The sequence below is a fragment of the Meles meles genome, chromosome 15, assembly GCF_922984935.1.
Source record: "Meles meles chromosome 15, mMelMel3.1 paternal haplotype, whole genome shotgun sequence".
NCBI classification, from domain to species: domain Eukaryota; kingdom Metazoa; phylum Chordata; class Mammalia; order Carnivora; family Mustelidae; genus Meles; species Meles meles.
In genome coordinates this window covers 80,894,369-81,037,659 of record NC_060080.1, presented here as the reverse complement: position 1 = coordinate 81,037,659, position 143,291 = coordinate 80,894,369, and positions in this window count along the sequence as shown.

Sequence of the window (143,291 nt, the reverse complement as noted above, 5' to 3'; positions counted from 1 at the left end):
ACCCATCACAGGCCTGTGGTCCTTCAGGGTCTGTGGAAAGGAAATGGAAAGCTGGCAGCTTTCCTACCGGCAAATGACCTCTGAGATGCCATCTAGCTGGTCCTGACTGGGGTCCTTTATGTGCCGAGATCAAGGGGACACTGGGAGCAGACAGAGCAGCTCGAGGGCCACTCAGGATTTGCAAAGCCTTCTTGGGGGTGATTTCGTCCAATCCTGGATCTTAAGCACCTAGGAATGCAGGCACTCTCTAGTCACCGAGAGCAGTGAGTGGGTAAAGTGGAGACAAGGTCTGGGTCTCAATTCTCGTCCGGGGGTCAGATAGGCACTCTCCACATCCTAAGCACGCATGTCTAGCGTTCATCAGATGGGGCATCTCTGTGATCTACTCTAGGGATGAATGGATCCACCTCTCCTGGGACCATGAGGATGCACTCTACCATCAAGGAAGAACGGGATAGGTCTTTGGGTGCCAAAGGAGGGCCCGCTGCCTCCACACAGCAGGGTGGGAGACGACAGGGGTTTTTGCTGGCGACGGAAGTTCAGAACCATGGATCTCCCGGAACTCTTGATTTCCATGGGAGAGCTTAGTGGGGCGGCTTCCTCTGAAGAAGCCAGTGAGCCCAAGAGAGCTGTGGACGGGATGCCAAGCGCTGTGGGAAGCAGAGCCCACTGTGGGCTGAGTTGGTGCCTACAACAGCCATCCCTTGGATGGTCCGTTCTTGCTCCGTCTGCCCCTATCCATGTCCACCTCCGCTGGCCACCACAAACAAGTGGGGCCAAGGACAGAAAGTGTGGGGACCAGACCACTCACCCGTTGGCCTCCAACCCAAGCCCAGATACCGGTCTGCACGGACGATGCATGACTGAGGGGCCAAAGGACAGACCTATGGGAGGTCCCTCGACCCACCTGGTCAGCAGTCAGCAAGGACAGCTCCAGAGGGGTTGGAAGTGGGCTGGGGCCATTCTGTGGGGCCCACACCGAAAGAATGGTGCTGTGGGAGGAGCATGGGGAGGGAAAGGCCAGGTCTCTGACTCTGCTCCACATATGACTTCCCCCAGCACTCTGTGTCCCATCTTGGGAACCTGGCCTGAGCAGACACGGCAGGATATCGGGCAGTCCCTGCACGGTGCCCACGTGGAGGTCAAGAGGGCCTACGTGCACCTCACGTGGCATGACTGGGACCTGAACACCCATGCCCCCGTTCTGCTGAGGCAGCGGGAACTTCTGCAGCTCACAGAGGCTGAGGCGGAGGGTAAGGGGCATTGCAAGCTGGGAAGGCCATCTGGGATGGGGCTCATGGGCTGGGTATTCCTTGTAAAGGCCATGGGATCTGTCCCGTGGAGGGAAAGGCACATGGAATGTCAGTGACGTGGCCGAACCCTTCCCTTTCTCCCACCCCCGTGTCGGCCATGCGACCCGTTCCGGCAGCTGAGCCAGCCCAAGAGACACCCACGGAGCGAGAGGCAAGCCTGGCTCTGCACCAGCCATCACCTTCAGGGTCCGAGCCAGCCTCTCCTCCACCGGCTGCTCCAGAACTGGAACAGGGGCTCCTGTGTTATGAATGGTCGCCGGGTCCTGAGGCACAGACAGCTGGGCCTTCGGCTTGCCTGGGAGTTTTCGGTCCAGCTGTCCCACTTGCCACTGAGCCCACTCCAGCCGCAGAGGCGTCCTGCCAAGCCAAGAACCAGCTCAGGGAGAAGGAGCCTGACCTCCTGGACTTCCCTCCCAAGCTGGTGGCAGGGCAACTCACGTACATGGATGCGGTGAGCAGCTGGGCCCCCAGGGTAGGAGGGCAAGGCCGGCTTTGCTACTGCTCTCAGCTGCCCTATACCTGCTTTTCCCTGATGTGGACTCCTAGGATATAGGGCCATTTCTCAGCTGCAACCCTCACCAACCGTGGAAACCCATCAGGGTTTTGAGACCTGAGCTTTCACTGTCCAGCTGGGGACTGTGGAGACAGACACTGAGAAGGACTGAGGCAGAGGAACCACGTAGATGCAAGGAGTCAGAACCGAGAGACCAAACATGGGGAGGCTCTGGTCCTTCGGGGGGAGGAGGGCAGCTCCCTGGGGGCAGTCACGACCATGGGTCGCCCACCCATCTGCCAGGGAACCTGAGCACCCTCCACCTGGAGGAGGCATCTCATGGGCCCTGAAGGACAGGCTAGACACGGAAAGCCGTGCTTTCAGCCACCACGTGAGAACGGGCACCTGAAAGGAGACAGGGACTGCAGGGATGAGCATTTGGAGGAGAAGATGCCCCCTTGGGAGCACCACCTGGAGCGGTCCCCTGGACGTGGAAGGATCGGGGTGCACATGCCTTCCTCCCTTCCCGTGCCTCTCTTGGCTCCTGGGGCATCCTGCACTGGCTTCCCTCAGAGAAACAGAGTGGCCTGAAACCCAGGCTCTCTAAGCAGGCTCAGGCCACACGGGCAGCCTCCTGAGCTCCAGCTCTGACCTGGGACCCCTCGCCAGGACATGAGTCTTGCATGTGCGAACATGTGTGTGGCTCAACAAACCTCCCCCTGTCCCCTAGGAGCTGTTCAAGCAGGTGGTGCCCCATCAGTGCCTGGGCTCCGTCTGGTCCCGGAGGAACAGGCCTGGCAACGAGCACCTGGCACCCACAGTCCGGGCCACCATCGCCCAGTTCCATGCTGTGGCCAGCTGCGTCATCACCACGTGCCTCGGCAACCCAAGCATGACAGCCCGCGACAGGGCCGCGGTGGTGGGCCACTGGATCCGGGTGGCCAAGGTATGCTATGGGAGGCCCAGCTCCCTGAGGCTCTCCTGAGCCTCGGGAACTGCTCTTCTGTCTTTCTGCCTTCTCAGGGCTGAAGGCCCTGCTCCAAGACCTGTGGTCCCTAGGCTCTTCCTCCCGGGGCCATGCTGACCTTCACTCGCATGGCCCAACGTTGGGACCCTCGGTGCCTACGTGACTCCTTCTTGGCAGGGAGGGAAATATCCTCCCTCTCGCCAGCAGTGTTCCTCTTTAGGGCTGACCCGTGCCCTTCTGCAGCTCCCTGGACATCAGCTTCATCCCGCGGGGCGGGGGAGCCATAAACTGAGGGGGGCACTGAAGCTCTCGAGCATCTAGGGCTCCTGCTCTCCCACGGACAGCTCCTTCTCCTCCCACCCCAGGCCTGTCAGATGCTGGGGAACTACTCCTCCCTGCATGCCATCCTCGTGGCTCTGCAGAGTGTCTCCGTCCACCGCCTGAAGAGGACATGGGACAACGTTTCCAGGTGAGTAGGCTTCTCTCCAGGGAGGGTCCAGGATGGAGGCGGGGTCTCCCACAGGCCTGTCCTTTTCCCCCCCTCAGTCAGCTTGGACCTCCTGGGAGGCAGCAGACCCTGACCAAAGGACCTGGGCCTGGGGCTGCTTCTCTCAGCCTGCCTGGGGAACAGGCCACCATGCCTCCTGCTTGACAAATCCCATTTCCTCCATGCCCCACCCTGGGCTGAGCTGAATTCCCTATTTCCACGGGGTGACTGGGCAGCCACTGAACGCTCTGCCCATGGTTCCACCAAAACCCCACCCAAACCCAGCTGTTCCATTCAGCTGGGAAGGGACGCCCAGGAGGAAGCCCAGGAGAACTCCCTCCCACGTCCTCCAAAGACCTCAGTGCTCAGAGGAGCCCAGAGAAAACCCTCAGCCAGCCCGTTGGACATGTGGGGCTTCTCCAAGAAAAGGGCCTCGCACTCTACCCTGCCACCTTATGCCTGCCCTGAGCCTCCCTTCTTTCCCTCTCTTCAGGAAGAGCTGTCACACACTCTCGGAGCTCTGCAGAGAAGACAACCCCCAGGCCAGGAAACTACTCATCAAGGTAGCGCGGGAGGTGCAGGGCTACAAGGACAGGAGGGGTGTGAGGAGGCATGATCATGTGTGGATGAAGTAGGGAAGGGCCTGAGGCATTCCTCGGGGAGCGAGCGGAGGCCTTTGGCATGAATGTGCTCACAGCCTGGGCTGAAGACTCCCCCCTGGGGCTGGGACAAGCTGGTGCTGCCCATCCAGACTCCCTAGGCTAGATTTCAGGTCTCTCTGTGTCCATCGAGATGGTCCACATGGGGGCCCATAGGAACGCAGACAGCCCAGAGGACAGGCCTCTGCTCACAGATGGAGTGGGGATGGGTTGTGGGCCACAAAAATGATGATCCTAATAGGATCCTGAAGCCTCAGGAGACCCTAGGAGCTAGGTGGAGTTCTCCCTTCTGCCCATGAGAAAAGAGGCTCAGGGAGGTCAGGCTCCAAGCACCAGGTCCCACATGGACTGGACGGGGGAGCTGAGATTGTTCTCGAAGGGCTCGTGGCACGCTTCAGGAGAATGGAGCGTCGGGATCAGCAGACGTAGGTCGGATGTCTAGGGTCTGAAGTCAAAGACGGTGGGTGCAAGGGGACTGAGGCTATTCGGCTCTCAAGGATCATGTCCTTGGCCCTCCAGGAGCGGCCCTCCAATAAACTTGCCACCCTGGTGAGGCGGCTGCAGAGAGCGCGGAAGGGGCTGCCAAGGAAGGTGAGTGTGCCTGGGGGACAGGGCCTCCAAGGTCAGGGGAGAGGGGATCTGGAGGGGAGAGGACGCTGGATGCCTCCAAATCAGGACAGGTGGGACAGGAGACTCCAGCTCCACCTCCTGTTGCCACAGTCCCTCCCTGTCTCCTTTCCAGGTGACCAGGAGGAAGTAGTCTAGCAGGCTGGGTAGAGAATGGATTTGTGGCTGGGGAGGGGCCCAGGGCTCCACACCCTGAGATTCTTGAATTTCAAAAAGCAGGCCCTGGAGGGGATTAGGAGGAGTCTGCTGTTCTGGGAGGGGGTGGGGAAAGGGACTCCAGGGGAAGCAACTAAGGGTCCTAGGCCCTTCCAGTTGGGAAAGTGGGCTGGGCCAGGACACTGAAGCCTTTTCAGGGGAGGGCCCCTGTGGGCACCACAGAGCAGGGACTCACCCCAAACCTACCCCTCATGACACAGGGTGTGGTCCCGTACCTCGGCACTTTCCTCACTGACCTGGGGATGTTGGATACTGCAATGGAGGACTACCTGGAGGTGGGTGAGCCTGAGGCTTGGGGAGGAGGGACCAGAGTCCTGAGGATTGGGAGCAGAGAGTCCCTGGACTGGGCCCTGAGCTCTGTGTCCTTAGGAATCCTCCCCTCCCGACAGCCTCACAGCTGCCCCTGGGAGCTGGGGTCTCTTGCCCATCTGCGTGCTGAGGGAAGGGCTTCTGCACCTAGACACGGGTGCCCACGACTGGTGAAGCCCCAGCGCATCCTGAAGGTGAAGCTGCGTGCGCTCTGTGTGAAGGGGCCGCAGCTTGTTCCCTCAGAGCTTGCCTGTCCGGGAGAGTGAAGTCAGGACCCTGCACCTCAGCCACACTTCAGCAGCCCAGCAGGCCCTGCCTGCCTGAGGCTTCGGCCGCTCCCTTCTATGCCCACAGAGTGCTGTGTGGCACCCTGGAGCCCTTTGACCAGCCCCACGTCTTCCTTTCTCTGCACCCCAGGGCTTGCCCTAGACCCCAGTCTCATTGTGTGTGTCTCAGCGGCCCCCTCCTGTGTCCTGGCCTAGGCGCAGCCTCTGAAGGGGTGGGTGTAAGGTGCTAGGACTGACCCGGGGGGGGCTCCTTCTGAAGGACAATGCTTGTCTGCTTTCCAGGGCAATGAGATCAACCACTGCAAAAAGAATAAGGTGAGCAGACGCGGCACTTGCCCTACGGAAGGGGAGGCAGCCCCTATCAGAGACGCCCCTGACAGGAAGGAAGAACTTTCCTTGCTCCATCCCCTGCCCTCCCCTCCATCTCCCATTTCCTGGCACAGGTTGCTAGGAAAGAAGTGGAAGACCCATCTAGTTAGTCAGCAGGGATCCAGAAAGGCCTCAAGGAGAACTTCGCCGAGGAGGGGCTAATTCTACTTGCCTCTGAGAATAGTTTGGGACCAGATGAAGCTGCATGCAGGAGGGTGGCCATGTGTGCCAAGACCCAGGACCGGTCCCCTGTCCCGCTGCTCAGCCCTCACCTGGCCCTGTAGCTTCCCCACCCAGGCTCGGTGTGCATCCTGTGCCTCTCTCCCCGCCCAGGAATACCGAGTCCTCACGGACATCATGCTGCTCCAGGCGGCGGCAGAGAATTACTGCCTAGAGCCCCAGCATCCATTCATGGCCTGGTTCTGGTCTGTGGAGCGGCTCAGCGAGGATGAGAGGTGAGGCCCATTCAGGAGCTGGCTGAGGGTCGGGGTGGACTCTTTGTGCTGGCCTCGCCTGGGATCCTCCTCCTAGGGCCCCCTTCCTTGCTGGGAAGCCAGACACCAGCTGTGGGAAAACCCTGGGAGGGACTCCTGAATGCAGGCTGCTGCTCAACCCACACGTGTCTCTCTGTCCTTAGCTACATCCTGTCCTGCCGGCTGGAGCCCCGGTCCTAGTTACCCAGCAGAACACAAGCACCAGGACAACTGGCTTCATGACACCATCAGAGCTGAACCCGTGGCCACTGGCCGAACAAGGATTGCACCTCGGCCCCTGGGCTACTTGTGGTGCGTGAGCCCCATCTGCTGCACAACACCCCTTCCTCTCACCTATAGACTTAGATTTTGGGGGGGGGGGGGGTTTGCAATATTTAATATAATTAAAAGGTTTTGATTTTACCAAAAAAAAAACAAAAACAAAAACAAAAGTGATATGTTTGTGAGAACCCTAGGGATTAAAGTTTGTGTTACCAATAAAAAAAGAACAAGGGTTTTATTTTCTCCTCGTCCAGCCTACATGGGTGTTTGGTGCTTTTACAACATGTACAACATGTACAGACTCTCTTTTTCATTCCTGAACTCGGAAATCTTACAGAGTCATCAGCTATTCAAAGTGGCAGGAAGGAGAAGAGCCAGCCCTCCTCACTACCTACTGGTGGCACCTCCAAATCCCGTTTCCCCAGAGGACAGGTTCATTTCAGTGTCAGGCATCTGGGCAAACAGCAGAGACAGCCCTCAGGACCCCCGAGATGGAGAGGTTGCAGGTCCTTCCCCAGGAAGGCAACAGACTCTGAACAGGAGAGTCCTTGAGAGTTCTTTCCCCTCCCCAGAACTAGGTGCTGCCCAGGAGAGGGGCTGCTTCTCTCCATTCTAAAGCAAGGAGGAGGATGTCTTGCTTCCTTTGGGATATGGTGTTTGTGTTGGTGCTTGTGTTGGTGTTGGTTTGGACCTAGTATTTGGGACTGACAGTTGTCGAGTTCAGTCTCTGGAATTGCATCAGCACTCAGTAGAGAACAACAACAACAACAAAATAAACAAACATGTAAAGAGATCCAATCCTGCCTGTGGAAGCTACAAAACCCGAGGAAGATATTCTGTAAATGGAAGAAGGGCAGGCAGGACATTCCGTCCTCAGCTTCCCTGTAGGCTCTCCGGGTTCACCCTTTCCCGAGAACGGAATCCTCCCAGCATCCTCATCCATGATGTCTGGATTCCTTTTCCCTGCTTCTTTTGGGTGTGGCTGGGGAATAAAACAAAAAGAAACTGGGGGGTGTCCTTTTAAGGCCATAGCTGAGCCTGGCTCTATTCACATCTATGCTGACCTAGGAGCTAGGATGTGCAGCCATCCTGCATTTCCAGATGCAGGTCTTGGAAAGGCAGTGGTGCCCTTCAGGCCCCACCCTCCTGGTCAGGTCCATGGTAGCCACTGCTCCCTGGCTGGGGTCTGATGGAGCAGAGATTGGTTCTCCCTTGCCAGGATAAAGGTTCATACCCTTGACCAGACGATCCCCACACTCTCCTTGCTGGCCTAGGGCACTGTCAGGTCCAGGTGGTTTTGAAGTCCCTGGTCTCCAACATCCACCAGGTGACACACCCAGGTTCCACTCACTTGTCTGGAATGGGGAACTCACCTGACCCGGTAGACCCAGACACAGATGGAATGTGAGCAGGGGAGAAGCATCTATCATGCAAATGGACGCGAAATGAAGCAAGGGTAGGAAGGCTTCTCTCCAGACACAACAGACTCTTCCAAAAGGGGGGGGAGGTAGGAAGACACAAAGAAGGACACGACTTCATCATAATGGAGACCGTGGAATAAGAGAGAACATCTGGAAATATTTAGGCACCCAACACAGGAGCACCCAAAGGCATCCAACACCTCACAACAGGCCTAAAGGAACCTTTGACAGCAATACCATACAGTGGGGGACTCTAACACCCCACATCTATTAATGGAGACATGATCCACACTGACAATCAACAAGGAATCAATGGCTTTGAGGGATGCAGTCGTTTGAACACATCGATGCAGAACCTTCCACCCTGAAACAGCAGAATCCGCAGTGCTTTCAAGTGCACCTGGAACATGCTCCAGAACAGACCACACGTTAGGGCACAACCCAAGTCTCAACAAACTCCAAAAGATGGATGTCATCCCACGCATCTTCTCTGAGCACGATGCTATGGAACTCCAAATGAACCCCAAGAGCACACCCGGAGAGACCATGAATCCATGGAGGTTAGATTACAGGCTACCCGACAAGGACTGGGTCAACCCAGAATCCAAAGAGGAAATCCACAATTACATGGAAGCAAAAGGACAAGCCAAGGGTCCCCAAACATGCGGATACAGCGCAAGGGAATCTCAGAAGACAGGATCCAGCACCACAAGGAAAATCCCCAATACCATAAGCTGACACAAAAGGACCTAGCTAAAGCACCACACAGAGGTCCTGAGCAGTCAGTCGCTCAGCCTGGGCGAGTTGGAGCTCCTGCTGTTGGGTGCATGCTTAGCTTCCAGCTCCCCTCTAAGTCCCAGCCTGGGGGGGGGGGTGTTCTTCCCTTTCTTCCAGAACCATCCCCACCAGGGCCACTGGGGAATCAACCCTTCAGGGGACTCTCGGCAGAGAGATATGGCCAAAAAGGCCCAGGAAACAACCACCCCTTCCCCGCCGGTGGATCAAGGTGGCCAATTAGCTTTCCCTCTGTAGAACATTCCACAGTGCTTGTGGGGGGACGATCCTCTCAGGCTCTGACGCCCAGGGTTTCTCGGCAAAGGGCAGAGTCCGACTGAGTAACCCTGGGAGGGACCTGACACGCGCGCACTTCCAGCATGCTCGCAGCTAATGCCAGGGCCACCTGTGCCCGGAGCACACGGAGAAACAACCTGTGCCCGGAGCAACGGAGAAACAACTTGCCGGCGGGCCAGCGGACAAAATGTCCTCTCTTTCACCGCCGAGAAGAGATTGATCAGCAACAGTCTGGCAGCCACAGAGTGGTGCTTGATTGTCAGGAAGATCAACAGCCAGGCAGGGCTTTGTCCACCCCCACAGGCCTCTCGTCCTCTTCTGCTCCAGAGTATAGGGAGGCAGGATGGGAGGAAAGACAGTTTGTTCAGCTTTGGAAGCTATACGCTGAGCTTGAGTTCCTTTCTACCTAGTAGCCTGGGCACTCCTAGGCTGCTTCCTCTGTGGCCGCTATGGAAGGCCATTCTCAACAACAGTGCTTGCTTCCCATGTTCCGGGATACTGGGCAGAAAGCGATGGAACACAAGCGAGTTACAGGGAAGTGACCACGTTTGGCCATGGAAGCTTGAAGGTGTGAAAGACCATCTCTTGCCCTAGGTTCCCTTGGTCAGAAACCTTTCAGCAACCACTCAGAGGACAGACAGGCAGGTCCATAGCAGGGATGGGGATCCCTGAGAGCCACTGTGGACCGAAGCTGGTGGGCTCTTCACCACAATTCGCACAGACCAAGATACTGAGGTAAGACTTAGCATCCGTGGGTGTTTTGTGAACATAGGTTTGGATTCAGGTGTGACTTTTCAGACAAAGAAAAGAAGAAGAAAGGGAATAAGGCAAGAGAGGCTCAATCAAAAAAAAAGAGGCTCAAATCTAGAGAACATCCTGGAGGGAACCGGGTTGGGGGGATGGGTGGAAGAGGGGGTGGGGATTAAGAGGACACTTGCTGTGCTGAGCACTGAGTCATATACAGAACTCCAGAGTCCCTACTGTTCACCTGAAACGACGATAACACTGTACGTCAATTAGACTGTATTTTCAACAATTTCTTTGAAAGGTGGGCATTAGGAGATCAAAGATGAGATTTTGCTCTGAGAGTTTCACACTCAGGTCTCCTCAGGCTGAACGTAAATGTACATTAAAGATCAATGAGAAAGTCCAAAGACAGAAAGTGAAGTCTCTTGATATGGAAAGGCAAGTGCCGACCTCTGGGTTCGCAGGAAAGATACCTTCCTATGCTGTTGGCTGTTGTCAAAGCATTTCACTCACGTCCCCTTGGAGCTACGCTCCTCTGGTGTTTCCGTTCTCCTTGGTTGTGTGTCTTCGTGAAGTAGTTGGAGGAATTATTCCTATCCCGTGTTTCGTGGACTAAACCCCAGTTGGCTCTTTCTAGCCCCTGGAAGATGGGAGCTGGAGGGCCTTCTGGAAAACACTGCCCAACTGGATCTCTCATCGTTTTCCAGAGAAGGAAAGGGAGGCCCCACAAGGGCACCAAGGGCACAGTAACACAGAGGAGGTTCTCCTGACACCCGCTTCAGGATCCCAACTCACTGAGCAAGAGCGAAGAACCCCCCCCCCCCCGTTCCCTGCAGACACAATGGACGCAACACTGGAATGGGTCATTTCTCAGGAAAGGTGAAATGCGGTCAAACACGGAAAGATGCAAAATAACATCACTGAAAGAAAGCCCACTGTGATCCCCTGCCCTGCGTCTTAAGTCCCACCCATGCGTGAAGCCATCTGAGAATCACAGGGGAAGGGAGGGAAAACTGAATGGGAAGCCACCAGAGGGGGAGAAAACGGATGAGAGGCTCTTACCTAAGAAACAAGCAGAGGGTGGCAGGAGGGGAGGTGGGTGCGGGTATGGGGCCATTTGGGCAGGAGCATAAAGGAGGGCATGCGATGGGATGAGCACTGGGGGTGATACGCAACTCATGAATAATCGGGCACTACCTCAGAAGCTAATGAGGTACTGTAGGGTGGCTAACCGACTCTCAACCACCACCACCACAACAAAAACAACACAATGCAATCCAAGGTTCTGTGTTTTCTTGATGTGCAATGTGGAAAATACTGGATGATTTCTTTTCTTCCCTCAGGCAAGGAAAAGAGAGAGCCTACTACTCCTGAGGAGGCAACACTCTACCTGTTTCAGCCCTAAAGAGGTTTTCAAACATGCTTTCGCCAGTTGCAGTCCTCATGCCCTTCTAGTCAATTCGGAGCACTCTGGACAGGGGGTCAAACACTTTTGTTCTTCAAGGTGACTCACCCCAAGCAGGGAATATCCCTACTTGCCACAGGAGTTACCACAGGTGTGCCCCCTCCATCCCTGACAAGGGCCTCCCTACAACTTTTTCCAGAGAGGTGGCATGAACACTAGTGGCTGGAAGCTGGATCCTGGATGACGTCCATCCCTTTGTTCACTTGTGGGATGACTAGGGGCAGGGTCTCCATCTCAGTCGTGGAGCTGCCAGAGCTCTCCAGCTCACCTTCAGACACGGCCCTCCCCTCTCTCCCATGGAAGAACCTGCAGAACTACGTGACCATGAATTGGGAACACACAACAAGGGTACAAAGGTCTTACCTGAATTCAGCTCAGCATGGCAATGACAGGCTGGTCCCTCTTGGAGGTTGCTCTCATTCGAGCCTTCTTGGCGACGGACTCCAGACAGTGGCTCACCACGAGACAGGGAGGAGAAGTTCCTCGGAGACAAGTGTCACCACACCACTGTCCTCACCCTCGGTCGTGGAAGAAGTCTGTGTCCCTCGTCGGGTTAAGAGACTCTTCCAACAGGACTGGAGCAGAGTGCAACAAAAGGCTCCCTTGAAGAAGGGCTGAGCATGGGGACACGTCCAGTCATATGTCTCACCGCTCCCATCACCACACAGGTGGTGCCCAATGTGGGCAGGGTACCATTTCCAGTGCACGGCTCCTGCTCGCCCACCGTACCTATTCCTATCATCACGCCATCGCGTCTGGTCAGGACCCCAGCATCAGGCCTGTGCTTCTCCAGTTCATGCTGCTGCCTGCCTCCACCCGTGAATGATCCTGTTTCACCTCTGAATTTGGAGCTCCACAGCATTCATCTTCATCTGCTTCACAAAACACGATTGGGCAAGGATTTCATGGAGACGACCTGCAAGGCACAGGATGGAAAAGAAAAACAAACTCACACACTGGACATTCAGAATACTTCAAGCCTTTGTGACTTGAACGACACGATCAACCAAGGGAAAGCACAGTCCAGAAGTCGGGAGAGCATGTTTGCAAACCATGTATCTGACAGGTTCTCAATATCCACTATACGGAGAGATCCCAGAAACTCAACAACAACAGAGAAACAAATCCAATGTGACGTGTGAATGTACAAATGGGGAAGAGACCTAACCTCAAAGCTATACGCATGGAAGGAAACTGGAAAAGATAGTTCCCATCACTCCGTTTTCGGGAAATCCTAATTAGAACAAGCAATGAGATACCATTACGCATCCATGAGGTTGACTCCGCACAGAAGAAGAAAAAGAGAACAAGACGAAACAAAAACAAAGTCTCAGGAGAAGGGGAAAGATCAAGTGTTGGCAAAGACAGAGAGAAGTGGGAACCTTGCTGATTGTGCGTGGCAGGAACGCTTAAGGGCATGGTTGTGAAATCAGTATGGCGGTTCTTCGCAGAAATCAACTTTAGTGGGACGCCTGGGTGTCTCAGTCTGTTGAGTGTCTGCCTTCGCCTCCAGTCCTGGTCCCAGGATCCTGGGATGGAGTCCCGCATCCAGCTCCTTGCTCAGCCGGGAGCCTGCTTCTCCCCTGCCTGCTCTGCCTGCCACTTCTCCTGCTTCTGCATGCCGCTTTCTCACGCTGACAAATGAATCAATAAAATGGTTTTTTAAAAAATCGACTTCAGAATTGCCATGTGTTTTAGCACTTGCCCTTCTGCACTAGATACCCAAACCGATGAACAGTATGGTCTTGAAGACTTATCTGAGCACACCTTTTCATGGCAGCATTGTTCCTAAAAGCTAGCCCAGGAACGCAATCCAAGCATCTGTCCAGGGAGGGACAGATGTTGTATAAACAGATGTTGGGATAGCATTCATTCTGTAAAGAGGACGGAAACATTGACGTGCACCACCCCATGGGCGCACGAACCTTGAGGATAGTAAGCTCAGTGAGAGGAGTATGCATGAAGATACCAACTTTGACTCCACTCTTGGGACCTACCTACAGTAGATTCCAAAGGAGGGAAAGGAGAATGGTGTTTGCCAAGGGCTGGAAGGAGGCGCTCATGGGCAAGGGTCTGGCTCCTGCTAAAGCGCTTTAGGTTGACAAGATGCAATGAGATGGGAAGGTGGGTTCCAGGGAGGTTGGACAAAGACATTCATGCTTTTAAGACATTTCGAATGTACTCCGTGAACTACGTGGACTTCGTGACCTAACAGTAAATGACACTGAGAAGCTGCACAGATGGAGAAATGAACACAGGACCGGTTCATCTGGCCCTTTACACCCTTTCCAGGTAGGTCCTATCTCAGCCATTCGACTTCAGCCATTTTCCTTGAGACAACATGGAACAAACAGAGTGTTGTCCTTCTGTGCCTACCTGCAGGTTTAAAAACAGAATTGCCCCGCCCGGGACCACTTTATGCGAGAAGAAGGTATTTTTCCGAGTTAATTTCTTGAGACCCTTCACTCCTTGATCATGTTTTGAAACAGAACCCAAATTGAACATTCTACTTCATCTGCTTGATTTTTCCTTCACTGATTTTCCACTCAGAATCCATTGTTGAGGCAAGGGGCTTGGATGTTCCTACGCCTATCAAAGTCTACCGACTGTAGCTTCTGCTGTTTCCAGTTTTGCTTACGTGTCATTCCTTGACCAAGTCAACTTTCCTGAGGCTCATTATGAATAGTAAAATATTTTGGGCCCCAGTTGTGTTGAAAGGATTGACACTGAGCACTGTGCACGTTTCAGCTACACAACAGAAGGATTTCATTTTCCCAGGCCCTAAAAGTCTGGATGACCAGACTAAGTTGAGTTCACTGCCATCCTCTCTTAGAGATAGAAAGAGAAAGGCAAGAGCAAAGAAAGGAAAGGTTCTTCTTTTGTGAGATGAGATCTCTCCAAATGGGCTCTCTTAACAACACCTCTCTAACACGCCACAGAGCAGTATGCACTGTAGTCATAAGGTTGGTACCTTACATCCCCCTTACAGCTTTCTCTGAAAAGGGGAAGTGGGTACCTTTGCACGATTCACTCCATCCCGGCCCCACCCTCTGCCCTCTGCTTCTGGTTCCTTCCATCTGAAGGCTTTTGCTGAGTTCGCGTCTCTCCTTTTCTCTTCTTGGTTTCAGAGGCCACCTAGAAGGGGAAAATATCCATCTGTCATCTATCGATAATACCCATCTATCCATCTATCTTTCTACGTATCTACCAATCTCTCCACCTATCTAAACTAGTATCTCTCTATCTATAGCTCCCTACCTACCTCCAGATAGTACTTGCCTTCCACGGTCTCACTTGTCTCCCTTGGCATAATGCTCGACAAGTCCATTCCTGGACACCTGAGGGACTCAGTGGGTTAAGCCTCTGCCTTCAGCTCAGGTCAGGATGTCAGGGTCCTGGGATGGAGACCTACTTGAGAATGCGCTCAGCAGGGAGAAGGTTCCCACCCTCTCTCTACCTGTCTCTCTGCCCACTTGTGATCTCTCTCTCGGACAGATAAATAAATAAAAACCTTTAAAAACAGAAAAAGCCCGTTAGTATTTTCACACTTAGCAGCATTTCCTCTCCTCATGGCTGATTTCCTCTCTTGATGGCTCCCGTTATTCAGGCGAACACTTCTTTATCCAGTCAGCACTAAAGGGCCCTGATGTTTTCGTTGTCTTGACTGTTGAAAACAATGTTTCTTGAACATGGGGGTGGGTGAAGGGCGTTCTTGGACATATTCCTTGGCTGTCTGTGGGCATGTTCCCAGACGGGGAACTCTGGGATCCTACGGTAGACTGTCTGTTTCTTTCTTTGCTTGTTTGTGTTTGCCAGGACCCTCCATACTGTTTTGCATAGTGACTCGTCCCAATGTGCATTCCCACTTTGGGTGTCCAAGGGTTCCCTGTTCTCCATATCCTCACCGGCATTTGTTGCCCTGATGTTCCCTGGGATCGCTAATCCAACTGATGCAAAGGGCTATCCCGGTATGCACCTGGTTGCATTTTTCTGATGCTTAGTCATGTTGAGCACCTTTTTTCCCTGCCCGTTCCTCATGTGTTTATGTCCTCTGGGAAAATGCGAGAGCACTGGACACTGTGTCCGGGGCCCAGCGACAAGACTCGTCTCCATGAGACCTTCAGGGTTGTCCCAGGCACATCCAGGGGTGGGTGCAGAAGCACTCTTCTGGCTGAGGTGAGGGTGCTGGACTAGGAAAGAGGACACTGCGGGAGTGGACAGAAAAGGAGGAAAGAGGGGTTTCTGTCATCCATTCTTTTGCCCTTAGAGCCTGGAGATTGTGCTCCTTTGCTCCTGTGACTCTGGAAGGCCCACGCTTGTGGGACCCCTTAACCACCCCCCCCAACTCAAGAAAAACAAGCAAACAAAGAAACAAAGGCAAAAACACACCAAAAAATCAGCATCTCTTTCCTAGACTTTCTGGGGGCCTCAGGCTGTCCCAAGACAGCTGGAGAACAGGATGCAGAGCATACCCCATCCTCGGTACCTAGGCAGTACTGCTGGAGGACATGGAGCAGGAAGAGTCAGGTTGAGGCCCTTGTGGTGGTTCTCCTGTGCAGAAACAGCTTGGAACGTGGAGTGGCACGTCTCAATGCAATTGAGGCGCTTTCACGGGGAGGTGGGCTCCAAGACCATCTCAATGATTCATTCGCAAACTCTGCACTACAGCACTCCCCTATGCCAGGGACCTTGGTAGACTCAGGCACGGCACTGGAGATACCTAGGGCTCCTTCCCTTAGGGAGCCCACAGTGTAGAGATGGGCCAACGCATGAAACAGTGCCATGCGAAAGCAAAGAGCAAGCGTTCCATGTGACAAACGAAGTGTGCTCTGAAAGAAGGCTGCAGAGTCACTGGATAGAAAGGCCTGAGAGGCCTCGCTGGAGGTGTCAGTGCGGAGGACAGAATGAAAACAAGGGAGCTAGTCCCGCACAAGTCTGGCTGCCCTGTGTCATGCAGAAGGAAGGCACCTCTGCCTTAGAGCCTCACTACCAGAAGCTGGATTGGCCAGAAGAGAGGAAAGGGGCACCCAGTGTGGCTGGAGGGCAACTGGGAGCAGAGCAGAGGGGCGTGAGGAAGGCAGGGAGAGGGCCTGAGGCCTGGGAGACAGGTAGCAATCTCTTGTCCCTCGGGAACGGCACTGCCCCAATACCCTGCATCTTCAAACGCAAGGACCGAATGCCCCGCAGTTGTCGCAGAAGAGGAATGGAGGCACAATTTCGCATGCTTCCTCAACGTCACCATACTTCTGAGCCCGTGTTTGTGGCTGAGGCTGGACTAGCAGAGGCTTTTCCCCCAAGTTAGCACCCATCATTCGGGGAGCCATTCGACTCAGAGTCTGAGTTTCTGGGCGCATGTTGGCCTTGCCACTGCCACCGTTCCTGGCACTGTGAGCCTCGATGGATGGCAGCCCCAACCACCCCTGGGCTTCATTTTTGCTTCAGGGTGAGAGAAGAAAAAGGGAACCAGGGAGAAGGGGAACATGAGAAAAGTAACTAGGAAGTGCGAAACTCTTTGCATGACATCGAGAGAAGCACGAGGCATGCTATGTCATCACGTTGAGGACATCCCGTGGCTCAGAAGCCACTCGCTAGCCACCTAGAGCTTGCAGAGTGATGCCTCCACCACAGGTCAGGATCCTGGGAGCCACGGTGAAGGCTGCTCCCCTCATAGACCAGAACGAGGGAAAGAGATCTCATTCGAAATCTATGTGGGAAACAACTGAACCCTTTCACTACCGAGGATGACAAATTCTGCATCTTCGTGCATTTCCACCCCATCATGGTGCCCCAGCGTCATGACGCCAGGAGGGAAAGGGACCGTTCCAAAACGACACAAAGCCGGGACCCAGGCCTCCTGGGAGCGTTCCTCCAGGCCACGTCCCACCCCTTCCTGCAATTCTTCTGGCCTTCCGTGTGTGCCTCTGATTCCCGTGGTACCATCACACACATACCACAAATACGATCTCCATACACCCCCAAGATGTCCCAAGGAAGTGGATTCTCCCTGGTCCCCACTATGCACGTTGGGAATGTGGGCACTAGGTGAGACACAGAATGACTGAGGACACACAAGTGGGAAAGGAAAGGAAAGAGCACAAAGGTCTGACTTCAGCTCTGTCTCCTGAAAGGGAAGACCCAAGTGCCATTTCCAGAGAATGGTGCCCCTGGCATTTTGGGCTCATTGTGTACAGTCCCGGGGAAGAGAGGTCAAGAGTCAACTGAAGGGGTTATGGGGAGGTGTGACTGAACCAAAGGCCCCAGGTCTTAGAATCTTGAAAGGGTGACCTCACATCCTTCATGATAGGCCCCAACTGAAATTAGAACTCTGGTAACCAGGCACCCACTTTCAAAGGGCAACCTGCTCTCCAGCGCACTTGAGTGGAGACCTTCGACAGATCTCGATGTTCAGTTGTTGTCTTCCTACTTCCCGGGGCGCTGGGCCCAGGGGAGCCCAGAGCCAGAGACACGACTGCAGTTGCAGACAGCGCTTCAGACCTCTTCTCCGAAGCTTCTGGTCATGGGGCAGGAGACACCAACAGGTAACACAAGGCAGCTCTGGGCAGCCCACTGGAGAGCCGGCAACAACTGTGGTCTCATCTCAGCAGGCCCACACCACTTGCCCCCTACCGAGTGGGCGTGTGTGTGTACGCGTGCGCGTGCGTGCGTGCGTGTGTGTGTGTGTTGTGTGTGTGTGTTTGTAGAAGTGGGGGCAGGGGATGAGGGACATGCCCTTCCTGGGCAGAGGCAAGCTGCCTGGTGTTGGAGGTTGGACCCATCTGTCATGTTCATACCCCAGGTCATAGCAGGCAGGATGAGAAGGTGAGGGCTGACACAATGATAAGGCTCACGGTAGTCATGAGCCTTAGAGTGTCCTCTGGCTACCTCCTTGCTCGATGTCTTTTCAGCCATCCCTCTTAGCCTGAACTGGAGAACACGGTGTCTAATGGGGGTGTCCCCTTGAGGCCATGTCCCGGGAGGCTGCTAATGGCTCTTGGCCCTGTGTCGATGGGGCCCTGCCTTTTCAGAGCTGCACCCCAGAGATTGCCAATGAGCTGACTGGGGACTTCAACGACTCCAACTCGCTGGACAAGGGTCAGGTGTCCCAGGCCACCCGGGATCAGTGCTGCTCTGCGGTGAGAATGGGAAGAGGGATCTCCACACCCAGGGCCCCCACGCAACTATGGGGACAAACCTGGGGCCTTCCCATAGTGTTTCCACGTGAGGATCCCACAGGCCCCGCCCCGAAGGAACCCAAACCTCCGCACATCTGCCACCAGCTATGGGTCAGGGAGGAAGACACTCTTCACCTACGCGGGACTGGGAGAGAATGGAGTGAATGTTTTCCGTGGTTTGGAGGGCGCTTGTTTGCTTTCCTTTGGCCTCGGGTTGCTTTTCACGAAGCCATGAGTATCTTTGCCTTTTCCCACTGGTTTTACGATTTTCCGGACTCAGGCCGGCTAACCTGTGGAGAACTGGCCACGCCCTTCTAAATCTTCATACCACACAGGGTGACTGAACCTACAAAAGGGACGGTGGGATCAAGCCATTCTATAGGTCTTTCTGGAATGTATCATCTCTCACAACACGTCGAATCCTAGGAGGTCCACCAGCTCACAAGCTGTTTCCCTCTAGGTCTTCACAGTCCCCCAGAAATCAGGTGGTCTGCCACAGGGACTCAGTCTTTCAAGGAACTTGAAAGTGGAACTTTCAAGGAACTGGGACTTGATTTGGTTGCCATTCCAGCCATGCTGCTAGGAACGGGCACCGTAAGTGTCCTTCAGATGATCTGGGTCGCTCCATCTGCCAGAACGTGGACCCAAAGATTGGGTGGAAGGCCTCTGGTGCCTCCTGGCCCAGGTAGCTGGCTCTGTCTTTTCAGAGCTCCACCCAGGACACCTGGCATGAGCTGCTGCAAGGCTTCAGCTACTGCATCTCCCTTGACAGGCAGCAGGGACCTCAGGCCGTCAACAACATCCAGGGCTGGTCTGGGGTGAGAACGGGTCCAGGTTCACGGCCAGTCTCAGGACCCAGAGATGATCAGGGCAAGGCCAGAACCCAGACGAGACACAACTGGCTGCCCTGCGGCCTGCCAAGGAAGGTGGTTTTCCCCTGAACCTCTCTGCCCCTGACAGCAACAGGCCAAGCCTCATCAGCACAGGCGAAATGCCATGCAGACCATGCTTTGGACAGTTCTCAGGCCCAACCCTGATGATCTTGAGCAGCCTTGGAGGTTCTCAGCCTCTCTTTTCTCCTCTCGACAGTAGGGCTCCTTCCTCATGACTCCAAGGCATTACATACAGCTCTTCATACAGGCTAGGAAGAGACACACATGCTATTGTTGTCCAGCTAACAGCACGTGTTGAAGCCACCAGTCCATTTAAGCCTACATGGTCCTTTGGAAGCCTACACTCGCTTGGTTTAAGGTTTTCAGCCTAGAACCTTTTTTCTGGGTGGGCACTCAAGTCCCTCGTCTTGCACAAGTTCCCAAAGGGATGGGAGGATGCAGTCTGAACTCCAGAGCCTGCTCTTCCTGGTGTTTCACGGCACTGAAGGTGACTACGGTGCCCCCCCCCCCCCACAACCCCCCCACCCATTTGTCTGCCTGCTGGAGAAGGAATCATCCCTGTCCCTGGATGAGGTCTGCACGATGCTGGCGCTCAGAGAAGGCACGGTACGGAATTACGGACACTCCCTGCTCCCGTCCTTCCTGGATAGAAGCCTCTCCAACCGCACCACAATGTGCTCCATCTATCAGATGTTCATGTCAGCCCAGGAGGTCCTGCATCAGCAGTCCAACAGGTGAGTGCCCACCCCATAGTGAGCACAAGGGGGAGCCTTCCGTCTACGAGTTGTGTCTTGGGAATGTCACTGCACGTCTCTGACCATCCCTTTCCTCTCCTAAAAAGTGGGGGTATCGAGAGGATGAACCTCGTAGGGCGACTGGAGAAGTCATGGGATGAAACATGGCATGCGCTTCTCTGGGGCCCGGCTCTGTAGAAAGGGCTGCTGGATGTGCTGGGCATCTTCCCGCTTTACACTTCTCTGTCCGGGGAAGACGCCTTCAGGCTCAACCCATCACAGGCCTGTGGTCCTTCAGGGTCTGTGGAAAGGAAATGGAAAGCTGGCAGCTTTCCTACCGGCAAACGACCTCTGAGATGCCATCTAGCTGGTCCTGACTGGGGTCCTTTATGTGCCGAGATCAAGGGGACACTGGGAGCAGACAGAGCAGCTCGAGGGCCACTCAGGATTTGCAAAGCCTTCTTGGGGGTGATTTCGTCCAATCCTGGATCTTAAGCACCTAGGAATGCAGGCACTCTCTAGTCACCGAGAGCAGTGAGTGGGTAAAGTGGAGACAAGGTCTGGGTCTCAATTCTCGTCCGGGGGTCAGATAGGCACTCTCCACATCCTAAGCACGCATGTCTAGCGTTCATCAGATGGGGCATCTCTGTGATCTACTCTAGGGATGAATGGATCCACCTCTCCTGGGACCATGAGGATGCACTCTACCATCAAGGAAGAACAGGATAGGTCTTTGGGTGCCAAAGGAGGGCCCGCTGCCTCCACACAGCAGGGTGGGAGACGACAGGGGTTTTTGCTGGCGACGGAAGTTCAGAACCATGGATCTCCCGGAACTCTTGATTTCCACGGGAGAGCTTAGTGGGGCGGCTTCCTCTGAAGAAGCCAGTGAGCCCAAGAGAGCTGTGGACGGGATGCCAAGCGCTGTGGGAAGCAGAGCCCACTGTGGGCTGAGTTGGTGCCTACAACAGCCATCCCTTGGATGGTCCGTTCTTGCTCCGTCTGCCCCTATCCATGTCCACCTCCGCTGGCCACCACAAACAAGTGGGGCCAAGGACAGAAAGTGTGGGGACCAGACCACTCACCCGTTGGCCTCCAACCCAAGCCCAGATACCGGTCTGCACGGACGATGCATGACTGAGGGGCCAAAGGACAGACCTATGGGAGGTCCCTCGACCCACCTGGTCAGCAGTCAGCAAGGACAGCTCCAGAGGGGTTGGAAGTGGGCTGGGGCCATTCTGTGGGGCCCACACCGAAAGAATGGTGCTGTGGGAGGAGCATGGGGAGGGAAAGGCCAGGTCTCTGACTCTGCTCCACATATGACTTCCCCCAGCACTCTGTGTCCCATCTTGGGAACCTGGCCTGAGCAGACACGGCAGGATATCGGGCAGTCCCTGCACGGTGCCCACGTGGAGGTCAAGAGGGCCTACGTGCACCTCACGTGGCATGACTGGGACCTGAACACCCATGCCCCCGTTCTGCTGAGGCAGCGGGAACTTCTGCAGCTCACAGAGGCTGAGGCGGAGGGTAAGGGGCATTGCAAGCTGGGAAGGCCATCTGGGATGGGGCTCATGGGCTGGGTATTCCTTGTAAAGGCCATGGGATCTGTCCCGTGGAGGGAAAGGCACATGGAATGTCAGTGACGTGGCCGAACCCTTCCCTTTCTCCCACCCCCGTGTCGGCCATGCGACCCGTTCCGGCAGCTGAGCCAGCCCAAGAGACACCCACGGAGCGAGAGGCAAGCCTGGCTCTGCACCAGCCATCACCTTCAGGGTCCGAGCCAGCCTCCCCTCCACCGGCTGCTCCAGAACTGGAACAGGGGCTCCTGTGTTATGAATGGTCGCCGGGTCCTGAGGCACAGACAGCTGGGCCTTCGGCTTGCCTGGGAGTTTTCGGTCCAGCTGTCCCACTTGCCACTGAGCCCACTCCAGCCGCAGAGGCGTCCTGCCAAGCCAAGAACCAGCTCAGGGAGAAGGAGCCTGACCTCCTGGACTTCCCTCCCAAGCTGGTGGCAGGGCAACTCACGTACATGGATGCGGTGAGCAGCTGGGCCCCCAGGGTAGGAGGGCAAGGCCGGCTTTGCTACTGCTCTCAGCTGCCCTATACCTGCTTTTCCCTGATGTGGACTCCTAGGATATAGGGCCATTTCTCAGCTGCAACCCTCACCAACCGTGGAAACCCATCAGGGTTTTGAGACCTGAGCTTTCACTGTCCAGCTGCGGACTGTGGAGACAGACACTGAGAAGGACTGAGGCAGAGGAACCACGTAGATGCAAGGAGTCAGAACCGAGAGACCAAACATGGGGAGGCTCTGGTCCTTCGGGGGGAGGAGGGCAGCTCCCTGGGGGCAGTCACGACCATGGGTCGCCCACCCATCTGCCAGGGAACCTGAGCACCCTCCACCTGGAGGAGGCATCTCATGGGCCCTGAAGGACAGGCTAGACACGGAAAGCCGTGCTTTCAGCCACCACGTGAGAACGGGCACCTGAAAGGAGACAGGGACTGCAGGGATGAGCATTTGGAGGAGAAGATGCCCCCTTGGGAGCACCACCTGGAGCGGTCCCCTGGACGTGGAAGGATCGGGGTGCACATGCCTTCCTCCCTTCCCGTGCCTCTCTTGGCTCCTGGGGCATCCTGCACTGGCTTCCCTCAGAGAAACAGAGTGGCCTGAAACCCAGGCTCTCTAAGCAGGCTCAGGCCACACGGGCAGCCTCCTGAGCTCCAGCTCTGACCTGGGACCCCTCGCCAGGACATGAGTCTTGCATGTGCGAACATGTGTGTGGCTCAACAAACCTCCCCCTGTCCCCTAGGAGCTGTTCAAGCAGGTGGTGCCCCATCAGTGCCTGGGCTCCGTCTGGTCCCGGAGGAACAGGCCTGGCAACGAGCACCTGGCACCCACAGTCCGGGCCACCATCGCCCAGTTCCATGCTGTGGCCAGCTGCGTCATCACCACGTGCCTCGGCAACCCAAGCATGACAGCCCGGGACAGGGCCGCGGTGGTGGGCCACTGGATCCGGGTGGCCAAGGTATGCTATGGGAGGCCCAGCTCCCTGAGGCTCTCCTGAGCCTCGGGAACTGCTCTTCTGTCTTTCTGCCTTCTCAGGGCTGAAGGCCCTGCTCCAAGACCTGTGGTCCCTAGGCTCTTCCTCCCGGGGCCATGCTGACCTTCACTCGCATGGCCCAACGTTGGGACCCTCGGTGCCTACGTGACTCCTTCTTGGCAGGGAGGGAAATATCCTCCCTCTCGCCAGCAGTGTTCCTCTTTAGGGCTGACCCGTGCCCTTCTGCAGCTCCCTGGACATCAGCTTCATCCCGCGGGGCGGGGGAGCCATAAACTGAGGGGGGCACTGAAGCTCTCGAGCATCTAGGGCTCCTGCTCTCCCACGGACAGCTCCTTCTCCTCCCACCCCAGGCCTGTCAGATGCTGGGGAACTACTCCTCCCTGCATGCCATCCTCGTGGCTCTGCAGAGTGTCTCCGTCCACCGCCTGAAGAGGACATGGGACAACGTTTCCAGGTGAGTAGGCTTCTCTCCAGGGAGGGTCCAGGATGGAGGCGGGGTCTCCCACAGGCCTGTCCTTTTCCCCCCCTCAGTCAGCTTGGACCTCCTGGGAGGCAGCAGACCCTGACCAAAGGACCTGGGCCTGGGGCTGCTTCTCTCAGCCTGCCTGGGGAACAGGCCACCATGCCTCCTGCTTGACAAATCCCATTTCCTCCATGCCCCACCCTGGGCTGAGCTGAATTCCCTATTTCCACGGGGTGACTGGGCAGCCACTGAACGCTCTGCCCATGGTTCCACCAAAACCCCACCCAAACCCAGCTGTTCCATTCAGCTGGGAAGGGACGCCCAGGAGGAAGCCCAGGAGAACTCCCTCCCACGTCCTCCAAAGACCTCAGTGCTCAGAGGAGCCCAGAGAAAACCCTCAGCCAGCCCGTTGGACATGTGGGGCTTCTCCAAGAAAAGGGCCTCGCACTCTACCCTGCCACCTTATGCCTGCCCTGAGCCTCCCTTCTTTCCCTCTCTTCAGGAAGAGCTGTCACACACTCTCGGAGCTCTGCAGAGAAGACAACCCCCAGGCCAGGAAACTACTCATCAAGGTAGCGCGGGAGGTGCAGGGCTACAAGGACAGGAGGGGTGTGAGGAGGCATGATCATGTGTGGATGAAGTAGGGAAGGGCCTGAGGCATTCCTCGGGGAGCGAGCGGAGGCCTTTGGCATGAATGTGCTCACAGCCTGGGCTGAAGACTCCCCCCTGGGGCTGGGACAAGCTGGTGCTGCCCATCCAGACTCCCTAGGCTAGATTTCAGGTCTCTCTGTGTCCATCGAGATGGTCCACATGGGGGCCCATAGGAACGCAGACAGCCCAGAGGACAGGCCTCTGCTCACAGATGGAGTGGGGATGGGTTGTGGGCCACAAAAATGATGATCCTAATAGGATCCTGAAGCCTCAGGAGACCCTAGGAGCTAGGTGGAGTTCTCCCTTCTGCCCATGAGAAAAGAGGCTCAGGGAGGTCAGGCTCCAAGCACCAGGTCCCACATGGACTGGACGGGGGAGCTGAGATTGTTCTCGAAGGGCTCGTGGCACGCTTCAGGAGAATGGAGCGTCGGGATCAGCAGACGTAGGTCGGATGTCTAGGGTCTGAAGTCAAAGACGGTGGGTGCAAGGGGACTGAGGCTATTCGGCTCTCAAGGATCATGTCCTTGGCCCTCCAGGAGCGGCCCTCCAATAAACTTGCCACCCTGGTGAGGCGGCTGCAGAGAGCGCGGAAGGGGCTGCCAAGGAAGGTGAGTGTGCCTGGGGGACAGGGCCTCCAAGGTCAGGGGAGAGGGGATCTGGAGGGGAGAGGACGCTGGATGCCTCCAAATCAGGACAGGTGGGACAGGAGACTCCAGCTCCACCTCCTGTTGCCACAGTCCCTCCCTGTCTCCTTTCCAGGTGACCAGGAGGAAGTAGTCTAGCAGGCTGGGTAGAGAATGGATTTGTGGCTGGGGAGGGGCCCAGGGCTCCACACCCTGAGATTCTTGAATTTCAAAAAGCAGGCCCTGGAGGGGATTAGGAGGAGTCTGCTGTTCTGGGAGGGGGTGGGGAAAGGGACTCCAGGGGAAGCAACTAAGGGTCCTAGGCCCTTCCAGGTGGGAAAGTGGGCTGGGCCAGGACACTGAAGCCTTTTCAGGGGAGGGCCCCTGTGGGCACCACAGAGCAGGGACTCACCCCAAACCTACCCCTCATGACACAGGGTGTGGTCCCGTACCTCGGCACTTTCCTCACTGACCTGGGGATGTTGGATACTGCAATGGAGGACTACCTGGAGGTGGGTGAGCCTGAGGCTTGGGGAGGAGGGACCAGAGTCCTGAGGATTGGGAGCAGAGAGTCCCTGGACTGGGCCCTGAGCTCTGTGTCCTTAGGAATCCTCCCCTCCCGACAGCCTCACAGCTGCCCCTGGGAGCTGGGGTCTCTTGCCCATCTGCGTGCTGAGGGAAGGGCTTCTGCACCTAGACACGGGTGCCCACGACTGGTGAAGCCCCAGCGCATCCTGAAGGTGAAGCTGCGTGCGCTCTGTGTGAAGGGGCCGCAGCTTGTTCCCTCAGAGCTTGCCTGTCCGGGAGAGTGAAGTCAGGACCCTGCACCTCAGCCACACTTCAGCAGCCCAGCAGGCCCTGCCTGCCTGAGGCTTCGGCCGCTCCCTTCTATGCCCACAGAGTGCTGTGTGGCACCCTGGAGCCCTTTGACCAGCCCCACGTCTTCCTTTCTCTGCACCCCAGGGCTTGCCCTAGACCCCAGTCTCATTGTGTGTGTCTCAGCGGCCCCCTCCTGTGTCCTGGCCTAGGCGCAGCCTCTGAAGGGGTGGGTGTAAGGTGCTAGGACTGACCCGGGGGGGGGCTCCTTCTGAAGGACAATGCTTGTCTGCTTTCCAGGGCAATGAGATCAACCACTGCAAAAAGAATAAGGTGAGCAGACGCGGCACTTGCCCTACGGAAGGGGAGGCAGCCCCTATCAGAGACGCCCCTGACAGGAAGGAAGAACTTTCCTTGCTCCATCCCCTGCCCTCCCCTCCATCTCCCATTTCCTGGCACAGGTTGCTAGGAAAGAAGTGGAAGACCCATCTAGTTAGTCAGCAGGGATCCAGAAAGGCCTCAAGGAGAACTTCGCCGAGGAGGGGCTAATTCTACTTGCCTCTGAGAATAGTTTGGGACCAGATGAAGCTGCATGCAGGAGGGTCGCCATGTGTGCCAAGACCCAGGACCGGTCCCCTGTCCCGCTGCTCAGCCCTCACCTGGCCCTGTAGCTTCCCCACCCAGGCTCGGTGTGCATCCTGTGCCTCTCTCCCCGCCCAGGAATACCGAGTCCTCACGGACATCATGCTGCTCCAGGCGGCGGCAGAGAATTACTGCCTAGAGCCCCAGCATCCATTCATGGCCTGGTTCTGGTCTGTGGAGCGGCTCAGCGAGGATGAGAGGTGAGGCCCATTCAGGAGCTGGCTGAGGGTCGGGGTGGACTCTTTGTGCTGGCCTCGCCTGGGATCCTCCTCCTAGGGCCCCCTTCCTTGCTGGGAAGCCAGACACCAGCTGTGGGAAAACCCTGGGAGGGACTCCTGAATGCAGGCTGCTGCTCAACCCACACGTGTCTCTCTGTCCTTAGCTACATCCTGTCCTGCCGGCTGGAGCCCCGGTCCTAGTTACCCAGCAGAACACAAGCACCAGGACAACTGGCTTCATGACACCATCAGAGCTGAACCCGTGGCCACTGGCCGAACAAGGATTGCACCTCGGCCCCTGGGCTACTTGTGGTGCGTGAGCCCCATCTGCTGCACAACACCCCTTCCTCTCACCTATAGACTTAGATTTTGGGGCGGGGGGGTTTGCAATATTTAATATAATTAAAAGGTTTTGATTTTACCAAAAAAAAAACAAAAACAAAAACAAAAGTGATATGTTTGTGAGAACCCTAGGGATTAAAGTTTGTGTTACCAATAAAAAACGAACAAGGGTTTTATTTTCTCCTCGTCCAGCCTACATGGGTGTTTGGTGCTTTTACAACATGTACAACATGTACAGACTCTCTTATTCATTCCTGAACTCGGAAATCTTACAGAGTCATCAGCTATTCAAAGTGGCAGGAAGGAGAAGAGCCAGCCCTCCTCACTACCTACTGGTGGCACCTCCAAATCCCGTTTCCCCAGAGGACAGGTTCATTTCAGTGTCAGGCATCTGGGCAAACAGCAGAGACAGCCCTCAGGACCCCCGAGATGGAGAGGTTGCAGGTCCTTCCCCAGGAAGGCAACAGACTCTGAACAGGAGAGTCCTTGAGAGTTCTTTCCCCTCCCCAGAACTAGGTGCTGCCCAGGAGAGGGGCTGCTTCTCTCCATTCTAAAGCAAGGAGGAGGATGTCTTGCTTCCTTTGGGATATGGTGTTTGTGTTGGTGCTTGTGTTGGTGTTGGTTTGGACCCAGTATTTGGGACTGACAGTTGTCGAGTTCAGTCTCTGGAATTGCATCAGCACTCAGTAGAGAACAACAACAACAACAAAATAAACAAACATGTAAAGAGATCCAATCCTGCCTGTGGAAGCTACAAAACCCGAGGAAGATATTCTGTAAATGGAAGAAGGGCAGGCAGGACATTCCGTCCTCAGCTTCCCTGTAGGCTCTCCAGGTTCACCCTTTCCCGAGAACGGAATCCTCCCAGCATCCTCATCCATGATGTCTGGATTCCTTTTCCCTGCTTCTTTTGGGTGTGGCTGGGGAATAAAACAAAAAGAAACTGGGGGGTGTCCTTTTAAGGCCATAGCTGAGCCTGGCTCTATTCACATCTATGCTGACCTAGGAGCTAGGATGTGCAGCCATCCTGCATTTCCGGATGCAGGTCTTGGAAAGGCAGTGGCGCCCTTCAGGCCCCACCCTCCTGGTCAGGTCCATGGTAGCCACTGCTCCCTGGCTGGGGTCTGATGGAGCAGAGATTGGTTCTCCCTTGCCAGGATAAAGGTTCATACCCTTGACCAGACGATCCCCACACTCTCCTTGCTGGCCTAGGGCACTGTCAGGTCCAGGTGGTTTTGAAGTCCCTGGTCTCCAACATCCACCAGGTGACACACCCAGGTTCCACTCACTTGTCTGGAATGGGGAACTCACCTGACCCGGTAGACCCAGACACAGATGGAATGTGAGCAGGGGAGAAGCATCTATCATGCAAATGGACGCGAAATGAAGCAAGGGTAGGAAGGCTTCTCTCCAGACACAACAGACTCTTCCAAAAGGGGGGGGAGGTAGGAAGACACAAAGAAGGACACGACTTCATCATAATGGAGACCGTGGAATAAGAGAGAACATCTGGAAATATTTAGGCACCCAACACAGGAGCACCCAAAGGCATCCAACACCTCACAACAGGCCTAAAGGAACCTTTGACAGCAATACCATACAGTGGGGGACTCTAACACCCCACATCTATTAATGGAGACATGATCCACACTGACAATCAACAAGGAATCAATGGCTTTGAGGGATGCAGTCGTTTGAACACATCGATGCAGAACCTTCCACCCTGAAACAGCAGAATCCGCAGTGCTTTCAAGTGCACCTGGAACATGCTCCAGAACAGACCACACGTTAGGGCACAACCCAAGTCTCAACAAACTCCAAAAGATGGATGTCATCCCACGCATCTTCTCTGAGCACGATGCTATGGAACTCCAAATGAACCCCAAGAGCACACCCGGAGAGACCATGAATCCATGGAGGTTAGATTACAGGCTACCCGACAAGGACTGGGTCAACCCAGAATCCAAAGAGGAAATCCACAATTACATGGAAGCAAAAGGACAAGCCAAGGGTCCCCAAACATGCGGATACAGCGCAAGGGAATCTCAGAAGACAGGATCCAGCACCACAAGGAAAATCCCCAATACCATAAGCTGACACAAAAGGACCTAGCTAAAGCACCACACAGAGGTCCTGAGCAGTCAGTCGCTCAGCCTGGGCGAGTTGGAGCTCCTGCTGTTGGGTGCATGCTTAGCTTCCAGCTCCCCTCTAAGTCCCAGCCTGGGGGCGGGGGTGTTCTTCCCTTTCTTCCAGAACCATCCCCACCAGGGCCACTGGGGAATCAACCCTTCAGGGGACTCTCGGCAGAGAGATATGGCCAAAAAGGCCCAGGAAACAACCACCCCTTCCCCGCCGGTGGATCAAGGTGGCCAATTAGCTTTCCCTCTGTAGAACATTCCACAGTGCTTGTGGGGGGACGATCCTCTCAGGCTCTGACGCCCAGGGTTTCTCGGCAAAGGGCAGAGTCCGACTGAGTAACCCTGGGAGGGACCTGACACGCGCGCACTTCCAGCATGCTTGCAGCTAATGCCAGGGCCACCTGTGCCCGGAGCACACGGAGAAACAACCTGTGCCCGGAGCAACGGAGAAACAACTTGCCGGCGGGCCAGCGGACAAAATGTCCTCTCTTTCACCGCCGAGAAGAGATTGATCAGCAACAGTCTGGCAGCCACGGAGTGGTGCTTGACTGTCAGGAAGATCAACAGCCAGGCAGGGCTTTGTCCACCCCCACAGGCCTCTCGTCCTCTTCTGCTCCAGAGTATAGGGAGGCAGGATGGGAGGAAAGACAGTTTGTTCAGCTTTGGAAGCTATACGCTGAGCTTGAGTTCCTTTCTACCTAGTAGCCTGGGCACTCCTAGGCTGCTTCCTCTGTGGCCGCTATGGAAGGCCATTCTCAACAACAGTGCTTGCTTCCCATGTTCCGGGATACTGGGCAGAAAGCGATGGAACACAAGCGAGTCACAGGGAAGTGACCACGTTTGGCCATGGAAGCTTGAAGGTGTGAAAGACCATCTCTTGCCCTAGGTTCCCTTGGTCAGAAACCTTTCAGCAACCACTCAGAGGACAGACAGGCAGGTCCATAGCAGGGATGGGGATCCCTGAGAGCCACTGTGGACCGAACCTGGTGGGCTCTTCACCACAATTCGCACAGACCAAGATACTGAGGTAAGACTTAGCATCCGTGGGTGTTTTGTGAACATAGGTTTGGATTCAGGTGTGACTTTTCAGACAAAGAAAAGAAGAAGAAAGGGAATAAGGCAAGAGAGGCTCAATCAAAAAAAAAGAGGCTCAAATCTAGAGAACATCCTGGAGGGAACCGGGTTGGGGGGATGGGTGGAAGAGGGGGTGGGGATTAAGAGGACACTTGCTGTGCTGAGCACTGAGTCATATACAGAACTCCAGAGTCCCTACTGTTCACCTGAAACGACGATAACACTGTACGTCAATTAGACTGTATTTTCAACAATTTCTTTGAAAGGTGGGCATTAGGAGATCAAAGATGAGATTTTGCTCTGAGAGTTTCACACTCAGGTCTCCTCAGGCTGAACGTAAATGTACATTAAAGATCAATGAGAAAGTCCAAAGACAGAAAGTGAAGTCTCTTGATATGGAAAGGCAAGTGCCGACCTCTGGGTTCGCAGGAAAGATACCTTCCTACGCTGTTGGCTGTTGTCAAAGCATTTCACTCACGTCCCCTTGGAGCTACGCTCCTCTGGTGTTTCCGTTCTCCTTGGTTGTGTGTCTTCGTGAAGTAGTTGGAGGAATTATTCCTATCCCGTGTTTCGTGGACTAAACCCCAGTTGGCTCTTTCTAGCCCCTGGAAGATGGGAGCTGGAGGGCCTTCTGGAAAACACTGCCCAACTGGATCTCTCATCGTTTTCCAGAGAAGGAAAGGGAGGCCCCACAAGGGCACCAAGGGCACAGTAACACAGAGGAGGTTCTCCTGACACCCGCTTCAGGATCCCAACTCACTGAGCAAGAGCGAAGAACCCCCCCCCCCACCCCCGTTCCCTCCAGACACAATGGACGCAACACTGGAATGGGTCATTTCTCAGGAAAGGTGAAATGCGGTCAAACACGGAAAGATGCAAAATAACATCACTGAAAGAAAGCCCACTGTGATCCCCTGCCCTGCGTCTTAAGTCCCACCCATGCGTGAAGCCATCTGAGAATCACAGGGGAAGGGAGGGAAAACTGAATGGGAAGCCACCAGAGGGGGAGAAAACGGATGAGAGGCTCTTACCTAAGAAACAAGCAGAGGGTGGCAGGAGGGGAGGTGGGTGCGGGTATGGGGCCATTTGGGCAGGAGCATAAAGGAGGGCATGCGATGGGATGAGCACTGGGGGTGATACGCAACTCATGAATAATCGGGCACTACCTCAGAAGCTAATGAGGTACTGTAGGGTGGCTAACCGACTCTCAACCACCACCACCACAACAAAAACAACACAATGCAATCCAAGGTTCTGTGTTTTCTTGATGTGCAATGTGGAAAATACTGGATGATTTCTTTTCTTCCCTCAGGCAAGGAAAAGAGAGAGCCTACTACTCCTGAGGAGGCAACACTCTACCTGTTTCAGCCCTAAAGAGGTTTTCAAACATGCTTTCGCCAGTTGCAGTCCTCATGCCCTTCTAGTCAATTCGGAGCACTCTGGACAGGGGGTCAAACACTTTTGTTCTTCAAGGTGACTCACCCCAAGCAGGGAATATCCCTACTTGCCACAGGAGTTACCACAGGTGTGCCCCCTCCATCCCTGACAAGGGCCTCCCTACAACTTTTTCCAGAGAGGTGGCATGAACACTAGTGGCTGGAAGCTGGATCCTGGATGACGTCCATCCCTTTGTTCACTTGTGGGATGACTAGGGGCAGGGTCTCCATCTCAGTCGTGGAGCTGCCAGAGCTCTCCAGCTCACCTTCAGACACGGCCCTCCCCTCTCTCCCATGGAAGAACCTGCAGAACTATGTGACCATGAACTGGGAACACACAACAAGGGTACAAAGGTCTTACCTGAATTCAGCTCAGCATGGCAATGACAGGCTGGTCCCTCTTGGAGGTTGCTCTCATTCGAGCCTTCTTGGCGACAGACTCCAGACAGTGGCTCACCACGAGACAGGGAGGAGAAGTTCCTCGGAGACAAGTGTCACCACACCACTGTCCTCACCCTCGGTCGTGGAAGAAGTCTGTGTCCCTCGTCGGGTTAAGAGACTCTTCCAACAGGACTGGAGCAGAGTGCAACAAAAGGCTCCCTTGAAGAAGGGCTGAGCATGGGGACACGTCCAGTCATATGTCTCACCGCTCCCATCACCACACAGGTGGTGCCCAATGTGGGCAGGGTACCATTTCCAGTGCACGGCTCCTGCTCGCCCACCGTACCTATTCCTATCATCACGCCATCGCGTCTGGTCAGGACCCCAGCATCAGGCCTGTGCTTCTCCAGTTCATGCTGCTGCCTGCCTCCACCCGTGAATGATCCTGTTTCACCTCTGAATTTGGAGCTCCACAGCATTCATCTTCATCTGCTTCACAAAACACGATTGGGCAAGGATTTCATGGAGACGACCTGCAAGGCACAGGATGGAAAAGAAAAACAAACTCACACACTGGACATTCAGAATACTTCAAGCCTTTGTGACTTGAACGACACGATCAACCAAGGGAAAGCACAGTCCAGAAGTCGGGAGAGCATGTTTGCAAACCATGTATCTGACAGGTTCTCAATATCCACTATACGGAGAGATCCCAGAAACTCAACAACAACAGAGAAACAAATCCAATGTGACGTGTGAATGTACAAATGGGGAAGAGACCTAACCTCAAAGCTATACGCATGGAAGGAAACTGGAAAAGATAGTTCCCATCACTCCGTTTTCGGGAAATCCTAATTAGAACAAGCAATGAGATACCATTACGCATCCATGAGGTTGACTCCGCACAGAAGAAGAAAAAGAGAACAAGACGAAACAAAAACAAAGTCTCAGGAGAAGGGGAAAGATCAAGTGTTGGCAAAGACAGAGAGAAGTGGGAACCTTGCTGATTGTGCGTGGCAGGAACGCTTAAGGGCATGGTTGTGAAATCAGTATGGCGGTTCTTCGCAGAAATCAACTTTAGTGGGACGCCTGGGTGTCTCAGTCTGTTGAGTGTCTGCCTTCGCCTCCAGTCCTGGTCCCAGGATCCTGGGATGGAGTCCCGCATCCAGCTCCTTGCTCAGCCGGGAGCCTGCTTCTCCCCTGCCTGCTCTGCCTGCCACTTCTCCTGCTTCTGCATGCCGCTTTCTCACGCTGACAAATGAATCAATAAAATGGTTTTTTAAAAAATCGACTTCAGAATTGCCATGTGTTTTAGCACTTGCCCTTCTGCACTAGATACCCAAACCGATGAACAGTATGGTCTTGAAGACTTATCTGAGCACACCTTTTCATGGCAGCATTGTTCCTAAAAGCTAGCCCAGGAACGCAATCCAAGCATCTGTCCAGGGAGGGACAGATGTTGTATAAACAGATGTTGGGATAGCATTCATTCTGTAAAGAGGACGGAAACATTGACGTGCACCACCCCATGGGCGCACGAACCTTGAGGATAGTAAGCTCAGTGAGAGGAGTATGCATGAAGATACCAACTTTGACTCCACTCTTGGGACCTACCTACAGTAGATTCCAAAGGAGGGAAAGGAGAATGGTGTTTGCCAAGGGCTGGAAGGAGGCGCTCATGGGCAAGGGTCTGGCTCCTGCTAAAGCGCTTTAGGTTGACAAGATGCAATGAGATGGGAAGGTGGGTTCCAGGGAGGTTGGACAAAGACATTCATGCTTTTAAGACATTTCGAATGTACTCCGTGAACTACGTGGACTTCGTGACCTAACAGTAAATGACACTGAGAAGCTGCACAGATGGAGAAATGAACACAGGACCGGTTCATCTGGCCCTTTACACCCTTTCCAGGTAGGTCCTATCTCAGCCATTCGACTTCAGCCATTTTCCTTGAGACAACATGGAACAAACAGAGTGTTGTCCTTCTGTGCCTACCTGCAGGTTTAAAAACAGAATTGCCCCGCCCGGGACCACTTTATGCGAGAAGAAGGTATTTTTCCGAGTTAATTTCTTGAGACCCTTCACTCCTTGATCATGTTTTGAAACAGAACCCAAATTGAACATTCTACTTCATCTGCTTGATTTTTCCTTCACTGATTTTCCACTCAGAATCCATTGTTGAGGCAAGGGGCTTGGATGTTCCTACGCCTATCAAAGTCTACCGACTGTAGCTTCTGCTGTTTCCAGTTTTGCTTACGTGTCATTCCTTGACCAAGTCAACTTTCCTGAGGCTCATTATGAATAGTAAAATATTTTGGGCCCCAGTTGTGTTGAAAGGATTGACACTGAGCACTGTGCACGTTTCAGCTACACAACAGAAGGATTTCATTTTCCCAGGCCCTAAAAGTCTGGATGACCAGACTAAGTTGAGTTCACTGCCATCCTCTCTTAGAGATAGAAAGAGAAAGGCAAGAGCAAAGAAAGGAAAGGTTCTTCTTTTGTGAGATGAGATCTCTCCAAATGGGCTCTCTTAACAACACCTCTCTAACACGCCACAGAGCAGTATGCACTGTAGTCATAAGGTTGGTACCTTACATCCCCCTTACAGCTTTCTCTGAAAAGGGGAAGTGGGTACCTTTGCACGATTCACTCCATCCCGGCCCCACCCTCTGCCCTCTGCTTCTGGTTCCTTCCATCTGAAGGCTTTTGCTGAGTTCGCGTCTCTCCTTTTCTCTTCTTGGTTTCAGAGGCCACCTAGAAGGGGAAAATATCCATCTGTCATCTATCGATAATACCCATCTATCCATCTATCTTTCTACGTATCTACCAATCTCTCCACCTATCTAAACTAGTATCTCTCTATCTATAGCTCCCTACCTACCTCCAGATAGTACTTGCCTTCCACGGTCTCACTTGTCTCCCTTGGCATAATGCTCGACAAGTCCATTCCTGGACACCTGAGGGACTCAGTGGGTTAAGCCTCTGCCTTCAGCTCAGGTCAGGATGTCAGGGTCCTGGGATGGAGACCTACTTGAGAATGCGCTCAGCAGGGAGAAGGTTCCCACCCTCTCTCTACCTGTCTCTCTGCCCACTTGTGATCTCTCTCTCGGACAGATAAATAAATAAAAACCTTTAAAAACAGAAAAAGCCCGTTAGTATTTTCACACTTAGCAGCATTTCCTCTCCTCATGGCTGATTTCCTCTCTTGATGGCTCCCGTTATTCAGGCGAACACTTCTTTATCCAGTCAGCACTAAAGGGCCCTGATGTTTTCGTTGTCTTGACTGTTGAAAACAATGTTTCTTGAACATGGGGGTGGGTGAAGGGCGTTCTTGGACATATTCCTTGGCTGTCTGTGGGTATGTTCCCAGACGGGGAACTCTGGGATCCTACGGTAGACTGTCTGTTTCTTTCTTTGCTTGTTTGTGTTTGCCAGGACCCTCCATACTGTTTTGCATAGTGACTCGTCCCAATGTGCATTCCCACTTTGGGTGTCCAAGGGTTCCCTGTTCTCCATATCCTCACCGGCATTTGTTGCCCTGATGTTCCCTGGGATCGCTAATCCAACTGATGCAAAGGGCTATCCCGGTATGCACCTGGTTGCATTTTTCTGATGCTTAGTCATGTTGAGCACCTTTTTCCCCTGCCCGTTCCTCATGTGTTTATGTCCTCTGGGAAAATGCGAGAGCACTGGACACTGTGTCCGGGGCCCAGCGACAAGACTCGTCTCCATGAGACCTTCAGGGTTGTCCCAGGCACATCCAGGGGTGGGTGCAGAAGCACTCTTCTGGCTGAGGTGAGGGTGCTGGACTAGGAAAGAGGACACTGCGGGAGTGGACAGAAAAGGAGGAAAGAGGGGTTTCTGTCATCCATTCTTTTGCCCTTAGAGCCTGGAGATTGTGCTCCTTTGCTCCTGTGACTCTGGAAGGCCCACGCTTGTGGGACCCCTTAACCACCCCCCCCAACTCAAGAAAAACAAGCAAACAAAGAAACAAAGGCAAAAACACACCAAAAAATCAGCATCTCTTTCCTAGACTTTCTGGGGGCCTCAGGCTGTCCCAAGACAGCTGGAGAACAGGATGCAGAGCATACCCCATCCTCGGTACCTAGGCAGTACTGCTGGAGGACATGGAGCAGGAAGAGTCAGGTTGAGGCCCTTGTGGTGGTTCTCCTGTGCAGAAACAGCTTGGAACGTGGAGTGGCACGTCTCAATGCAATTGAGGCGCTTTCACGGGGAGGTGGGCTCCAAGACCATCTCAATGATTCATTCGCAAACTCTGCACTACAGCACTCCCCTATGCCAGGGACCTTGGTAGACTCAGGCACGGCACTGGAGATACCTAGGGCTCCTTCCCTTAGGGAGCCCACAGTGTAGAGATGGGCCAACGCATGAAACAGTGCCATGCGAAAGCAAAGAGCAAGCGTTCCATGTGACAAACGAAGTGTGCTCTGAAAGAAGGCTGCAGAGTCACTGGATAGAAAGGCCTGAGAGGCCTCGCTGGAGGTGTCAGTGCGGAGGACAGAATGAAAACAAGGGAGCTAGTCCCGCACAAGTCTGGCTGCCCTGTGTCATGCAGAAGGAAGGCACCTCTGCCTTAGAGCCTCACTACCAGAAGCTGGATTGGCCAGAAGAGAGGAAAGGGGCACCCAGTGTGGCTGGAGGGCAACTGGGAGCAGAGCAGAGGGGCGTGAGGAAGGCAGGGAGAGGGCCTGAGGCCTGGGAGACAGGTAGCGATCTCTTGTCCCTCGGGAACGGCACTGCCCCAATACCCTGCATCTTCAAACGCAAGGACCGAATGCCCCGCAGTTGTCGCAGAAGAGGAATGGAGGCACAATTTCGCATGCTTCCTCAACGTCACCATACTTCTGAGCCCGTGTTTGTGGCTGAGGCTGGACTAGCAGAGGCTTTTCCCCCAAGTTAGCACCCATCATTCGGGGAGCCATTCGACTCAGAGTCTGAGTTTCTGGGCGCATGTTGGCCTTGCCACTGCCACCGTTCCTGGCACTGTGAGCCTCGATGGATGGCAGCCCCAACCACCCCTGGGCTTCATTTTTGCTTCAGGGTGAGAGAAGAAAAAGGGAACCAGGGAGAAGGGGAACATGAGAAAAGTAACTAGGAAGTGCGAAACTCTTTGCATGACATCGAGAGAAGCACGAGGCATGCTATGTCATCACGTTGAGGACATCCCGTGGCTCAGAAGCCACTCGCTAGCCACCTAGAGCTTGCCGAGTGATGCCTCCACCACAGGTCAGGATCCTGGGAGCCACGGTGAAGGCTGCTCCCCTCATAGACCAGAACGAGGGAAAGAGATCTCATTCGAAATCTATGTGGGAAACAACTGAACCCTTTCACTACCGAGGATGACAAATTCTGCATCTTCGTGCATTTCCACCCCATCATGGTGCCCCAGCGTCATGACGCCAGGAGGGAAAGGGACCGTTCCAAAACGACACAAAGCCGGGACCCAGGCCTCCTGGGAGCGTTCCTCCAGGCCACGTCCCACCCCTTCCTGCAATTCTTCTGGCCTTCCGTGTGTGCCTCTGATTCCCGTGGTACCATCACACACATACCACAAATACGATCTCCATACACCCCCAAGATGTCCCAAGGAAGTGGATTCTCCCTGGTCCCCACTATGCACGTTGGGAATGTGGGCACTAGGTGAGACACAGAATGACTGAGGACACACAAGTGGGAAAGGAAAGGAAAGAGCACAAAGGTCTGACTTCAGCTCTGTCTCCTGAAAGGGAAGACCCAAGTGCCATTTCCAGAGAATGGTGCCCCTGGCATTTTGGGCTCATTGTGTACAGTCCCGGGGAAGAGAGGTCAAGAGTCAACTGAAGGGGTTATGGGGAGGTGTGACTGAACCAAAGGCCCCAGGTCTTAGAATCTTGAAAGGGTGACCTCACATCCTTCATGATAGGCCCCAACTGAAATTAGAACTCTGGTAACCAGGCACCCACTTTCAAAGGGCAACCTGCTCTCCAGCGCACTTGAGTGGAGACCTTCGACAGAACTCGATGTTCAGTTGTTGTCTTCCTACTTCCCGGGGCGCTGGGCCCAGGGGAGCCCAGAGCCAGAGACACGACTGCAGTTGCAGACAGCGCTTCAGACCTCTTCTCCGAAGCTTCTGGTCATGGGGCAGGAGACACCAACAGGTAACACAAGGCAGCTCTGGGCAGCCCACTGGAGAGCCGGCAACAACTGTGGTCTCATCTCAGCAGGCCCACACCACTTGCCCCCTACCGAGTGGGCGTGTGTGTGTACGCGTGCGCGTGCGTGAGTGCGTGCGTGTGTGTGTTGTGTGTGTGTGTTTGTAGAAGTGGGGGCAGGGGATGAGGGACATGCCCTTCCTGGGCAGAGGCAAGCTGCCTGGTGTTGGAGGTTGGACCCATCTGTCATGTTCATACCCCAGGTCATAGCAGGCAGGATGAGAAGGTGAGGGCTGACACAATGATAAGGCTCACGGTAGTCATGAGCCTTAGAGTGTCCTCTGGCTACCTCCTTGCTCGATGTCTTTTCAGCCATCCCTCTTAGCCTGAACTGGAGAACACGGTGTCTAATGGGGGTGTCCCCTTGAGGCCATGTCCCGGGAGGCTGCTAATGGCTCTTGGCCCTGTGTCGATGGGGCCCTGCCTTTTCAGAGCTGCACCCCAGAGATTGCCAATGAGCTGACTGGGGACTTCAACGACTCCAACTCGCTGGACAAGGGTCAGGTGTCCCAGGCCACCCGGGATCAGTGCTGCTCTGAGGTGAGAATGGGAAGAGGGATCTCCACACCCAGGGCCCCCACGCAACTATGGGGACAAACCTGGGGCCTTCCCATAGTGTTTCCACGTGAGGATCCCACAGGCCCCGCCCCGAAGGAACCCAAACCTCCGCACATCTGCCACCAGCTATGGGTCAGGGAGGAAGACACTCTTCACCTACGCGGGACTGGGAGAGAATGGAGTGAATGTTTTCCGTGGTTTGGAGGGCGCTTGTTTGCTTTCCTTTGGCCTCGGGTTGCTTTTCACGAAGCCATGAGTATCTTTGCCTTTTCCCACTGGTTTTACGATTTTCCGGACTCAGGCCGGCTAACCTGTGGAGAACTGGACACGCCCTTCTAAATCTTCATACCACACAGGGTGACTGAACCTACAAAAGGGATGGTGGGATCAAGCCATTCTATAGGTCTTTCTGGAATGTATCATCTCTCACAACACGTCGAATCCTAGGAGGTCCACCAGCTCACAAGCTGTTTCCCTCTAGGTCTTCACAGTCCCCCAGAAATCAGGTGGTCTGCCACAGGGACTCAGTCTTTCAAGGAACTTGAAAGTGGAACTTTCAAGGAACTGGGACTTGATTTGGTTGCCATTCCAGCCATGCTGCTAGGAACGGGCACCGTAAGTGTCCTTCAGATGATCTGGGTCGCTCCATCTGCCAGAACTTGGACCCAAAGATTGGGTGGAAGGCCTCTGGTGCCTCCTGGCCCAGGTAGCTGGCTCTGTCTTTTCAGAGCTCCACCCAGGACACCTGGCATGAGCTGCTGCAAGGCTTCAGCTACTGCATCTCCCTTGACAGGCAGCAGGGACCTCAGGCCGCCAACAACATCCAGGGCTGGTCTGGGGTGAGAATGGGTCCAGGTTCACGGCCAGTCTCAGGACCCAGAGATGATCAGGGCAAGGCCAGAACCCAGACGAGACACAACTGGCTGCCCTGCGGCCTGCCAAGGAAGGTGGTTTTCCCCTGAACCTCTCTGCCCCTGACAGCAACAGGCCAAGCCTCATCAGCACAGGCGAAATGCCATGCAGACCATGCTTTGGACAGTTCTCAGGCCCAACCCTGATGATCTTGAGCAGCCTTGGAGGTTCTCAGCCTCTCTTTTCTCCTCTCGACAGTAGGGCTCCTTCCTCATGACTCCAAGGCATTACATACAGCTCTTCATACAGGCTAGGAAGAGACAGACATGCTATTGTTGTCCAGCTAACAGCACGTGTTGAAGCCACCAGTCCATTTAAGCCTACATGGTCCTTTGGAAGCCTACACTCGCTTGGTTTAAGGTTTTCAGCCTAGAACCTTTTTTCTGGGTGGGCACTCAAGTCCCTCGTCTTGCACAAGTTCCCAAAGGGATGGGAGGATGCAGTCTGAACTCCAGAGCCTGCTCTTCCTGGTGTTTCACGGCACTGAAGGTGACTACGGTGCCCCCCCCCCACAACCCCCCCACCCATTTGTCTGCCTGCTGGAGAAGGAATCATCCCTGTCCCTGGATGAGGTCTGCACGATGCTGGCGCTCAGAGAAGGCACGGTACGGAATTACGGACACTCCCTGCTCCCGTCCTTCCTGGATAGAAGCCTCTCCAACCGCACCACAATGTGCTCCATCTATCAGATGTTCATGTCAGCCCAGGAGGTCCTGCATCAGCAGTCCAACAGGTGAGTGCCCACCCCATAGTGAGCACAAGGGGGAGCCTTCCGTCTACGAGTTGTGTCTTGGGAATGTCACTGCACGTCTCTGACCATCCCTTTCCTCTCCTAAAAAGTGGGGGTATCGAGAGGATGAACCTCGTAGGGCGACTGGAGAAGTCATGGGATGAAACATGGCATGCGCTTCTCTGGGGCCCGGCTCTGTAGAAAGGGCTGCTGGATGTGCTGGGCATCTTCCCGCTTTACACTTCTCTGTCCGGGGAAGACGCCTTCAGGCTCAACCCATCACAGGCCTGTGGTCCTTCAGGGTCTGTGGAAAGGAAATGGAAAGCTGGCAGCTTTCCTACCGGCAAACGACCTCTGAGATGCCATCTAGCTGGTCCTGACTGGGGTCCTTTATGTGCCGAGATCAAGGGGACACTGGGAGCAGACAGAGCAGCTCGAGGGCCACTCAGGATTTGCAAAGCCTTCTTGGGGGTGATTTCGTCCAATCCTGGATCTTAAGCACCTAGGAATGCAGGCACTCTCTAGTCACCGAGAGCAGTGAGTGGGTAAAGTGGAGACAAGGTCTGGGTCTCAATTCTCGTCCGGGGGTCAGATAGGCACTCTCCACATCCTAAGCACGCATGTCTAGCGTTCATCAGATGGGGCATCTCTGTGATCTACTCTAGGGATGAATGGATCCACCTCTCCTGGGACCATGAGGATGCACTCTACCATCAAGGAAGAACGGGATAGGTCTTTGGGTGCCAAAGGAGGGCCCGCTGCCTCCACACAGCAGGGTGGGAGACGACAGGGGTTTTTGCTGGCGACGGAAGTTCAGAACCATGGATCTCCCGGAACTCTTGATTTCCACGGGAGAGCTTAGTGGGGCGGCTTCCTCTGAAGAAGCCAGTGAGCCCAAGAGAGCTGTGGACGGGATGCCAAGCGCTGTGGGAAGCAGAGCCCACTGTGGGCTGAGTTGGTGCCTACAACAGCCATCCCTTGGATGGTCCGTTCTTGCTCCGTCTGCCCCTATCCATGTCCACCTCCGCTGGCCACCACAAACAAGTGGGGCCAAGGACAGAAAGTGTGGGGACCAGACCACTCACCCGTTGGCCTCCAACCCAAGCCCAGATACCGGTCTGCACGGACGATGCATGACTGAGGGGCCAAAGGACAGACCTATGGGAGGTCCCTCGACCCACCTGGTCAGCAGTCAGCAAGGACAGCTCCAGAGGGGTTGGAAGTGGGCTGGGGCCATTCTGTGGGGCCCACACCGAAAGAATGGTGCTGTGGGAGGAGCATGGGGAGGGAAAGGCCAGGTCTCTGACTCTGCTCCACATATGACTTCCCCCAGCACTCTGTGTCCCATCTTGGGAACCTGGCCTGAGCAGACACGGCAGGATATCGGGCAGTCCCTGCACGGTGCCCACGTGGAGGTCAAGAGGGCCTACGTGCACCTCACGTGGCATGACTGGGACCTGAACACCCATGCCCCCGTTCTGCTGAGGCAGCGGGAACTTCTGCAGCTCACAGAGGCTGAGGCGGAGGGTAAGGGGCATTGCAAGCTGGGAAGGCCATCTGGGATGGGGCTCATGGGCTGGGTATTCCTTGTAAAGGCCATGGGATCTGTCCCGTGGAGGGAAAGGCACATGGAATGTCAGTGACGTGGCCGAACCCTTCCCTTTCTCCCACCCCCGTGTCGGCCATGCGACCCGTTCCGGCAGCTGAGCCAGCCCAAGAGACACCCACGGAGCGAGAGGCAAGCCTGGCTCTGCACCAGCCATCACCTTCAGGGTCCGAGCCAGCCTCCCCTCCACCGGCTGCTCCAGAACTGGAACAGGGGCTCCTGTGTTATGAATGGTCGCCGGGTCCTGAGGCACAGACAGCTGGGCCTTCGGCTTGCCTGGGAGTTTTCGGTCCAGCTGTCCCACTTGCCACTGAGCCCACTCCAGCCGCAGAGGCGTCCTGCCAAGCCAAGAACCAGCTCAGGGAGAAGGAGCCTGACCTCCTGGACTTCCCTCCCAAGCTGGTGGCAGGGCAACTCACGTACATGGATGCGGTGAGCAGCTGGGCCCCCAGGGTAGGAGGGCAAGGCCGGCTTTGCTACTGCTCTCAGCTGCCCTATACCTGCTTTTCCCTGATGTGGACTCCTAGGATATAGGGCCATTTCTCAGCTGCAACCCTCACCAACCGTGGAAACCCATCAGGGTTTTGAGACCTGAGCTTTCACTGTCCAGCTGCGGACTGTGGAGACAGACACTGAGAAGGACTGAGGCAGAGGAACCACGTAGATGCAAGGAGTCAGAACCGAGAGACCAAACATGGGGAGGCTCTGGTCCTTCGGGGGGAGGAGGGCAGCTCCCTGGGGGCAGTCACGACCATGGGTCGCCCACCCATCTGCCAGGGAACCTGAGCACCCTCCACCTGGAGGAGGCATCTCATGGGCCCTGAAGGACAGGCTAGACACGGAAAGCCGTGCTTTCAGCCACCACGTGAGAACGGGCACCTGAAAGGAGACAGGGACTGCAGGGATGAGCATTTGGAGGAGAAGATGCCCCCTTGGGAGCACCACCTGGAGCGGTCCCCTGGACGTGGAAGGATCGGGGTGCACATGCCTTCCTCCCTTCCCGTGCCTCTCTTGGCTCCTGGGGCATCCTGCACTGGCTTCCCTCAGAGAAACAGAGTGGCCTGAAACCCAGGCTCTCTAAGCAGGCTCAGGCCACACGGGCAGCCTCCTGAGCTCCAGCTCTGACCTGGGACCCCTCGCCAGGACATGAGTCTTGCATGTGCGAACATGTGTGTGGCTCAACAAACCTCCCCCTGTCCCCTAGGAGCTGTTCAAGCAGGTGGTGCCCCATCAGTGCCTGGGCTCCGTCTGGTCCCGGAGGAACAGGCCTGGCAACGAGCACCTGGCACCCACAGTCCGGGCCACCATCGCCCAGTTCCATGCTGTGGCCAGCTGCGTCATCACCACGTGCCTCGGCAACCCAAGCATGACAGCCCGGGACAGGGCCGCGGTGGTGGGCCACTGGATCCGGGTGGCCAAGGTATGCTATGGGAGGCCCAGCTCCCTGAGGCTCTCCTGAGCCTCGGGAACTGCTCTTCTGTCTTTCTGCCTTCTCAGGGCTGAAGGCCCTGCTCCAAGACCTGTGGTCCCTAGGCTCTTCCTCCCGGGGCCATGCTGACCTTCACTCGCATGGCCCAACGTTGGGACCCTCGGTGCCTACGTGACTCCTTCTTGGCAGGGAGGGAAATATCCTCCCTCTCGCCAGCAGTGTTCCTCTTTAGGGCTGACCCGTGCCCTTCTGCAGCTCCCTGGACATCAGCTTCATCCCGCGGGGCGGGGGAGCCATAAACTGAGGGGGGCACTGAAGCTCTCGAGCATCTAGGGCTCCTGCTCTCCCACGGACAGCTCCTTCTCCTCCCACCCCAGGCCTGTCAGATGCTGGGGAACTACTCCTCCCTGCATGCCATCCTCGTGGCTCTGCAGAGTGTCTCCGTCCACCGCCTGAAGAGGACATGGGACAACGTTTCCAGGTGAGTAGGCTTCTCTCCAGGGAGGGTCCAGGATGGAGGCGGGGTCTCCCACAGGCCTGTCCTTTTCCCCCCCTCAGTCAGCTTGGACCTCCTGGGAGGCAGCAGACCCTGACCAAAGGACCTGGGCCTGGGGCTGCTTCTCTCAGCCTGCCTGGGGAACAGGCCACCATGCCTCCTGCTTGACAAATCCCATTTCCTCCATGCCCCACCCTGGGCTGAGCTGAATTCCCTATTTCCACGGGGTGACTGGGCAGCCACTGAACGCTCTGCCCATGGTTCCACCAAAACCCCACCCAAACCCAGCTGTTCCATTCAGCTGGGAAGGGACGCCCAGGAGGAAGCCCAGGAGAACTCCCTCCCACGTCCTCCAAAGACCTCAGTGCTCAGAGGAGCCCAGAGAAAACCCTCAGCCAGCCCGTTGGACATGTGGGGCTTCTCCAAGAAAAGGGCCTCGCACTCTACCCTGCCACCTTATGCCTGCCCTGAGCCTCCCTTCTTTCCCTCTCTTCAGGAAGAGCTGTCACACACTCTCGGAGCTCTGCAGAGAAGACAACCCCCAGGCCAGGAAACTACTCATCAAGGTAGCGCGGGAGGTGCAGGGCTACAAGGACAGGAGGGGTGTGAGGAGGCATGATCATGTGTGGATGAAGTAGGGAAGGGCCTGAGGCATTCCTCGGGGAGCGAGCGGAGGCCTTTGGCATGAATGTGCTCACAGCCTGGGCTGAAGACTCCCCCCTGGGGCTGGGACAAGCTGGTGCTGCCCATCCAGACTCCCTAGGCTAGATTTCAGGTCTCTCTGTGTCCATCGAGATGGTCCACATGGGGGCCCATAGGAACGCAGACAGCCCAGAGGACAGGCCTCTGCTCACAGATGGAGTGGGGATGGGTTGTGGGCCACAAAAATGATGATCCTAATAGGATCCTGAAGCCTCAGGAGACCCTAGGAGCTAGGTGGAGTTCTCCCTTCTGCCCATGAGAAAAGAGGCTCAGGGAGGTCAGGCTCCAAGCACCAGGTCCCACATGGACTGGACGGGGGAGCTGAGATTGTTCTCGAAGGACTCGTGGCACGCTTCAGGAGAATGGAGCGTCGGGATCAGCAGACGTAGGTCGGATGTCTAGGGTCTGAAGTCAAAGACGGTGGGTGCAAGGGGACTGAGGCTATTCGGCTCTCAAGGATCATGTCCTTGGCCCTCCAGGAGCGGCCCTCCAATAAACTTGCCACCCTGGTGAGGCGGCTGCAGAGAGCGCGGAAGGGGCTGCCAAGGAAGGTGAGTGTGCCTGGGGGACAGGGCCTCCAAGGTCAGGGGAGAGGGGATCTGGAGGGGAGAGGACGCTGGATGCCTCCAAATCAGGACAGGTGGGACAGGAGACTCCAGCTCCACCTCCTGTTGCCACTGTCCCTCCCTGTCTCCTTTCCAGGTGACCAGGAGGAAGTAGTCTAGCAGGCTGGGTAGAGAATGGATTTGTGGCTGGGGAGGGGCCCAGGGCTCCACACCCTGAGATTCTTGAATTTCAAAAAGCAGGCCCTGGAGGGGATTAGGAGGAGTCTGCTGTTCTGGGAGGGGGTGGGGAAAGGGACTCCAGGGGAAGCAACTAAGGGTCCTAGGCCCTTCCAGGTGGGAAAGTGGGCTGGGCCAGGACACTGAAGCCTTTTCAGGGGAGGGCCCCTGTGGGCACCACAGAGCAGGGACTCACCCCAAACCTACCCCTCATGACACAGGGTGTGGTCCCGTACCTCGGCACTTTCCTCACTGACCTGGGGATGTTGGATACTGCAATGGAGGACTACCTGGAGGTGGGTGAGCCTGAGGCTTGGGGAGGAGGGACCAGAGTCCTGAGGATTGGGAGCAGAGAGTCCCTGGACTGGGCCCTGAGCTCTGTGTCCTTAGGAATCCTCCCCTCCCGACAGCCTCACAGCTGCCCCTGGGAGCTGGGGTCTCTTGCCCATCTGCGTGCTGAGGGAAGGGCTTCTGCACCTAGACACGGGTGCCCACGACTGGTGAAGCCCCAGCGCATCCTGAAGGTGAAGCTGCGTGCGCTCTGTGTGAAGGGGCCGCAGCCTCTCCCTCAGAGCTTGTTCCCTCAGAGCTTGCCTGTCCGGGAGAGTGAAGTCAGGACCCTGCACCTCAGCCACACTTCAGCAGCCCAGCAGGCCCTGCCTGCCTGAGGCTTCGGCCGCTCCCTTCTATGCCCACAGAGTGCTGTGTGGCACCCTGGAGCCCTTTGACCAGCCCCACGTCTTCCTTTCTCTGCACCCCAGGGCTTGCCCTAGACCCCAGTCTCATTGTGTGTGTCTCAGCGGCCCCCTCCTGTGTCCTGGCCTAGGCGCAGCCTCTGAAGGGGTGGGTGTAAGGTGCTAGGACTGACCGGGGGGCTCCTTCTGAAGGACAATGCTTGTCTGCTTTCCAGGGCAATGAGATCAACCACTGCAAAAAGAATAAGGTGAGCAGACGCGGCACTTGCCCTACGGAAGGGGAGGCAGCCCCTATCAGAGACGCCCCTGACAGGAAGGAAGAACTTTCCTTGCTCCATCCCCTGCCCTCCCCTCCATCTCCCATTTCCTGGCACAGGTTGCTAGGAAAGAAGTGGAAGACCCATCTAGTTAGTCAGCAGGGATCCAGAAAGGCCTCAAGGAGAACTTCGCCGAGGAGGGGCTAATTCTACTTGCCTCTGAGAATAGTTTGGGACCAGATGAAGCTGCATGCAGGAGGGTGGCCATGTGTGCCAAGACCCAGGACCGGTCCCCTGTCCCGCTGCTCAGCCCTCACCTGGCCCTGTAGCTTCCCCACCCAGGCTCGGTGTGCATCCTGTGCCTCTCTCCCCGCCCAGGAATACCGAGTCCTCACGGACATCATGCTGCTCCAGGCGGCGGCAGAGAATTACTGCCTAGAGCCCCAGCATCCATTCATGGCCTGGTTCTGGTCTGTGGAGCGGCTCAGCGAGGATGAGAGGTGAGGCCCATTCAGGAGCTGGCTGAGGGTCGGGGTGGACTCTTTGTGCTGGCCTCGCCTGGGATCCTCCTCCTAGGGCCCCCTTCCTTGCTGGGAAGCCAGACACCAGCTGTGGGAAAACCCTGGGAGGGACTCCTGAATGCAGGCTGCTGCTCAACCCACACGTGTCTCTCTGTCCTTAGCTACATCCTGTCCTGCCGGCTGGAGCCCCGGTCCTAGTTACCCAGCAGAACACAAGCACCAGGACAACTGGCTTCATGACACCATCAGAGCTGAACCCGTGGCCACTGGCCGAACAAGGATTGCACCTCGGCCCCTGGGCTACTTGTGGTGCGTGAGCCCCATCTGCTGCACAACACCCCTTCCTCTCACCTATAGACTTAGATTTTGGGGGGGGGGTTTGCAATATTTAATATAATTAAAAGGTTTTGATTTTACCAAAAAAAAAAACAAAAACAAAAACAAAAGTGATATGTTTGTGAGAACCCTAGGGATTAAAGTTTGTGTTACCAATAAAAAAAGAACAAGGGTTTTATTTTCTCCTCGTCCAGCCTACATGGGTGTTTGGTGCTTTTACAACATGTACAACATGTACAGACTCTCTTATTCATTCCTGAACTCGGAAATCTTACAGAGTCATCAGCTATTCAAAGTGGCAGGAAGGAGAAGAGCCAGCCCTCCTCACTACCTACTGGTGGCACCTCCAAATCCCGTTTCCCCAGAGGACAGGTTCATTTCAGTGTCAGGCATCTGGGCAAACAGCAGAGACAGCCCTCAGGACCCCCGAGATGGAGAGGTTGCAGGTCCTTCCCCAGGAAGGCAACAGACTCTGAACAGGAGAGTCCTTGAGAGTTCTTTCCCCTCCCCAGAACTAGGTGCTGCCCAGGAGAGGGGCTGCTTCTCTCCATTCTAAAGCAAGGAGGAGGATGTCTTGCTTCCTTTGGGATATGGTGTTTGTGTTGGTGCTTGTGTTGGTGTTGGTTTGGACCCAGTATTTGGGACTGACAGTTGTCGAGTTCAGTCTCTGGAATTGCATCAGCACTCAGTAGAGAACAACAACAACAACAAAATAAACAAACATGTAAAGAGATCCAATCCTGCCTGTGGAAGCTACAAAACCCGAGGAAGATATTCTGTAAATGGAAGAAGGGCAGGCAGGACATTCCGTCCTCAGCTTCCCTGTAGGCTCTCCAGGTTCACCCTTTCCCGAGAACGGAATCCTCCCAGCATCCTCATCCATGATGTCTGGATTCCTTTTCCCTGCTTCTTTTGGGTGTGGCTGGGGAATAAAACAAAAAGAAACTGGGGGGTGTCCTTTTAAGGCCATAGCTGAGCCTGGCTCTATTCACATCTATGCTGACCTAGGAGCTAGGATGTGCAGCCATCCTGCATTTCCGGATGCAGGTCTTGGAAAGGCAGTGGTGCCCTTCAGGCCCCACCCTCCTGGTCAGGTCCATGGTAGCCACTGCTCCCTGGCTGGGGTCTGATGGAGCAGAGATTGGTTCTCCCTTGCCAGGATAAAGGTTCATACCCTTGACCAGACGATCCCCACACTCTCCTTGCTGGCCTAGGGCACTGTCAGGTCCAGGTGGTTTTGAAGTCCCTGGTCTCCAACATCCACCAGGTGACACACCCAGGTTCCACTCACTTGTCTGGAATGGGGAACTCACCTGACCCGGTAGACCCAGACACAGATGGAATGTGAGCAGGGGAGAAGCATCTATCATGCAAATGGACGCGAAATGAAGCAAGGGTAGGAAGGCTTCTCTCCAGACACAACAGACTCTTCCAAAAGGCGGGGGAGGTAGGAAGACACAAAGAAGGACACGACTTCATCATAATGGAGACCGTGGAATAAGAGAGAACATCTGGAAATATTTAGGCACCCAACACAGGAGCACCCAAAGGCATCCAACACCTCACAACAGGCCTAAAGGAACCTTTGACAGCAATACCATACAGTGGGGGACTCTAACACCCCACATCTATTAATGGAGACATGATCCACACTGACAATCAACAAGGAATCAATGGCTTTGAGGGATGCAGTCGTTTGAACACATCGATGCAGAACCTTCCACCCTGAAACAGCAGAATCCGCAGTGCTTTCAAGTGCACCTGGAACATGCTCCAGAACAGACCACACGTTAGGGCACAACCCAAGTCTCAACAAACTCCAAAAGATGGATGTCATCCCACGCATCTTCTCTGAGCACGATGCTATGGAACTCCAAATGAACCCCAAGAGCACACCCGGAGAGACCATGAATCCATGGAGGTTAGATTACAGGCTACCCGACAAGGACTGGGTCAACCCAGAATCCAAAGAGGAAATCCACAATTACATGGAAGCAAAAGGACAAGCCAAGGGTCCCCAAACATGCGGATACAGCGCAAGGGAATCTCAGAAGACAGGATCCAGCACCACAAGGAAAATCCCCAATACCATAAGCTGACACAAAAGGACCTAGCTAAAGCACCACACAGAGGTCCTGAGCAGTCAGTCGCTCAGCCTGGGCGAGTTGGAGCTCCTGCTGTTGGGTGCATGCTTAGCTTCCAGCTCCCCTCTAAGTCCCAGCCTGGGGGGGGGGGTGTTCTTCCCTTTCTTCCAGAACCATCCCCACCAGGGCCACTGGGGAATCAACCCTTCAGGGGACTCTCGGCAGAGAGATATGGCCAAAAAGGCCCAGGAAACAACCACCCCTTCCCCGCCGGTGGATCAAGGTGGCCAATTAGCTTTCCCTCTGTAGAACATTCCACAGTGCTTGTGGGGGGACGATCCTCTCAGGCTCTGACGCCCAGGGTTTCTCGGCAAAGGGCAGAGTCCGACTGAGTAACCCTGGGAGGGACCTGACACGCGCGCACTTCCAGCATGCTCGCAGCTAATGCCAGGGCCACCTGTGCCCGGAGCACACGGAGAAACAACCTGTGCCCGGAGCAACGGAGAAACAACTTGCCGGCGGGCCAGCGGACAAAATGTCCTCTCTTTCACCGCCGAGAAGAGATTGATCAGCAACAGTCTGGCAGCCACGGAGTGGTGCTTGACTGTCAGGAAGATCAACAGCCAGGCAGGGCTTTGTCCACCCCCACAGGCCTCTCGTCCTCTTCTGCTCCAGAGTATAGGGAGGCAGGATGGGAGGAAAGACAGTTTGTTCAGCTTTGGAAGCTATACGCTGAGCTTGAGTTCCTTTCTACCTAGTAGCCTGGGCACTCCTAGGCTGCTTCCTCTGTGGCCGCTATGGAAGGCCATTCTCAACAACAGTGCTTGCTTCCCATGTTCCGGGATACTGGGCAGAAAGCGATGGAACACAAGCGAGTCACAGGGAAGTGACCACGTTTGGCCATGGAAGCTTGAAGGTGTGAAAGACCATCTCTTGCCCTAGGTTCCCTTGGTCAGAAACCTTTCAGCAACCACTCAGAGGACAGACAGGCAGGTCCATAGCAGGGATGGGGATCCCTGAGAGCCACTGTGGACCGAACCTGGTGGGCTCTTCACCACAATTCGCACAGACCAAGATACTGAGGTAAGACTTAGCATCCGTGGGTGTTTTGTGAACATAGGTTTGGATTCAGGTGTGACTTTTCAGACAAAGAAAAGAAGAAGAAAGGGAATAAGGCAAGAGAGGCTCAATCAAAAAAAAAGAGGCTCAAATCTAGAGAACATCCTGGAGGGAACCGGGTTGGGGGGATGGGTGGAAGAGGGGGTGGGGATTAAGAGGACACTTGCTGTGCTGAGCACTGAGTCATATACAGAACTCCAGAGTCCCTACTGTTCACCTGAAACGACGATAACACTGTACGTCAATTAGACTGTATTTTCAACAATTTCTTTGAAAGGTGGGCATTAGGAGATCAAAGATGAGATTTTGCTCTGAGAGTTTCACACTCAGGTCTCCTCAGGCTGAACGTAAATGTACATTAAAGATCAATGAGAAAGTCCAAAGACAGAAAGTGAAGTCTCTTGATATGGAAAGGCAAGTGCCGACCTCTGGGTTCGCAGGAAAGATACCTTCCTACGCTGTTGGCTGTTGTCAAAGCATTTCACTCACGTCCCCTTGGAGCTACGCTCCTCTGGTGTTTCCGTTCTCCTTGGTTGTGTGTCTTCGTGAAGTAGTTGGAGGAATTATTCCTATCCCGTGTTTCGTGGACTAAACCCCAGTTGGCTCTTTCTAGCCCCTGGAAGATGGGAGCTGGAGGGCCTTCTGGAAAACACTGCCCAACTGGATCTCTCATCGTTTTCCAGAGAAGGAAAGGGAGGCCCCACAAGGGCACCAAGGGCACAGTAACACAGAGGAGGTTCTCCTGACACCCGCTTCAGGATCCCAACTCCCTGAGCAAGAGCGAAGAACCCCCACCCCCCCCCCCGTTCCCTCCAGACACAATGGACGCAACACTGGAATGGGTCATTTCTCAGGAAAGGTGAAATGCGGTCAAACACGGAAAGATGCAAAATAACATCACTGAAAGAAAGCCCACTGTGATCCCCTGCCCTGCGTCTTAAGTCCCACCCATGCGTGAAGCCATCTGAGAATCACAGGGGAAGGGAGGGAAAACTGAATGGGAAGCCACCAGAGGGGGAGAAAACGGATGAGAGGCTCTTACCTAAGAAACAAGCAGAGGGTGGCAGGAGGGGAGGTGGGTGCGGGTATGGGGCCATTTGGGCAGGAGCATAAAGGAGGGCATGCGATGGGATGAGCACTGGGGGTGATACGCAACTCATGAATAATCGGGCACTACCTCAGAAGCTAATGAGGTACTGTAGGGTGGCTAACCGACTCTCAACCACCACCACCACAACAAAAACAACACAATGCAATCCAAGGTTCTGTGTTTTCTTGATGTGCAATGTGGAAAATACTGGATGATTTCTTTTCTTCCCTCAGGCAAGGAAAAGAGAGAGCCTACTACTCCTGAGGAGGCAACACTCTACCTGTTTCAGCCCTAAAGAGGTTTTCAAACATGCTTTCGCCAGTTGCAGTCCTCATGCCCTTCTAGTCAATTCGGAGCACTCTGGACAGGGGGTCAAACACTTTTGTTCTTCAAGGTGACTCACCCCAAGCAGGGAATATCCCTACTTGCCACAGGAGTTACCACAGGTGTGCCCCCTCCATCCCTGACAAGGGCCTCCCTACAACTTTTTCCAGAGAGGTGGCATGAACACTAGTGGCTGGAAGCTGGATCCTGGATGACGTCCATCCCTTTGTTCACTTGTGGGATGACTAGGGGCAGGGTCTCCATCTCAGTCGTGGAGCTGCCAGAGCTCTCCAGCTCACCTTCAGACACGGCCCTCCCCTCTCTCCCATGGAAGAACCTGCAGAACTATGTGACCATGAACTGGGAACACACAACAAGGGTACAAAGGTCTTACCTGAATTCAGCTCAGCATGGCAATGACAGGCTGGTCCCTCTTGGAGGTTGCTCTCATTCGAGCCTTCTTGGCGACGGACTCCAGACAGTGGCTCACCACGAGACAGGGAGGAGAAGTTCCTCGGAGACAAGTGTCACCACACCACTGTCCTCACCCTCGGTCGTGGAAGAAGTCTGTGTCCCTCGTCGGGTTAAGAGACTCTTCCAACAGGACTGGAGCAGAGTGCAACAAAAGGCTCCCTTGAAGAAGGGCTGAGCATGGGGACACGTCCAGTCATATGTCTCACCGCTCCCATCACCACACAGGTGGTGCCCAATGTGGGCAGGGTACCATTTCCAGTGCACGGCTCCTGCTCGCCCACCGTACCTATTCCTATCATCACGCCATCGCGTCTGGTCAGGACCCCAGCATCAGGCCTGTGCTTCTCCAGTTCATGCTGCTGCCTGCCTCCACCCGTGAATGATCCTGTTTCACCTCTGAATTTGGAGCTCCACAGCATTCATCTTCATCTGCTTCACAAAACACGATTGGGCAAGGATTTCATGGAGACGACCTGCAAGGCACAGGATGGAAAAGAAAAACAAACTCACACACTGGACATTCAGAATACTTCAAGCCTTTGTGACTTGAACGACACGATCAACCAAGGGAAAGCACAGTCCAGAAGTCGGGAGAGCATGTTTGCAAACCATGTATCTGACAGGTTCTCAATATCCACTATACGGAGAGATCCCAGAAACTCAACAACAACAGAGAAACAAATCCAATGTGACGTGTGAATGTACAAATGGGGAAGAGACCTAACCTCAAAGCTATACGCATGGAAGGAAACTGGAAAAGATAGTTCCCATCACTCCGTTTTCGGGAAATCCTAATTAGAACAAGCAATGAGATACCATCACGCATCCATGAGGTTGACTCCGCACAGAAGAAGAAAAAGAGAACAAGACGAAACAAAAACAAAGTCTCAGGAGAAAGGGAAAGATCAAGTGTTGGCAAAGACAGAGAGAAGTGGGAACCTTGCTGATTGTGCGTGGCAGGAACGCTTAAGGGCATGGTTGTGAAATCAGTATGGCGGTTCTTCGCAGAAATCAACTTTAGTGGGACGCCTGGGTGTCTCAGTCTGTTGAGTGTCTGCCTTCGCCTCCAGTCCTGGTCCCAGGATCCTGGGATGGAGTCCCGCATCCAGCTCCTTGCTCAGCCGGGAGCCTGCTTCTCCCCTGCCTGCTCTGCCTGCCACTTCTCCTGCTTCTGCATGCCGCTTTCTCACGCTGACAAATGAATCAATAAAATGGTTTTTTAAAAAATCGACTTCAGAATTGCCATGTGTTTTAGCACTTGCCCTTCTGCACTAGATACCCAAACCGATGAACAGTATGGTCTTGAAGACTTATCTGAGCACACCTTTTCATGGCAGCATTGTTCCTAAAAGCTAGCCCAGGAACGCAATCCAAGCATCTGTCCAGGGAGGGACAGATGTTGTATAAACAGATGTTGGGATAGCATTCATTCTGTAAAGAGGACGGAAACATTGACGTGCACCACCCCATGGGCGCACGAACCTTGAGGATAGTAAGCTCAGTGAGAGGAGTATGCATGAAGATACCAACTTTGACTCCACTCTTGGGACCTACCTACAGTAGATTCCAAAGGAGGGAAAGGAGAATGGTGTTTGCCAAGGGCTGGAAGGAGGCGCTCATGGGCAAGGGTCTGGCTCCTGCTAAAGCGCTTTAGGTTGACAAGATGCAATGAGATGGGAAGGTGGGTTCCAGGGAGGTTGGACAAAGACATTCATGCTTTTAAGACATTTCGAATGTACTCCGTGAACTACGTGGACTTCGTGACCTAACAGTAAATGACACTGAGAAGCTGCACAGATGGAGAAATGAACACAGGACCGGTTCATCTGGCCCTTTACACCCTTTCCAGGTAGGTCCTATCTCAGCCATTCGACTTCAGCCATTTTCCTTGAGACAACATGGAACAAACAGAGTGTTGTCCTTCTGTGCCTACCTGCAGGTTTAAAAACAGAATTGCCCCGCCCGGGACCACTTTATGCGAGAAGAAGGTATTTTTCCGAGTTAATTTCTTGAGACCCTTCACTCCTTGATCATGTTTTGAAACAGAACCCAAATTGAACATTCTACTTCATCTGCTTGATTTTTCCTTCACTGATTTTCCACTCAGAATCCATTGTTGAGGCAAGGGGCTTGGATGTTCCTACGCCTATCAAAGTCTACCGACTGTAGCTTCTGCTGTTTCCAGTTTTGCTTACGTGTCATTCCTTGACCAAGTCAACTTTCCTGAGGCTCATTATGAATAGTAAAATATTTTGGGCCCCAGTTGTGTTGAAAGGATTGACACTGAGCACTGTGCACGTTTCAGCTACACAACAGAAGGATTTCATTTTCCCAGGCCCTAAAAGTCTGGATGACCAGACTAAGTTGAGTTCACTGCCATCCTCTCTTAGAGATAGAAAGAGAAAGGCAAGAGCAAAGAAAGGAAAGGTTCTTCTTTTGTGAGATGAGATCTCTCCAAATGGGCTCTCTTAACAACACCTCTCTAACACGCCACAGAGCAGTATGCACTGTAGTCATAAGGTTGGTACCTTACATCCCCCTTACAGCTTTCTCTGAAAAGGGGAAGTGGGTACCTTTGCACGATTCACTCCATCCCGGCCCCACCCTCTGCCCTCTGCTTCTGGTTCCTTCCATCTGAAGGCTTTTGCTGAGTTCGCGTCTCTCCTTTTCTCTTCTTGGTTTCAGAGGCCACCTAGAAGGGGAAAATATCCATCTGTCATCTATCGATAATACCCATCTATCCATCTATCTTTCTACGTATCTACCAATCTCTCCACCTATCTAAACTAGTATCTCTCTATCTATAGCTCCCTACCTACCTCCAGATAGTACTTGCCTTCCACGGTCTCACTTGTCTCCCTTGGCATAATGCTCGACAAGTCCATTCCTGGACACCTGAGGGACTCAGTGGGTTAAGCCTCTGCCTTCAGCTCAGGTCAGGATGTCAGGGTCCTGGGATGGAGACCTACTTGAGAATGCGCTCAGCAGGGAGAAGGTTCCCACCCTCTCTCTACCTGTCTCTCTGCCCACTTGTGATCTCTCTCTCGGACAGATAAATAAATAAAAACCTTTAAAAACAGAAAAAGCCCGTTAGTATTTTCACACTTAGCAGCATTTCCTCTCCTCATGGCTGATTTCCTCTCTTGATGGCTCCCGTTATTCAGGCGAACACTTCTTTATCCAGTCAGCACTAAAGGGCCCTGATGTTTTCGTTGTCTTGACTGTTGAAAACAATGTTTCTTGAACATGGGGGTGGGTGAAGGGCGTTCTTGGACATATTCCTTGGCTGTCTGTGGGTATGTTCCCAGACGGGGAACTCTGGGATCCTACGGTAGACTGTCTGTTTCTTTCTTTGCTTGTTTGTGTTTGCCAGGACCCTCCATACTGTTTTGCATAGTGACTCGTCCCAATGTGCATTCCCACTTTGGGTGTCCAAGGGTTCCCTGTTCTCCATATCCTCACCGGCATTTGTTGCCCTGATGTTCCCTGGGATCGCTAATCCAACTGATGCAAAGGGCTATCCCGGTATGCACCTGGTTGCATTTTTCTGATGCTTAGTCATGTTGAGCACCTTTTTCCCCTGCCCGTTCCTCATGTGTTTATGTCCTCTGGGAAAATGCGAGAGCACTGGACACTGTGTCCGGGGCCCAGCGACAAGACTCGTCTCCATGAGACCTTCAGGGTTGTCCCAGGCACATCCAGGGGTGGGTGCAGAAGCACTCTTCTGGCTGAGGTGAGGGTGCTGGACTAGGAAAGAGGACACTGCGGGAGTGGACAGAAAAGGAGGAAAGAGGGGTTTCTGTCATCCATTCTTTTGCCCTTAGAGCCTGGAGATTGTGCTCCTTTGCTCCTGTGACTCTGGAAGGCCCACGCTTGTGGGACTCCTTAACCACCCCCCCAACTCAAGAAAAACAAGCAAACAAAGAAACAAAGGCAAAAACACACCAAAAAATCAGCATCTCTTTCCTAGACTTTCTGGGGGCCTCAGGCTGTCCCAAGACAGCTGGAGAACAGGATGCAGAGCATACCCCATCCTCGGTACCTTGGCAGTACTGCTGGAGGACATGGAGCAGGAAGAGTCAGGTTGAGGCCCTTGTGGTGGTTCTCCTGTGCAGAAACAGCTTGGAACGTGGAGTGGCACATCTCAATGCAATTGAGGCGCTTTCACGGGGAGGTGGGCTCCAAGACCACATCTCAATGATTCATTCGCAAACTCTGCACTACAGCACTCCCCTATGCCAGGGACCTTGGTAGACTCAGGCACGGCACTGGAGATACCTAGGGCTCCTTCCCTTAGGGAGCCCACAGTGTAGAGATGGGCCAACGCATGAAACAGTGCCATGCGAAAGCAAAGAGCAAGCGTTCCATGTGACAAACGAAGTGTGCTCTGAAAGAAGGCTGCAGAGTCACTGGATAGAAAGGCCTGAGAGGCCTCGCTGGAGGTGTCAGTGCGGAGGACAGAATGAAAACAAGGGAGCTAGTCCCGCACAAGTCTGGCTGCCCTGTGTCATGCAGAAGGAAGGCACCTCTGCCTTAGAGCCTCACTACCAGAAGCTGGATTGGCCAGAAGAGAGGAAAGGGGCACCCAGTGTGGCTGGAGGGCAACTGGGAGCAGAGCAGAGGGGCGTGAGGAAGGCAGGGAGAGGGCCTGAGGCCTGGGAGACAGGTAGCGATCTCTTGTCCCTCGGGAACGGCACTGCCCCAATACCCTGCATCTTCAAACGCAAGGACCGAATGCCCCGCAGTTGTCGCAGAAGAGGAATGGAGGCACAATTTCGCATGCTTCCTCAACGTCACCATACTTCTGAGCCCGTGTTTGTGGCTGAGGCTGGACTAGCAGAGGCTTTTCCCCCAAGTTAGCACCCATCATTCGGGGAGCCATTCGACTCAGAGTCTGAGTTTCTGGGCGCATGTTGGCCTTGCCACTGCCACCGTTCCTGGCACTGTGAGCCTCGATGGATGGCAGCCCCAACCACCCCTGGGCTTCATTTTTGCTTCAGGGTGAGAGAAGAAAAAGGGAACCAGGGAGAAGGGGAACATGAGAAAAGTAACTAGGAAGTGCGAAACTCTTTGCATGACATCGAGAGAAGCACGAGGCATGCTATGTCATCACGTTGAGGACATCCCGTGGCTCAGAAGCCACTCGCTAGCCACCTAGAGCTTGCCGAGTGATGCCTCCACCACAGGTCAGGATCCTGGGAGCCACGGTGAAGGCTGCTCCCCTCATAGACCAGAACGAGGGAAAGAGATCTCATTCGAAATCTATGTGGGAAACAACTGAACCCTTTCACTACCGAGGATGACAAATTCTGCATCTTCGTGCATTTCCACCCCATCATGGTGCCCCAGCGTCATGACGCCAGGAGGGAAAGGGACCGTTCCAAAACGACACAAAGCCGGGACCCAGGCCTCCTGGGAGCGTTCCTCCAGGCCACGTCCCACCCCTTCCTGCAATTCTTCTGGCCTTCCGTGTGTGCCTCTGATTCCCGTGGTACCATCACACACATACCACAAATACGATCTCCATACACCCCCAAGATGTCCCAAGGAAGTGGATTCTCCCTGGTCCCCACTATGCACGTTGGGAATGTGGGCACTAGGTGAGACACAGAATGACTGAGGACACACAAGTGGGAAAGGAAAGGAAAGAGCACAAAGGTCTGACTTCAGCTCTGTCTCCTGAAAGGGAAGACCCAAGTGCCATTTCCAGAGAATGGTGCCCCTGGCATTTTGGGCTCATTGTGTACAGTCCCGGGGAAGAGAGGTCAAGAGTCAACTGAAGGGGTTATGGGGAGGTGTGACTGAACCAAAGGCCCCAGGTCTTAGAATCTTGAAAGGGTGACCTCACATCCTTCATGATAGGCCCCAACTGAAATTAGAACTCTGGTAACCAGGCACCCACTTTCAAAGGGCAACCTGCTCTCCAGCGCACTTGAGTGGAGACCTTCGACAGAACTCGATGTTCAGTTGTTGTCTTCCTACTTCCCGGGGCGCTGGGCCCAGGGGAGCCCAGAGCCAGAGACACGACTGCAGTTGCAGACAGCGCTTCAGACCTCTTCTCCGAAGCTTCTGGTCATGGGGCAGGAGACACCAACAGGTAACACAAAGCAGCTCTGGGCAGCCCACTGGAGAGCCGGCAACAACTGTGCTCTCATCTCAGCAGGCCCACACCACTTGCCCCCTACTGAGTGGGCGTGTGTGTGTACGCGTGCGCGTGCGTGCGTGCGTGCGTGTGTGTGTTGTGTGTGTGTGTTTGTAGAAGTGGGGGCAGGGGATGAGGGACATGCCCTTCCTGGGCAGAGGCAAGCTGCCTGGTGTTGGAGGTTGGACCCATCTGTCATGTTCATACCCCAGGTCATAGCAGGCAGGATGAGAAGGTGAGGGCTGACACAATGATAAGGCTCACGGTAGTCATGAGCCTTAGAGTGTCCTCTGGCTACCTCCTTGCTCGATGTCTTTTCAGCCATCCCTCTTAGCCTGAACTGGAGAACACGGTGTCTAATGGGGGTGTCCCCTTGAGGCCATGTCCCGGGAGGCTGCTAATGGCTCTTGGCCCTGTGTCGATGGGGCCCTGCCTTTTCAGAGCTGCACCCCAGAGATTGCCAATGAGCTGACTGGGGACTTCAACGACTCCAACTCGCTGGACAAGGGTCAGGTGTCCCAGGCCACCCGGGATCAGTGCTGCTCTGAGGTGAGAATGGGAAGAGGGATCTCCACACCCAGGGCCCCCACGCAACTATGGGGACAAACCTGGGGCCTTCCCATAGTGTTTCCACGTGAGGATCCCACAGGCCCCGCCCCGAAGGAACCCAAACCTCCGCACATCTGCCACCAGCTATGGGTCAGGGAGGAAGACACTCTTCACCTACGCGGGACTGGGAGAGAATGGAGTGAATGTTTTCCGTGGTTTGGAGGGCGCTTGTTTGCTTTCCTTTGGCCTCGGGTTGCTTTTCACGAAGCCATGAGTATCTTTGCCTTTTCCCACTGGTTTTACGATTTTCCGGACTCAGGCCGGCTAACCTGTGGAGAACTGGCCACGCCCTTCTAAATCTTCATACCACACAGGGTGACTGAACCTACAAAAGGGACGGTGGGATCAAGCCATTCTATAGGTCTTTCTGGAATGTATCATCTCTCACAACACGTCGAATCCTAGGAGGTCCACCAGCTCACAAGCTGTTTCCCTCTAGGTCTTCACAGTCCCCCAGAAATCAGGTGGTCTGCCACAGGGACTCAGTCTTTCAAGGAACTTGAAAGTGGAACTTTCAAGGAACTGGGACTTGATTTGGTTGCCATTCCAGCCATGCTGCTAGGAACGGGCACCGTAAGTGTCCTTCAGATGATCTGGGTCGCTCCATCTGCCAGAACGTGGACCCAAAGATTGGGTGGAAGGCCTCTGGTGCCTCCTGGCCCAGGTAGCTGGCTCTGTCTTTTCAGAGCTCCACCCAGGACACCTGGCATGAGCTGCTGCAAGGCTTCAGCTACTGCATCTCCCTTGACAGGCAGCAGGGACCTCAGGCCGCCAACAACATCCAGGGCTGGTCTGGGGTGAGAACGGGTCCAGGTTCACGGCCAGTCTCAGGACCCGGAGATGATCAGGGCAAGGCCAGAACCCAGACGAGACACAACTGGCTGCCCTGCGGCCTGCCAAGGAAGGTGGTTTTCCCCTGAACCTCTCTGCCCCTGACAGCAACAGGCCAAGCCTCATCAGCACAGGCGAAATGCCATGCAGACCATGCTTTGGACAGTTCTCAGGCCCAACCCTGATGATCTTGAGCAGCCTTGGAGTTTCTCAGCCTCTCTTTTCTCCTCTCGACAGTAGGGCTCCTTCCTCATGACTCCAAGGCATTACATACAGCTCTTCATACAGGCAAGGAAGAGACAGACATGCTATTGTTGTCCAGCTAACAGCACGTGTTGAAGCCACCAGTCCATTTAAGCCTACATGGTCCTTTGGAAGCCTACACTCGCTTGGTTTAAGGTTTTCAGCCTAGAACCTTTTTTCTGGGTGGGCACTCAAGTCCCTCGTCTTGCACAAGTTCCCAAAGGGATGGGAGGATGCAGTCTGAACTCCAGAGCCTGCTCTTCCTGGTGTTTCACGGCACTGAAGGTGACTACGGTGCCCCCCCCCCCACAACCCCCCTACCCATTTGTCTGCCTGCTGGAGAAGGAATCATCCCTGTCCCTGGATGAGGTCTGCACGATGCTGGCGCTCAGAGAAGGCACGGTACGGAATTACGGACACTCCCTGCTCCCGTCCTTCCTGGATAGAAGCCTCTCCAACCGCACCACAATGTGCTCCATCTATCAGATGTTCATGTCAGCCCAGGAGGTCCTGCATCAGCAGTCCAACAGGTGAGTGCCCACCCCATAGTGAGCACAAGGGGGAGCCTTCCGTCTACGAGTTGTGTCTTGGGAATGTCACTGCACGTCTCTGACCATCCCTTTCCTCTCCTAAAAAGTGGGGGTATCGAGAGGATGAACCTCGTAGGGCGACTGGAGAAGTCATGGGATGAAACATGGCACGCGCTTCTCTGGGGCCCGGCTCTGTAGAAAGGGCTGCTGGATGTGCTGGGCATCTTCCCGCTTTACACTTCTCTGTCCGGGGAAGACGCCTTCAGGCTCAACCCATCACAGGCCTGTGGTCCTTCAGGGTCTGTGGAAAGGAAATGGAAAGCTGGCAGCTTTCCTACCGGCAAACGACCTCTGAGATGCCATCTAGCTGGTCCTGACTGGGGTCCTTTATGTGCCGAGATCAAGGGGACACTGGGAGCAGACAGAGCAGCTCGAGGGCCACTCAGGATTTGCAAAGCCTTCTTGGGGGTGATTTCGTCCAATCCTGGATCTTAAGCACCTAGGAATGCAGGCACTCTCTAGTCACCGAGAGCAGTGAGTGGGTAAAGTGGAGACAAGGTCTGGGTCTCAATTCTCGTCCGGGGGTCAGATAGGCACTCTCCACATCCTAAGCACGCATGTCTAGCGTTCATCAGATGGGGCATCTCTGTGATCTACTCTAGGGATGAATGGATCCACCTCTCCTGGGACCATGAGGATGCACTCTACCATCAAGGAAGAACGGGATAGGTCTTTGGGTGCCAAAGGAGGGCCCGCTGCCTCCACACAGCAGGGTGGGAGACGACAGGGGTTTTTGCTGGCGACGGAAGTTCAGAACCATGGATCTCCCGGAACTCTTGATTTCCACGGGAGAGCTTAGTGGGGCGGCTTCCTCTGAAGAAGCCAGTGAGCCCAAGAGAGCTGTGGACGGGATGCCAAGCGCTGTGGGAAGCAGAGCCCACTGTGGGCTGAGTTGGTGCCTACAACAGCCATCCCTTGGATGGTCCGTTCTTGCTCCGTCTGCCCCTATCCATGTCCACCTCCGCTGGCCACCACAAACAAGTGGGGCCAAGGACAGAAAGTGTGGGGACCAGACCACTCACCCGTTGGCCTCCAACCCAAGCCCAGATACCGGTCTGCACGGACGATGCATGACTGAGGGGCCAAAGGACAGACCTATGGGAGGTCCCTCGACCCACCTGGTCAGCAGTCAGCAAGGACAGCTCCAGAGGGGTTGGAAGTGGGCTGGGGCCATTCTGTGGGGCCCACACCGAAAGAATGGTGCTGTGGGAGGAGCATGGGGAGGGAAAGGCCAGGTCTCTGACTCTGCTCCACATATGACTTCCCCCAGCACTCTGTGTCCCATCTTGGGAACCTGGCCTGAGCAGACACGGCAGGATATCGGGCAGTCCCTGCACGGTGCCCACGTGGAGGTCAAGAGGGCCTACGTGCACCTCACGTGGCATGACTGGGACCTGAACACCCATGCCCCCGTTCTGCTGAGGCAGCGGGAACTTCTGCAGCTCACAGAGGCTGAGGCGGAGGGTAAGGGGCATTGCAAGCTGGGAAGGCCATCTGGGATGGGGCTCATGGGCTGGGTATTCCTTGTAAAGGCCATGGGATCTGTCCCGTGGAGGGAAAGGCACATGGAATGTCAGTGACGTGGCCGAACCCTTCCCTTTCTCCCACCCCCGTGTCGGCCATGCGACCCGTTCCGGCAGCTGAGCCAGCCCAAGAGACACCCACGGAGCGAGAGGCAAGCCTGGCTCTGCACCAGCCATCACCTTCAGGGTCCGAGCCAGCCTCCCCTCCACCGGCTGCTCCAGAACTGGAACAGGGGCTCCTGTGTTATGAATGGTCGCCGGGTCCTGAGGCACAGACAGCTGGGCCTTCGGCTTGCCTGGGAGTTTTCGGTCCAGCTGTCCCACTTGCCACTGAGCCCACTCCAGCCGCAGAGGCGTCCTGCCAAGCCAAGAACCAGCTCAGGGAGAAGGAGCCTGACCTCCTGGACTTCCCTCCCAAGCTGGTGGCAGGGCAACTCACGTACATGGATGCGGTGAGCAGCTGGGCCCCCAGGGTAGGAGGGCAAGGCCGGCTTTGCTACTGCTCTCAGCTGCCCTATACCTGCTTTTCCCTGATGTGGACTCCTAGGATATAGGGCCATTTCTCAGCTGCAACCCTCACCAACCGTGGAAACCCATCAGGGTTTTGAGACCTGAGCTTTCACTGTCCAGCTGCGGACTGTGGAGACAGACACTGAGAAGGACTGAGGCAGAGGAACCACGTAGATGCAAGGAGTCAGAACCGAGAGACCAAACATGGGGAGGCTCTGGTCCTTCGGGGGGAGGAGGGCAGCTCCCTGGGGGCAGTCACGACCATGGGTCGCCCACCCATCTGCCAGGGAACCTGAGCACCCTCCACCTGGAGGAGGCATCTCATGGGCCCTGAAGGACAGGCTAGACACGGAAAGCCGTGCTTTCAGCCACCACGTGAGAACGGGCACCTGAAAGGAGACAGGGACTGCAGGGATGAGCATTTGGAGGAGAAGATGCCCCCTTGGGAGCACCACCTGGAGCGGTCCCCTGGACGTGGAAGGATCGGGGTGCACATGCCTTCCTCCCTTCCCGTGCCTCTCTTGGCTCCTGGGGCATCCTGCACTGGCTTCCCTCAGAGAAACAGAGTGGCCTGAAACCCAGGCTCTCTAAGCAGGCTCAGGCCACACGGGCAGCCTCCTGAGCTCCAGCTCTGACCTGGGACCCCTCGCCAGGACATGAGTCTTGCATGTGGGAACATGTGTGTGGCTCAACAAACCTCCCCCTGTCCCCTAGGAGCTGTTCAAGCAGGTGGTGCCCCATCAGTGCCTGGGCTCCGTCTGGTCCCGGAGGAACAGGCCTGGCAACGAGCACCTGGCACCCACAGTCCGGGCCACCATCGCCCAGTTCCATGCTGTGGCCAGCTGCGTCATCACCACGTGCCTCGGCAACCCAAGCATGACAGCCCGGGACAGGGCCGCGGTGGTGGGCCACTGGATCCGGGTGGCCAAGGTATGCTATGGGAGGCCCAGCTCCCTGAGGCTCTCCTGAGCCTCGGGAACTGCTCTTCTGTCTTTCTGCCTTCTCAGGGCTGAAGGCCCTGCTCCAAGACCTGTGGTCCCTAGGCTCTTCCTCCCGGGGCCATGCTGACCTTCACTCGCATGGCCCAACGTTGGGACCCTCGGTGCCTACGTGACTCCTTCTTGGCAGGGAGGGAAATATCCTCCCTCTCGCCAGCAGTGTTCCTCTTTAGGGCTGACCCGTGCCCTTCTGCAGCTCCCTGGACATCAGCTTCATCCCGCGGGGCGGGGGAGCCATAAACTGAGGGGGGCACTGAAGCTCTCGAGCATCTAGGGCTCCTGCTCTCCCACGGACAGCTCCTTCTCCTCCCACCCCAGGCCTGTCAGATGCTGGGGAACTACTCCTCCCTGCATGCCATCCTCGTGGCTCTGCAGAGTGTCTCCGTCCACCGCCTGAAGAGGACATGGGACAACGTTTCCAGGTGAGTAGGCTTCTCTCCAGGGAGGGTCCAGGATGGAGGCGGGGTCTCCCACAGGCCTGTCCTTTTCCCCCCCTCAGTCAGCTTGGACCTCCTGGGAGGCAGCAGACCCTGACCAAAGGACCTGGGCCTGGGGCTGCTTCTCTCAGCCTGCCTGGGGAACAGGCCACCATGCCTCCTGCTTGACAAATCCCATTTCCTCCATGCCCCACCCTGGGCTGAGCTGAATTCCCTATTTCCACGGGGTGACTGGGCAGCCACTGAACGCTCTGCCCATGGTTCCACCAAAACCCCACCCAAACCCAGCTGTTCCATTCAGCTGGGAAGGGACGCCCAGGAGGAAGCCCAGGAGAACTCCCTCCCACGTCCTCCAAAGACCTCAGTGCTCAGAGGAGCCCAGAGAAAACCCTCAGCCAGCCCGTTGGACATGTGGGGCTTCTCCAAGAAAAGGGCCTCGCACTCTACCCTGCCACCTTATGCCTGCCCTGAGCCTCCCTTCTTTCCCTCTCTTCAGGAAGAGCTGTCACACACTCTCGGAGCTCTGCAGAGAAGACAACCCCCAGGCCAGGAAACTACTCATCAAGGTAGCGCGGGAGGTGCAGGGCTACAAGGACAGGAGGGGTGTGAGGAGGCATGATCATGTGTGGATGAAGTAGGGAAGGGCCTGAGGCATTCCTCGGGGAGCGAGCGGAGGCCTTTGGCATGAATGTGCTCACAGCCTGGGCTGAAGACTCCCCCCTGGGGCTGGGACAAGCTGGTGCTGCCCATCCAGACTCCCTAGGCTAGATTTCAGGTCTCTCTGTGTCCATCGAGATGGTCCACATGGGGGCCCATAGGAACGCAGACAGCCCAGAGGACAGGCCTCTGCTCACAGATGGAGTGGGGATGGGTTGTGGGCCACAAAAATGATGATCCTAATAGGATCCTGAAGCCTCAGGAGACCCTAGGAGCTAGGTGGAGTTCTCCCTTCTGCCCATGAGAAAAGAGGCTCAGGGAGGTCAGGCTCCAAGCACCAGGTCCCACATGGACTGGACGGGGGAGCTGAGATTGTTCTCGAAGGGCTCGTGGTACGCTTCAGGAGAATGGAGCGTCGGGATCAGCAGACGTAGGTCGGATGTCTAGGGTCTGAAGTCAAAGACGGTGGGTGCAAGGGGACTGAGGCTATTCGGCTCTCAAGGATCATGTCCTTGGCCCTCCAGGAGCGGCCCTCCAATAAACTTGCCACCCTGGTGAGGCGGCTGCAGAGAGCGCGGAAGGGGCTGCCAAGGAAGGTGAGTGTGCCTGGGGGACAGGGCCTCCAAGGTCAGGGGAGAGGGGATCTGGAGGGGAGAGGACGCTGGATGCCTCCAAATCAGGACAGGTGGGACAGGAGACTCCAGCTCCACCTCCTGTTGCCACAGTCCCTCCCTGTCTCCTTTCCAGGTGACCAGGAGGAAGTAGTCTAGCAGGCTGGGTAGAGAATGGATTTGTGGCTGGGGAGGGGCCCAGGGCTCCACACCCTGAGATTCTTGAATTTCAAAAAGCAGGCCCTGGAGGGGATTAGGAGGAGTCTGCTGTTCTGGGAGGGGGTGGGGAAAGGGACTCCAGGGGAAGCAACTAAGGGTCCTAGGCCCTTCCAGGTGGGAAAGTGGGCTGGGCCAGGACACTGAAGCCTTTTCAGGGGAGGGCCCCTGTGGGCACCACAGAGCAGGGACTCACCCCAAACCTACCCCTCATGACACAGGGTGTGGTCCCGTACCTCGGCACTTTCCTCACTGACCTGGGGATGTTGGATACTGCAATGGAGGACTACCTGGAGGTGGGTGAGCCTGAGGCTTGGGGAGGAGGGACCGGAGTCCTGAGGATTGGGAGCAGAGAGTCCCTGGACTGGGCCCTGAGCTCTGTGTCCTTAGGAATCCTCCCCTCCCGACAGCCTCACAGCTGCCCCTGGGAGCTGGGGTCTCTTGCCCATCTGCGTGCTGAGGGAAGGGCTTCTGCACCTAGACACGGGTGCCCACGACTGGTGAAGCCCCAGCGCATCCTGAAGGTGAAGCTGCGTGCGCTCTGTGTGAAGGGGCCGCAGCTTGTTCCCTCAGAGCTTGCCTGTCCGGGAGAGTGAAGTCAGGACCCTGCACCTCAGCCACACTTCAGCAGCCCAGCAGGCCCTGCCTGCCTGAGGCTTCGGCCGCTCCCTTCTATGCCCACAGAGTGCTGTGTGGCACCCTGGAGCCCTTTGACCAGCCCCACGTCTTCCTTTCTCTGCACCCCAGGGCTTGCCCTAGACCCCAGTCTCATTGTGTGTGTCTCAGCGGCCCCCTCCTGTGTCCTGGCCTAGGCGCAGCCTCTGAAGGGGTGGGTGTAAGGTGCTAGGACTGACCCGGGGGGGGCTCCTTCTGAAGGACAATGCTTGTCTGCTTTCCAGGGCAATGAGATCAACCACTGCAAAAAGAATAAGGTGAGCAGACGCGGCACTTGCCCTACGGAAGGGGAGGCAGCCCCTATCAGAGACGCCCCTGACAGGAAGGAAGAACTTTCCTTGCTCCATCCCCTGCCCTCCCCTCCATCTCCCATTTCCTGGCACAGGTTGCTAGGAAAGAAGTGGAAGACCCATCTAGTTAGTCAGCAGGGATCCAGAAAGGCCTCAAGGAGAACTTCGCCGAGGAGGGGCTAATTCTACTTGCCTCTGAGAATAGTTTGGGACCAGATGAAGCTGCATGCAGGAGGGTGGCCATGTGTGCCAAGACCCAGGACCGGTCCCCTGTCCCGCTGCTCAGCCCTCACCTGGCCCTGTAGCTTCCCCACCCAGGCTCGGTGTGCATCCTGTGCCTCTCTCCCCGCCCAGGAATACCGAGTCCTCACGGACATCATGCTGCTCCAGGCGGCGGCAGAGAATTACTGCCTAGAGCCCCAGCATCCATTCATGGCCTGGTTCTGGTCTGTGGAGCGGCTCAGCGAGGATGAGAGGTGAGGCCCATTCAGGAGCTGGCTGAGGGTCGGGGTGGACTCTTTGTGCTGGCCTCGCCTGGGATCCTCCTCCTAGGGCCCCCTTCCTTGCTGGGAAGCCAGACACCAGCTGTGGGAAAACCCTGGGAGGGACTCCTGAATGCAGGCTGCTGCTCAACCCACACGTGTCTCTCTGTCCTTAGCTACATCCTGTCCTGCCGGCTGGAGCCCCGGTCCTAGTTACCCAGCAGAACACAAGCACCAGGACAACTGGCTTCATGACACCATCAGAGCTGAACCCGTGGCCACTGGCCGAACAAGGATTGCACCTCGGCCCCTGGGCTACTTGTGGTGCGTGAACCCCATCTGCTGCACAACACCCCTTCCTCTCACCTATAGACTTAGATTTTTGGGGGGGGGGTTTGCAATATTTAATATAATTAAAAGGTTTTGATTTTACCAAAAAAAAAACAAAAACAAAAACAAAAGTGATATGTTTGTGAGAACCCTAGGGATTAAAGTTTGTGTTACCAATAAAAAAAGAACAAGGGTTTTATTTTCTCCTCGTCCAGCCTACATGGGTGTTTGGTGCTTTTACAACATGTACAACATGTACAGACTCTCTTATTCATTCCTGAACTCGGAAATCTTACAGAGTCATCAGCTATTCAAAGTGGCAGGAAGGAGAAGAGCCAGCCCTCCTCACTACCTACTGGTGGCACCTCCAAATCCCGTTTCCCCAGAGGACAGGTTCATTTCAGTGTCAGGCATCTGGGCAAACAGCAGAGACAGCCCTCAGGACCCCCGAGATGGAGAGGTTGCAGGTCCTTCCCCAGGAAGGCAACAGACTCTGAACAGGAGAGTCCTTGAGAGTTCTTTCCCCTCCCCAGAACTAGGTGCTGCCCAGGAGAGGGGCTGCTTCTCTCCATTCTAAAGCAAGGAGGAGGATGTCTTGCTTCCTTTGGGATATGGTGTTTGTGTTGGTGCTTGTGTTGGTGTTGGTTTGGACCCAGTATTTGGGACTGACAGTTGTCGAGTTCAGTCTCTGGAATTGCATCAGCACTCAGTAGAGAACAACAACAACAACAAAATAAACAAACATGTAAAGAGATCCAATCCTGCCTGTGGAAGCTACAAAACCCGAGGAAGATATTCTGTAAATGGAAGAAGGGCAGGCAGGACATTCCGTCCTCAGCTTCCCTGTAGGCTCTCCAGGTTCACCCTTTCCCGAGAACGGAATCCTCCCAGCATCCTCATCCATGATGTCTGGATTCCTTTTCCCTGCTTCTTTTGGGTGTGGCTGGGGAATAAAACAAAAAGAAACTGGGGGGTGTCCTTTTAAGGCCATAGCTGAGCCTGGCTCTATTCACATCTATGCTGACCTAGGAGCTAGGATGTGCAGCCATCCTGCATTTCCGGATGCAGGTCTTGGAAAGGCAGTGGCGCCCTTCAGGCCCCACCCTCCTGGTCAGGTCCATGGTAGCCACTGCTCCCTGGCTGGGGTCTGATGGAGCAGAGATTGGTTCTCCCTTGCCAGGATAAAGGTTCATACCCTTGACCAGACGATCCCCACACTCTCCTTGCTGGCCTAGGGCACTGTCAGGTCCAGGTGGTTTTGAAGTCCCTGGTCTCCAACATCCACCAGGTGACACACCCAGGTTCCACTCACTTGTCTGGAATGGGGAACTCACCTGACCCGGTAGACCCAGACACAGATGGAATGTGAGCAGGGGAGAAGCATCTATCATGCAAATGGACGCGAAATGAAGCAAGGGTAGGAAGGCTTCTCTCCAGACACAACAGACTCTTCCAAAAGGGGGGGGAGGTAGGAAGACACAAAGAAGGACACGACTTCATCATAATGGAGACCGTGGAATAAGAGAGAACATCTGGAAATATTTAGGCACCCAACACAGGAGCACCCAAAGGCATCCAACACCTCACAACAGGCCTAAAGGAACCTTTGACAGCAATACCATACAGTGGGGGACTCTAACACCCCACATCTATTAATGGAGACATGATCCACACTGACAATCAACAAGGAATCAATGGCTTTGAGGGATGCAGTCGTTTGAACACATCGATGCAGAACCTTCCACCCTGAAACAGCAGAATCCACAGTGCTTTCAAGTGCACCTGGAACATGCTCCAGAACAGACCACACGTTAGGGCACAACCCAAGTCTCAACAAACTCCAAAAGATGGATGTCATCCCATGCATCTTCTCTGAGCACGATGCTATGGAACTCCAAATGAACCCCAAGAGCACACCCAGAGAGACCATGAATCCATGGAGGTTAGATTACAGGCTACCCGACAAGGACTGGGTCAACCCAGAATCCAAAGAGGAAATCCACAATTACATGGAAGCAAAAGGACAAGCCAAGGGTCCCCAAACATGCGGATACAGCGCAAGGGAATCTCAGAAGACAGGATCCAGCACCACAAGGAAAATCCCCAATACCATAAGCTGACACAAAAGGACCTAGCTAAAGCACCACACAGAGGTCCTGAGCAGTCAGTCGCTCAGCCTGGGTGAGTTGGAGCTCCTGCTGTTGGGTGCATGCTTAGCTTCCAGCTCCCCTCTAAGTCCCAGCCTGGGGGGGGGTGTTCTTCCCTTTCTTCCAGAACCATCCCCACCAGGGCCACTGGGGAATCAACCCTTCAGGGGACTCTCGGCAGAGAGATATGGCCAAAAAGGCCCAGGAAACAACCACCCCTTCCCCGCCGGTGGATCAAGGTGGCCAATTAGCTTTCCCTCTGTAGAACATTCCACAGTGCTTGTGGGGGGACGATCCTCTCAGGCTCTGACGCCCAGGGTTTCTCGGCAAAGGGCAGAGTCCGACTGAGTAACCCTGGGAGGGACCTGACACGCGCGCACTTCCAGCATGCTCGCAGCTAATGCCAGGGCCACCTGTGCCCGGAGCACACGGAGAAACAACCTGTGCCCGGAGCAACGGAGAAACAACTTGCCGGCGGGCCAGCGGACAAAATGTCCTCTCTTTCACCGCCGAGAAGAGATTGATCAGCAACAGTCTGGCAGCCACGGAGTGGTGCTTGACTGTCAGGAAGATCAACAGCCAGGCAGGGCTTTGTCCACCCCCACAGGCCTCTCGTCCTCTTCTGCTCCAGAGTATAGGGAGGCAGGATGGGAGGAAAGACAGTTTGTTCAGCTTTGGAAGCTATACGCTGAGCTTGAGTTCCTTTCTACCTAGTAGCCTGGGCACTCCTAGGCTGCTTCCTCTGTGGCCGCTATGGAAGGCCATTCTCAACAACAGTGCTTGCTTCCCATGTTCCGGGATACTGGGCAGAAAGCGATGGAACACAAGCGAGTCACAGGGAAGTGACCACGTTTGGCCATGGAAGCTTGAAGGTGTGAAAGACCATCTCTTGCCCTAGGTTCCCTTGGTCAGAAACCTTTCAGCAACCACTCAGAGGACAGACAGGCAGGTCCATAGCAGGGATGGGGATCCCTGAGAGCCACTGTGGACCGAACCTGGTGGGCTCTTCACCACAATTCGCACAGACCAAGATACTGAGGTAAGACTTAGCATCCGTGGGTGTTTTGTGAACATAGGTTTGGATTCAGGTGTGACTTTTCAGACAAAGAAAAGAAGAAGAAAGGGAATAAGGCAAGAGAGGCTCAATCAAAAAAAAAGAGGCTCAAATCTAGAGAACATCCTGGAGGGAACCGGGTTGGGGGGATGGGTGGAAGAGGGGGTGGGGATTAAGAGGACACTTGCTGTGCTGAGCACTGAGTCATATACAGAACTCCAGAGTCCCTACTGTTCACCTGAAACGACGATAACACTGTACGTCAATTAGACTGTATTTTCAACAATTTCTTTGAAAGGTGGGCATTAGGAGATCAAAGATGAGATTTTGCTCTGAGAGTTTCACACTCAGGTCTCCTCAGGCTGAACGTAAATGTACATTAAAGATCAATGAGAAAGTCCAAAGACAGAAAGTGAAGTCTCTTGATATGGAAAGGCAAGTGCCGACCTCTGGGTTCGCAGGAAAGATACCTTCCTACGCTGTTGGCTGTTGTCAAAGCATTTCACTCACGTCCCCTTGGAGCTACGCTCCTCTGGTGTTTCCGTTCTCCTTGGTTGTGTGTCTTCGTGAAGTAGTTGGAGGAATTATTCCTATCCCGTGTTTCGTGGACTAAACCCCAGTTGGCTCTTTCTAGCCCCTGGAAGATGGGAGCTGGAGGGCCTTCTGGAAAACACTGCCCAACTGGATCTCTCATCGTTTTCCAGAGAAGGAAAGGGAGGCCCCACAAGGGCACCAAGGGCACAGTAACACAGAGGAGGTTCTCCTGACACCCGCTTCAGGATCCCAACTCACTGAGCAAGAGCGAAGAACCCCCCCCCCCCACCCCCGTTCCCTCCAGACACAATGGACGCAACACTGGAATGGGTCATTTCTCAGGAAAGGTGAAATGCGGTCAAACACGGAAAGATGCAAAATAACATCACTGAAAGAAAGCCCACTGTGATCCCCTGCCCTGCGTCTTAAGTCCCACCCATGCGTGAAGCCATCTGAGAATCACAGGGGAAGGGAGGGAAAACTGAATGGGAAGCCACCAGAGGGGGAGAAAACGGATGAGAGGCTCTTACCTAAGAAACAAGCAGAGGGTGGCAGGAGGGGAGGTGGGTGCGGGTATGGGGCCATTTGGGCAGGAGCATAAAGGAGGGCATGCGATGGGATGAGCACTGGGGGTGATACGCAACTCATGAATAATCGGGCACTACCTCAGAAGCTAATGAGGTACTGTAGGGTGGCTAACCGACTCTCAACCACCACCACCACAACAAAAACAACACAATGCAATCCAAGGTTCTGTGTTTTCTTGATGTGCAATGTGGAAAATACTGGATGATTTCTTTTCTTCCCTCAGGCAAGGAAAAGAGAGAGCCTACTACTCCTGAGGAGGCAACACTCTACCTGTTTCAGCCCTAAAGAGGTTTTCAAACATGCTTTCGCCAGTTGCAGTCCTCATGCCCTTCTAGTCAATTCGGAGCACTCTGGACAGGGGGTCAAACACTTTTGTTCTTCAAGGTGACTCACCCCAAGCAGGGAATATCCCTACTTGCCACAGGAGTTACCACAGGTGTGCCCCCTCCATCCCTGACAAGGGCCTCCCTACAACTTTTTCCAGAGAGGTGGCATGAACACTAGTGGCTGGAAGCTGGATCCTGGATGACGTCCATCCCTTTGTTCACTTGTGGGATGACTAGGGGCAGGGTCTCCATCTCAGTCGTGGAGCTGCCAGAGCTCTCCAGCTCACCTTCAGACACGGCCCTCCCCTCTCTCCCATGGAAGAACCTGCAGAACTACGTGACCATGAACTGGGAACACACAACAAGGGTACAAAGGTCTTACCTGAATTCAGCTCAGCATGGCAATGACAGGCTGGTCCCTCTTGGAGGTTGCTCTCATTCGAGCCTTCTTGGCGACGGACTCCAGACAGTGGCTCACCACGAGACAGGGAGGAGAAGTTCCTCGGAGACAAGTGTCACCACACCACTGTCCTCACCCTCGGTCGTGGAAGAAGTCTGTGTCCCTCGTCGGGTTAAGAGACTCTTCCAACAGGACTGGAGCAGAGTGCAACAAAAGGCTCCCTTGAAGAAGGGCTGAGCATGGGGACACGTCCAGTCATATGTCTCACCGCTCCCATCACCACACAGGTGGTGCCCAATGTGGGCAGGGTACCATTTCCAGTGCACGGCTCCTGCTCGCCCACCGTACCTATTCCTATCATCACGCCATCGCGTCTGGTCAGGACCCCAGCATCAGGCCTGTGCTTCTCCAGTTCATGCTGCTGCCTGCCTCCACCCGTGAATGATCCTGTTTCACCTCTGAATTTGGAGCTCCACAGTATTCATCTTCATCTGCTTCACAAAACACGATTGGGCAAGGATTTCATGGAGACGACCTGCAAGGCACAGGATGGAAAAGAAAAACAAACTCACACACTGGACATTCAGAATACTTCAAGCCTTTGTGACTTGAACGACACGATCAACCAAGGGAAAGCACAGTCCAGAAGTCGGGAGAGCATGTTTGCAAACCATGTATCTGACAGGTTCTCAATATCCACTATACGGAGAGATCCCAGAAACTCAACAACAACAGAGAAACAAATCCAATGTGACGTGTGAATGTACAAATGGGGAAGAGACCTAACCTCAAAGCTATACGCATGGAAGGAAACTGGAAAAGATAGTTCCCATCACTCCGTTTTCGGGAAATCCTAATTAGAACAAGCAATGAGATACCATTACGCATCCATGAGGTTGACTCCGCACAGAAGAAGAAAAAGAGAACAAGACGAAACAAAAACAAAGTCTCAGGAGAAAGGGAAAGATCAAGTGTTGGCAAAGACAGAGAGAAGTGGGAACCTTGCTGATTGTGCGTGGCAGGAACGCTTAAGGGCATGGTTGTGAAATCAGTATGGCGGTTCTTCGCAGAAATCAACTTTAGTGGGACGCCTGGGTGTCTCAGTCTGTTGAGTGTCTGCCTTCGCCTCCAGTCCTGGTCCCAGGATCCTGGGATGGAGTCCCGCATCCAGCTCCTTGCTCAGCCGGGAGCCTGCTTCTCCCCTGCCTGCTCTGCCTGCCACTTCTCCTGCTTCTGCATGCCGCTTTCTCACGCTGACAAATGAATCAATAAAATGGTTTTTTAAAAAATCGACTTCAGAATTGCCATGTGTTTTAGCACTTGCCCTTCTGCACTAGATACCCAAACCGATGAACAGTATGGTCTTGAAGACTTATCTGAGCACACCTTTTCATGGCAGCATTGTTCCTAAAAGCTAGCCCAGGAACGCAATCCAAGCATCTGTCCAGGGAGGGACAGATGTTGTATAAACAGATGTTGGGATAGCATTCATTCTGTAAAGAGGACGGAAACATTGACGTGCACCACCCCATGGGCGCACGAACCTTGAGGATAGTAAGCTCAGTGAGAGGAGTATGCATGAAGATACCAACTTTGACTCCACTCTTGGGACCTACCTACAGTAGATTCCAAAGGAGGGAAAGGAGAATGGTGTTTGCCAAGGGCTGGAAGGAGGCGCTCATGGGCAAGGGTCTGGCTCCTGCTAAAGTGCTTTAGGTTGACAAGATGCAATGAGATGGGAAGGTGGGTTCCAGGGAGGTTGGACAAAGACATTCATGCTTTTAAGACATTTCGAATGTACTCCGTGAACTACGTGGACTTCGTGACCTAACAGTAAATGACACTGAGAAGCTGCACAGATGGAGAAATGAACACAGGACCGGTTCATCTGGCCCTTTACACCCTTTCCAGGTAGGTCCTATCTCAGCCATTCGACTTCAGCCATTTTCCTTGAGACAACATGGAACAAACAGAGTGTTGTCCTTCTGTGCCTACCTGCAGGTTTAAAAACAGAATTGCCCCGCCCGGGACCACTTTATGCGAGAAGAAGGTATTTTTCCGAGTTAATTTCTTGAGACCCTTCACTCCTTGATCATGTTTTGAAACAGAACCCAAATTGAACATTCTACTTCATCTGCTTGATTTTTCCTTCACTGATTTTCCACTCAGAATCCATTGTTGAGGCAAGGGGCTTGGATGTTCCTACGCCTATCAAAGTCTACCGACTGTAGCTTCTGCTGTTTCCAGTTTTGCTTACGTGTCATTCCTTGACCAAGTCAACTTTCCTGAGGCTCATTATGAATAGTAAAATATTTTGGGCCCCAGTTGTGTTGAAAGGATTGACACTGAGCACTGTGCACGTTTCAGCTACACAACAGAAGGATTTCATTTTCCCAGGCCCTAAAAGTCTGGATGACCAGACTAAGTTGAGTTCACTGCCATCCTCTCTTAGAGATAGAAAGAGAAAGGCAAGAGCAAAGAAAGGAAAGGTTCTTCTTTTGTGAGATGAGATCTCTCCAAATGGGCTCTCTTAACAACACCTCTCTAACACGCCACAGAGCAGTATGCACTGTAGTCATAAGGTTGGTACCTTACATCCCCCTTACAGCTTTCTCTGAAAAGGGGAAGTGGGTACCTTTGCACGATTCACTCCATCCCGGCCCCACCCTCTGCCCTCTGCTTCTGGTTCCTTCCATCTGAAGGCTTTTGCTGAGTTCGCGTCTCTCCTTTTCTCTTCTTGGTTTCAGAGGCCACCTAGAAGGGGAAAATATCCATCTGTCATCTATCGATAATACCCATCTATCCATCTATCTTTCTACGTATCTACCAATCTCTCCACCTATCTAAACTAGTATCTCTCTATCTATAGCTCCCTACCTACCTCCAGATAGTACTTGCCTTCCACGGTCTCACTTGTCTCCCTTGGCATAATGCTCGACAAGTCCATTCCTGGACACCTGAGGGACTCAGTGGGTTAAGCCTCTGCCTTCAGCTCAGGTCAGGATGTCAGGGTCCTGGGATGGAGACCTACTTGAGAATGCGCTCAGCAGGGAGAAGGTTCCCACCCTCTCTCTACCTGTCTCTCTGCCCACTTGTGATCTCTCTCTCGGACAGATAAATAAATAAAAACCTTTAAAAACAGAAAAAGCCCGTTAGTATTTTCACACTTAGCAGCATTTCCTCTCCTCATGGCTGATTTCCTCTCTTGATGGCTCCCGTTATTCAGGCGAACACTTCTTTATCCAGTCAGCACTAAAGGGCCCTGATGTTTTCGTTGTCTTGACTGTTGAAAACAATGTTTCTTGAACATGGGGGTGGGTGAAGGGCGTTCTTGGACATATTCCTTGGCTGTCTGTGGGTATGTTCCCAGACGGGGAACTCTGGGATCCTACGGTAGACTGTCTGTTTCTTTCTTTGCTTGTTTGTGTTTGCCAGGACCCTCCATACTGTTTTGCATAGTGACTCGTCCCAATGTGCATTCCCACTTTGGGTGTCCAAGGGTTCCCTGTTCTCCATATCCTCACCGGCATTTGTTGCCCTGATGTTCCCTGGGATCGCTAATCCAACTGATGCAAAGGGCTATCCCGGTATGCACCTGGTTGCATTTTTCTGATGCTTAGTCATGTTGAGCACCTTTTTCCCCTGCCCGTTCCTCATGTGTTTATGTCCTCTGGGAAAATGCGAGAGCACTGGACACTGTGTCCGGGGCCCAGCGACAAGACTCGTCTCCATGAGACCTTCAGGGTTGTCCCAGGCACATCCAGGGGTGGGTGCAGAAGCACTCTTCTGGCTGAGGTGAGGGTGCTGGACTAGGAAAGAGGACACTGCGGGAGTGGACAGAAAAGGAGGAAAGAGGGGTTTCTGTCATCCATTCTTTTGCCCTTAGAGCCTGGAGATTGTGCTCCTTTGCTCCTGTGACTCTGGAAGGCCCACGCTTGTGGGACCCCTTAACCACCCCCCCCAACTCAAGAAAAACAAGCAAACAAAGAAACAAAGGCAAAAACACACCAAAAAATCAGCATCTCTTTCCTAGACTTTCTGGGGGCCTCAGGCTGTCCCAAGACAGCTGGAGAACAGGATGCAGAGCATACCCCATCCTCGGTACCTAGGCAGTACTGCTGGAGGACATGGAGCAGGAAGAGTCAGGTTGAGGCCCTTGTGGTGGTTCTCCTGTGCAGAAACAGCTTGGAACGTGGAGTGGCACGTCTCAATGCAATTGAGGCGCTTTCACGGGGAGGTGGGCTCCAAGACCATCTCAATGATTCATTCGCAAACTCTGCACTACAGCACTCCCCTATGCCAGGGACCTTGGTAGACTCAGGCACGGCACTGGAGATACCTAGGGCTCCTTCCCTTAGGGAGCCCACAGTGTAGAGATGGGCCAACGCATGAAACAGTGCCATGCGAAAGCAAAGAGCAAGCGTTCCATGTGACAAACGAAGTGTGCTCTGAAAGAAGGCTGCAGAGTCACTGGATAGAAAGGCCTGAGAGGCCTCGCTGGAGGTGTCAGTGCGGAGGACAGAATGAAAACAAGGGAGCTAGTCCCGCACAAGTCTGGCTGCCCTGTGTCATGCAGAAGGAAGGCACCTCTGCCTTAGAGCCTCACTACCAGAAGCTGGATTGGCCAGAAGAGAGGAAAGGGGCACCCAGTGTGGCTGGAGGGCAACTGGGAGCAGAGCAGAGGGGCGTGAGGAAGGCAGGGAGAGGGCCTGAGGCCTGGGAGACAGGTAGCGATCTCTTGTCCCTCGGGAACGGCACTGCCCCAATACCCTGCATCTTCAAACGCAAGGACCGAATGCCCCGCAGTTGTCGCAGAAGAGGAATGGAGGCACAATTTCGCATGCTTCCTCAACGTCACCATACTTCTGAGCCCGTGTTTGTGGCTGAGGCTGGACTAGCAGAGGCTTTTCCCCCAAGTTAGCACCCATCATTCGGGGAGCCATTCGACTCAGAGTCTGAGTTTCTGGGCGCATGTTGGCCTTGCCACTGCCACCGTTCCTGGCACTGTGAGCCTCGATGGATGGCAGCCCCAACCACCCCTGGGCTTCATTTTTGCTTCAGGGTGAGAGAAGAAAAAGGGAACCAGGGAGAAGGGGAACATGAGAAAAGTAACTAGGAAGTGCGAAACTCTTTGCATGACATCGAGAGAAGCACGAGGCATGCTATGTCATCACGTTGAGGACATCCCGTGGCTCAGAAGCCACTCGCTAGCCACCTAGAGCTTGCAGAGTGATGCCTCCACCACAGGTCAGGATCCTGGGAGCCACGGTGAAGGCTGCTCCCCTCATAGACCAGAACGAGGGAAAGAGATCTCATTCGAAATCTATGTGGGAAACAACTGAACCCTTTCACTACCGAGGATGACAAATTCTGCATCTTCGTGCATTTCCACCCCATCATGGTGCCCCAGCGTCATGACGCCAGGAGGGAAAGGGACCGTTCCAAAACGACACAAAGCCGGGACCCAGGCCTCCTGGGAGCGTTCCTCCAGGCCACGTCCCACCCCTTCCTGCAATTCTTCTGGCCTTCCGTGTGTGCCTCTGATTCCCGTGGTACCATCACACACATACCACAAATACGATCTCCATACACCCCCAAGATGTCCCAAGGAAGTGGATTCTCCCTGGTCCCCACTATGCACGTTGGGAATGTGGGCACTAGGTGAGACACAGAATGACTGAGGACACACAAGTGGGAAAGGAAAGGAAAGAGCACAAAGGTCTGACTTCAGCTCTGTCTCCTGAAAGGGAAGACCCAAGTGCCATTTCCAGAGAATGGTGCCCCTGGCATTTTGGGCTCATTGTGTACAGTCCCGGGGAAGAGAGGTCAAGAGTCAACTGAAGGGGTTATGGGGAGGTGTGACTGAACCAAAGGCCCCAGGTCTTAGAATCTTGAAAGGGTGACCTCACATCCTTCATGATAGGCCCCAACTGAAATTAGAACTCTGGTAACCAGGCACCCACTTTCAAAGGGCAACCTGCTCTCCAGCGCACTTGAGTGGAGACCTTCGACAGAACTCGATGTTCAGTTGTTGTCTTCCTACTTCCCGGGGCGCTGGGCCCAGGGGAGCCCAGAGCCAGAGACACGACTGCAGTTGCAGACAGCGCTTCAGACCTCTTCTCCGAAGCTTCTGGTCATGGGGCAGGAGACACCAACAGGTAACACAAGGCAGCTCTGGGCAGCCCACTGGAGAGCCGGCAACAACTGTGCTCTCATCTCAGCAGGCCCACACCACTTGCCCCCTACTGAGTGGGCGTGTGTGTGTACGCGTGCGCGTGCGTGCGTGCGTGCGTGTGTTGTGTGTGTGTGTTTGTAGAAGTGGGGGCAGGGGATGAGGGACATGCCCTTCCTGGGCAGAGGCAAGCTGCCTGGTGTTGGAGGTTGGACCCATCTGTCATGTTCATACCCCAGGTCATAGCAGGCAGGATGAGAAGGTGAGGGCTGACACAATGATAAGGCTCACGGTAGTCATGAGCCTTAGAGTGTCCTCTGGCTACCTCCTTGCTCGATGTCTTTTCAGCCATCCCTCTTAGCCTGAACTGGAGAACACGGTGTCTAATGGGGGTGTCCCCTTGAGGCCATGTCCCGGGAGGCTGCTAATGGCTCTTGGCCCTGTGTCGATGGGGCCCTGCCTTTTCAGAGCTGCACCCCAGAGATTGCCAATGAGCTGACTGGGGACTTCAACGACTCCAACTCGCTGGACAAGGGTCAGGTGTCCCAGGCCACCCGGGATCAGTGCTGCTCTGAGGTGAGAATGGGAAGAGGGATCTCCACACCCAGGGCCCCCACGCAACTATGGGGACAAACCTGGGGCCTTCCCATAGTGTTTCCACGTGAGGATCCCACAGGCCCCGCCCCGAAGGAACCCAAACCTCCGCACATCTGCCACCAGCTATGGGTCAGGGAGGAAGACACTCTTCACCTACGCGGGACTGGGAGAGAATGGAGTGAATGTTTTCCGTGGTTTGGAGGGCGCTTGTTTGCTTTCCTTTGGCCTCGGGTTGCTTTTCACGAAGCCATGAGTATCTTTGCCTTTTCCCTCTGGTTTTACGATTTTCCGGACTCAGGCCGGCTAACCTGTGGAGAACTGGCCACGCCCTTCTAAATCTTCATACCACACAGGGTGACTGAACCTACAAAAGGGACGGTGGGATCAAGCCATTCTATAGGTCTTTCTGGAATGTATCATCTCTCACAACACGTCGAATCCTAGGAGGTCCACCAGCTCACAAGCTGTTTCCCTCTAGGTCTTCACAGTCCCCCAGAAATCAGGTGGTCTGCCACAGGGACTCAGTCTTTCAAGGAACTTGAAAGTGGAACTTTCAAGGAACTGGGACTTGATTTGGTTGCCATTCCAGCCATGCTGCTAGGAACGGGCACCGTAAGTGTCCTTCAGATGATCTGGGTCGCTCCATCTGCCAGAACGTGGACCCAAAGATTGGGTGGAAGGCCTCTGGTGCCTCCTGGCCCAGGTAGCTGGCTCTGTCTTTTCAGAGCTCCACCCAGGACACCTGGCATGAGCTGCTGCAAGGCTTCAGCTACTGCATCTCCCTTGACAGGCAGCAGGGACCTCAGGCCGCCAACAACATCCAGGGCTGGTCTGGGGTGAGAACGGGTCCAGGTTCACGGCCAGTCTCAGGACCCGGAGATGATCAGGGCAAGGCCAGAACCCAGACGAGACACAACTGGCTGCCCTGCGGCCTGCCAAGGAAGGTGGTTTTCCCCTGAACCTCTCTGCCCCTGACAGCAACAGGCCAAGCCTCATCAGCACAGGCGAAATGCCATGCAGACCATGCTTTGGACAGTTCTCAGGCCCAACCCTGATGATCTTGAGCAGCCTTGGAGTTTCTCAGCCTCTCTTTTCTCCTCTCGACAGTAGGGCTCCTTCCTCATGACTCCAAGGCATTACATACAGCTCTTCATACAGGCAAGGAAGAGACAGACATGCTATTGTTGTCCAGCTAACAGCACGTGTTGAAGCCACCAGTCCATTTAAGCCTACATGGTCCTTTGGAAGCCTACACTTGCTTGGTTTAAGGTTTTCAGCCTAGAACCTTTTTTCTGGGTGGGCACTCAAGTCCCTCGTCTTGCACAAGTTCCCAAAGGGATGGGAGGATGCAGTCTGAACTCCAGAGCCTGCTCTTCCTGGTGTTTCACGGCACTGAAGGTGACTACGGTGCCCCCCCCCCACAACCCCCCCACCCATTTGTCTGCCTGCTGGAGAAGGAATCATCCCTGTCCCTGGATGAGGTCTGCACGATGCTGGCGCTCAGAGAAGGCACGGTACGGAATTACGGACACTCCCTGCTCCCGTCCTTCCTGGATAGAAGCCTCTCCAACCGCACCACAATGTGCTCCATCTATCAGATGTTCATGTCAGCCCAGGAGGTCCTGCATCAGCAGTCCAACAGGTGAGTGCCCACCCCATAGTGAGCACAAGGGGGAGCCTTCCGTCTACGAGTTGTGTCTTGGGAATATCACTGCACGTCTCTGACCATCCCTTTCCTCTCCTAAAAAGTGGGGGTATCGAGAGGATGAACCTCGTAGGGCGACTGGAGAAGTCATGGGATGAAACATGGCACGCGCTTCTCTGGGGCCCGGCTCTGTAGAAAGGGCTGCTGGATGTGCTGGGCATCTTCCCGCTTTACACTTCTCTGTCCGGGGAAGACGCCTTCAGGCTCAACCCATCACAGGCCTGTGGTCCTTCAGGGTCTGTGGAAAGGAAATGGAAAGCTGGCAGCTTTCCTACCGGCAAACGACCTCTGAGATGCCATCTAGCTGGTCCTGACTGGGGTCCTTTATGTGCCGAGATCAAGGGGACACTGGGAGCAGACAGAGCAGCTCGAGGGCCACTCAGGATTTGCAAAGCCTTCTTGGGGGTGATTTCGTCCAATCCTGGATCTTAAGCACCTAGGAATGCAGGCACTCTCTAGTCACCGAGAGCAGTGAGTGGGTAAAGTGGAGACAAGGTCTGGGTCTCAATTCTCGTCCGGGGGTCAGATAGGCACTCTCCACATCCTAAGCACGCATGTCTAGCGTTCATCAGATGGGGCATCTCTGTGATCTACTCTAGGGATGAATGGATCCACCTCTCCTGGGACCATGAGGATGCACTCTACCATCAAGGAAGAACGGGATAGGTCTTTGGGTGCCAAAGGAGGGCCCGCTGCCTCCACACAGCAGGGTGGGAGACGACAGGGGTTTTTGCTGGCGACGGAAGTTCAGAACCATGGATCTCCCGGAACTCTTGATTTCCACGGGAGAGCTTAGTGGGGCGGCTTCCTCTGAAGAAGCCAGTGAGCCCAAGAGAGCTGTGGACGGGATGCCAAGCGCTGTGGGAAGCAGAGCCCACTGTGGGCTGAGTTGGTGCCTACAACAGCCATCCCTTGGATGGTCCGTTCTTGCTCCGTCTGCCCCTATCCATGTCCACCTCCGCTGGCCACCACAAACAAGTGGGGCCAAGGACAGAAAGTGTGGGGACCAGACCACTCACCCGTTGGCCTCCAACCCAAGCCCAGATACCGGTCTGCACGGACGATGCGTGACTGAGGGGCCAAAGGACAGACCTATGGGAGGTCCCTCGACCCACCTGGTCAGCAGTCAGCAAGGACAGCTCCAGAGGGGTTGGAAGTGGGCTGGGGCCATTCTGTGGGGCCCACACCGAAAGAATGGTGCTGTGGGAGGAGCATGGGGAGGGAAAGGCCAGGTCTCTGACTCTGCTCCACATATGACTTCCCCCAGCACTCTGTGTCCCATCTTGGGAACCTGGCCTGAGCAGACACGGCAGGATATCGGGCAGTCCCTGCACGGTGCCCACGTGGAGGTCAAGAGGGCCTACGTGCACCTCACGTGGCATGACTGGGACCTGAACACCCATGCCCCCGTTCTGCTGAGGCAGCGGGAACTTCTGCAGCTCACAGAGGCTGAGGCGGAGGGTAAGGGGCATTGCAAGCTGGGAAGGCCATCTGGGATGGGGCTCATGGGCTGGGTATTCCTTGTAAAGGCCATGGGATCTGTCCCGTGGAGGGAAAGGCACATGGAATGTCAGTGACGTGGCCGAACCCTTCCCTTTCTCCCACCCCCGTGTCGGCCATGCGACCCGTTCCGGCAGCTGAGCCAGCCCAAGAGACACCCACGGAGCGAGAGGCAAGCCTGGCTCTGCACCAGCCATCACCTTCAGGGTCCGAGCCAGCCTCCCCTCCACCGGCTGCTCCAGAACTGGAACAGGGGCTCCTGTGTTATGAATGGTCGCCGGGTCCTGAGGCACAGACAGCTGGGCCTTCGGCTTGCCTGGGAGTTTTCGGTCCAGCTGTCCCACTTGCCACTGAGCCCACTCCAGCCGCAGAGGCGTCCTGCCAAGCCAAGAACCAGCTCAGGGAGAAGGAGCCTGACCTCCTGGACTTCCCTCCCAAGCTGGTGGCAGGGCAACTCACGTACATGGATGCGGTGAGCAGCTGGGCCCCCAGGGTAGGAGGGCAAGGCCGGCTTTGCTACTGCTCTCAGCTGCCCTATACCTGCTTTTCCCTGATGTGGACTCCTAGGATATAGGGCCATTTCTCAGCTGCAACCCTCACCAACCGTGGAAACCCATCAGGGTTTTGAGACCTGAGCTTTCACTGTCCAGCTGCGGACTGTGGAGACAGACACTGAGAAGGACTGAGGCAGAGGAACCACGTAGATGCAAGGAGTCAGAACCGAGAGACCAAACATGGGGAGGCTCTGGTCCTTCGGGGGGAGGAGGGCAGCTCCCTGGGGGCAGTCACGACCATGGGTCGCCCACCCATCTGCCAGGGAACCTGAGCACCCTCCACCTGGAGGAGGCATCTCATGGGCCCTGAAGGACAGGCTAGACACGGAAAGCCGTGCTTTCAGCCACCACGTGAGAACGGGCACCTGAAAGGAGACAGGGACTGCAGGGATGAGCATTTGGAGGAGAAGATGCCCCCTTGGGAGCACCACCTGGAGCGGTCCCCTGGACGTGGAAGGATCGGGGTGCACATGCCTTCCTCCCTTCCCGTGCCTCTCTTGGCTCCTGGGGCATCCTGCACTGGCTTCCCTCAGAGAAACAGAGTGGCCTGAAACCCAGGCTCTCTAAGCAGGCTCAGGCCACACGGGCAGCCTCCTGAGCTCCAGCTCTGACCTGGGACCCCTCGCCAGGACATGAGTCTTGCATGTGCGAACATGTGTGTGGCTCAACAAACCTCCCCCTGTCCCCTAGGAGCTGTTCAAGCAGGTGGTGCCCCATCAGTGCCTGGGCTCCGTCTGGTCCCGGAGGAACAGGCCTGGCAACGAGCACCTGGCACCCACAGTCCGGGCCACCATCGCCCAGTTCCATGCTGTGGCCAGCTGCGTCATCACCACGTGCCTCGGCAACCCAAGCATGACAGCCCGGGACAGGGCCGCGGTGGTGGGCCACTGGATCCGGGTGGCCAAGGTATGCTATGGGAGGCCCAGCTCCCTGAGGCTCTCCTGAGCCTCGGGAACTGCTCTTCTGTCTTTCTGCCTTCTCAGGGCTGAAGGCCCTGCTCCAAGACCTGTGGTCCCTAGGCTCTTCCTCCCGGGGCCATGCTGACCTTCACTCGCATGGCCCAACGTTGGGACCCTCGGTGCCTACGTGACTCCTTCTTGGCAGGGAGGGAAATATCCTCCCTCTCGCCAGCAGTGTTCCTCTTTAGGGCTGACCCGTGCCCTTCTGCAGCTCCCTGGACATCAGCTTCATCCCGCGGGGCGGGGGAGCCATAAACTGAGGGGGGCACTGAAGCTCTCGAGCATCTAGGGCTCCTGCTCTCCCACGGACAGCTCCTTCTCCTCCCACCCCAGGCCTGTCAGATGCTGGGGAACTACTCCTCCCTGCATGCCATCCTCGTGGCTCTGCAGAGTGTCTCCGTCCACCGCCTGAAGAGGACATGGGACAACGTTTCCAGGTGAGTAGGCTTCTCTCCAGGGAGGGTCCAGGATGGAGGCGGGGTCTCCCACAGGCCTGTCCTTTTCCCCCCCTCAGTCAGCTTGGACCTCCTGGGAGGCAGCAGACCCTGACCAAAGGACCTGGGCCTGGGGCTGCTTCTCTCAGCCTGCCTGGGGAACAGGCCACCATGCCTCCTGCTTGACAAATCCCATTTCCTCCATGCCCCACCCTGGGCTGAGCTGAATTCCCTATTTCCACGGGGTGACTGGGCAGCCACTGAACGCTCTGCCCATGGTTCCACCAAAACCCCACCCAAACCCAGCTGTTCCATTCAGCTGGGAAGGGACGCCCAGGAGGAAGCCCAGGAGAACTCCCTCCCACGTCCTCCAAAGACCTCAGTGCTCAGAGGAGCCCAGAGAAAACCCTCAGCCAGCCCGTTGGACATGTGGGGCTTCTCCAAGAAAAGGGCCTCGCACTCTACCCTGCCACCTTATGCCTGCCCTGAGCCTCCCTTCTTTCCCTCTCTTCAGGAAGAGCTGTCACACACTCTCGGAGCTCTGCAGAGAAGACAACCCCCAGGCCAGGAAACTACTCATCAAGGTAGCGCGGGAGGTGCAGGGCTACAAGGACAGGAGGGGTGTGAGGAGGCATGATCATGTGTGGATGAAGTAGGGAAGGGCCTGAGGCATTCCTCGGGGAGCGAGCGGAGGCCTTTGGCATGAATGTGCTCACAGCCTGGGCTGAAGACTCCCCCCTGGGGCTGGGACAAGCTGGTGCTGCCCATCCAGACTCCCTAGGCTAGATTTCAGGTCTCTCTGTGTCCATCGAGATGGTCCACATGGGGGCCCATAGGAACGCAGACAGCCCAGAGGACAGGCCTCTGCTCACAGATGGAGTGGGGATGGGTTGTGGGCCACAAAAATGATGATCCTAATAGGATCCTGAAGCCTCAGGAGACCCTAGGAGCTAGGTGGAGTTCTCCCTTCTGCCCATGAGAAAAGAGGCTCAGGGAGGTCAGGCTCCAAGCACCAGGTCCCACATGGACTGGACGGGGGAGCTGAGATTGTTCTCGAAGGACTCGTGGCACGCTTCAGGAGAATGGAGCGTCGGGATCAGCAGACGTAGGTCGGATGTCTAGGGTCTGAAGTCAAAGACGGTGGGTGCAAGGGGACTGAGGCTATTCGGCTCTCAAGGATCATGTCCTTGGCCCTCCAGGAGCGGCCCTCCAATAAACTTGCCACCCTGGTGAGGCGGCTGCAGAGAGCGCGGAAGGGGCTGCCAAGGAAGGTGAGTGTGCCTGGGGGACAGGGCCTCCAAGGTCAGGGGAGAGGGGATCTGGAGGGGAGAGGACGCTGGATGCCTCCAAATCAGGACAGGTGGGACAGGAGACTCCAGCTCCACCTCCTGTTGCCACAGTCCCTCCCTGTCTCCTTTCCAGGTGACCAGGAGGAAGTAGTCTAGCAGGCTGGGTAGAGAATGGATTTGTGGCTGGGGAGGGGCCCAGGGCTCCACACCCTGAGATTCTTGAATTTCAAAAAGCAGGCCCTGGAGGGGATTAGGAGGAGTCTGCTGTTCTGGGAGGGGGTGGGGAAAGGGACTCCAGGGGAAGCAACTAAGGGTCCTAGGCCCTTCCAGGTGGGAAAGTGGGCTGGGCCAGGACACTGAAGCCTTTTCAGGGGAGGGCCCCTGTGGGCACCACAGAGCAGGGACTCACCCCAAACCTACCCCTCATGACACAGGGTGTGGTCCCGTACCTCGGCACTTTCCTCACTGACCTGGGGATGTTGGATACTGCAATGGAGGACTACCTGGAGGTGGGTGAGCCTGAGGCTTGGGGAGGAGGGACCAGAGTCCTGAGGATTGGGAGCAGAGAGTCCCTGGACTGGGCCCTGAGCTCTGTGTCCTTAGGAATCCTCCCCTCCCGACAGCCTCACAGCTGCCCCTGGGAGCTGGGGTCTCTTGCCCATCTGCGTGCTGAGGGAAGGGCTTCTGCACCTAGACACGGGTGCCCACGACTGGTGAAGCCCCAGCGCATCCTGAAGGTGAAGCTGCGTGCGCTCTGTGTGAAGGGGCCGCAGCTTGTTCCCTCAGAGCTTGCCTGTCCGGGAGAGTGAAGTCAGGACCCTGCACCTCAGCCACACTTCAGCAGCCCAGCAGGCCCTGCCTGCCTGAGGCTTCGGCCGCTCCCTTCTATGCCCACAGAGTGCTGTGTGGCACCCTGGAGCCCTTTGACCAGCCCCACGTCTTCCTTTCTCTGCACCCCAGGGCTTGCCCTAGACCCCAGTCTCATTGTGTGTGTCTCAGCGGCCCCCTCCTGTGTCCTGGCCTAGGCGCAGCCTCTGAAGGGGTGGGTGTAAGGTGCTAGGACTGACCGGGGGGGCTCCTTCTGAAGGACAATGCTTGTCTGCTTTCCAGGGCAATGAGATCAACCACTGCAAAAAGAATAAGGTGAGCAGACGCGGCACTTGCCCTACGGAAGGGGAGGCAGCCCCTATCAGAGACGCCCCTGACAGGAAGGAAGAACTTTCCTTGCTCCATCCCCTGCCCTCCCCTCCATCTCCCATTTCCTGGCACAGGTTGCTAGGAAAGAAGTGGAAGACCCATCTAGTTAGTCAGCAGGGATCCAGAAAGGCCTCAAGGAGAACTTCGCCGAGGAGGGGCTAATTCTACTTGCCTCTGAGAATAGTTTGGGACCAGATGAAGCTGCATGCAGGAGGGTGGCCATGTGTGCCAAGACCCAGGACCGGTCCCCTGTCCCGCTGCTCAGCCCTCACCTGGCCCTGTAGCTTCCCCACCCAGGCTCGGTGTGCATCCTGTGCCTCTCTCCCCGCCCAGGAATACCGAGTCCTCACGGACATCATGCTGCTCCAGGCGGCGGCAGAGAATTACTGCCTAGAGCCCCAGCATCCATTCATGGCCTGGTTCTGGTCTGTGGAGCGGCTCAGCGAGGATGAGAGGTGAGGCCCATTCAGGAGCTGGCTGAGGGTCGGGGTGGACTCTTTGTGCTGGCCTCGCCTGGGATCCTCCTCCTAGGGCCCCCTTCCTTGCTGGGAAGCCAGACACCAGCTGTGGGAAAACCCTGGGAGGGACTCCTGAATGCAGGCTGCTGCTCAACCCACACGTGTCTCTCTGTCCTTAGCTACATCCTGTCCTGCCGGCTGGAGCCCCGGTCCTAGTTACCCAGCAGAACACAAGCACCAGGACAACTGGCTTCATGACACCATCAGAGCTGAACCCGTGGCCACTGGCCGAACAAGGATTGCACCTCGGCCCCTGGGCTACTTGTGGTGCGTGAGCCCCATCTGCTGCACAACACCCCTTCCTCTCACCTATAGACTTAGATTTTGGGGGGGGGGGGGTTGCAATATTTAATATAATTAAAAGGTTTTGATTTTACCAAAAAAAAAAACAAAAACAAAAACAAAAGTGATATGTTTGTGAGAACCCTAGGGATTAAAGTTTGTGTTACCAATAAAAAAAGAACAAGGGTTTTATTTTCTCCTCGTCCAGCCTACATGGGTGTTTGGTGCTTTTACAACATGTACAACATGTACAGACTCTCTTATTCATTCCTGAACTCGGAAATCTTACAGAGTCATCAGCTATTCAAAGTGGCAGGAAGGAGAAGAGCCAGCCCTCCTCACTACCTACTGGTGGCACCTCCAAATCCCGTTTCCCCAGAGGACAGGTTCATTTCAGTGTCAGGCATCTGGGCAAACAGCAGAGACAGCCCTCAGGACCCCCGAGATGGAGAGGTTGCAGGTCCTTCCCCAGGAAGGCAACAGACTCTGAACAGGAGAGTCCTTGAGAGTTCTTTCCCCTCCCCAGAACTAGGTGCTGCCCAGGAGAGGGGCTGCTTCTCTCCATTCTAAAGCAAGGAGGAGGATGTCTTGCTTCCTTTGGGATATGGTGTTTGTGTTGGTGCTTGTGTTGGTGTTGGTTTGGACCCAGTATTTGGGACTGACAGTTGTCGAGTTCAGTCTCTGGAATTGCATCAGCACTCAGTAGAGAACAACAACAACAACAAAATAAACAAACATGTAAAGAGATCCAATCCTGCCTGTGGAAGCTACAAAACCCGAGGAAGATATTCTGTAAATGGAAGAAGGGCAGGCAGGACATTCCGTCCTCAGCTTCCCTGTAGGCTCTCCGGGTTCACCCTTTCCCGAGAACGGAATCCTCCCAGCATCCTCATCCATGATGTCTGGATTCCTTTTCCCTGCTTCTTTTGGGTGTGGCTGGGGAATAAAACAAAAAGAAACTGGGGGGTGTCCTTTTAAGGCCATAGCTGAGCCTGGCTCTATTCACATCTATGCTGACCTAGGAGCTAGGATGTGCAGCCATCCTGCATTTCCGGATGCAGGTCTTGGAAAGGCAGTGGTGCCCTTCAGGCCCCACCCTCCTGGTCAGGTCCATGGTAGCCACTGCTCCCTGGCTGGGGTCTGATGGAGCAGAGATTGGTTCTCCCTTGCCAGGATAAACGATCCCCACACTCTCCTTGCTGGCCTAGGGCACTGTCAGGTCCAGGTGGTTTTGAAGTCCCTGGTCTCCAACATCCACCAGGTGACACACCCAGGTTCCACTCACTTGTCTGGAATGGGGAACTCACCTGACCCGGTAGACCCAGACACAGATGGAATGTGAGCAGGGGAGAAGCATCTATCATGCAAATGGACGCGAAATGAAGCAAGGGTAGGAAGGCTTCTCTCCAGACACAACAGACTCTTCCAAAAGGGGGGGGAGGTAGGAAGACACAAAGAAGGACACGACTTCATCATAATGGAGACCGTGGAATAAGAGAGAACATCTGGAAATATTTAGGCACCCAACACAGGAGCACCCAAAGGCATCCAACACCTCACAACAGGCCTAAAGGAACCTTTGACAGCAATACCATACAGTGGGGGACTCTAACACCCCACATCTATTAATGGAGACATGATCCACACTGACAATCAACAAGGAATCAATGGCTTTGAGGGATGCAGTCGTTTGAACACATCGATGCAGAACCTTCCACCCTGAAACAGCAGAATCCGCAGTGCTTTCAAGTGCACCTGGAACATGCTCCAGAACAGACCACACGTTAGGGCACAACCCAAGTCTCAACAAACTCCAAAAGATGGATGTCATCCCACGCATCTTCTCTGAGCACGATGCTATGGAACTCCAAATGAACCCCAAGAGCACACCCGGAGAGACCATGAATCCATGGAGGTTAGATTACAGGCTACCCAACAAGGACTGGGTCAACCCAGAATCCAAAGAGGAAATCCACAATTACATGGAAGCAAAAGGACAAGCCAAGGGTCCCCAAACATGCGGATACAGCGCAAGGGAATCTCAGAAGACAGGATCCAGCACCACAAGGAAAATCCCCAATACCATAAGCTGACACAAAAGGACCTAGCTAAAGCACCACACAGAGGTCCTGAGCAGTCAGTCGCTCAGCCTGGGTGAGTTGGAGCTCCTGCTGTTGGGTGCATGCTTAGCTTCCAGCTCCCCTCTAAGTCCCAGCCTGGGGGGGGGGGGGTGTTCTTCCCTTTCTTCCAGAACCATCCCCACCAGGGCCACTGGGGAATCAACCCTTCAGGGGACTCTCGGCAGAGAGATATGGCCAAAAAGGCCCAGGAAACAACCACCCCTTCCCCGCCGGTGGATCAAAGGTGGCCAATTAGCTTTCCCTCTGTAGAACATTCCACAGTGCTTGTGGGGGGACGATCCTCTCAGGCTCTGACGCCCAGGGTTTCTCGGCAAAGGGCAGAGTCCGACTGAGTAACCCTGGGAGGGACCTGACACGCGCGCACTTCCAGCATGCTCGCAGCTAATGCCAGGGCCACCTGTGCCCGGAGCACACGGAGAAACAACTTGCCGGCGGGCCAGCGGACAAAATGTCTTCTCTCTCACCACCGAGAAGAGATTGATCAGCAACAGTCTGGCAGCCACGGAGTGGTGCTTGACTGTCAGGAAGATCAACAGCCAGGCAGGGCTTTGTCCACCCCCACAGGCCTCTCGTCCTCTTCTGCTCCAGAGTATAGGGAGGCAGGATGGGAGGAAAGACAGTTTGTTCAGCTTTGGAAGCTATACGCTGAGCTTGAGTTCCTTTCTACCTAGTAGCCTGGGCACTCCTAGGCTGCTTCCTCTGTGGCCGCTATGGAAGGCCATTCTCAACAACAGTGCTTGCTTCCCATGTTCCGGGATACTGGGCAGAAAGCGATGGAACACAAGCGAGTCACAGGGAAGTGACCACGTTTGGCCATGGAAGCTTGAAGGTGTGAAAGACCATCTCTTGCCCTAGGTTCCCTTGGTCAGAAACCTTTCAGCAACCACTCAGAGGACAGACAGGCAGGTCCATAGCAGGGATGGGGATCCCTGAGAGCCACTGTGGACCGAACCTGGTGGGCTCTTCACCACAATTCGCACAGACCAAGATACTGAGGTAAGACTTAGCATCCGTGGGTGTTTTGTGAACATAGGTTTGGATTCAGGTGTGACTTTTCAGACAAAGAAAAGAAGAAGAAAGGGAATAAGGCAAGAGAGGCTCAATCAAAAAAAAAGAGGCTCAAATCTAGAGAACATCCTGAAGGGAACCGGGTTGGGGGGATGGGTGGAAGAGGGGGTGGGGATTAAGAGGACACTTGCTGTGCTGAGCACTGAGTCATATACAGAACTCCAGAGTCCCTACTGTTCACCTGAAACGACGATAACACTGTACGTCAATTAGACTGTATTTTCAACAATTTCTTTGAAAGGTGGGCATTAGGAGATCAAAGATGAGATTTTGCTCTGAGAGTTTCACACTCAGGTCTCCTCAGGCTGAACGTAAATGTACATTAAAGATCAATGAGAAAGTCCAAAGACAGAAAGTGAAGTCTCTTGATATGGAAAGGCAAGTGCCGACCTCTGGGTTCACAGGAAAGATACCTTCCTACGCTGTTGGCTGTTGTCAAAGCATTTCACTCACGTCCCCTTGGAGCTACGCTCCTCTGGTGTTTCCGTTCTCCTTGGTTGTGTGTCTTCGTGAAGTAGTTGGAGGAATTATTCCTATCCCGTGTTTCATGGACTAAACCCCAGTTGGCTCTTTCTAGCCCCTGGAAGATGGGAGCTGGAGGGCCTTCTGGAAAACACTGCCCAACTGGATCTCTCATCATTTTCCAGAGAAAGAAAGGGAGGCCCCACAAGGGCACCAAGGGCACAGTAACACAGAGGAGGTTCTCCTGACACCCGCTTCAGGATCCCAACTCACTGAGCAAGAGCGAAGAACCCCCCCCCCACCCCCGTTCCCTCCAGACACAATGGACGCAACACTGGAATGGGTCATTTCTCAGGAAAGGTGAAATGCGGTCAAACACGGAAAGATGCAAAATAACATCACTGAAAGAAAGCCCACTGTGATCCCCTGCCCTGCGTCTTAAGTCCCACCCATGCGTGAAGCCATCTGAGAATCACAGGGGAAGGGAGGGAAAACTGAATGGGAAGCCACCAGAGGGGGAGAAAACGGATGAGAGGCTCTTACCTAAGAAACAAGCAGAGGGTGGCAGGAGGGGAGGTGGGTGCGGGTATGGGGCCATTTGGGCAGGAGCATAAAGGAGGGCATGCGATGGGATGAGCACTGGGGGTGATACGCAACTCATGTATAATCGGGCACTACCTCAGAAGCTAATGAGGTACTGTAGGGTGGCTAACCGACTCTCAACCACCACCACCACAACAAAAACAACACAATGCAATCCAAGGTTCTGTGTTTTCTTGATGTGCAATGTGGAAAATACTGGATGATTTCTTTTCTTCCCTCAGGCAAGGAAAAGAGAGAGCCTACTACTCCTGAGGAGGCAACACTCTACCTGTTTCAGCCCTAAAGAGGTTTTCAAACATGCTTTCGCCAGTTGCAGTCCTCATGCCCTTCTAGTCAATTCGGAGCACTCTGGACAGGGGGTCAAACACTTTTGTTCTTCAAGGTGACTCACCCCAAGCAGGGAATATCCCTACTTGCCACAGGAGTTACCACAGGTGTGCCCCCTCCATCCTTGACAAGGGCCTCCCTACAACTTTTCCAGAGAGGTGGCATGAACACTAGTGGCTGGAAGCTGGATCCTGGATGACGTCCATCCCTTTGTTCACTTGTGGGATGACTAGGGGCAGGGTCTCCATCTCAGTCGTGGAGCTGCCAGAGCTCTCCAGCTCACCTTCAGACACGGCCCTCCCCTCTCTCCCATGGAAGAACCTGCAGAACTACGTGACCATGAACTGGGAACACACAACAAGGGTACAAAGGTCTTACCTGAATTCAGCTCAGCATGGCAATGACAGGCTGGTCCCTCTTGGAGGTTGCTCTCATTCGAGCCTTCTTGGCGACGGACTCCAGACAGTGGCTCACCACGAGACAGGGAGGAGAAGTTCCTCGGAGACAAGTGTCACCACACCACTGTCCTCACCCTCGGTCGTGGAAGAAGTCTGTGTCCCTCGTCGGGTTAAGAGACTCTTCCAACAGGACTGGAGCAGAGTGCAACAAAAGGCTCCCTTGAAGAAGGGCTGAGCATGGGGACACGTCCAGTCATATGTCTCACCGCTCCCATCACCACACAGGTGGTGCCCAATGTGGGCAGGGTACCATTTCCAGTGCACGGCTCCTGCTCGCCCACCGTACCTATTCCTATCATCACGCCATCGCGTCTGGTCAGGACCCCAGCATCAGGCCTGTGCTTCTCCAGTTCATGCTGCTGCCTGCCTCCACCCGTGAATGATCCTGTTTCACCTCTGAATTTGGAGCTCCACAGCATTCATCTTCATCTGCTTCACAAAACACGATTGGGCAAGGATTTCATGGAGACGACCTGCAAGGCACAGGATGGAAAAGAAAAACAAACTCACACACTGGACATTCAGAATACTTCAAGCCTTTGTGACTTGAACGACACGATCAACCAAGGGAAAGCACAGTCCAGAAGTCGGGAGAGCATGTTTGCAAACCACGTATCTGACAGGTTCTCAATATCCACTATACGGAGAGATCCCAGAAACTCAACAACAACAGAGAAACAAATCCAATGTGACGTGTGAATGTACAAATGGGGAAGAGACCTAACCTCAAAGCTATACGCATGGAAGGAAACTGGAAAAGATAGTTCCCATCACTCCGTTTTCGGGAATTCCTAATTAGAACAAGCAATGAGATACCATCACGCATCCATGAGGTTGACTCCGCACAGAAGAAGAAAAAGAGAACAAGACGAAACAAAAACAAAGTCTCAGGAGAAAGGGAAAGATCAAGTGTTGGCAAAGACAGAGAGAAGTAGGAACCTTGCTGATTGTGCGTGGCAGGAACGCTTAAGGGCATGGTTGTGAAATCAGTATGGCGGTTCTTCGCAGAAATCAACTTTAGTGGGACGCCTGGGTGTCTCAGTCTGTTGAGTGTCTGCCTTCGCCTCCAGTCCTGGTCCCAGGATCCTGGGATGGAGTCCCGCATCCAGCTCCTTGCTCAGCCGGGAGCCTGCTTCTCCCCTGCCTGCTCTGCCTGCCACTTCTCCTGCTTCTGCATGCCGCTTTCTCACGCTGACAAATGAATCAATAAAATGGTTTTTTAAAAAATCGACTTCAGAATTGCCATGTGTTTTAGCACTTGCCCTTCTGCACTAGATACCCAAACCGATGAACAGTATGGTCTTGAAGACTTATCTGAGCACACCTTTTCATGGCAGCATTGTTCCTAAAAGCTAGCCCAGGAACGCAATCCAAGCATCTGTCCAGGGAGGGACAGATGTTGTATAAACAGATGTTGGGATAGCATTCATTCTGTAAAGAGGACGGAAACATTGACGTGCACCACCCCATGGGCGCACGAACCTTGAGGATAGTAAGCTCAGTGAGAGGAGTATGCATGAAGATACCAACTTTGACTCCACTCTTGGGACCTACCTACAGTAGATTCCAAAGGAGGGAAAGGAGAATGGTGTTTGCCAAGGGCTGGAAGGAGGCGCTCATGGGCAAGGGTCTGGCTCCTGCTAAAGCGCTTTAGGTTGACAAGATGCAATGAGATGGGAAGGTGGGTTCCAGGGAGGTTGGACAAAGACATTCATGCTTTTAAGACATTTCGAATGTACTCCGTGAACTACGTGGACTTCGTGACCTAACAGTAAATGACACTGAGAAGCTGCACAGATGGAGAAATGAACACAGGACCGGTTCATCTGGCCCTTTACACCCTTTCCAGGTAGGTCCTATCTCAGCCATTCGACTTCAGCCATTTTCCTTGAGACAACATGGAACAAACAGAGTGTTGTCCTTCTGTGCCTACCTGCAGGTTTAAAAACAGAATTGCCCCGCCCGGGACCACTTTATGCGAGAAGAAGGTATTTTTCCGAGTTAATTTCTTGAGACCCTTCACTCCTTGATCATGTTTTGAAACAGAACCCAAATTGAACATTCTACTTCATCTGCTTGATTTTTCCTTCACTGATTTTCCACTCAGAATCCATTGTTGAGGCAAGGGGCTTGGATGTTCCTACGCCTATCAAAGTCTACCGACTGTAGCTTCTGCTGTTTCCAGTTTTGCTTACGTGTCATTCCTTGACCAAGTCAACTTTCCTGAGGCTCAGGAAAGTTTACTATTTATGAATAGTAAAATATTTTGGGCCCCAGTTGTGTTGAAAGGATTGACACTGAGCACTGTGCACGTTTCAGCTACACAACAGAAGGATTTCATTTTCCCAGGCCCTAAAAGTCTGGATGACCAGACTAAGTTGAGTTCACTGCCATCCTCTCTTAGAGATAGAAAGAGAAAGGCAAGAGCAAAGAAAGGAAAGGTTCTTCTTTTGTGAGATGAGATCTCTCCAAATGGGCTCTCTTAACAACACCTCTCTAACACGCCACAGAGCAGTATGCACTGTAGTCATAAGGTTGGTACCTTACATCCCCCTTACAGCTTTCTCTGAAAAGGGGAAGTGGGTACCTTTGCACGATTCACTCCATCCCGGCCCCACCCTCTGCCCTCTGCTTCTGGTTCCTTCCATCTGAAGGCTTTTGCTGAGTTCGCGTCTCTCCTTTTCTCTTCTTGGTTTCAGAGGCCACCTAGAAGGGGAAAATATCCATCTGTCATCTATCGATAATACCCATCTATCCATCTATCTTTCTACGTATCTACCAATCTCTCCACCTATCTAAACTAGTATCTCTCTATCTATAGCTCCCTACCTACCTCCAGATAGTACTTGCCTTCCACGGTCTCACTTGTCTCCCTTGGCATAATGCTCGACAAGTCCATTCCTGGACACCTGAGGGACTCAGTGGGTTAAGCCTCTGCCTTCAGCTCAGGTCAGGATGTCAGGGTCCTGGGATGGAGACCTACTTGAGAATGCGCTCAGCAGGGAGAAGGTTCCCACCCTCTCTCTACCTGTCTCTCTGCCCACTTGTGATCTCTCTCTCGGACAGATAAATAAATAAAAACCTTTAAAAGCAGAAAAAGCCCGTTAGTATTTTCACACTTAGCAGCATTTCCTCTCCTCATGGCTGATTTCCTCTCTTGATGGCTCCCGTTATTCAGGCGAACACTTCTTTATCCAGTCAGCACTAAAGGGCCCTGATGTTTTCGTTGTCTTGACTGTTGAAAACAATGTTTCTTGAACATGGGGGTGGGTGAAGGGCGTTCTTGGACATATTCCTTGGCTGTCTGTGGGTATGTTCCCAGACGGGGAACTCTGGGATCCTACGGTAGACTTTCTGTTTCTTTCTTTGCTTGTTTGTGTTTGCCAGGACCCTCCATACTGTTTTGCATAGTGACTCGTCCCAATGTGCATTCCCACTTTGGGTGTCCAAGGGTTCCCTGTTCTCCATATCCTCACCGGCATTTGTTGCCCTGATGTTCCCTGGGATCGCTAATCCAACTGATGCAAAGGGCTATCCCGGTATGCACCTGGTTGCATTTTTCTGATGCTTAGTCATGTTGAGCACCTTTTTCCCCTGCCCGTTCCTCATGTGTTTATGTCCTCTGGGAAAATGCGAGAGCACTGGACACTGTGTCCGGGGCCCAGCGACAAGACTCGTCTCCATGAGATCTTCAGGGTTGTCCCAGGCACATCCAGGGGTGGGTGCAGAAGCACTCTTCTGGCTGAGGTGAGGGTGCTGGACTAGGAAAGAGGACACTGCGGGAGTGGACAGAAAAGGAGGAAAGAGGGGTTTCTGTCATCCATTCTTTTGCCCTTAGAGCCTGGAGATTGTGCTCCTTTGCTCCTGTGACTCTGGAAGGCCCACGCTTGTGGGACTCCTTAACCACCCCCCCAACTCAAGAAAAACAAGCAAACAAAGAAACAAAGGCAAAAACACACCAAAAAATCAGCATCTCTTTCCTAGACTTTCTGGGGGCCTCAGGCTGTCCCAAGACAGCTGGAGAACAGGATGCAGAGCATACCCCATCCTCGGTACCTAGGCAGTACTGCTGGAGGACATGGAGCAGGAAGAGTCAGGTTGAGGCCCTTGTGGTGGTTCTCCTGTGCAGAAACAGCTTGGAACGTGGAGTGGCACGTCTCAATGCAATTGAGTCGCTTTCGCGGGGAGGTGGGCTCCAAGACCATCTCAATGATTCATTCGCAAACTCTGCACTACAGCACTCCCCTATGCCAGGGACCTTGGTAGACTCAGGCACGGCACTGGAGATACCTAGGGCTCCTTCCCTTAGGGAGCCCACAGTGTAGAGATGGGCCAACGCATGAAACAGTGCCATGCGAAAGCAAAGAGCAAGCGTTCCATGTGACAAACGAAGTGTGCTCTGAAAGAAGGCTGCAGAGTCACTGGATAGAAAGGCCTGAGAGGCCTCGCTGGAGGTGTCAGTGCGGAGGACAGAATGAAAACAAGGGAGCTAGTCCCGCACAAGTCTGGCTGCCCTGTGTCATGCAGAAGGAAGGCACCTCTGCCTTAGAGCCTCACTACCAGAAGCTGGATTGGCCAGAAGAGAGGAAAGGGGCACCCAGTGTGGCTGGAGGGCAACTGGGAGCAGAGCAGAGGGGCGTGAGGAAGGCAGGGAGAGGGCCTGAGGCCTGGGAGACAGGTAGCGATCTCTTGTCCCTCGGGAACGGCACTGCCCCAATACCCTGCATCTTCAAACGCAAGGACCGAATGCCCCGCAGTTGTCGCAGAAGAGGAATGGAGGCACAATTTCGCATGCTTCCTCAACGTCACCATACTTCTGAGCCCGTGTTTGTGGCTGAGGCTGGACTAGCAGAGGCTTTTCCCCCAAGTTAGCACCCATCATTCGGGGAGCCATTCGACTCAGAGTCTGAGTTTCTGGGCGCATGTTGGCCTTGCCACTGCCACCGTTCCTGGCACTGTGAGCCTCGATGGATGGCAGCCCCAACCACCCCTGGGCTTCATTTTTGCTTCAGGGTGAGAGAAGAAAAAGGGAACCAGGGAGAAGGGGAACATGAGAAAAGTAACTAGGAAGTGCGAAACTCTTTGCATGACATCGAGAGAAGCACGAGGCATGCTATGTCATCACGTTGAGGACATCCCGTGGCTCAGAAGCCACTCGCTAGCCACCTAGAGCTTGCAGAGTGATGCCTCCACCACAGGTCAGGATCCTGGGAGCCACGGTGAAGGCTGCTCCCCTCATAGACCAGAACGAGGGAAAGAGATCTCATTCGAAATCTATGTGGGAAACAACTGAACCCTTTCACTACCGAGGATGACAAATTCTGCATCTTCGTGCATTTCCACCCCATCATGGTGCCCCAGCGTCATGACGCCAGGAGGGAAAGGGACCGTTCCAAAACGACACAAAGCCGGGACCCAGGCCTCCTGGGAGCGTTCCTCCAGGCCACGTCCCACCCCTTCCTGCAATTCTTCTGGCCTTCCGTGTGTGCCTCTGATTCCCGTGGTACCATCACACACATACCACAAATACGATCTCCATACACCCCCAAGATGTCCCAAGGAAGTGGATTCTCCCTGGTCCCCACTATGCACGTTGGGAATGTGGGCACTAGGTGAGACACAGAATGACTGAGGACACACAAGTGGGAAAGGAAAGGAAAGAGCACAAAGGTCTGACTTCAGCTCTGTCTCCTGAAAGGGAAGACCCAAGTGCCATTTCCAGAGAATGGTGCCCCTGGCATTTTGGGCTCATTGTGTACAGTCCCGGGGAAGAGAGGTCAAGAGTCAACTGAAGGGGTTATGGGGAGGTGTGACTGAACCAAAGGCCCCAGGTCTTAGAATCTTGAAAGGGTGACCTCACATCCTTCATGATAGGCCCCAACTGAAATTAGAACTCTGGTAACCAGGCACCCACTTTCAAAGGGCAACCTGCTCTCCAGCGCACTTGAGTGGAGACCTTCGACAGAACTCGATGTTCAGTTGTTGTCTTCCTACTTCCCGGGGCGCTGGGCCCAGGGGAGCCCAGAGCCAGAGACACGACTGCAGTTGCAGACAGCGCTTCAGACCTCTTCTCCGAAGCTTCTGGTCATGGGGCAGGAGACACCAACAGGTAACACAAGGCAGCTCTGGGCAGCCCACTGGAGAGCCGGCAACAACTGTGCTCTCATCTCAGCAGGCCCACACCACTTGCCCCCTACTGAGTGGGCGTGTGTGTGTACGCGTGCGCGTGCGTGCGTGCGTGTGTGTGTTGTGTGTGTGTGTTTGTAGAAGTGGGGGCAGGGGATGAGGGACATGCCCTTCCTGGGCAGAGGCAAGCTGCCTGGTGTTGGAGGTTGGACCCATCTGTCATGTTCATACCCCAGGTCATAGCAGGCAGGATGAGAAGGTGAGGGCTGACACAATGATAAGGCTCACGGTAGTCATGAGCCTTAGAGTGTCCTCTGGCTACCTCCTTGCTCGATGTCTTTTCAGCCATCCCTCTTGGCCTGAACTGGAGAACACGGTGTCTAATGGGGGTGTCCCCTTGAGGCCATGTCCCGGGAGGCTGCTAATGGCTCTTGGCCCTGTGTCGATGGGGCCCTGCCTTTTCAGAGCTGCACCCCAGAGATTGCCAATGAGCTGACTGGGGACTTCAACGACTCCAACTCGCTGGACAAGGGTCAGGTGTCCCAGGCCACCCGGGATCAGTGCTGCTCTGAGGTGAGAATGGGAAGAGGGATCTCCACACCCAGGGCCCCCACGCAACTATGGGGACAAACCTGGGGCCTTCCCATAGTGTTTCCACGTGAGGATCCCACAGGCCCCGCCCCGAAGGAACCCAAACCTCCGCACATCTGCCACCAGCTATGGGTCAGGGAGGAAGACACTCTTCACCTACGCGGGACTGGGAGAGAATGGAGTGAATGTTTTCCGTGGTTTGGAGGGCGCTTGTTTGCTTTCCTTTGGCCTCGGGTTGCTTTTCACGAAGCCATGAGTATCTTTGCCTTTTCCCACTGGTTTTACGATTTTCCGGACTCAGGCCGGCTAACCTGTGGAGAACTGGCCACGCCCTTCTAAATCTTCATACCACACAGGGTGACTGAACCTACAAAAGGGACGGCAGGATCAAGCCATTCTATAGGTCTTTCTGGAATGTATCATCTCTCACAACACGTCGAATCCTAGGAGGTCCACCAGCTCACAAGCTGTTTCCCTCTAGGTCTTCACAGTCCCCCAGAAATCAGGTGGTCTGCCACAGGGACTCAGTCTTTCAAGGAACTTGAAAGTGGAACTTTCAAGGAACTGGGACTTGATTTGGTTGCCATTCCAGCCATGCTGCTAGGAACGGGCACCGTAAGTGTCCTTCAGATGATCTGGGTCGCTCCATCTGCCAGAACTTGGACCCAAAGATTGGGTGGAAGGCCTCTGGTGCCTCCTGGCCCAGGTAGCTGGCTCTGTCTTTTCAGAGCTCCACCCAGGACACCTGGCATGAGCTGCTGCAAGGCTTCAGCTACTGCATCTCCCTTGACAGGCAGCAGGGACCTCAGGCCGCCAACAACATCCAGGGCTGGTCTGGGGTGAGAACGGGTCCAGGTTCACGGCCAGTCTCAGGACCCAGAGATGATCAGGGCAAGGCCAGAACCCAGACGAGACACAACTGGCTGCCCTGCGGCCTGCCAAGGAAGGTGGTTTTCCCCTGAACCTCTCTGCCCCTGACAGCAACAGGCCAAGCCTCATCAGCACAGGCGAAATGCCATGCAGACCATGCTTTGGACAGTTCTCAGGCCCAACCCTGATGATCTTGAGCAGCCTTGGAGGTTCTCAGCCTCTCTTTTCTCCTCTCGACAGTAGGGCTCCTTCCTCATGACTCCAAGGCATTACATACAGCTCTTCATACAGGCTAGGAAGAGACAGACATGCTATTGTTGTCCAGCTAACAGCACGTGTTGAAGCCACCAGTCCATTTAAGCCTACATGGTCCTTTGGAAGCCTACACTCGCTTGGTTTAAGGTTTTCAGCCTAGAACCTTTTTTCTGGGTGGGCACTCAAGTCCCTCGTCTTGCACAAGTTCCCAAAGGGATGGGAGGATGCAGTCTGAACTCCAGAGCCTGCTCTTCCTGGTGTTTCACGGCACTGAAGGTGACTACGGTGCCCCCCCCCCACAACCCCCCCACCCATTTGTCTGCCTGCTGGAGAAGGAATCATCCCTGTCCCTGGATGAGGTCTGCACGATGCTGGCGCTCAGAGAAGGCACGGTACGGAATTACGGACACTCCCTGCTCCCGTCCTTCCTGGATAGAAGCCTCTCCAACCGCACCACAATGTGCTCCATCTATCAGATGTTCATGTCAGCCCAGGAGGTCCTGCATCAGCAGTCCAACAGGTGAGTGCCCACCCCATAGTGAGCACAAGGGGGAGCCTTCCGTCTACGAGTTGTGTCTTGGGAATGTCACTGCACGTCTCTGACCATCCCTTTCCTCTCCTAAAAAGTGGGGGTATCGAGAGGATGAACCTCGTAGGGCGACTGGAGAAGTCATGGGATGAAACATGGCACGCGCTTCTCTGGGGCCCGGCTCTGTAGAAAGGGCTGCTGGATGTGCTGGGCATCTTCCCGCTTTACACTTCTCTGTCCGGGGAAGACGCCTTCAGGCTCAACCCATCACAGGCCTGTGGTCCTTCAGGGTCTGTGGAAAGGAAATGGAAAGCTGGCAGCTTTCCTACCGGCAAACGACCTCTGAGATGCCATCTAGCTGGTCCTGACTGGGGTCCTTTATGTGCCGAGATCAAGGGGACACTGGGAGCACACAGAGCAGCTCGAGGGCCACTCAGGATTTGCAAAGCCTTCTTGGGGGTGATTTCGTCCAATCCTGGATCTTAAGCACCTAGGAATGCAGGCACTCTCTAGTCACCGAGAGCAGTGAGTGGGTAAAGTGGAGACAAGGTCTGGGTCTCAATTCTCGTCCGGGGGTCAGATAGGCACTCTCCACATCCTAAGCACGCATGTCTAGCGTTCATCAGATGGGGCATCTCTGTGATCTACTCTAGGGATGAATGGATCCACCTCTCCTGGGACCATGAGGATGCACTCTACCATCAAGGAAGAACAGGATAGGTCTTTGGGTGCCAAAGGAGGGCCCGCTGCCTCCACACAGCAGGGTGGGAGACGACAGGGGTTTTTGCTGGCGACGGAAGTTCAGAACCATGGATCTCCCGGAACTCTTGATTTCCACGGGAGAGCTTAGTGGGGCGGCTTCCTCTGAAGAAGCCAGTGAGCCCAAGAGAGCTGTGGACGGGATGCCAAGCGCTGTGGGAAGCAGAGCCCACTGTGGGCTGAGTTGGTGCCTACAACAGCCATCCCTTGGATGGTCCGTTCTTGCTCCGTCTGCCCCTATCCATGTCCACCTCCGCTGGCCACCACAAACAAGTGGGGCCAAGGACAGAAAGTGTGGGGACCAGACCACTCACCCGTTGGCCTCCAACCCAAGCCCAGATACCGGTCTGCACGGACGATGCATGACTGAGGGGCCAAAGGACAGACCTATGGGAGGTCCCTCGACCCACCTGGTCAGCAGTCAGCAAGGACAGCTCCAGAGGGGTTGGAAGTGGGCTGGGGCCATTCTGTGGGGCCCACACCGAAAGAATGGTGCTGTGGGAGGAGCATGGGGAGGGAAAGGCCAGGTCTCTGACTCTGCTCCACATATGACTTCCCCCAGCACTCTGTGTCCCATCTTGGGAACCTGGCCTGAGCAGACACGGCAGGATATCGGGCAGTCCCTGCACGGTGCCCACGTGGAGGTCAAGAGGGCCTACGTGCACCTCACGTGGCATGACTGGGACCTGAACACCCATGCCCCCGTTCTGCTGAGGCAGCGGGAACTTCTGCAGCTCACAGAGGCTGAGGCGGAGGGTAAGGGGCATTGCAAGCTGGGAAGGCCATCTGGGATGGGGCTCATGGGCTGGGTATTCCTTGTAAAGGCCATGGGATCTGTCCCGTGGAGGGAAAGGCACATGGAATGTCAGTGACGTGGCCGAACCCTTCCCTTTCTCCCACCCCCGTGTCGGCCATGCGACCCGTTCCGGCAGCTGAGCCAGCCCAAGAGACACCCACGGAGCGAGAGGCAAGCCTGGCTCTGCACCAGCCATCACCTTCAGGGTCCGAGCCAGCCTCCCCTCCACCGGCTGCTCCAGAACTGGAACAGGGGCTCCTGTGTTATGAATGGTCGCCGGGTCCTGAGGCACAGACAGCTGGGCCTTCGGCTTGCCTGGGAGTTTTCGGTCCAGCTGTCCCACTTGCCACTGAGCCCACTCCAGCCGCAGAGGCGTCCTGCCAAGCCAAGAACCAGCTCAGGGAGAAGGAGCCTGACCTCCTGGACTTCCCTCCCAAGCTGGTGGCAGGGCAACTCACGTACATGGATGCGGTGAGCAGCTGGGCCCCCAGGGTAGGAGGGCAAGGCCGGCTTTGCTACTGCTCTCAGCTGCCCTATACCTGCTTTTCCCTGATGTGGACTCCTAGGATATAGGGCCATTTCTCAGCTGCAACCCTCACCAACCGTGGAAACCCATCAGGGTTTTGAGACCTGAGCTTTCACTGTCCAGCTGCGGACTGTGGAGACAGACACTGAGAAGGACTGAGGCAGAGGAACCACGTAGATGCAAGGAGTCAGAACCGAGAGACCAAACATGGGGAGGCTCTGGTCCTTCGGGGGGAGGAGGGCAGCTCCCTGGGGGCAGTCACGACCATGGGTCGCCCACCCATCTGCCAGGGAACCTGAGCACCCTCCACCTGGAGGAGGCATCTCATGGGCCCTGAAGGACAGGCTAGACACGGAAAGCCGTGCTTTCAGCCACCACGTGAGAACGGGCACCTGAAAGGAGACAGGGACTGCAGGGATGAGCATTTGGAGGAGAAGATGCCCCCTTGGGAGCACCACCTGGAGCGGTCCCCTGGACGTGGAAGGATCGGGGTGCACATGCCTTCCTCCCTTCCCGTGCCTCTCTTGGCTCCTGGGGCATCCTGCACTGGCTTCCCTCAGAGAAACAGAGTGGCCTGAAACCCAGGCTCTCTAAGCAGGCTCAGGCCACACGGGCAGCCTCCTGAGCTCCAGCTCTGACCTGGGACCCCTCGCCAGGACATGAGTCTTGCATGTGGGAACATGTGTGTGGCTCAACAAACCTCCCCCTGTCCCCTAGGAGCTGTTCAAGCAGGTGGTGCCCCATCAGTGCCTGGGCTCCGTCTGGTCCCGGAGGAACAGGCCTGGCAACGAGCACCTGGCACCCACAGTCCGGGCCACCATCGCCCAGTTCCATGCTGTGGCCAGCTGCGTCATCACCACGTGCCTCGGCAACCCAAGCATGACAGCCCGGGACAGGGCCGCGGTGGTGGGCCACTGGATCCGGGTGGCCAAGGTATGCTATGGGAGGCCCAGCTCCCTGAGGCTCTCCTGAGCCTCGGGAACTGCTCTTCTGTCTTTCTGCCTTCTCAGGGCTGAAGGCCCTGCTCCAAGACCTGTGGTCCCTAGGCTCTTCCTCCCGGGGCCATGCTGACCTTCACTCGCATGGCCCAACGTTGGGACCCTCGGTGCCTACGTGACTCCTTCTTGGCAGGGAGGGAAATATCCTCCCTCTCGCCAGCAGTGTTCCTCTTTAGGGCTGACCCGTGCCCTTCTGCAGCTCCCTGGACATCAGCTTCATCCCGCGGGGCGGGGGAGCCATAAACTGAGGGGGGCACTGAAGCTCTCGAGCATCTAGGGCTCCTGCTCTCCCACGGACAGCTCCTTCTCCTCCCACCCCAGGCCTGTCAGATGCTGGGGAACTACTCCTCCCTGCATGCCATCCTCGTGGCTCTGCAGAGTGTCTCCGTCCACCGCCTGAAGAGGACATGGGACAACGTTTCCAGGTGAGTAGGCTTCTCTCCAGGGAGGGTCCAGGATGGAGGCGGGGTCTCCCACAGGCCTGTCCTTTTCCCCCCCTCAGTCAGCTTGGACCTCCTGGGAGGCAGCAGACCCTGACCAAAGGACCTGGGCCTGGGGCTGCTTCTCTCAGCCTGCCTGGGGAACAGGCCACCATGCCTCCTGCTTGACAAATCCCATTTCCTCCATGCCCCACCCTGGGCTGAGCTGAATTCCCTATTTCCACGGGGTGACTGGGCAGCCACTGAACGCTCTGCCCATGGTTCCACCAAAACCCCACCCAAACCCAGCTGTTCCATTCAGCTGGGAAGGGACGCCCAGGAGGAAGCCCAGGAGAACTCCCTCCCACGTCCTCCAAAGACCTCAGTGCTCAGAGGAGCCCAGAGAAAACCCTCAGCCAGCCCGTTGGACATGTGGGGCTTCTCCAAGAAAAGGGCCTCGCACTCTACCCTGCCACCTTATGCCTGCCCTGAGCCTCCCTTCTTTCCCTCTCTTCAGGAAGAGCTGTCACACACTCTCGGAGCTCTGCAGAGAAGACAACCCCCAGGCCAGGAAACTACTCATCAAGGTAGCGCGGGAGGTGCAGGGCTACAAGGACAGGAGGGGTGTGAGGAGGCATGATCATGTGTGGATGAAGTAGGGAAGGGCCTGAGGCATTCCTCGGGGAGCGAGCGGAGGCCTTTGGCATGAATGTGCTCACAGCCTGGGCTGAAGACTCCCCCCTGGGGCTGGGACAAGCTGGTGCTGCCCATCCAGACTCCCTAGGCTAGATTTCAGGTCTCTCTGTGTCCATCGAGATGGTCCACATGGGGGCCCATAGGAACGCAGACAGCCCAGAGGACAGGCCTCTGCTCACAGATGGAGTGGGGATGGGTTGTGGGCCACAAAAATGATGATCCTAATAGGATCCTGAAGCCTCAGGAGACCCTAGGAGCTAGGTGGAGTTCTCCCTTCTGCCCATGAGAAAAGAGGCTCAGGGAGGTCAGGCTCCAAGCACCAGGTCCCACATGGACTGGACGGGGGAGCTGAGATTGTTCTCGAAGGACTCGTGGCACGCTTCAGGAGAATGGAGCGTCGGGATCAGCAGACGTAGGTCGGATGTCTAGGGTCTGAAGTCAAAGACGGTGGGTGCAAGGGGACTGAGGCTATTCGGCTCTCAAGGATCATGTCCTTGGCCCTCCAGGAGCGGCCCTCCAATAAACTTGCCACCCTGGTGAGGCGGCTGCAGAGAGCGCGGAAGGGGCTGCCAAGGAAGGTGAGTGTGCCTGGGGGACAGGGCCTCCAAGGTCAGGGGAGAGGGGATCTGGAGGGGAGAGGACGCTGGATGCCTCCAAATCAGGACAGGTGGGACAGGAGACTCCAGCTCCACCTCCTGTTGCCACTGTCCCTCCCTGTCTCCTTTCCAGGTGACCAGGAGGAAGTAGTCTAGCAGGCTGGGTAGAGAATGGATTTGTGGCTGGGGAGGGGCCCAGGGCTCCACACCCTGAGATTCTTGAATTTCAAAAAGCAGGCCCTGGAGGGGATTAGGAGGAGTCTGCTGTTCTGGGAGGGGGTGGGGAAAGGGACTCCAGGGGAAGCAACTAAGGGTCCTAGGCCCTTCCAGGTGGGAAAGTGGGCTGGGCCAGGACACTGAAGCCTTTTCAGGGGAGAGCCCCTGTGGGCACCACAGAGCAGGGACTCACCCCAAACCTACCCCTCATGACACAGGGTGTGGTCCCGTACCTCGGCACTTTCCTCACTGACCTGGGGATGTTGGATACTGCAATGGAGGACTACCTGGAGGTGGGTGAGCCTGAGGCTTGGGGAGGAGGGACCAGAGTCCTGAGGATTGGGAGCAGAGAGTCCCTGGACTGGGCCCTGAGCTCTGTGTCCTTAGGAATCCTCCCCTCCCGACAGCCTCACAGCTGCCCCTGGGAGCTGGGGTCTCTTGCCCATCTGCGTGCTGAGGGAAGGGCTTCTGCACCTAGACACGGGTGCCCACGACTGGTGAAGCCCCAGCGCATCCTGAAGGTGAAGCTGCGTGCGCTCTGTGTGAAGGGGCCGCAGCCTCTCCCTCAGAGCTTGTTCCCTCAGAGCTTGCCTGTCCGGGAGAGTGAAGTCAGGACCCTGCACCTCAGCCACACTTCAGCAGCCCAGCAGGCCCTGCCTGCCTGAGGCTTCGGCCGCTCCCTTCTATGCCCACAGAGTGCTGTGTGGCACCCTGGAGCCCTTTGACCAGCCCCACGTCTTCCTTTCTCTGCACCCCAGGGCTTGCCCTAGACCCCAGTCTCATTGTGTGTGTCTCAGCGGCCCCCTCCTGTGTCCTGGCCTAGGCGCAGCCTCTGAAGGGGTGGGTGTAAGGTGCTAGGACTGACCGGGGGGCTCCTTCTGAAGGACAATGCTTGTCTGCTTTCCAGGGCAATGAGATCAACCACTGCAAAAAGAATAAGGTGAGCAGACGCGGCACTTGCCCTACGGAAGGGGAGGCAGCCCCTATCAGAGACGCCCCTGACAGGAAGGAAGAACTTTCCTTGCTCCATCCCCTGCCCTCCCCTCCATCTCCCATTTCCTGGCACAGGTTGCTAGGAAAGAAGTGGAAGACCCATCTAGTTAGTCAGCAGGGATCCAGAAAGGCCTCAAGGAGAACTTCGCCGAGGAGGGGCTAATTCTACTTGCCTCTGAGAATAGTTTGGGACCAGATGAAGCTGCATGCAGGAGGGTGGCCATGTGTGCCAAGACCCAGGACCGGTCCCCTGTCCCGCTGCTCAGCCCTCACCTGGCCCTGTAGCTTCCCCACCCAGGCTCGGTGTGCATCCTGTGCCTCTCTCCCCGCCCAGGAATACCGAGTCCTCACGGACATCATGCTGCTCCAGGCGGCGGCAGAGAATTACTGCCTAGAGCCCCAGCATCCATTCATGGCCTGGTTCTGGTCTGTGGAGCGGCTCAGCGAGGATGAGAGGTGAGGCCCATTCAGGAGCTGGCTGAGGGTCGGGGTGGACTCTTTGTGCTGGCCTCGCCTGGGATCCTCCTCCTAGGGCCCCCTTCCTTGCTGGGAAGCCAGACACCAGCTGTGGGAAAACCCTGGGAGGGACTCCTGAATGCAGGCTGCTGCTCAACCCACACGTGTCTCTCTGTCCTTAGCTACATCCTGTCCTGCCGGCTGGAGCCCCGGTCCTAGTTACCCAGCAGAACACAAGCACCAGGACAACTGGCTTCATGACACCATCAGAGCTGAACCCGTGGCCACTGGCCGAACAAGGATTGCACCTCGGCCCCTGGGCTACTTGTGGTGCGTGAGCCCCATCTGCTGCACAACACCCCTTCCTCTCACCTATAGACTTAGATTTTGGGGGGGGGGTTGCAATATTTAATATAATTAAAAGGTTTTGATTTTACCAAAAAAAAAAACAAAAACAAAAACAAAAGTGATATGTTTGTGAGAACCCTAGGGATTAAAGTTTGTGTTACCAATAAAAAAAGAACAAGGGTTTTATTTTCTCCTCGTCCAGCCTACATGGGTGTTTGGTGCTTTTACAACATGTACAACATGTACAGACTCTCTTATTCATTCCTGAACTCGGAAATCTTACAGAGTCATCAGCTATTCAAAGTGGCAGGAAGGAGAAGAGCCAGCCCTCCTCACTACCTACTGGTGGCACCTCCAAATCCCGTTTCCCCAGAGGACAGGTTCATTTCAGTGTCAGGCATCTGGGCAAACAGCAGAGACAGCCCTCAGGACCCCCGAGATGGAGAGGTTGCAGGTCCTTCCCCAGGAAGGCAACAGACTCTGAACAGGAGAGTCCTTGAGAGTTCTTTCCCCTCCCCAGAACTAGGTGCTGCCCAGGAGAGGGGCTGCTTCTCTCCATTCTAAAGCAAGGAGGAGGATGTCTTGCTTCCTTTGGGATATGGTGTTTGTGTTGGTGCTTGTGTTGGTGTTGGTTTGGACCCAGTATTTGGGACTGACAGTTGTCGAGTTCAGTCTCTGGAATTGCATCAGCACTCAGTAGAGAACAACAACAACAACAAAATAAACAAACATGTAAAGAGATCCAATCCTGCCTGTGGAAGCTACAAAACCCGAGGAAGATATTCTGTAAATGGAAGAAGGGCAGGCAGGACATTCCGTCCTCAGCTTCCCTGTAGGCTCTCCGGGTTCACCCTTTCCCGAGAACGGAATCCTCCCAGCATCCTCATCCATGATGTCTGGATTCCTTTTCCCTGCTTCTTTTGGGTGTGGCTGGGGAATAAAACAAAAAGAAACTGGGGGGTGTCCTTTTAAGGCCATAGCTGAGCCTGGCTCTATTCACATCTATGCTGACCTAGGAGCTAGGATGTGCAGCCATCCTGCATTTCCGGATGCAGGTCTTGGAAAGGCAGTGGTGCCCTTCAGGCCCCACCCTCCTGGTCAGGTCCATGGTAGCCACTGCTCCCTGGCTGGGGTCTGATGGAGCAGAGATTGGTTCTCCCTTGCCAGGATAAAGGTTCATACCCTTGACCAGACGATCCCCACACTCTCCTTGCTGGCCTAGGGCACTGTCAGGTCCAGGTGGTTTTGAAGTCCCTGGTCTCCAACATCCACCAGGTGACACACCCAGGTTCCACTCACTTGTCTGGAATGGGGAACTCACCTGACCCGGTAGACCCAGACACAGATGGAATGTGAGCAGGGGAGAAGCATCTATCATGCAAATGGACGCGAAATGAAGCAAGGGTAGGAAGGCTTCTCTCCAGACACAACAGACTCTTCCAAAAGGGGGGGGAGGTAGGAAGACACAAAGAAGGACACGACTTCATCATAATGGAGACCGTGGAATAAGAGAGAACATCTGGAAATATTTAGGCACCCAACACAGGAGCACCCAAAGGCATCCAACACCTCACAACAGGCCTAAAGGAACCTTTGACAGCAATACCATACAGTGGGGGACTCTAACACCCCACATCTATTAATGGAGACATGATCCACACTGACAATCAACAAGGAATCAATGGCTTTGAGGGATGCAGTCGTTTGAACACATCGATGCAGAACCTTCCACCCTGAAACAGCAGAATCCGCAGTGCTTTCAAGTGCACCTGGAACATGCTCCAGAACAGACCACACGTTAGGGCACAACCCAAGTCTCAACAAACTCCAAAAGATGGATGTCATCCCACGCATCTTCTCTGAGCACGATGCTATGGAACTCCAAATGAACCCCAAGAGCACACCCGGAGAGACCATGAATCCATGGAGGTTAGATTACAGGCTACCCGACAAGGACTGGGTCAACCCAGAATCCAAAGAGGAAATCCACAATTACATGGAAGCAAAAGGACAAGCCAAGGGTCCCCAAACATGCGGATACAGCGCAAGGGAATCTCAGAAGACAGGATCCAGCACCACAAGGAAAATCCCCAATACCATAAGCTGACACAAAAGGACCTAGCTAAAGCACCACACAGAGGTCCTGAGCAGTCAGTCGCTCAGCCTGGGCGAGTTGGAGCTCCTGCTGTTGGGTGCATGCTTAGCTTCCAGCTCCCCTCTAAGTCCCAGCCTGGGGGGGGTGTTCTTCCCTTTCTTCCAGAACCATCCCCACCAGGGCCACTGGGGAATCAACCCTTCAGGGGACTCTCGGCAGAGAGATATGGCCAAAAAGGCCCAGGAAACAACCACCCCTTCCCCGCCGGTGGATCAAGGTGGCCAATTAGCTTTCCCTCTGTAGAACATTCCACAGTGCTTGTGGGGGGACGATCCTCTCAGGCTCTGACGCCCAGGGTTTCTCGGCAAAGGGCAGAGTCCGACTGAGTAACCCTGGGAGGGACCTGACACGCGCGCACTTCCAGCATGCTCGCAGCTAATGCCAGGGCCACCTGTGCCCGGAGCACACGGAGAAACAACTTGCCGGCGGGCCAGCGGACAAAATGTCTTCTCTCTCACCACCGAGAAGAGATTGATCAGCAACAGTCTGGCAGCCACGGAGTGGTGCTTGACTGTCAGGAAGATCAACAGCCAGGCAGGGCTTTGTCCACCCCCACAGGCCTCTCGTCCTCTTCTGCTCCAGAGTATAGGGAGGCAGGATGGGAGGAAAGACAGTTTGTTCAGCTTTGGAAGCTATACGCTGAGCTTGAGTTCCTTTCTACCTAGTAGCCTGGGCACTCCTAGGCTGCTTCCTCTGTGGCCGCTATGGAAGGCCATTCTCAACAACAGTGCTTGCTTCCCATGTTCCGGGATACTGGGCAGAAAGCGATGGAACACAAGCGAGTCACAGGGAAGTGACCACGTTTGGCCATGGAAGCTTGAAGGTGTGAAAGACCATCTCTTGCCCTAGGTTCCCTTGGTCAGAAACCTTTCAGCAACCACTCAGAGGACAGACAGGCAGGTCCATAGCAGGGATGGGGATCCCTGAGAGCCACTGTGGACCGAACCTGGTGGGCTCTTCACCACAATTCGCACAGACCAAGATACTGAGGTAAGACTTAGCATCCGTGGGTGTTTTGTGAACATAGGTTTGGATTCAGGTGTGACTTTTCAGACAAAGAAAAGAAGAAGAAAGGGAATAAGGCAAGAGAGGCTCAATCAAAAAAAAAGAGGCTCAAATCTAGAGAACATCCTGGAGGGAACCGGGTTGGGGGGATGGGTGGAAGAGGGGGTGGGGATTAAGAGGACACTTGCTGTGCTGAGCACTGAGTCATATACAGAACTCCAGAGTCCCTACTGTTCACCTGAAACGACGATAACACTGTACGTCAATTAGACTGTATTTTCAACAATTTCTTTGAAAGGTGGGCATTAGGAGATCAAAGATGAGATTTTGCTCTGAGAGTTTCACACTCAGGTCTCCTCAGGCTGAACGTAAATGTACATTAAAGATCAATGAGAAAGTCCAAAGACAGAAAGTGAAGTCTCTTGATATGGAAAGGCAAGTGCCGACCTCTGGGTTCGCAGGAAAGATACCTTCCTACGCTGTTGGCTGTTGTCAAAGCATTTCACTCACGTCCCCTTGGAGCTACGCTCCTCTGGTGTTTCCGTTCTCCTTGGTTGTGTGTCTTCGTGAAGTAGTTGGAGGAATTATTCCTATCCCGTGTTTCGTGGACTAAACCCCAGTTGGCTCTTTCTAGCCCCTGGAAGATGGGAGCTGGAGGGCCTTCTGGAAAACACTGCCCAACTGGATCTCTCATCGTTTTCCAGAGAAGGAAAGGGAGGCCCCACAAGGGCACCAAGGGCACAGTAACACAGAGGAGGTTCTCCTGACACCCGCTTCAGGATCCCAACTCACTGAGCAAGAGCGAAGAACCCCCACCCCCCCCCCCCGTTCCCTCCAGACACAATGGACGCAACACTGGAATGGGTCATTTCTCAGGAAAGGTGAAATGCGGTCAAACACGGAAAGATGCAAAATAACATCACTGAAAGAAAGCCCACTGTGATCCCCTGCCCTGCGTCTTAAGTCCCACCCATGCGTGAAGCCATCTGAGAATCACAGGGGAAGGGAGGGAAAACTGAATGGGAAGCCACCAGAGGGGGAGAAAACGGATGAGAGGCTCTTACCTAAGAAACAAGCAGAGGGTGGCAGGAGGGGAGGTGGGTGCGGGTATGGGGCCATTTGGGCAGGAGCATAAAGGAGGGCATGCGATGGGATGAGCACTGGGGGTGATACGCAACTCATGAATAATCGGGCACTACCTCAGAAGCTAATGAGGTACTGTAGGGTGGCTAACCGACTCTCAACCACCACCACCACAACAAAAACAACACAATGCAATCCAAGGTTCTGTGTTTTCTTGATGTGCAATGTGGAAAATACTGGATGATTTCTTTTCTTCCCTCAGGCAAGGAAAAGAGAGAGCCTACTACTCCTGAGGAGGCAACACTCTACCTGTTTCAGCCCTAAAGAGGTTTTCAAACATGCTTTCGCCAGTTGCAGTCCTCATGCCCTTCTAGTCAATTCGGAGCACTCTGGACAGGGGGTCAAACACTTTTGTTCTTCAAGGTGACTCACCCCAAGCAGGGAATATCCCTACTTGCCACAGGAGTTACCACAGGTGTGCCCCCTCCATCCTTGACAAGGGCCTCCCTACACCTTTTTCCAGAGAGGTGGCATGAACACTAGTGGCTGGAAGCTGGATCCTGGATGACGTCCATCCCTTTGTTCACTTGTGGGATGACTAGGGGCAGGGTCTCCATCTCAGTCGTGGAGCTGCCAGAGCTCTCCAGCTCACCTTCAGACACGGCCCTCCCCTCTCTCCCATGGAAGAACCTGCAGAACTACGTGACCATGAACTGGGAACACACAACAAGGGTACAAAGGTCTTACCTGAATTCAGCTCAGCATGGCAATGACAGGCTGGTCCCTCTTGGAGGTTGCTCTCATTCGAGCCTTCTTGGCGACGGACTCCAGACAGTGGCTCACCACGAGACAGGGAGGAGAAGTTCCTCGGAGACAAGTGTCACCACACCACTGTCCTCACCCTCGGTCGTGGAAGAAGTCTGTGTCCCTCGTCGGGTTAAGAGACTCTTCCAACAGGACTGGAGCAGAGTGCAACAAAAGGCTCCCTTGAAGAAGGGCTGAGCATGGGGACACGTCCAGCCATATGTCTCACCGCTCCCATCACCACACAGGTGGTGCCCAATGTGGGCAGGGTACCATTTCCAGTGCACGGCTCCTGCTCGCCCACCGTACCTATTCCTATCATCACGCCATCGCGTCTGGTCAGGACCCCAGCATCAGGCCTGTGCTTCTCCAGTTCATGCTGCTGCCTGCCTCCACCCGTGAATGATCCTGTTTCACCTCTGAATTTGGAGCTCCACAGCATTCATCTTCATCTGCTTCACAAAACACGATTGGGCAAGGATTTCATGGAGACGACCTGCAAGGCACAGGATGGAAAAGAAAAACAAACTCACACACTGGACATTCAGAATACTTCAAGCCTTTGTGACTTGAACGACACGATCAACCAAGGGAAAGCACAGTCCAGAAGTCGGGAGAGCATGTTTGCAAACCATGTATCTGACAGGTTCTCAATATCCACTATACGGAGAGATCCCAGAAACTCAACAACAACAGAGAAACAAATCCAATGTGACGTGTGAATGTACAAATGGGGAAGAGACCTAACCTCAAAGCTATATGCATGGAAGGAAACTGGAAAAGATAGTTCCCATCACTCCGTTTTCGGGAAATCCTAATTAGAACAAGCAATGAGATACCATTACGCATCCATGAGGTTGACTCCGCACAGAAGAAGAAAAAGAGAACAAGACGAAACAAAAACAAAGTCTCAGGAGAAGGGGAAAGATCAAGTGTTGGCAAAGACAGAGAGAAGTAGGAACCTTGCTGATTGTGCGTGGCAGGAACGCTTAAGGGCATGGTTGTGAAATCAGTATGGCGGTTCTTCGCAGAAATCAACTTTAGTGGGACGCCTGGGTGTCTCAGTCTGTTGAGTGTCTGCCTTCGCCTCCAGTCCTGGTCCCAGGATCCTGGGATGGAGTCCCGCATCCAGCTCCTTGCTCAGCCGGGAGCCTGCTTCTCCCCTGGCTGCTCTGCCTGCCACTTCTCCTGCTTCTGCATGCCGCTTTCTCACGCTGACAAATGAATCAATAAAATGGTTTTTTAAAAAATCGACTTCAGAATTGCCATGTGTTTTAGCACTTGCCCTTCTGCACTAGATACCCAAACCGATGAACAGTATGGTCTTGAAGACTTATCTGAGCACACCTTTTCATGGCAGCATTGTTCCTAAAAGCTAGCCCAGGAACGCAATCCAAGCATCTGTCCAGGGAGGGACAGATGTTGTATAAACAGATGTTGGGATAGCATTCATTCTGTAAAGAGGACGGAAACATTGACGTGCACCACCCCATGGGCGCACGAACCTTGAGGATAGTAAGCTCAGTGAGAGGAGTATGCATGAAGATACCAACTTTGACTCCACTCTTGGGACCTACCTACAGTAGATTCCAAAGGAGGGAAAGGAGAATGGTGTTTGCCAAGGGCTGGAAGGAGGCGCTCATGGGCAAGGGTCTGGCTCCTGCTAAAGCGCTTTAGGTTGACAAGATGCAATGAGATGGGAAGGTGGGTTCCAGGGAGGTTGGACAAAGACATTCATGCTTTTAAGACATTTCGAATGTACTCCGTGAACTACGTGGACTTCGTGACCTAACAGTAAATGACACTGAGAAGCTGCACAGATGGAGAAATGAACACAGGACCGGTTCATCTGGCCCTTTACACCCTTTCCAGGTAGGTCCTATCTCAGCCATTCGACTTCAGCCATTTTCCTTGAGACAACATGGAACAAACAGAGTGTTGTCCTTCTGTGCCTACCTGCAGGTTTAAAAACAGAATTGCCCCGCCCGGGACCACTTTATGCGAGAAGAAGGTATTTTTCCGAGTTAATTTCTTGAGACCCTTCACTCCTTGATCATGTTTTGAAACAGAACCCAAATTGAACATTCTACTTCATCTGCTTGATTTTTCCTTCACTGATTTTCCACTCAGAATCCATTGTTGAGGCAAGGGGCTTGGATGTTCCTACGCCTATCAAAGTCTACCGACTGTAGCTTCTGCTGTTTCCAGTTTTGCTTACGTGTCATTCCTTGACCAAGTCAACTTTCCTGAGGCTCATTATGAATAGTAAAATATTTTGGGCCCCAGTTGTGTTGAAAGGATTGACACTGAGCACTGTGCACGTTTCAGCTACACAACAGAAGGATTTCATTTTCCCAGGCCCTAAAAGTCTGGATGACCAGACTAAGTTGAGTTCACTGCCATCCTCTCTTAGAGATAGAAAGAGAAAGGCAAGAGCAAAGAAAGGAAAGGTTCTTCTTTTGTGAGATGAGATCTCTCCAAATGGGCTCTCTTAACAACACCTCTCTAACACGCCACAGAGCAGTATGCACTGTAGTCATAAGGTTGGTACCTTACATCCCCCTTACAGCTTTCTCTGAAAAGGGGAAGTGGGTACCTTTGCACGATTCACTCCATCCCGGCCCCACCCTCTGCCCTCTGCTTCTGGTTCCTTCCATCTGAAGGCTTTTGCTGAGTTCGCGTCTCTCCTTTTCTCTTCTTGGTTTCAGAGGCCACCTAGAAGGGGAAAATATCCATCTGTCATCTATCGATAATACCCATCTATCCATCTATCTTTCTACGTATCTACCAATCTCTCCACCTATCTAAACTAGTATCTCTCTATCTATAGCTCCCTACCTACCTCCAGATAGTACTTGCCTTCCACGGTCTCACTTGTCTCCCTTGGCATAATGCTCGACAAGTCCATTCCTGGACACCTGAGGGACTCAGTGGGTTAAGCCTCTGCCTTCAGCTCAGGTCAGGATGTCAGGGTCCTGGGATGGAGACCTACTTGAGAATGCGCTCAGCAGGGAGAAGGTTCCCACCCTCTCTCTACCTGTCTCTCTGCCCACTTGTGATCTCTCTCTCGGACAGATAAATAAATAAAAACCTTTAAAAACAGAAAAAGCCCGTTAGTATTTTCACACTTAGCAGCATTTCCTCTCCTCATGGCTGATTTCCTCTCTTGATGGCTCCCGTTATTCAGGCGAACACTTCTTTATCCAGTCAGCACTAAAGGGCCCTGATGTTTTCGTTGTCTTGACTGTTGAAAACAATGTTTCTTGAACATGGGGGTGGGTGAAGGGTGTTCTTGGACATATTCCTTGGCTGTCTGTGGGTATGTTCCCAGACGGGGAACTCTGGGATCCTACGGTAGACTGTCTGTTTCTTTCTTTGCTTGTTTGTGTTTGCCAGGACCCTCCATACTGTTTTGCATAGTGACTCGTCCCAATGTGCATTCCCACTTTGGGTGTCCAAGGGTTCCCTGTTCTCCATATCCTCACCGGCATTTGTTGCCCTGATGTTCCCTGGGATCGCTAATCCAACTGATGCAAAGGGCTATCCCGGTATGCACCTGGTTGCATTTTTCTGATGCTTAGTCATGTTGAGCACCTTTTTCCCCTGCCCGTTCCTCATGTGTTTATGTCCTCTGGGAAAATGCGAGAGCACTGGACACTGTGTCTGGGGCCCAGCGACAAGACTCGTCTCCATGAGACCTTCAGGGTTGTCCCAGGCACATCCAGGGGTGGGTGCAGAAGCACTCTTCTGGCTGAGGTGAGGGTGCTGGACTAGGAAAGAGGACACTGCGGGAGTGGACAGAAAAGGAGGAAAGAGGGGTTTCTGTCATCCATTCTTTTGCCCTTAGAGCCTGGAGATTGTGCTCCTTTGCTCCTGTGACTCTGGAAGGCCCACGCTTGTGGGACTCCTTAACCACCCCCCCCAACTCAAGAAAAACAAGCAAACAAAGAAACAAAGGCAAAAACACACCAAAAAATCAGCATCTCTTTCCTAGACTTTCTGGGGGCCTCAGGCTGTCCCAAGACAGCTGGAGAACAGGATGCAGAGCATACCCCATCCTCGGTACCTAGGCAGTACTGCTGGAGGACATGGAGCAGGAAGAGTCAGGTTGAGGCCCTTGTGGTGGTTCTCCTGTGCAGAAACAGCTTGGAACGTGGAGTGGCACGTCTCAATGCAATTGAGGCGCTTTCACGGGGAGGTGGGCTCCAAGACCATCTCAATGATTCATTCGCAAACTCTGCACTACAGCACTCCCCTATGCCAGGGACCTTGGTAGACTCAGGCACGGCACTGGAGATACCTAGGGCTCCTTCCCTTAGGGAGCCCACAGTGTAGAGATGGGCCAACGCATGAAACAGTGCCATGCGAAAGCAAAGAGCAAGCGTTCCATGTGACAAACGAAGTGTGCTCTGAAAGAAGGCTGCAGAGTCACTGGATAGAAAGGCCTGAGAGGCCTCGCTGGAGGTGTCAGTGCGGAGGACAGAATGAAAACAAGGGAGCTAGTCCCGCACAAGTCTGGCTGCCCTGTGTCATGCAGAAGGAAGGCACCTCTGCCTTAGAGCCTCACTACCAGAAGCTGGATTGGCCAGAAGAGAGGAAAGGGGCACCCAGTGTGGCTGGAGGGCAACTGGGAGCAGAGCAGAGGGGCGTGAGGAAGGCAGGGAGAGGGCCTGAGGCCTGGGAGACAGGTAGCGATCTCTTGTCCCTCGGGAACGGCATTGCCCCAATACCCTGCATCTTCAAACGCAAGGACCGAATGCCCCGCAGTTGTCGCAGAAGAGGAATGGAGGCACAATTTCGCATGCTTCCTCAACGTCACCATACTTCTGAGCCCGTGTTTGTAGCTGAGGCTGGACTAGCAGAGGCTTTTCCCCCAAGTTAGCACCCATCATTCGGGGAGCCATTCGACTCAGAGTCTGAGTTTCTGGGCGCATGTTGGCCTTGCCACTGCCACCGTTCCTGGCACTGTGAGCCTCGATGGATGGCAGCCCCAACCACCCCTGGGCTTCATTTTTGCTTCAGGGTGAGAGAAGAAAAAGGGAACCAGGGAGAAGGGGAACATGAGAAAAGTAACTAGGAAGTGCGAAACTCTTTGCATGACATCGAGAGAAGCACGAGGCATGCTATGTCATCACGTTGAGGACATCCCGTGGCTCAGAAGCCACTCGCTAGCCACCTAGAGCTTGCCGAGTGATGCCTCCACCACAGGTCAGGATCCTGGGAGCCACGGTGAAGGCTGCTCCCCTCATAGACCAGAACGAGGGAAAGAGATCTCATTCGAAATCTATGTGGGAAACAACTGAACCCTTTCACTACCGAGGATGACAAATTCTGCATCTTCGTGCATTTCCACCCCATCATGGTGCCCCAGCGTCATGACGCCAGGAGGGAAAGGGACCGTTCCAAAACGACACAAAGCCGGGACCCAGGCCTCCTGGGAGCGTTCCTCCAGGCCACGTCCCACCCCTTCCTGCAATTCTTCTGGCCTTCCGTGTGTGCCTCTGATTCCCGTGGTACCATCACACACATACCACAAATACGATCTCCATATACCCCCAAGATGTCCCAAGGAAGTGGATTCTCCCTGGTCCCCACTATGCACGTTGGGAATGTGGGCACTAGGTGAGACACAGAATGACTGAGGACACACAAGTGGGAAAGGAAAGGAAAGAGCACAAAGGTCTGACTTCAGCTCTGTCTCCTGAAAGGGAAGACCCAAGTGCCATTTCCAGAGAATGGTGCCCCTGGCATTTTGGGCTCATTGTGTACAGTCCTGGGGAAGAGAGGTCAAGAGTCAACTGAAGGGGTTATGGGGAGGTGTGACTGAACCAAAGGCCCCAGGTCTTAGAATCTTGAAAGGGTGACCTCACATCCTTCATGATAGGCCCCAACTGAAATTAGAACTCTGGTAACCAGGCACCCACTTTCAAAGGGCAACCTGCTCTCCAGCGCACTTGAGTGGAGACCTTCGACAGAACTCGATGTTCAGTTGTTGTCTTCCTACTTCCCGGGGCGCTGGGCCCAGGGGAGCCCAGAGCCAGAGACACGACTGCAGTTGCAGACAGCGCTTCAGACCTCTTCTCCGAAGCTTCTGGTCATGGGGCAGGAGACACCAACAGGTAACACAAGGCAGCTCTGGGCAGCCCACTGGAGAGCCGGCAACAACTGTGCTCTCATCTCAGCAGGCCCACACCACTTGCCCCCTACTGAGTGGGCGTGTGTGTGTACGCGTGCGCGTGCGTGCGTGCGTGCGTGTGTGTGTTGTGTGTGTGTGTTTGTAGAAGTGGGGGCAGGGGATGAGGGACATGCCCTTCCTGGGCAGAGGCAAGCTGCCTGGTGTTGGAGGTTGGACCCATCTGTCATGTTCATACCCCAGGTCATAGCAGGCAGGATGAGAAGGTGAGGGCTGACACAATGATAAGGCTCACGGTAGTCATGAGCCTTAGAGTGTCCTCTGGCTACCTCCTTGCTCGATGTCTTTTCAGCCATCCCTCTTGGCCTGAACTGGAGAACACGGTGTCTAATGGGGGTGTCCCCTTGAGGCCATGTCCCGGGAGGCTGCTAATGGCTCTTGGCCCTGTGTCGATGGGGCCCTGCCTTTTCAGAGCTGCACCCCAGAGATTGCCAATGAGCTGACTGGGGACTTCAACGACTCCAACTCGCTGGACAAGGGTCAGGTGTCCCAGGCCACCCGGGATCAGTGCTGCTCTGCGGTGAGAATGGGAAGAGGGATCTCCACACCCAGGGCCCCCACGCAACTATGGGGACAAACCTGGGGCCTTCCCATAGTGTTTCCACGTGAGGATCCCACAGGCCCCGCCCCGAAGGAACCCAAACCTCCGCACATCTGCCACCAGCTATGGGTCAGGGAGGAAGACACTCTTCACCTACGCGGGACTGGGAGAGAATGGAGTGAATGTTTTCCGTGGTTTGGAGGGCGCTTGTTTGCTTTCCTTTGGCCTCGGGTTGCTTTTCACGAAGCCATGAGTATCTTTGCCTTTTCCCACTGGTTTTATGATTTTCCGGACTCAGGCCGGCTAACCTGTGGAGAACTGGCCACGCCCTTCTAAATCTTCATACCACACAGGGTGACTGAACCTACAAAAGGGACGGCGGGATCAAGCCATTCTATAGGTCTTTCTGGAATGTATCATCTCTCACAACACGTCGAATCCTAGGAGGTCCACCAGCTCACAAGCTGTTTCCCTCTAGGTCTTCACAGTCCCCCAGAAATCAGGTGGTCTGCCACAGGGACTCAGTCTTTCAAGGAACTTGAAAGTGGAACTTTCAAGGAACTGGGACTTGATTTGGTTGCCATTCCAGCCATGCTGCTAGGAACGGGCACCGTAAGTGTCCTTCAGATGATCTGGGTCGCTCCATCTGCCAGAACGTGGACCCAAAGATTGGGTGGAAGGCCTCTGGTGCCTCCTGGCCCAGGTAGCTGGCTCTGTCTTTTCAGAGCTCCACCCAGGACACCTGGCATGAGCTGCTGCAAGGCTTCAGCTACTGCATCTCCCTTGACAGGCAGCAGGGACCTCAGGCCGCCAACAACATCCAGGGCTGGTCTGGGGTGAGAACGGGTCCAGGTTCACGGCCAGTCTCAGGACCCGGAGATGATCAGGGCAAGGCCAGAACCCAGACGAGACACAACTGGCTGCCCTGCGGCCTGCCAAGGAAGGTGGTTTTCCCCTGAACCTCTCTGCCCCTGACAGCAACAGGCCAAGCCTCATCAGCACAGGCGAAATGCCATGCAGACCATGCTTTGGACAGTTCTCAGGCCCAACCCTGATGATCTTGAGCAGCCTTGGAGGTTCTCAGCCTCTCTTTTCTCCTCTCGACAGTAGGGCTCCTTCCTCATGACTCCAAGGCATTACATACAGCTCTTCATACAGGCTAGGAAGAGACAGACATGCTATTGTTGTCCAGCTAACAGCACGTGTTGAAGCCACCAGTCCATTTAAGCCTACATGGTCCTTTGGAAGCCTACACTCGCTTGGTTTAAGGTTTTCAGCCTAGAACCTTTTTTCTGGGTGGGCACTCAAGTCCCTCGTCTTGCACAAGTTCCCAAAGGGATGGGAGGATGCAGTCTGAACTCCAGAGCCTGCTCTTCCTGGTGTTTCACGGCACTGAAGGTGACTACGGTGCCCCCCCCCCCCACAACCCCCCCACCCATTTGTCTGCCTGCTGGAGAAGGAATCATCCCTGTCCCTGGATGAGGTCTGCACGATGCTGGCGCTCAGAGAAGGCACGGTACGGAATTACGGACACTCCCTGCTCCCGTCCTTCCTGGATAGAAGCCTCTCCAACCGCACCACAATGTGCTCCATCTATCAGATGTTCATGTCAGCCCAGGAGGTCCTGCATCAGCAGTCCAACAGGTGAGTGCCCACCCCATAGTGAGCACAAGGGGGAGCCTTCCATCTACGAGTTGTGTCTTGGGAATGTCACTGCACGTCTCTGACCATCCCTTTCCTCTCCTAAAAAGTGGGGGTATCGAGAGGATGAACCTCGTAGGGCGACTGGAGAAGTCATGGGATGAAACATGGCACGCGCTTCTCTGGGGCCCGGCTCTGTAGAAAGGGCTGCTGGATGTGCTGGGCATCTTCCCGCTTTACACTTCTCTGTCCGGGGAAGACGCCTTCAGGCTCAACCCATCACAGGCCTGTGGTCCTTCAGGGTCTGTGGAAAGGAAATGGAAAGCTGGCAGCTTTCCTACCGGCAAACGACCTCTGAGATGCCATCTAGCTGGTCCTGACTGGGGTCCTTTATGTGCCGAGATCAAGGGGACACTGGGAGCAGACAGAGCAGCTCGAGGGCCACTCAGGATTTGCAAAGCCTTCTTGGGGGTGATTTCGTCCAATCCTGGATCTTAAGCACCTAGGAATGCAGGCACTCTCTAGTCACCGAGAGCAGTGAGTGGGTAAAGTGGAGACAAGGTCTGGGTCTCAATTCTCGTCCGGGGGTCAGATAGGCACTCTCCACATCCTAAGCACGCATGTCTAGCGTTCATCAGATGGGGCATCTCTGTGATCTACTCTAGGGATGAATGGATCCACCTCTCCTGGGACCATGAGGATGCACTCTACCATCAAGGAAGAACAGGATAGGTCTTTGGGTGCCAAAGGAGGGCCCGCTGCCTCCACACAGCAGGGTGGGAGACGACAGGGGTTTTTGCTGGCGACGGAAGTTCAGAACCATGGATCTCCCGGAACTCTTGATTTCCACGGGAGAGCTTAGTGGGGCGGCTTCCTCTGAAGAAGCCAGTGAGCCCAAGAGAGCTGTGGACGGGATGCCAAGCGCTGTGGGAAGCAGAGCCCACTGTGGGCTGAGTTGGTGCCTACAACAGCCATCCCTTGGATGGTCCGTTCTTGCTCCGTCTGCCCCTATCCATGTCCACCTCCGCTGGCCACCACAAACAAGTGGGGCCAAGGACAGAAAGTGTGGGGACCAGACCACTCACCCGTTGGCCTCCAACCCAAGCCCAGATACCGGTCTGCACGGACGATGCATGACTGAGGGGCCAAAGGACAGACCTATGGGAGGTCCCTCGACCCACCTGGTCAGCAGTCAGCAAGGACAGCTCCAGAGGGGTTGGAAGTGGGCTGGGGCCATTCTGTGGGGCCCACACCGAAAGAATGGTGCTGTGGGAGGAGCATGGGGAGGGAAAGGCCAGGTCTCTGACTCTGCTCCACATATGACTTCCCCCAGCACTCTGTGTCCCATCTTGGGAACCTGGCCTGAGCAGACACGGCAGGATATCGGGCAGTCCCTGCACGGTGCCCACGTGGAGGTCAAGAGGGCCTACGTGCACCTCACGTGGCATGACTGGGACCTGAACACCCATGCCCCCGTTCTGCTGAGGCAGCGGGAACTTCTGCAGCTCACAGAGGCTGAGGCGGAGGGTAAGGGGCATTGCAAGCTGGGAAGGCCATCTGGGATGGGGCTCATGGGCTGGGTATTCCTTGTAAAGGCCATGGGATCTGTCCCGTGGAGGGAAAGGCACATGGAATGTCAGTGACGTGGCCGAACCCTTCCCTTTCTCCCACCCCCGTGTCGGCCATGCGACCCGTTCCGGCAGCTGAGCCAGCCCAAGAGACACCCACGGAGCGAGAGGCAAGCCTGGCTCTGCACCAGCCATCACCTTCAGGGTCCGAGCCAGCCTCCCCTCCACCGGCTGCTCCAGAACTGGAACAGGGGCTCCTGTGTTATGAATGGTCGCCGGGTCCTGAGGCACAGACAGCTGGGCCTTCGGCTTGCCTGGGAGTTTTCGGTCCAGCTGTCCCACTTGCCACTGAGCCCACTCCAGCCGCAGAGGCGTCCTGCCAAGCCAAGAACCAGCTCAGGGAGAAGGAGCCTGACCTCCTGGACTTCCCTCCCAAGCTGGTGGCAGGGCAACTCACGTACATGGATGCGGTGAGCAGCTGGGCCCCCAGGGTAGGAGGGCAAGGCCGGCTTTGCTACTGCTCTCAGCTGCCCTATACCTGCTTTTCCCTGATGTGGACTCCTAGGATATAGGGCCATTTCTCAGCTGCAACCCTCACCAACCGTGGAAACCCATCAGGGTTTTGAGACCTGAGCTTTCACTGTCCAGCTGCGGACTGTGGAGACAGACACTGAGAAGGACTGAGGCAGAGGAACCACGTAGATGCAAGGAGTCAGAACCGAGAGACCAAACATGGGGAGGCTCTGGTCCTTCGGGGGGAGGAGGGCAGCTCCCTGGGGGCAGTCACGACCATGGGTCGCCCACCCATCTGCCAGGGAACCTGAGCACCCTCCACCTGGAGGAGGCATCTCATGGGCCCTGAAGGACAGGCTAGACACGGAAAGCCGTGCTTTCAGCCACCACGTGAGAACGGGCACCTGAAAGGAGACAGGGACTGCAGGGATGAGCATTTGGAGGAGAAGATGCCCCCTTGGGAGCACCACCTGGAGCGGTCCCCTGGACGTGGAAGGATCGGGGTGCACATGCCTTCCTCCCTTCCCGTGCCTCTCTTGGCTCCTGGGGCATCCTGCACTGGCTTCCCTCAGAGAAACAGAGTGGCCTGAAACCCAGGCTCTCTAAGCAGGCTCAGGCCACACGGGCAGCCTCCTGAGCTCCAGCTCTGACCTGGGACCCCTCGCCAGGACATGAGTCTTGCATGTGGGAACATGTGTGTGGCTCAACAAACCTCCCCCTGTCCCCTAGGAGCTGTTCAAGCAGGTGGTGCCCCATCAGTGCCTGGGCTCCGTCTGGTCCCGGAGGAACAGGCCTGGCAACGAGCACCTGGCACCCACAGTCCGGGCCACCATCGCCCAGTTCCATGCTGTGGCCAGCTGCGTCATCACCACGTGCCTCGGCAACCCAAGCATGACAGCCCGGGACAGGGCCGCGGTGGTGGGCCACTGGATCCGGGTGGCCAAGGTATGCTATGGGAGGCCCAGCTCCCTGAGGCTCTCCTGAGCCTCGGGAACTGCTCTTCTGTCTTTCTGCCTTCTCAGGGCTGAAGGCCCTGCTCCAAGACCTGTGGTCCCTAGGCTCTTCCTCCCGGGGCCATGCTGACCTTCACTCGCATGGCCCAACGTTGGGACCCTCGGTGCCTACGTGACTCCTTCTTGGCAGGGAGGGAAATATCCTCCCTCTCGCCAGCAGTGTTCCTCTTTAGGGCTGACCCGTGCCCTTCTGCAGCTCCCTGGACATCAGCTTCATCCCGCGGGGCGGGGGAGCCATAAACTGAGGGGGGCACTGAAGCTCTCGAGCATCTAGGGCTCCTGCTCTCCCACGGACAGCTCCTTCTCCTCCCACCCCAGGCCTGTCAGATGCTGGGGAACTACTCCTCCCTGCATGCCATCCTCGTGGCTCTGCAGAGTGTCTCCGTCCACCGCCTGAAGAGGACATGGGACAACGTTTCCAGGTGAGTAGGCTTCTCTCCAGGGAGGGTCCAGGATGGAGGCGGGGTCTCCCACAGGCCTGTCCTTTTCCCCCCCTCAGTCAGCTTGGACCTCCTGGGAGGCAGCAGACCCTGACCAAAGGACCTGGGCCTGGGGCTGCTTCTCTCAGCCTGCCTGGGGAACAGGCCACCATGCCTCCTGCTTGACAAATCCCATTTCCTCCATGCCCCACCCTGGGCTGAGCTGAATTCCCTATTTCCACGGGGTGACTGGGCAGCCACTGAACGCTCTGCCCATGGTTCCACCAAAACCCCACCCAAACCCAGCTGTTCCATTCAGCTGGGAAGGGACGCCCAGGAGGAAGCCCAGGAGAACTCCCTCCCACGTCCTCCAAAGACCTCAGTGCTCAGAGGAGCCCAGAGAAAACCCTCAGCCAGCCCGTTGGACATGTGGGGCTTCTCCAAGAAAAGGGCCTCGCACTCTACCCTGCCACCTTATGCCTGCCCTGAGCCTCCCTTCTTTCCCTCTCTTCAGGAAGAGCTGTCACACACTCTCGGAGCTCTGCAGAGAAGACAACCCCCAGGCCAGGAAACTACTCATCAAGGTAGCGCGGGAGGTGCAGGGCTACAAGGACAGGAGGGGTGTGAGGAGGCATGATCATGTGTGGATGAAGTAGGGAAGGGCCTGAGGCATTCCTCGGGGAGCGAGCGGAGGCCTTTGGCATGAATGTGCTCACAGCCTGGGCTGAAGACTCCCCCCTGGGGCTGGGACAAGCTGGTGCTGCCCATCCAGACTCCCTAGGCTAGATTTCAGGTCTCTCTGTGTCCATCGAGATGGTCCACATGGGGGCCCATAGGAACGCAGACAGCCCAGAGGACAGGCCTCTGCTCACAGATGGAGTGGGGATGGGTTGTGGGCCACAAAAATGATGATCCTAATAGGATCCTGAAGCCTCAGGAGACCCTAGGAGCTAGGTGGAGTTCTCCCTTCTGCCCATGAGAAAAGAGGCTCAGGGAGGTCAGGCTCCAAGCACCAGGTCCCACATGGACTGGACGGGGGAGCTGAGATTGTTCTCGAAGGACTCGTGGCACGCTTCAGGAGAATGGAGCGTCGGGATCAGCAGACGTAGGTCGGATGTCTAGGGTCTGAAGTCAAAGACGGTGGGTGCAAGGGGACTGAGGCTATTCGGCTCTCAAGGATCATGTCCTTGGCCCTCCAGGAGCGGCCCTCCAATAAACTTGCCACCCTGGTGAGGCGGCTGCAGAGAGCGCGGAAGGGGCTGCCAAGGAAGGTGAGTGTGCCTGGGGGACAGGGCCTCCAAGGTCAGGGGAGAGGGGATCTGGAGGGGAGAGGACGCTGGATGCCTCCAAATCAGGACAGGTGGGACAGGAGACTCCAGCTCCACCTCCTGTTGCCACAGTCCCTCCCTGTCTCCTTTCCAGGTGACCAGGAGGAAGTAGTCTAGCAGGCTGGGTAGAGAATGGATTTGTGGCTGGGGAGGGGCCCAGGGCTCCACACCCTGAGATTCTTGAATTTCAAAAAGCAGGCCCTGGAGGGGATTAGGAGGAGTCTGCTGTTCTGGGAGGGGGTGGGGAAAGGGACTCCAGGGGAAGCAACTAAGGGTCCTAGGCCCTTCCAGGTGGGAAAGTGGGCTGGGCCAGGACACTGAAGCCTTTTCAGGGGAGGGCCCCTGTGGGCACCACAGAGCAGGGACTCACCCCAAACCTACCCCTCATGACACAGGGTGTGGTCCCGTACCTCGGCACTTTCCTCACTGACCTGGGGATGTTGGATACTGCAATGGAGGACTACCTGGAGGTGGGTGAGCCTGAGGCTTGGGGAGGAGGGACCAGAGTCCTGAGGATTGGGAGCAGAGAGTCCCTGGACTGGGCCCTGAGCTCTGTGTCCTTAGGAATCCTCCCCTCCCGACAGCCTCACAGCTGCCCCTGGGAGCTGGGGTCTCTTGCCCATCTGCGTGCTGAGGGAAGGGCTTCTGCACCTAGACACGGGTGCCCACGACTGGTGAAGCCCCAGCGCATCCTGAAGGTGAAGCTGCGTGCGCTCTGTGTGAAGGGGCCGCAGCCTCTCCCTCAGAGCTTGTTCCCTCAGAGCTTGCCTGTCCGGGAGAGTGAAGTCAGGACCCTGCACCTCAGCCACACTTCAGCAGCCCAGCAGGCCCTGCCTGCCTGAGGCTTCGGCCGCTCCCTTCTATGCCCACAGAGTGCTGTGTGGCACCCTGGAGCCCTTTGACCAGCCCCACGTCTTCCTTTCTCTGCACCCCAGGGCTTGCCCTAGACCCCAGTCTCATTGTGTGTGTCTCAGCGGCCCCCTCCTGTGTCCTGGCCTAGGCGCAGCCTCTGAAGGGGTGGGTGTAAGGTGCTAGGACTGACCGGGGGGCTCCTTCTGAAGGACAATGCTTGTCTGCTTTCCAGGGCAATGAGATCAACCACTGCAAAAAGAATAAGGTGAGCAGACGCGGCACTTGCCCTACGGAAGGGGAGGCAGCCCCTATCAGAGACGCCCCTGACAGGAAGGAAGAACTTTCCTTGCTCCATCCCCTGCCCTCCCCTCCATCTCCCATTTCCTGGCACAGGTTGCTAGGAAAGAAGTGGAAGACCCATCTAGTTAGTCAGCAGGGATCCAGAAAGGCCTCAAGGAGAACTTCGCCGAGGAGGGGCTAATTCTACTTGCCTCTGAGAATAGTTTGGGACCAGATGAAGCTGCATGCAGGAGGGTGGCCATGTGTGCCAAGACCCAGGACCGGTCCCCTGTCCCGCTGCTCAGCCCTCACCTGGCCCTGTAGCTTCCCCACCCAGGCTCGGTGTGCATCCTGTGCCTCTCTCCCCGCCCAGGAATACCGAGTCCTCACGGACATCATGCTGCTCCAGGCGGCGGCAGAGAATTACTGCCTAGAGCCCCAGCATCCATTCATGGCCTGGTTCTGGTCTGTGGAGCGGCTCAGCGAGGATGAGAGGTGAGGCCCATTCAGGAGCTGGCTGAGGGTCGGGGTGGACTCTTTGTGCTGGCCTCGCCTGGGATCCTCCTCCTAGGGCCCCCTTCCTTGCTGGGAAGCCAGACACCAGCTGTGGGAAAACCCTGGGAGGGACTCCTGAATGCAGGCTGCTGCTCAACCCACACGTGTCTCTCTGTCCTTAGCTACATCCTGTCCTGCCGGCTGGAGCCCCGGTCCTAGTTACCCAGCAGAACACAAGCACCAGGACAACTGGCTTCATGACACCATCAGAGCTGAACCCGTGGCCACTGGCCGAACAAGGATTGCACCTCGGCCCCTGGGCTACTTGTGGTGCGTGAGCCCCATCTGCTGCACAACACCCCTTCCTCTCACCTATAGACTTAGATTTTGGGGGGGGGGGGGTTGCAATATTTAATATAATTAAAAGGTTTTGATTTTACCAAAAAAAAAAACAAAAACAAAAACAAAAGTGATATGTTTGTGAGAACCCTAGGGATTAAAGTTTGTGTTACCAATAAAAAAAGAACAAGGGTTTTATTTTCTCCTCGTCCAGCCTACATGGGTGTTTGGTGCTTTTACAACATGTACAACATGTACAGACTCTCTTATTCATTCCTGAACTCGGAAATCTTACAGAGTCATCAGCTATTCAAAGTGGCAGGAAGGAGAAGAGCCAGCCCTCCTCACTACCTACTGGTGGCACCTCCAAATCCCGTTTCCCCAGAGGACAGGTTCATTTCAGTGTCAGGCATCTGGGCAAACAGCAGAGACAGCCCTCAGGACCCCTGAGATGGAGAGGTTGCAGGTCCTTCCCCAGGAAGGCAACAGACTCTGAACAGGAGAGTCCTTGAGAGTTCTTTCCCCTCCCCAGAACTAGGTGCTGCCCAGGAGAGGGGCTGCTTCTCTCCATTCTAAAGCAAGGAGGAGGATGTCTTGCTTCCTTTGGGATATGGTGTTTGTGTTGGTGCTTGTGTTGGTGTTGGTTTGGACCCAGTATTTGGGACTGACAGTTGTCGAGTTCAGTCTCTGGAATTGCATCAGCACTCAGTAGAGAACAACAACAACAACAAAATAAACAAACATGTAAAGAGATCCAATCCTGCCTGTGGAAGCTACAAAACCCGAGGAAGATATTCTGTAAATGGAAGAAGGGCAGGCAGGACATTCCGTCCTCAGCTTCCCTGTAGGCTCTCCGGGTTCACCCTTTCCCGAGAACGGAATCCTCCCAGCATCCTCATCCATGATGTCTGGATTCCTTTTCCCTGCTTCTTTTGGGTGTGGCTGGGGAATAAAACAAAAAGAAACTGGGGGGTGTCCTTTTAAGGCCATAGCTGAGCCTGGCTCTATTCACATCTATGCTGACCTAGGAGCTAGGATGTGCAGCCATCCTGCATTTCCAGATGCAGGTCTTGGAAAGGCAGTGGTGCCCTTCAGGCCCCACCCTCCTGGTCAGGTCCATGGTAGCCACTGCTCCCTGGCTGGGGTCTGATGGAGCAGAGATTGGTTCTCCCTTGCCAGGATAAAGGTTCATACCCTTGACCAGACGATCCCCACACTCTCCTTGCTGGCCTAGGGCACTGTCAGGTCCAGGTGGTTTTGAAGTCCCTGGTCTCCAACATCCACCAGGTGACACACCCAGGTTCCACTCACTTGTCTGGAATGGGGAACTCACCTGACCCGGTAGACCCAGACACAGATGGAATGTGAGCAGGGGAGAAGCATCTATCATGCAAATGGACGCGAAATGAAGCAAGGGTAGGAAGGCTTCTCTCCAGACACAACAGACTCTTCCAAAAGGGGGGGGAGGTAGGAAGACACAAAGAAGGACACGACTTCATCATAATGGAGACCGTGGAATAAGAGAGAACATCTGGAAATATTTAGGCACCCAACACAGGAGCACCCAAAGGCATCCAACACCTCACAACAGGCCTAAAGGAACCTTTGACAGCAATACCATACAGTGGGGGACTCTAACACCCCACATCTATTAATGGAGACATGATCCACACTGACAATCAACAAGGAATCAATGGCTTTGAGGGATGCAGTCGTTTGAACACATCGATGCAGAACCTTCCACCCTGAAACAGCAGAATCCGCAGTGCTTTCAAGTGCACCTGGAACATGCTCCAGAACAGACCACACGTTAGGGCACAACCCAAGTCTCAACAAACTCCAAAAGATGGATGTCATCCCACGCATCTTCTCTGAGCACGATGCTATGGAACTCCAAATGAACCCCAAGAGCACACCCGGAGAGACCATGAATCCATGGAGGTTAGATTACAGGCTACCCGACAAGGACTGGGTCAACCCAGAATCCAAAGAGGAAATCCACAATTACATGGAAGCAAAAGGACAAGCCAAGGGTCCCCAAACATGCGGATACAGCGCAAGGGAATCTCAGAAGACAGGATCCAGCACCACAAGGAAAATCCCCAATACCATAAGCTGACACAAAAGGACCTAGCTAAAGCACCACACAGAGGTCCTGAGCAGTCAGTCGCTCAGCCTGGGCGAGTTGGAGCTCCTGCTGTTGGGTGCATGCTTAGCTTCCAGCTCCCCTCTAAGTCCCAGCCTGGGGGGGGTGTTCTTCCCTTTCTTCCAGAACCATCCCCACCAGGGCCACTGGGGAATCAACCCTTCAGGGGACTCTCGGCAGAGAGATATGGCCAAAAAGGCCCAGGAAACAACCACCCCTTCCCCGCCGGTGGATCAAGGTGGCCAATTAGCTTTCCCTCTGTAGAACATTCCACAGTGCTTGTGGGGGGACGATCCTCTCAGGCTCTGACGCCCAGGGTTTCTCGGCAAAGGGCAGAGTCCGACTGAGTAACCCTGGGAGGGACCTGACACGCGCGCACTTCCAGCATGCTCGCAGCTAATGCCAGGGCCACCTGTGCCCGGAGCACACGGAGAAACAACTTGCCGGCGGGCCAGCGGACAAAATGTCTTCTCTCTCACCACCGAGAAGAGATTGATCAGCAACAGTCTGGTAGCCACGGAGTGGTGCTTGACTGTCAGGAAGATCAACAGCCAGGCAGGGCTTTGTCCACCCCCACAGGCCTCTCGTCCTCTTCTGCTCCAGAGTATAGGGAGGCAGGATGGGAGGAAAGACAGTTTGTTCAGCTTTGGAAGCTATACGCTGAGCTTGAGTTCCTTTCTACCTAGTAGCCTGGGCACTCCTAGGCTGCTTCCTCTGTGGCCGCTATGGAAGGCCATTCTCAACAACAGTGCTTGCTTCCCATGTTCCGGGATACTGGGCAGAAAGCGATGGAACACAAGCGAGTCACAGGGAAGTGACCACGTTTGGCCATGGAAGCTTGAAGGTGTGAAAGACCATCTCTTGCCCTAGGTTCCCTTGGTCAGAAACCTTTCAGCAACCACTCAGAGGACAGACAGGCAGGTCCATAGCAGGGATGGGGATCCCTGAGAGCCACTGTGGACCGAACCTGGTGGGCTCTTCACCACAATTCGCACAGACCAAGATACTGAGGTAAGACTTAGCATCCGTGGGTGTTTTGTGAACATAGGTTTGGATTCAGGTGTGACTTTTCAGACAAAGAAAAGAAGAAGAAAGGGAATAAGGCAAGAGAGGCTCAATCAAAAAAAAAGAGGCTCAAATCTAGAGAACATCCTGGAGGGAACCGGGTTGGGGGGATGGGTGGAAGAGGGGGTGGGGATTAAGAGGACACTTGCTGTGCTGAGCACTGAGTCATATACAGAACTCCAGAGTCCCTACTGTTCACCTGAAACGACGATAACACTGTACGTCAATTAGACTGTATTTTCAACAATTTCTTTGAAAGGTGGGCATTAGGAGATCAAAGATGAGATTTTGCTCTGAGAGTTTCACACTCAGGTCTCCTCAGGCTGAACGTAAATGTACATTAAAGATCAATGAGAAAGTCCAAAGACAGAAAGTGAAGTCTCTTGATATGGAAAGGCAAGTGCCGACCTCTGGGTTCGCAGGAAAGATACCTTCCTACGCTGTTGGCTGTTGTCAAAGCATTTCACTCACGTCCCCTTGGAGCTACGCTCCTCTGGTGTTTCCGTTCTCCTTGGTTGTGTGTCTTCGTGAAGTAGTTGGAGGAATTATTCCTATCCCGTGTTTCGTGGACTAAACCCCAGTTGGCTCTTTCTAGCCCCTGGAAGATGGGAGCTGGAGGGCCTTCTGGAAAACACTGCCCAACTGGATCTCTCATCGTTTTCCAGAGAAGGAAAGGGAGGCCCCACAAGGGCACCAAGGGCACAGTAACACAGAGGAGGTTCTCCTGACACCCGCTTCAGGATCCCAACTCACTGAGCAAGAGCGAAGAACCCCCCCCCCCCACACCCGTTCCCTCCAGACACAATGGACGCAACACTGGAATGGGTCATTTCTCAGGAAAGGTGAAATGCGGTCAAACACGGAAAGATGCAAAATAACATCACTGAAAGAAAGCCCACTGTGATCCCCTGCCCTGCGTCTTAAGTCCCACCCATGCGTGAAGCCATCTGAGAATCACAGGGGAAGGGAGGGAAAACTGAATGGGAAGCCACCAGAGGGGGAGAAAACGGATGAGAGGCTCTTACCTAAGAAACAAGCAGAGGGTGGCAGGAGGGGAGGTGGGTGCGGGTATGGGGCCATTTGGGCAGGAGCATAAAGGAGGGCATGCGATGGGATGAGCACTGGGGGTGATACGCAACTCATGAATAATCGGGCACTACCTCAGAAGCTAATGAGGTACTGTAGGGTGGCTAACCGACTCTCAACCACCACCACCACAACAAAAACAACACAATGCAATCCAAGGTTCTGTGTTTTCTTGATGTGCAATGTGGAAAATACTGGATGATTTCTTTTCTTCCCTCAGGCAAGGAAAAGAGAGAGCCTACTACTCCTGAGGAGGCAATTCTCAGGACACTCTACCTGTTTCAGCCCTAAAGAGGTTTTCAAACATGCTTTCGCCAGTTGCAGTCCTCATGCCCTTCTAGTCAATTCGGAGCACTCTGGACAGGGGGTCAAACACTTTTGTTCTTCAAGGTGACTCACCCCAAGCAGGGAATATCCCTACTTGCCACAGGAGTTACCACAGGTGTGCCCCCTCCATCCTTGACAAGGGCCTCCCTACAACTTTTCCAGAGAGGTGGCATGAACACTAGTGGCTGGAAGCTGGATCCTGGATGACGTCCATCCCTTTGTTCACTTGTGGGATGACTAGGGGCAGGGTCTCCATCTCAGTCGTGGAGCTGCCAGAGCTCTCCAGCTCACCTTCAGACACGGCCCTCCCCTCTCTCCCATGGAAGAACCTGCAGAACTACGTGACCATGAACTGGGAACACACAACAAGGGTACAAAGGTCTTACCTGAATTCAGCTCAGCATGGCAATGACAGGCTGGTCCCTCTTGGAGGTTGCTCTCATTCGAGCCTTCTTGGCGACGGACTCCAGACAGTGGCTCACCACGAGACAGGGAGGAGAAGTTCCTCGGAGACAAGTGTCACCACACCACTGTCCTCACCCTCGGTCGTGGAAGAAGTCTGTGTCCCTCGTCGGGTTAAGAGACTCTTCCAACAGGACTGGAGCAGAGTGCAACAAAAGGCTCCCTTGAAGAAGGGCTGAGCATGGGGACACGTCCAGTCATATGTCTCACCGCTCCCATCACCACACAGGTGGTGCCCAATGTGGGCAGGGTACCATTTCCAGTGCACGGCTCCTGCTCGCCCACCGTACCTATTCCTATCATCACGCCATCGCGTCTGGTCAGGACCCCAGCATCAGGCCTGTGCTTCTCCAGTTCATGCTGCTGCCTGCCTCCACCCGTGAATGATCCTGTTTCACCTCTGAATTTGGAGCTCCACAGCATTCATCTTCATCTGCTTCACAAAACACGATTGGGCAAGGATTTCATGGAGACGACCTGCAAGGCACAGGATGGAAAAGAAAAACAAACTCACACACTGGACATTCAGAATACTTCAAGCCTTTGTGACTTGAACGACACGATCAACCAAGGGAAAGCACAGTCCAGAAGTCGGGAGAGCATGTTTGCAAACCATGTATCTGACAGGTTCTCAATATCCACTATACGGAGAGATCCCAGAAACTCAACAACAACAGAGAAACAAATCCAATGTGACGTGTGAATGTACAAATGGGGAAGAGACCTAACCTCAAAGCTATACGCATGGAAGGAAACTGGAAAAGATAGTTCCCATCACTCCGTTTTCGGGAAATCCTAATTAGAACAAGCAATGAGATACCATCACGCATCCATGAGGTTGACTCCGCACAGAAGAAGAAAAAGAGAACAAGACGAAACAAAAACAAAGTCTCAGGAGAAGGGGAAAGATCAAGTGTTGGCAAAGACAGAGAGAAGTAGGAACCTTGCTGATTGTGCGTGGCAGGAACGCTTAAGGGCATGGTTGTGAAATCAGTATGGCGGTTCTTCGCAGAAATCAACTTTAGTGGGACGCCTGGGTGTCTCAGTCTGTTGAGTGTCTGCCTTCGCCTCCAGTCCTGGTCCCAGGATCCTGGGATGGAGTCCCGCATCCAGCTCCTTGCTCAGCCGGGAGCCTGCTTCTCCCCTGCCTGCTCTGCCTGCCACTTCTCCTGCTTCTGCATGCCGCTTTCTCACGCTGACAAATGAATCAATAAAATGGTTTTTTAAAAAATCGACTTCAGAATTGCCATGTGTTTTAGCACTTGCCCTTCTGCACTAGATACCCAAACCGATGAACAGTATGGTCTTGAAGACTTATCTGAGCACACCTTTTCATGGCAGCATTGTTCCTAAAAGCTAGCCCAGGAACGCAATCCAAGCATCTGTCCAGGGAGGGACAGATGTTGTATAAACAGATGTTGGGATAGCATTCATTCTGTAAAGAGGACGGAAACATTGACGTGCACCACCCCATGGGCGCACGAACCTTGAGGATAGTAAGCTCAGTGAGAGGAGTATGCATGAAGATACCAACTTTGACTCCACTCTTGGGACCTACCTACAGTAGATTCCAAAGGAGGGAAAGGAGAATGGTGTTTGCCAAGGGCTGGAAGGAGGCGCTCATGGGCAAGGGTCTGGCTCCTGCTAAAGCGCTTTAGGTTGACAAGATGCAATGAGATGGGAAGGTGGGTTCCAGGGAGGTTGGACAAAGACATTCATGCTTTTAAGACATTTCGAATGTACTCCGTGAACTACGTGGACTTCGTGACCTAACAGTAAATGACACTGAGAAGCTGCACAGATGGAGAAATGAACACAGGACCGGTTCATCTGGCCCTTTACACCCTTTCCAGGTAGGTCCTATCTCAGCCATTCGACTTCAGCCATTTTCCTTGAGACAACATGGAACAAACAGAGTGTTGTCCTTCTGTGCCTACCTGCAGGTTTAAAAACAGAATTGCCCCGCCCGGGACCACTTTATGCGAGAAGAAGGTATTTTTCCGAGTTAATTTCTTGAGACCCTTCACTCCTTGATCATGTTTTGAAACAGAACCCAAATTGAACATTCTACTTCATCTGCTTGATTTTTCCTTCACTGATTTTCCACTCAGAATCCATTGTTGAGGCAAGGGGCTTGGATGTTCCTACGCCTATCAAAGTCTACCGACTGTAGCTTCTGCTGTTTCCAGTTTTGCTTACGTGTCATTCCTTGACCAAGTCAACTTTCCTGAGGCTCATTATGAATAGTAAAATATTTTGGGCCCCAGTTGTGTTGAAAGGATTGACACTGAGCACTGTGCACGTTTCAGCTACACAACAGAAGGATTTCATTTTCCCAGGCCCTAAAAGTCTGGATGACCAGACTAAGTTGAGTTCACTGCCATCCTCTCTTAGAGATAGAAAGAGAAAGGCAAGAGCAAAGAAAGGAAAGGTTCTTCTTTTGTGAGATGAGATCTCTCCAAATGGGCTCTCTTAACAACACCTCTCTAACACGCCACAGAGCAGTATGCACTGTAGTCATAAGGTTGGTACCTTACATCCCCCTTACAGCTTTCTCTGAAAAGGGGAAGTGGGTACCTTTGCACGATTCACTCCATCCCGGCCCCACCCTCTGCCCTCTGCTTCTGGTTCCTTCCATCTGAAGGCTTTTGCTGAGTTCGCGTCTCTCCTTTTCTCTTCTTGGTTTCAGAGGCCACCTAGAAGGGGAAAATATCCATCTGTCATCTATCGATAATACCCATCTATCCATCTATCTTTCACACTTGATCTTAGCCAAAAGGCCGAGAAGCGATTATCCATCTATCTTTCTACGTATCTACCAATCTCTCCAACTATCTAAACTAGTATCTCTCTATCTATAGCTCCCTACCTACCTCCAGATAGTACTTGCCTTCCACGGTCTCACTTGTCTCCCTTGGCATAATGCTCGACAAGCCCATTCCTGGACACCTGAGGGACTCAGTGGGTTAAGCCTCTGCCTTCAGCTCAGGTCAGGATGTCAGGGTCCTGGGATGGAGACCTACTTGAGAATGCGCTCAGCAGGGAGAAGGTTCCCACCCTCTCTCTACCTGTCTCTCTGCCCACTTGTGATCTCTCTCTCGGACAGATAAATAAATAAAAACCTTTAAAAACAGAAAAAGCCCGTTAGTATTTTCACACTTAGCAGCATTTCCTCTCCTCATGGCTGATTTCCTCTCTTGATGGCTCCCGTTATTCAGGCGAACACTTCTTTATCCAGTCAGCACTAAAGGGCCCTGATGTTTTCGTTGTCTTGACTGTTGAAAACAATGTTTCTTGAACATGGGGGTGGGTGAAGGGCGTTCTTGGACATATTCCTTGGCTGTCTGTGGGTATGTTCCCAGACGGGGAACTCTGGGATCCTACGGTAGACTTTCTGTTTCTTTCTTTGCTTGTTTGTGTTTGCCAGGACCCTCCATACTGTTTTGCATAGTGACTCGTCCCAATGTGCATTCCCACTTTGGGTGTCCAAGGGTTCCCTGTTCTCCATATCCTCACCGGCATTTGTTGCCCTGATGTTCCCTGGGATCGCTAATCCAACTGATGCAAAGGGCTATCCCGGTATGCACCTGGTTGCATTTTTCTGATGCTTAGTCATGTTGAGCACCTTTTTCCCCTGCCCGTTCCTCATGTGTTTATGTCCTCTGGGAAAATGCGAGAGCACTGGACACTGTGTCCGGGGCCCAGCGACAAGACTCGTCTCCATGAGACCTTCAGGGTTGTCCCAGGCACATCCAGGGGTGGGTGCAGAAGCACTCTTCTGGCTGAGGTGAGGGTGCTGGACTAGGAAAGAGGACACTGCGGGAGTGGACAGAAAAGGAGGAAAGAGGGGTTTCTGTCATCCATTCTTTTGCCCTTAGAGCCTGGAGATTGTGCTCCTTTGCTCCTGTGACTCTGGAAGGCCCACGCTTGTGGGACTCCTTAACCACCCCCCCAACTCAAGAAAAACAAGCAAACAAAGAAACAAAGGCAAAAACACACCAAAAAATCAGCATCTCTTTCCTAGACTTTCTGGGGGCCTCAGGCTGTCCCAAGACAGCTGGAGAACAGGATGCAGAGCATACCCCATCCTCGGTACCTAGGCAGTACTGCTGGAGGACATGGAGCAGGAAGAGTCAGGTTGAGGCCCTTGTGGTGGTTCTCCTGTGCAGAAACAGCTTGGAACGTGGAGTGGCACGTCTCAATGCAATTGAGGCGCTTTCACGGGGAGGTGGGCTCCAAGACCATCTCAATGATTCATTCGCAAACTCTGCACTACAGCACTCCCCTATGCCAGGGACCTTGGTAGACTCAGGCACGGCACTGGAGATACCTAGGGCTCCTTCCCTTAGGGAGCCCACAGTGTAGAGATGGGCCAACGCATGAAACAGTGCCATGCGAAAGCAAAGAGCAAGCGTTCCATGTGACAAACGAAGTGTGCTCTGAAAGAAGGCTGCAGAGTCACTGGATAGAAAGGCCTGAGAGGCCTCGCTGGAGGTGTCAGTGCGGAGGACAGAATGAAAACAAGGGAGCTAGTCCCGCACAAGTCTGGCTGCCCTGTGTCATGCAGAAGGAAGGCACCTCTGCCTTAGAGCCTCACTACCAGAAGCTGGATTGGCCAGAAGAGAGGAAAGGGGCACCCAGTGTGGCTGGAGGGCAACTGGGAGCAGAGCAGAGGGGCGTGAGGAAGGCAGGGAGAGGGCCTGAGGCCTGGGAGACAGGTAGCGATCTCTTGTCCCTTGGGAACGGCACTGCCCCAATACCCTGCATCTTCAAACGCAAGGACCGAATGCCCCGCAGTTGTCGCAGAAGAGGAATGGAGGCACAATTTCGCATGCTTCCTCAACGTCACCATACTTCTGAGCCCGTGTTTGTGGCTGAGGCTGGACTAGCAGAGGCTTTTCCCCCAAGTTAGCACCCATCATTCGGGGAGCCATTCGACTCAGAGTCTGAGTTTCTGGGCGCATGTTGGCCTTGCCACTGCCACCGTTCCTGGCACTGTGAGCCTCGATGGATGGCAGCCCCAACCACCCCTGGGCTTCATTTTTGCTTCAGGGTGAGAGAAGAAAAAGGGAACCAGGGAGAAGGGGAACATGAGAAAAGTAACTAGGAAGTGCGAAACTCTTTGCATGACATCGAGAGAAGCACGAGGCATGCTATGTCATCACGTTGAGGACATCCCGTGGCTCAGAAGCCACTCGCTAGCCACCTAGAGCTTGCAGAGTGATGCCTCCACCACAGGTCAGGATCCTGGGAGCCACGGTGAAGGCTGCTCCCCTCATAGACCAGAACGAGGGAAAGAGATCTCATTCGAAATCTATGTGGGAAACAACTGAACCCTTTCACTACCGAGGATGACAAATTCTGCATCTTCGTGCATTTCCACCCCATCATGGTGCCCCAGCGTCATGACGCCAGGAGGGAAAGGGACCGTTCCAAAACGACACAAAGCCGGGACCCAGGCCTCCTGGGAGCGTTCCTCCAGGCCACGTCCCACCCCTTCCTGCAATTCTTCTGGCCTTCCGTGTGTGCCTCTGATTCCCGTGGTACCATCACACACATACCACAAATACGATCTCCATACACCCCCAAGATGTCCCAAGGAAGTGGATTCTCCCTGGTCCCCACTATGCACGTTGGGAATGTGGGCACTAGGTGAGACACAGAATGACTGAGGACACACAAGTGGGAAAGGAAAGGAAAGAGCACAAAGGTCTGACTTCAGCTCTGTCTCCTGAAAGGGAAGACCCAAGTGCCATTTCCAGAGAATGGTGCCCCTGGCATTTTGGGCTCATTGTGTACAGTCCCGGGGAAGAGAGGTCAAGAGTCAACTGAAGGGGTTATGGGGAGGTGTGACTGAACCAAAGGCCCCAGGTCTTAGAATCTTGAAAGGGTGACCTCACATCCTTCATGATAGGCCCCAACTGAAATTAGAACTCTGGTAACCAGGCACCCACTTTCAAAGGGCAACCTGCTCTCCAGCGCACTTGAGTGGAGACCTTCGACAGAACTCGATGTTCAGTTGTTGTCTTCCTACTTCCCGGGGCGCTGGGCCCAGGGGAGCCCAGAGCCAGAGACACGACTGCAGTTGCAGACAGCGCTTCAGACCTCTTCTCCGAAGCTTCTGGTCATGGGGCAGGAGACACCAACAGGTAACACAAGGCAGCTCTGGGCAGCCCACTGGAGAGCCGGCAACAACTGTGCTCTCATCTCAGCAGGCCCACACCACTTGCCCCCTACTGAGTGGGCGTGTGTGTGTACGCGTGCGCGTGCGTGCGTGCGTGCGTGTGTGTGTTGTGTGTGTGTGTTTGTAGAAGTGGGGGCAGGGGATGAGGGACATGCCCTTCCTGGGCAGAGGCAAGCTGCCTGGTGTTGGAGGTTGGACCCATCTGTCATGTTCATACCCCAGGTCATAGCAGGCAGGATGAGAAGGTGAGGGCTGACACAATGATAAGGCTCACGGTAGTCATGAGCCTTAGAGTGTCCTCTGGCTACCTCCTTGCTCGATGTCTTTTCAGCCATCCCTCTTAGCCTGAACTGGAGAACACGGTGTCTAATGGGGGTGTCCCCTTGAGGCCATGTCCCGGGAGGCTGCTAATGGCTCTTGGCCCTGTGTCGATGGGGCCCTGCCTTTTCAGAGCTGCACCCCAGAGATTGCCAATGAGCTGACTGGGGACTTCAACGACTCCAACTCGCTGGACAAGGGTCAGGTGTCCCAGGCCACCCGGGATCAGTGCTGCTCTGAGGTGAGAATGGGAAGAGGGATCTCCACACCCAGGGCCCCCACGCAACTATGGGGACAAACCTGGGGCCTTCCCATAGTGTTTCCACGTGAGGATCCCACAGGCCCCGCCCCGAAGGAACCCAAACCTCCGCACATCTGCCACCAGCTATGGGTCAGGGAGGAAGACACTCTTCACCTACGCGGGACTGGGAGAGAATAGAGTGAATGTTTTCCGTGGTTTGGAGGGCGCTTGTTTGCTTTCCTTTGGCCTCGGGTTGCTTTTCACGAAGCCATGAGTATCTTTGCCTTTTCCCACTGGTTTTACAATTTTCCGGACTCAGGCCGGCTAACCTGTGGAGAACTGGCCACGCCCTTCTAAATCTTCATACCACACAGGGTGACTGAACCTACAAAAGGGACGGTGGGATCAAGCCATTCTATAGGTCTTTCTGGAATGTATCATCTCTCACAACACGTCGAATCCTAGGAGGTCCACCAGCTCACAAGCTGTTTCCCTCTAGGTCTTCACAGTCCCCCAGAAATCAGGTGGTCTGCCACAGGGACTCAGTCTTTCAAGGAACTTGAAAGTGGAACTTTCAAGGAACTGGGACTTGATTTGGTTGCCATTCCAGCCATGCTGCTAGGAACGGGCACCGTAAGTGTCCTTCAGATGATCTGGGTCGCTCCATCTGCCAGAACTTGGACCCAAAGATTGGGTGGAAGGCCTCTGGTGCCTCCTGGCCCAGGTAGCTGGCTCTGTCTTTTCAGAGCTCCACCCAGGACACCTGGCATGAGCTGCTGCAAGGCTTCAGCTACTGCATCTCCCTTGACAGGCAGCAGGGACCTCAGGCCGCCAACAACATCCAGGGCTGGTCTGGGGTGAGAACGGGTCCAGGTTCACGGCCAGTCTCAGGACCCGGAGATGATCAGGGCAAGGCCAGAACCCAGACGAGACACAACTGGCTGCCCTGCGGCCTGCCAAGGAAGGTGGTTTTCCCCTGAACCTCTCTGCCCCTGACAGCAACAGGCCAAGCCTCATCAGCACAGGCGAAATGCCATGCAGACCATGCTTTGGACAGTTCTCAGGCCCAACCCTGATGATCTTGAGCAGCCTTGGAGGTTCTCAGCCTCTCTTTTCTCCTCTCGACAGTAGGGCTCCTTCCTCATGACTCCAAGGCATTACATACAGCTCTTCATACAGGCAAGGAAGAGACAGACATGCTATTGTTGTCCAGCTAACAGCACGTGTTGAAGCCACCAGTCCATTTAAGCCTACATGGTCCTTTGGAAGCCTACACTCGCTTGGTTTAAGGTTTTCAGCCTAGAACCTTTTTTCTGGGTGGGCACTCAAGTCCCTCGTCTTGCACAAGTTCCCAAAGGGATGGGAGGATGCAGTCTGAACTCCAGAGCCTGCTCTTCCTGGTGTTTCACGGCACTGAAGGTGACTACGGTGCCCCCCCCCCCCCACAACCCCCCCACCCATTTGTCTGCCTGCTGGAGAAGGAATCATCCCTGTCCCTGGATGAGGTCTGCACGATGCTGGCGCTCAGAGAAGGCACGGTACGGAATTACGGACACTCCCTGCTCCCGTCCTTCCTGGATAGAAGCCTCTCCAACCGCACCACAATGTGCTCCATCTATCAGATGTTCATGTCAGCCCAGGAGGTCCTGCATCAGCAGTCCAACAGGTGAGTGCCCACCCCATAGTGAGCACAAGGGGGAGCCTTCCGTCTACGAGTTGTGTCTTGGGAATGTCACTGCACGTCTCTGACCATCCCTTTCCTCTCCTAAAAAGTGGGGGTATCGAGAGGATGAACCTCGTAGGGCGACTGGAGAAGTCATGGGATGAAACATGGCACGCGCTTCTCTGGGGCCCGGCTCTGTAGAAAGGGCTGCTGGATGTGCTGGGCATCTTCCCGCTTTACACTTCTCTGTCCGGGGAAGACGCCTTCAGGCTCAACCCATCACAGGCCTGTGGTCCTTCAGGGTCTGTGGAAAGGAAATGGAAAGCTGGCAGCTTTCCTACCGGCAAACGACCTCTGAGATGCCATCTAGCTGGTCCTGACTGGGGTCCTTTATGTGCCGAGATCAAGGGGACACTGGGAGCAGACAGAGCAGCTCGAGGGCCACTCAGGATTTGCAAAGCCTTCTTGGGGGTGATTTCGTCCAATCCTGGATCTTAAGCACCTAGGAATGCAGGCACTCTCTAGTCACCGAGAGCAGTGAGTGGGTAAAGTGGAGACAAGGTCTGGGTCTCAATTCTCGTCCGGGGGTCAGATAGGCACTCTCCACATCCTAAGCACGCATGTCTAGCATTCATCAGATGGGGCATCTCTGTGATCTACTCTAGGGATGAATGGATCCACCTCTCCTGGGACCATGAGGATGCACTCTACCATCAAGGAAGAACGGGATAGGTCTTTGGGTGCCAAAGGAGGGCCCGCTGCCTCCACACAGCAGGGTGGGAGACGACAGGGGTTTTTGCTGGCGACGGAAGTTCAGAACCATGGATCTCCTGGAACTCTTGATTTCCACGGGAGAGCTTAGTGGGGCGGCTTCCTCTGAAGAAGCCAGTGAGCCCAAGAGAGCTGTGGACGGGATGCCAAGCGCTGTGGGAAGCAGAGCCCACTGTGGGCTGAGTTGGTGCCTACAACAGCCATCCCTTGGATGGTCCGTTCTTGCTCCGTCTGCCCCTATCCATGTCCACCTCCGCTGGCCACCACAAACAAGTGGGGCCAAGGACAGAAAGTGTGGGGACCAGACCACTCACCCGTTGGCCTCCAACCCAAGCCCAGATACCGGTCTGCACGGACGATGCATGACTGAGGGGCCAAAGGACAGACCTATGGGAGGTCCCTCGACCCACCTGGTCAGCAGTCAGCAAGGACAGCTCCAGAGGGGTTGGAAGTGGGCTGGGGCCATTCTGTGGGGCCCACACCGAAAGAATGGTGCTGTGGGAGGAGCATGGGGAGGGAAAGGCCAGGTCTCTGACTCTGCTCCACATATGACTTCCCCCAGCACTCTGTGTCCCATCTTGGGAACCTGGCCTGAGCAGACACGGCAGGATATCGGGCAGTCCCTGCACGGTGCCCACGTGGAGGTCAAGAGGGCCTACGTGCACCTCACGTGGCATGACTGGGACCTGAACACCCATGCCCCCGTTCTGCTGAGGCAGCGGGAACTTCTGCAGCTCACAGAGGCTGAGGCGGAGGGTAAGGGGCATTGCAAGCTGGGAAGGCCATCTGGGATGGGGCTCATGGGCTGGGTATTCCTTGTAAAGGCCATGGGATCTGTCCCGTGGAGGGAAAGGCACATGGAATGTCAGTGACGTGGCCGAACCCTTCCCTTTCTCCCACCCCCGTGTCGGCCATGCGACCCGTTCCGGCAGCTGAGCCAGCCCAAGAGACACCCACGGAGCGAGAGGCAAGCCTGGCTCTGCACCAGCCATCACCTTCAGGGTCCGAGCCAGC